Source organism: Salvelinus fontinalis, chromosome 27 (genome assembly GCF_029448725.1).
Source record: "Salvelinus fontinalis isolate EN_2023a chromosome 27, ASM2944872v1, whole genome shotgun sequence".
In the NCBI taxonomy this organism is placed as follows: Eukaryota; Metazoa; Chordata; class Actinopteri; order Salmoniformes; family Salmonidae; genus Salvelinus; species Salvelinus fontinalis.
Genome location: NC_074691.1, coordinates 26,633,184 through 26,777,362, shown reverse-complemented (window position 1 = coordinate 26,777,362; position 144,179 = coordinate 26,633,184). Strand labels below are relative to the sequence as shown.

At 42.8% G+C, this 144,179-nt stretch overlaps 6 protein-coding genes across 8 annotated transcripts in view; 4 read left to right on the top strand and 2 right to left on the bottom strand.

Moving 5' to 3' along the window:
* Positions 1-10,824, top strand: part of LOC129825375 (heme-binding protein 1-like) — an 11,498-nt gene extending 674 nt beyond the window's left edge. Inside the window, exons 2-5 of the mRNA XM_055885435.1 lie at positions 2,053-2,147; positions 6,353-6,479; positions 7,211-7,394; positions 9,001-10,824. Coding sequence (XP_055741410.1) covers positions 2,053-2,147; positions 6,353-6,479; positions 7,211-7,394; positions 9,001-9,172 — 578 coding nt within the window. The 3' untranslated portion in view covers positions 9,173-10,824. The remainder of the gene's footprint in view (positions 1-2,052; positions 2,148-6,352; positions 6,480-7,210; positions 7,395-9,000) is intronic.
* Positions 10,825-48,371: 37,547 nt separating this feature from the next.
* On the top strand, positions 48,372-51,534 carry LOC129825373 (peptidyl-prolyl cis-trans isomerase FKBP3-like). The gene is made up of 7 exons (XM_055885433.1): positions 48,372-48,538; positions 48,997-49,098; positions 49,219-49,317; positions 49,494-49,629; positions 49,809-49,876; positions 50,047-50,144; positions 50,448-51,534. Exons 1-7 carry the CDS (start codon positions 48,434-48,436, stop codon positions 50,500-50,502), a joined length of 663 nt encoding a protein of 220 aa, XP_055741408.1. The 5' UTR covers positions 48,372-48,433; the 3' UTR covers positions 50,503-51,534.
* Positions 51,535-53,502: 1,968 nt separating this feature from the next.
* LOC129825374 (FAU ubiquitin-like and ribosomal protein S30) lies at positions 53,503-57,488 on the bottom strand. The gene is made up of 5 exons (XM_055885434.1): positions 57,380-57,488; positions 56,724-56,805; positions 56,420-56,564; positions 53,876-53,931; positions 53,503-53,708 (listed from the first exon to the last, which is right to left on the bottom strand). The coding sequence occupies exons 2-5, from the start codon at positions 56,796-56,798 to the stop codon at positions 53,583-53,585; spliced, it is 402 nt and encodes a 133-aa protein (XP_055741409.1). The 5' UTR covers positions 56,799-56,805; positions 57,380-57,488; the 3' UTR covers positions 53,503-53,582.
* A 321-nt stretch (positions 57,489-57,809) lies between these two features.
* On the bottom strand, positions 57,810-67,512 carry LOC129825372 (pre-mRNA-processing factor 39-like). 2 transcript variants are annotated; one of them, XM_055885432.1, is made up of 16 exons: positions 67,360-67,512; positions 66,331-66,464; positions 66,050-66,118; positions 65,552-65,920; positions 64,975-65,100; positions 64,638-64,756; positions 64,290-64,457; positions 63,006-63,186; positions 62,367-62,474; positions 61,898-62,062; positions 61,311-61,437; positions 60,819-61,087; positions 60,479-60,663; positions 59,751-59,825; positions 59,471-59,585; positions 57,810-58,389 (listed from the first exon to the last, which is right to left on the bottom strand). In XM_055885432.1, the coding sequence occupies exons 1-16, from the start codon at positions 67,370-67,372 to the stop codon at positions 58,297-58,299; spliced, it is 2,316 nt and encodes a 771-aa protein (XP_055741407.1). In that variant the 5' UTR covers positions 67,373-67,512; the 3' UTR covers positions 57,810-58,296. The 2 variants fall into 2 exon arrangements, with proteins under 2 accessions (XP_055741407.1, XP_055741406.1); XM_055885431.1 differs by having other exon boundaries at positions 65,552-66,118.
* A 2,289-nt stretch (positions 67,513-69,801) lies between these two features.
* On the top strand, positions 69,802-73,154 carry LOC129825371 (ADP-ribosylation factor 6-like). Of its 2 annotated transcripts, XM_055885430.1 has the most exons (3): positions 69,802-70,194; positions 70,367-70,661; positions 71,144-73,154. In XM_055885430.1, exon 3 carries the CDS (start codon positions 71,172-71,174, stop codon positions 71,697-71,699), a length of 528 nt encoding a protein of 175 aa, XP_055741405.1. In that variant the 5' UTR covers positions 69,802-70,194; positions 70,367-70,661; positions 71,144-71,171; the 3' UTR covers positions 71,700-73,154. The 2 variants fall into 2 exon arrangements, with proteins under 2 accessions (XP_055741405.1, XP_055741404.1); XM_055885429.1 differs by having other exon boundaries at positions 69,803-70,194; positions 70,367-73,154.
* A 20,870-nt stretch (positions 73,155-94,024) lies between these two features.
* On the top strand, positions 94,025-121,847 carry LOC129825370 (E3 ubiquitin-protein ligase pellino homolog 2-like). Its single transcript, XM_055885427.1, has 7 exons — positions 94,025-94,347; positions 110,246-110,375; positions 110,513-110,614; positions 111,403-111,600; positions 111,915-112,100; positions 114,814-115,019; positions 117,843-121,847. Exons 1-7 carry the CDS (start codon positions 94,271-94,273, stop codon positions 118,240-118,242), a joined length of 1,299 nt encoding a protein of 432 aa, XP_055741402.1. The 5' UTR covers positions 94,025-94,270; the 3' UTR covers positions 118,243-121,847.
* Positions 121,848-144,179: the final 22,332 nt, after the last annotated feature.

Genomic DNA, 144,179 nt, shown 5'->3' with positions numbered 1-144,179 from the left:
CATGTTTTATTCGAACCACTATCATTTACAGCGTGGTGTGTAGGTGGGGATAACGCCGTAAGTGAGGTCTGTTTTTACATGTAAACCATTTTGATTTTAAATCATTTCTGGCCCATTATGGCAGAAGATGACTTGGACCAGCAACACAAGAAACACAATTTCTCATCAAGCATACTAAATGCACATTTCTACTGGCACATGTTATTATGTAATATAATGGACTGTGAACTCGCAATGTCGTTATAGAAAATGTAGGTTCATTGTACAGATTTGAACTTTGTTCACAACACTAGGGAAAGGGGACAACTCACCCTTTCAGAATCAGCTTTTGAAGGAAAAAAATAGACCATCAAAGTAAATGGTTAGCTGTGAGAGAAACCGTGACTGAAACTGGACTGAAACTGGCCTGCACTATTCAACTGGTTGTAAAATGGAGAACAACACGTACACCTTTAGATGTTATCTTGTGGAATAGACCTAGGCCTACAGGCTAGGTAGTTTAGATAAACATTTTAGATATGCAAGTTTGTTTGCCCTTTTATAGTCACAAAATGGTGGGTTATAATCAGATTAGAGTGAGTTTGTTTTGTAGCCACAGCTCAGAGCTAAACAGCTGAATGGGCCTAGATTATTTTGGTTCTAGTGCAGATGGGTACAGCATGAGTATTTTACATACTGACCAGACCACACGTGCGCATGTTGATTTTGTCCACCCACACCAGGCGTGATCAGGACACGAAAGTTTAACTATCAAAATTAACTCTGAACCAACTATATTAATTTGGACAGGTCGAAAAGCATTAAACATTTATGGCAATTTAGCTAGTTAGCTTGCTGTTGCTAGCTTATTTGTCCTGGGATATAAACATTGTGTTGTTATTTTACCTGAAATGCACAAGGTCCTCTACTCCTACAATGAATCCACAGATGAAAGGGTAAACTGAGTTAATTTCTAGTAATCTCTCCTCCTTCAGGTTTCTTCTTCTTTGGACTTTATATGGTGGTTAGCAACCAACTTTAAGGTGCATCTTTCAATGAGCTCTTAAAAACCAATGAGGAGATGGGAGAGGTGGGACTTGCTGCGCATCAAGCGTCACAAATGGAACAAAGTTCTATTTTAGCGCCTGGCTACGTGAAATGATTGAATAACATGTATATGTACATTAATTTGGCAATGCTCGTGCACGTTGTGGTCAAGATGTTAGCGTAGCTGTTTTCCTCCCATACAGAAAGTAGGTCATAGGCCACATAAGGAAAACAAACAAAAGCTTTAATATTTTAGGCTAGTTGATCAGGGAGAGAATGGTGCTTGATTAAAGACGGCCTCAAAGTTAATTTGTGTCATTCGGACAGGTTCTACAGGTTCTACAGTGTACGATGAGCCCAAAATGGTGGCAAACCTGTCCATCTGCAACATCCCCACATTACCTAAATGTTCCTATGATGTGCTTCCTTAGGGCTCTCATTGCTTCCTAAACTTCAGTCACTTGTCTAAGGTCACTCAGTGAGAAATACTTTGTCAGAAATGTAACATTCAGGCCTCCCGAGTGGCGCAGTGGTCTAAGGCACTGCATTGCAGTGCTAGCTGTGCCATTAGAGATTCTGTGTTCGAGTCCAAGCTCTGTCGCAGCTGGCCGAAGGCCCATGGGGCGGCGCAAAATTGGCCCAGCGTCGTCCGGGTTAGGGAAGGTTTGGCCGGCAGGGATATCCTTGTCTCATCACGCACTAGCAACTCCTGTAATAAAATATATTTAAAAAACTTTTTTTTTTAAAGAAATGTAACATTCAATACACTTCTATTAGCCTAGTCCAAATTTGTTTTGAGATTGTCTACTTGTTTTCAAACTGATTTTTCAATTATGTTATAAGATTATTCCCATAAACTGTTTCCTTTACACAGAAGCCCAGTGTACTACAGCACAGCAGTATAATTATTATTGTGCTGTATGCCGTCTGAGGAAGAGAAACCGATCACTATCTTGTGTGGTCGTTTATCTTGTAGGTGGCATTGTGTGACGTCAGGCTCTAACCCCTCTCTCCCTTTCCTTCCAGACATGGCCCAGCCCATCCAACAGCTCACCTCAGACACAGAGAGCACGATGGACAGGGAGAAAGTCCCCTTCACACTGATCACATGCAAAGAGAATGTAAGCTAGTCTAGCCCCCTTTGTACTCATTCATTGCTCCCTCTGTCCCCATCACCCAGTAGGGAAAGATGGACTGGTGGACAGGCAGTTGCTTTATCTAGCCTATATTCTTATATTCTTCTTATATTCAGCTTGATTTCATTGAGTTTGAGTAAACAGGGAGCATTGTAATTAACAGTATTGATGCAAGCCTTTGAGCATTTTCTTTAATTTGAGTTAAAGAAGATGGATATGAATAAATGAATATCTATCACTCTTTTATATAGCTCTATTGCTTTCTTTATCAATCAATTCCAGAGATTGACATTAGGTGTGAAAGGTAATTGCCCGTCAGGCAAGTCAGAAGTATTTTTGGGGGGGGGGGGGGGGGGTTTGCCCGAAATTACTTACAGTGCATTCGGAAATGATTCAGACCCCTTGACTTTTTCCAAATTTTGTTACATTACAGCCTTATTCTAAAATTGATTTAAATTGTTTTTTTCCCCTCATCAATCTACATATAATACCCCATAATGACAAAACAAAACGTTTTTTTTTATGTTTGCAAATGTACTTAAATTATTATATATATTTTTTATACACTGCTCAAAAAAATAAAGGGAACAATTTAAACAACGTAATGTAACTCCAAGTCAATCACACTTCTGTGAAATCAAACTGTCCACTTAGGAAGCAACACTGATTGACAATACATTTCACATGCTGTTGTGCAAATGGAATAGACAACAGGTGGAAATTATAGGCAATTAGCAAGACACCCCCAATAAAGGAGTGGTTCTGCAGGTGGTGAGGTTCCTATGCTTCCTGGCTGATGTTTTGGTCACTTTTGAATGCTAGCGGTGCTTTCACTCTAGTGGTAGCATGAGACGGAGTCTACAACCCACACAAGTGGCTCAGGTAGTGCAGCTCATCCAGGATGGGACATCAATGCGAGCTGTGGCAAGAAGGTTTGCTGTGTCTGTCAGCGTAGTGTCCAGAGCATGGAGGCGCTACCAGGAGACAGGCCAGTACATCAGGAGACGTGGAGGAGGCCGTAGGAGGGCAACTACCCAGCAGCAGGACCGCTACCTCCGCCTTTGTGCAAGGAGGAGCAGGAGGAGCACTGCCAGAGCCCTGCAAAATGACCTCCAGCAGGCCACAAATGTGCATGTGTCTGCTCAAACGGTCAGAAACAGACTCCATGAGGGTGGTATGAGGGCCCGACGTCCAAAGGTGGGGTTTGTGCTTACAGCCCAACACCGTGCAGGACGTTTGGCATTTGCCAGAGAACACCAAGATTGGCAAATTCGCCACTGGCGCCCTGTGCTCTTCACAGATGAAAGCAGGTTCACACTGAGCACATGAGCACATGTGACAGAGTCTGGAGACGCCGTGGAGAACGTTCTGCTGCCTGCAACATCCTCCAGCATGACCGGTTTGGCGGTGGGTCAGTCATGGTATGGGGTGGCATTTCTTCGGGGGGCCGCACAGCCCTCCATGTGCTCGCCAGAGGTAGCCTGACTGCCATTAGGTACCGAGATGAGATCCTCAGACCCCTTGTGAGACCATATGCTGGTGCGGTTGGCCCTGGGTTCCTCCTAATGCAAGACAATGCTAGATCTCATGTGGCTGGAGTGTGTCAGCAGTTCCTGCAAGAGGAAGGCATTGATGCTATGGACTGGCCCGCCCGTTCCCCAGACCTAAATCCAATTGAGCACATCTGGGACATCATGTCTCGCTCCATCCACCAACGCCACGTTGCACCACAGACTGTCCAGGAGTTGGCGGATGCTTTAGTCCAGGTCTGGGAGGAGATCCCTCAGGAGACCATCCGCCACCTCATCAGGAGCATGCCCAGGCGTTGTAGGGAGGTCATACAGGCACGTGGCCACACACACTACTGAGCCTCATTTTGACTTGTTTTAAGGACATTACATCAAAGTTGGATCAGCCTGTAGTGTGGTTTTCCACTTTAATTTTGAGTGTGTCTCCAAATCCAGACCTCCATGGGTTGATAAATTTTATTTCCATTAATAATTTTTGTGTGATTTTGTTGTCAGCACATTCAACTATGTAAAGAAAAAAGTATTTAATAAGAATATTTCATTCATTCAGATCTAGGATGTGTTATTTTAGTGTTCCCTTAATTTTTTTGAGCAGTGTATATCACATTGTCACACCTGTATTTGGGGAGTTTCTCCCATTCTTCTCTGCAGATCCTCTCAAGCTCTGTCAGGTTGGATGGGGAGCGTCGCTGCGCAGCTATTTTCAGGTCTCTCCAGAGATGTTCGATCGGGTTCAAGTCCGGGCTCTGGCTGGGTCACTCAAGGACATTCAGAGACTTCTCCCCAAGCCACTCCTGTGTTGGCTTGGCTGTGTGCTTAGTGTTATTGTCCTGTTGGAAGGTGAACCTTCGCCCCAGTCTGAGGTTCTGAGTGCTCTGGAGCAGGTTTTCATCAAGGATCTCTCTGTACTTTGCTCCGTTCATCTTTTCCTCGATCCTGACTGGTCTCCCAGTCCCTGCCGCTGAAAAGCATCCCCACAGCATGACGCTGGCACCACCATGCCTAACTGTAGGGATGGTGCCAGAGAGTCTCTTGTTTCTCATGGTCTTAGAATCCTTTAGGTGCACATTTGGCAATCTCCAAGCGGGCTGTCATGTGACTTTTACTGAGAAGTGGCTTCCGTCTGACCACTCTACCATAAAGGCTTGATTGGTGGAGTGCTGCCGAGATGTTTGTCTTTCCGGTAAGGTTCCTCCAGAGGAAATCTGGAGCTCTGTCAGAGTGACCATCGGGTTCTTGGTCACCTCCCCTGAAAGGTCAGTTTGGAACGGGCGGCCAGCTCTAGGAAGAGTCTTGGTGGTTCCAAACTTCTTCCATTCCACTTCCTCAATCATTAAGAATGATTGAGGCCACTGTGTGCTTGCGGACCTTCAATGCTGCAGAAATGTTTTGGTACCCTTCCCCAGATCTGTACCTCGACACAATCCCGTCTCGGAGCTCTACGCATAATTCCTTCGACCTCATGGCTTGGTTTTTGCTCTGTCATGCACTGTCAACTGTGGGACCTTTTTATATAGACAGGTGTGTGCCTTTCAAAATCATATCCAATCAATTGAATTTACCACAGGTGGACTCCAAGTTGTTGAAACATCTCAAGGATGATCAATGGAAACAGGATGCACCTGAGCTTAATTTTGAGTCTCATAGCAAAGGGTCTGAATACTTAGTAAATAAGGTAGTTCTGTTTTATTTTTAATACATTTGCAAAAAATCATTCATTATGGTGTTTTGTGTGTAGATTGAGGAAAAACATTTATTTACTCCATTTTAGAATAAGGCTGTAATGTAAGAAAATGTGGAAAAAGGGAAGGGGTCTGAATACTTTCCGAAAATACTGTATTTACATGCAGAAATGTCATAAAGTATTGCCTGCCTTTCATCTACACATAGGGGGCTCAACTTGCCTGACTGGCATAAATACCAAACATTTGCTGTCTTTCATTTTAAAAATGGGGAGGAACCAGAATGATCAGTTTTGGGCTATTGGAATTCTTTGCAGTTTGGTTGTTTATAAACAAAAAAATATTAAAGCCTCAGTGCAGTCAAATGTGCTTTTTCTGTGTTTTATATATATTTCCACACTACGGTTGGAATAATACTGTAAAAATGATGCCCAAGCCCTTTTTGTAAGAGCTGTTTGAGAAGACCACCTGACATTTCAGCCTGTTTTGGTGGGATGGAGTTTCGGCCTACCTGGTGACATCAACAGGCGTTAAATTTGTTAAACCAATAAGAGAGTTCCAAACCTCTCTGCCAACAACAGCTGTTTTCAGTTTTCCCCTCCCCACTAAGACAACTCCCAGACAGTACTAGTAAAATTGTTGATTGAGAAATTGCTATTTTCTAAGAAGTTGTTTTTGTTTCTTTTTGACCGTTTTAATTAAATGCAATCACAGTAAGGTACTTAATTATTACCCAGAAATGATTTGATATATAGGTAAAACTGCTGCATTGGACCTTTAAATCATCTGCCCAATGGGGCAACTTCGGGAAAAGGCTCAACTAGCACGACTGCTCAGTTCACTTGAGCCAGGCAATAGGGCAACCCTTAATCTATCCCTGCACTTCTAGCCCTGTCTGTCATTTCTCTCTCTCATTCTTTCCCTCTCTGCCCCTCATACCATTTGTCCATTGTTCTGCCCTATGCATTGTCCTGTGAAGTATGAGAAGAGAGTCTACAACCAGGCCAGCTGGGCGTGTATCACTGTGCGAGAGGACACGTACGAGCAGAGCATCTGTGCCGGCTTCATGAAGCTCATGAGATATATCTGCCAGCAGAATACCTCAGGTGAGTGAGCGTAGCAGAGAAGAATCCATGTACAGTTGAAGTAGAACGTTTACATACACTTATGTTGGAGTCATTAAAACTCATTTTTTTTCAACCGCTCCACAAATTTCTTGTTAACAAACTATCGTTTTGGCAAGTCGGTTAGGACATCTACTTTGTGCATTACACAAGAAATTTTTCCGACAATTGTTAACAGATCATTTCACTTAATCACAATTCCAGTGGGTCAGAAGTGAAAATACACTAAGTTGACTGTGCCTTTTTAAACAAACAGCTTGGACAAATCCAGAAAAGGATGTCATGGCTTTAGAAGCTTCTGATAGGCTTGGAGTTTTAATGACTCCAACCTAAGTGTATGTAAACTTTCAACTTCAACTGTATGTATGTTCAAAAATACACGTTTTAATATTTTGACCAATCAATTGGTCAAAAGAAATGACTACTCTTGGTCAACCAATATTTATTTTTGTCGGGACAGCCCAATTTGTATGTCTTTGTGTTCAGTAAGAAGGAAGTTGGAAGTAGTTTTGCAAGCCAACTTGCGTTAGCACAATGACTGGAAGTCTATGGGTAACGCTAGTTAGTAACTTCCTTCAAACTGCATGCAAAGACAAATGGTATCCACAAGTTTCTTGGACTCTGGAGAAGTAGATAAAGGGCCTTATTGCCAAAATCACAAAGTATCCCTTTAACTTCTGTTTGGGTCCTCCTCATCCCTCTGTGTGTGCCAGGTAACTACCTGGGTATGACCCTTCCCATTGTGACGGTGGTGAGGACTGATGACTCCCGCACCAGCCTGTCCAGAGATGTGACGGTGGCCTACTACTTACCATCCCAACACCAGGACCAACCCCCCACGCCCTTTGACCCTGACATCACCATGGAGACATGGCCTGCCACCGTGGTCTACAGCAGGTGAGGGGCTTGCTGACTGGTATATCCATAGACAAACATTGGCAGTAGAATGGCCTTACTGAAGAGCTCAGTGACTTTCAATGTGCCACTGTCATAGGATGGCACCTTTCCAACAAGTCAGTTCATAAAATTTCTGCCCTGCTAGAGCTGCCCCGATCAACTGTAAATACAGTTATTGTGAAGTTGAAACTTCTAGGAGCAACAACGGCTCAGCTGCGAAGCGGAAGGCCACACAAGCTCACAGAACAGAAGTGCGTAGTTCGTAAAAATCGTCTGTCCTCGTTTGCAACACTCACTACCAAGTTCCAAACTGCCTCTGGAAGCAACTTCAGCACAAGAACTGTTCATCAGGAGCTTCATGAAATGGGTTTCCATGGCTGAGCATTCTGGTTTTGGTGGCTGCCAGGAGAACACTACCTGCCCGAATGCATAGTGCCAACTGTAAAGTTTGGAGGAGCAATAATGGTCTGTGGCTGTTTTTCTTGGTTCGGGCTAGGCCCCTTAGTTCCAGTGAAGGGAAATCTTAATGCTACAGCATACAATGGCATTCTAAACAATTCTGTGCTTCCAACTTTGTGGCAACAGTTTGGGGAAGGCACTTTCCTGTTTCAGCATGACAGTGCACAAAGCGAGGTCCATACAGAAACGGATTGTCGAGATCGATGTGGAAGAATTTGGCTGGCCTGCACAGAGCCCTGACCTCAACTCCATCAAACCCATTGGGATGAATTGGAACGCCGACTGCAAGCCAGGCCTAATCGGCCAACATCAGTTCTGACCTCACTAATGCTGTTGTCGCTGAATGGAAGCAAGTCCCCGCAGCAATGTTCCAACATCTAGTGGAAAGTCTTCCCAGATGAGTGGAGGCTGTTATAGCAGCAAAAGGGGGGGACCAACTCCATATTAATATTTGTGATTTTGGAATGAGATGTTTGACTAGCACATGTCCATATACATTTGATCATGTAGTGTACACTTAATGTACAACACATTAAGAACACCTTCCTAATATTGAGTTGAATCCCCTTTTGCCCTCAGAACAGCCTCAATTTGTCGAGGCATGGACTCTACAAGGTGTCAAGTGTTCCACAGGGATGTTGGCCCATGTTGACTCCCATACTTCCCACAGTTGGCTGGATATCCTTTGGGTGGTGGACCATTCTTGATACACACGGGAAACTGTTGAGCATGAAAAACCCAGCAGCGTTGCAGTTCTTGACACAAACCGGTGCGCCTGGCACCTACTACCATACCTCATTCAAAGGCACTTATATATTTTGTCTTGCCTATTCACCCTCTGAATGGCACACATACACAATCCATGTTTCAAGGTTTAAAAATCCTTCCTTAGCCTGTCCCCTCCCCTTTAATCTACACAGATTTTTGAAGTGGATTTAACAAGTGACATCAATAAGGGATCATAGTTTTCACCCGGTCAGTTTGTCATGGAAAGAGCAGGTGTCCTTAATGTTTTGTGTATATTTACAAAAGTTATGTTTCTATTATAATACATGGATACACATTATTATTATTGCAACATGATGATGTAATGATTTAAAGTAACTGTGTAACCTTTCATCCATCTCTTTCTCTCTCCCCCTGTCAGGTCATTCAGCGGACCCACTACTGAGACCTCTATCCTAGGGGAGATCCATGATCTGGGTGAGGTGCTGGACTCTCCACAGCTGTGTGTGAGCGAGTCCTTCATCGTGGCCGGCTATACCAGCCCTGCAGCCGCACACCGACACAACGAAGTCTGGTTCCTGGAGCGCTGCTGAAGTGGCTATGTAGCACTACATTATTAACACAAAGTAAACAAATGGTTAACACTCATTACAGCGAACCAAATCGAAAGCCTCACACAAACCAAAAATAGCAGAATTTCATACAGTTTACGTCAAGGAAACAAGTACACAAGTATGCTTCATTTTGCATATACAGTGGGGAGAACAAGTATTTGATACACTGCCGATTTTGCAGGTTTTCCTACTTACAAAGCATGTAGAGGTCTGTAATTTTGATCATAGGTACACTTCAACTGTGAGAGACGGAATCTAAAACAAAATCCAGAAAATCACATTATATGATTTTTTAGTAATTAATTAGCATTTTATTGCATGACATAAGTATTTGATACATCAGAAAAGCAGACCTTAATATTTGGTACAGAAACCTTTGTTTGCAATTACAGAGATCATACGTTACCTGTAGTTCTTGACCAGGTTTGCACACACTGCAGCAGGGATTTTGGCCCACTCCTCCATACAGACCTTCTCCAGATCCTTCAGGTTTCGGGGCTATCGCTGGGCAATACGGACTTTCAGCTCCCTCCAAAGATTTTCTATTGGGTTCAGGTCTGGAGACTGGCTAGGCCACTCCAGGACCTTGAGATGCTTCTTACGGAGCCACTCCTTAGTTGCCCTGGCTGTGTGTTTTGGGTCGTTGTCATGCTGGAAGACCCAGCCACGACCCATCTTCAATGCTCTTACTGAGGGAAGGAGGTTGTTGGCCAAGATCTCGCGATACATGGCCCCATCCATCCTCCCCTCAATACGGTGCAGTCGTCCTGTCCCCTTTGCAGAAAAGCATCCCCAAAGAATGATGTTTCCACCTCCATGCTTCACAGTTGGGATGGTGTTCTTGGTGTTGTACTCATCCTTCTTCTTCCTCCAAACACGGCGAGTGGACTTTAGACCAAAAAGCTCTATTTTTGTCTCATCAGACCACATGACCTTCTCCCATTCCTCCTCTGGATCATCCAGATGGTCATTGGCAAACTTCAGATGGGCCTGGACATGCGCTGGCTTGAGCAGGGGGACCTTGCGTGCGCTGCAGGATTTTAATCCATGACGGCGTAGTGTATTACTAATGGTTTTCTTTGAGACTGTGATCCCAGCTCTCTTCAGGTCATTGACCAGGTCCTGCCGTGTAGTTCTGGGCTGATCCCTCACCTTCCTCATGATCATTGATGCCCCACGAGTTGAGATCTTGCATGGAGCCCCAGACCGAGGGTGATTGACCCTCATCTTGAACTTCTTCCATTTTCTAATAATTGCGCCAACAGTTGTTGCCTTCTCACCATGCTGCTTGCCTATTGTCCTGTAGCCCATCCCAGCCTTGTGCAGGTCTACAATTTTATCCCTGATGTCCTTACACAGCTCTCTGGTCTTGGCCATTGTGGAGAGGTTGGAGTCTGTTTGATTGAGTGTGTGGACAGGTGCAATTAATACAGGTAATGAGTGGAGAACAGGAGGGCTTCTTAAAGAAAAACTAACAGGTCTGTGAGAGCCGGAATTCTTACTGGTTGGTAGGTGATCAAATACTTATGTCATGCAATAAAATCCAAATTAATGACTTAAAATCATACAGAGTGATTTTCTGGATTTTTGTTTTAGATTCCGTCTCTCACAGTTGAAGTGTACCTATGATAAAAACAATTACAGACCTCTACATGCTTTGTAAGTAGGAAAACCTGCAAAATCGGCAGTGTATCAAATACTTGTTCTCCCCACTGTATATGTTAATTGGGCTGTGGTCTCAGGCAGATAATATATAATACAGTTTTTTACGATCACTTTGGCACACTTTCAGAACCAAAACCCAAAACGGTCATCACTTGTAACACAGGCTGTCCCATGTTCAAAACATTGCATTGTGCATTCATATATTTAATGAAACCTTGCACTTGCAAAATCATTATTTAAAATAACAAATTTATCATGAAATACCATAGGAACATTCATTTAGATCACCCACACACAAGATACAGATAGTTTCACTATGTAGTTGTTCGTACAAACATATATTGTAGTACAAAATATGTGATACATGTTTCATTATGGTACTACATGTAAGTACATCACTAAAATAACTAGTAGAGCGAATACTACAGACACAGTGGAATCATTGAACAAAATCTGAAATTTAATGATGAAATACAATAAAGTCACAACAGGTTTCTTTGAATCAAAGCAAAAATAATTAGCTACAAAAAATGTAAGAAACTACAGTAAAAGGTCAACTGCAGTGTTCCTCACCTGGCTTACTGTAAAAAGCAAAACAAAAGATTGATTACTGTACTTCTATATTTACATCAACCCTGTCTTGTGGGTTTGGCCACAGGTTCTCATCCACATCACAATGGATGTTTTCATTAGCCAAACATCTTGGGAAGAATCTTCGGGCGAATCCAGGCCTGACACTGGTTAGCCGTGATGTCATTGTATGCGTCATCCATGGCCTGGAGAAGGGTGGCTTGTTCGTGAGGGCACCTATTGTATACCTTCCACCACCATGTGGAGAACAAAATCCTCAATCGGGTTCAGGAGAGTATGGGGGTAAGTACAGGTTGGTAAATTGTGGAGGGGCCTGAAACCATGCTGAACCTGACATTATCCCACACAATGACATAGGTCACGCCATCAGCTCTACAGACCTGATTGAGCTCATCAAGGAAGGTTACAAGGAGAGCTGCATTATTTGATCCAATACGAGGTCTGCGTCCCACCACACCATCTTCTGATATAGCTGCACACATGGTGATGTTGGCCCCACGTTGCCCAGGTACTTGGACGGTTGCCCGCTGCCAATTAAATTCCGACCTCTCCTTGTCTTGGCCAGGTTGAAGCCTGCCTCATCCAAAAAGAGGAATTTGTGATGTTTTTTGTTAGCATCCAGCTCCATCACCCTCTAAAAAGACATTTTAAAAAGAGAATTACTGATTACAATGATGTATAATTTTGGGGGGATTTTTCACAACAGGCATCTTGAAACTGAACATACTCAGTCCTCAGTTGCTTCACTGTCTGTATTTCTTTCAAAAGGCACACGGTATAGCTGTTTTAGAGACACCTGGTGCCTTTTCAGCATGCGGCTTCCAAACTTCAACTTATGGCTTCCACATTGTTGAACATTGTCCATGATGTGCTGCTAATTTCTGTAAGGCGAATATCATTTCTGGCTAGAACCAAATTGACCACAGCCCGCTCTTATTGGTCAGTCAGACTTTTGCTTCTGCCTCCCCTATTTGGCCTAGTCTCAATTCTGCAGGGAAAATTACAGTAAGAACGCTTTTTTTTCCCTTTTTTCACTTTTATTTAACCAGGTAGGCCAGTTGAGAACAAGTTCTCATTTACAACTGCGACCTGGCCAAGATAAAGCAAAGCAGTGCGACAAACAACAACAGTTACACATAAACAAACGTACAGTCAATAACACAATAGAAAAATCTATGTACAGTGTGTGCAAATGTAGGGAGGTAGGCAACAAATAGGCCATAGAGACGAAATAATTACAATTTAGCATGTGCAAGTAGAGAAGGTCACATCACCTACTCTGCGGTACACATTGGCATGCAGTATAGTCATTTGACAATTGAGAGTAACCTAATGTTTAGTGCATGCTGAAGACTTACTGGTTCTAATTGCAGAAAGTTCTGATGATTTGAGGCCATGGTTGATCTTCTGAGGTTTGGTTGAATCATTGTAGCTGCCTCAGTTATTGTCATGCCATGATTTACGACATGGTCTGCAACTATTGCTCGGATTTCATTGGACACTTTGCTGCCGCTGTTTTGGTCCGTGGCCTTGTCCTCTACCACGTTCCCCCACACCTCCTCAAACGAGGCCCACGACAAGCACCCCTTCTGAGTAGTGGTCCCCTGCCATTCCTTTGACCACCACGTCTTCCTCGTCTTCCTCCTCCCACTGCTTGATCTCTATTGTGACATGGATCACCTGCCAGCTCCATGGTATCGCTATGTTGTTGTTGGTGGATACCACTCATTTCACTATATACTCATACCACAATGTGAAATTAATCATCAGTAACAAGTTGGCAGTATTGGAAAAGCAATTACAAGGGCCTGCATACATACTCACCGGACACTTTATTAGGTATACCTGCGTGTTAACCCAAATCGCCTGCTCCCCCGAACAGTGAATCATGTGGCAGCCTGCAACTCAGTATATAGAATGTATAGAGTAGACAGCTTTAGTTGTTGTTCGACCAAACATTAGAACGGGCAAGATGCGTAATTTAAGCAACTTTGACAGTGGTATGATTGTTGGTGCCACATGGTGGTTCCAGCATCTCAGAAACAGCTGCCCTCCTGGGATTTCTACGCACTACAGTCTCTGGAGTTTACAGAGAATGGTGCGATTAAACAAAAGGCATTCAGTGAGCGGCAGTTCTGTGGGCAAAAACACCTTGTTAATGAGAGGTCAGAGGAGAATGTCCAGACTCATTCAAGCTAACAGCAAGGCCACAAATAGTGTGCAGAAGTGCATCTCTTAACGTACAACACCGTGAATAATTCAGGCTGTTGAGGCAAAAGGGGGTCCTACCCAGTACTAGATAGGTGTACCTATTAAAGTGGCCGGTGAGTGTACAGTAATGTCAAATCTAAAAACATGGTCTGGAAAAGTGGTACATGGGACCATAGAAACAGTGTCTGATAAAGAATGATGATTAAATATTACATCCATAGATAATGTAGTCCAACTGGTTCATGTTCCACGGTAATTGGTGTCAATGGATCTCGTTATCCTGAAACTTTAATGGTCAAAACATGGAATATTGTTTGTCAGTTTCCATAAAACTATGCATTAAGAGTAATGCAACAGTTACTTATCATTTTGAGCAGTTGTATCAATTAATAGTTAGATCATTGTAATGAAATGAATAGACAGTCATCTCAGATGTAATGTGTGAATTGCATTTTGAAATGGTAATACTTTAAGTTGTCATTTTGAACAGGTGATTATAGGTCAATGAACAAATGATCTTAGCTTTATGTCTATTGTATCCAAGCAATTGGGGAAAAGTGTTAGATTTAAAATGTGCATTTTGATCATCGGTTGTGAGTTTTGTGTCTAGAGTTTCGAAAAATGACATCAAGGTTCTGAAATTAGTGCCAAAGGGATTGTAACAAACTAATATATAATATTATATGCCATTTAGCAGATGCTTTTATCCATGACCCTTGGTGTTGTCAGCACAGTGCTCTACTGACTGAGCTACACAGGACCGCAATATGTGTCCCTCCAAATATCTACAGCTTTCTCATCACATCAGTATGTCAATTTACTTTACTGTATTAAATGTAGTTTTACAGGGACAGTTCACATTAAGTGCCTGTTTTTAGCCGGCCGGCTAATTTAACTGCAGTCCCTGGGAAGGATATTAAGCACAATTTAAGATGACAAGCACACAATGAGCACATGCAGCGCAGCACAGAGTACAACAGGACAAGGAGACGTATGACAAGCAGACAGACAGAGCTTGTAGTATTGTTAAGACAAGACCTGCCTCCAAGGTATTTCACAAGAGTTCAGCTCAGGAGCTCATGGTTTCTAAGGATGTTGCATTTCAAGCTCTATTATCAGTGGGTGTTCATGAGCTTGGTGTCAGTCTGTTACTGTGTGTCGGCCATGTTGTTGGGCAAGGCAACAGTTTTCAGTTGTTAGATACAGGAGTGGTTGTACATAGCGTACCTACTACGCTGTGTGGATGGAATATGGTGCTTTCATCATTGTTAATGACTAAATGAAGGCAAATTCACATGGAAATCAGAGTGGCTGTGTTCTAGACAGTTCAGTGTGTGACGTAGAAGATATTCCCATGAGATACAGGGTTTTGCATGTGGAGGAGAGCACAGTAAATACTTTGGAAAGATGTCATTTCAGCACGTCATATTCACTTTGCCATTTTTATCCATCTATATATGATGAAATCATAGGAGAGATATATATATATATATATATATATATATATATATACCGTTCAAAGTTTGGGGTCACTTAGAAATGTCAATTTAAAATAACATCAAATTGATCAGAAATACAGTATAGACATTGTTAATGTTGTAAATGACTATTGTAGCTGGAAATGGCTAATTTTTGAATGTAATATCTACATAGGCGTACAGAGGCCCATTATCAGCAACCATCACTCCTGTGTTCCAATGGCACGTTGTGTTAGCTAATCCAAGTTTATCATTTTAAAAGGCTAACTGATCATTAGAAAACCCTTTTGCAATTATTTTAGCACAGCTGAAAAATGTTGTGCTGATTAAAGAAGCAATAAAACTGTCCTTCTTTAGACTAGTTGAGTATCTGGAGCATCAGCATTTGTGGGTTCAATTACAGGCTCAAAATGTCGAGAAACGAAGGCCTTTCTTCTGAAACTCGTCAGTATATTCTTGTTCTGAGAAATGAAGGCTATAGCCATGCGAGAAATTGCCAAGAAAATTAAGATCTCGTACAACGCTGTGTACTACTCCCTTCACAGAACAGCGCAAACAGGCTCTAACCAGAATAGAAAGAGGAGTGGGAGGCCTCGGTGCACAACAGGGCAAGAGGACAAGTACATTAGTGACTAGTTTGAGAAACCGATGCCTCACAAGTCCTCAACTGGCAGCTTCATTAAAGAGTACCCGCAAAACACCAGTCTCAATGTCAACAGTGAAGAGAAGACTCTAGGATGCTGGCCTTCTAGGCAGTGTTGCAAAGAAAAAGCCATATCTCAGACAGGCCAATAAAAAGAAAATTTTAAGATGGGCAAAAGAACACAGACACTGGACAGATGAACTCTGCCTAGAAGGCCAGCATCCCGGAGTTGCTCTTCACTGTTGGTTAGAGCCAGTTTGCGCTATTCTGTGAAGGGAATAGTACACAGCGTTGTACGAGATCTTCCGTTTCTTGGCAATTTCTCGCATGGAACAGCCTTCATTTCTCAGAACAAGAATAGACTGACGAGTTTCAGGAGAAAGTTATTTGTTTCTGGACATTTTGAGCCTGTAATTGAACCCACAAATGTTGATGCTCCAGATACTCAACTAGTCTAAAGAAAGCCAGTTTTATTGCTTCTTAAATCAGAACAACAGTTTTCAGCTGTGCTAACATAATTGCAAAATGATTTTCTATTTATCATTTAGCCTTTTAAAATGATAAACTTGGATTAGCTAACACAACGTGCCATTGGAACACAGGGGTGATGGTTGCTGATAATGGGCCTCTGTACACCTATGTAGATGTTCTATACAAAAATCAGCCATTTCCAGCTACAATAGCCATTTACAACATTAACAATGTCTATACTGTATTTCTGATCAATTTGATGTTATTTTAAAGGACCAAAAAATGTGCTTTTCTTAAACCAAGGACATTTCTTAGTGACCCCAAACTTTTGAACAGTAGTGTATATATAGAGCGAGAGACACACATACACAGTACCAGTCAAAAGTTTGGACACCTACTCATTCAAGGTTTTTTCTTTATTTTTACTATTTTATACATTGTAGAATAATAGTGAATGTCAAAACTATAAAATAACACATTTGAAATCATGTAGTAACCAAGTGTTAAACAAAACAAAATATATTTTAGATTCTTCAAATTAGCCACCCTTTGCGTTGATGACAGCTTTGCACACTCTTGGCATTCCCTCAACTAGCTTCATGAAGAATGCTTTTCCAACAGTCTTGGAGTTCCCACATATGCTGAGCACTTGTTGGCTGCTTTTCCTTCACTCTGCAGTCCCACTCATGCCAAACCATCTCAATTGGGTAGAGGTCGGGTGATTGTGGAAGCCAGGTCATCTGATGCAAAACTCCATCACTCTCCTCTTTGGTCAAATAGCCCTTACACAACCTGGATGTGTGTTGGGTCATTGTCCTGTTGGAAAAACAAATGATAGCCCCACTAAGCGCAAACCAGATGGGATGGCGTATCGCTGCCGACTGCTGTGGTAGCCATGCTGGTTAAGTGTGCCTTGAATTCTAAATAAATCACAGACAGCGTCACCAGCAAAGCACCATCACACCTCCTCCTCCATGCTTCATGGTGGAAACCACACATGCAGAGATCATCCGTTCACCTACTCTGCATCTCACCAAGACACGGCGGTTGGAACCAAAAATCTCAAATTTGGACCAAATGACAGATTTCCACTGGTCTAATGTCTATTGCTCGTGTTTCTTGGCCCAGGCAAGTCTCTACTTATTTTTGGTGTTCTTTAGTAGTGGTTTCTTTGCAGCAATTTGACTATGAAGGCCTGATTTCACGCAGTCTCCTCTGAACAGTTGATGTTGATGTGTCTGTTACTTGAACCTTGAAGCTTTTATTTGACTGACCTTCATGTTTTTAAGTAACTATTGTTTCTCTTTGCTTGTTTCAGCTTTTCTTGCCATAATATGGACTTGGTATTTTACCAAATAGGGCTATCTTCTGTATACCAACCCTACCTTGTCACAACACAACTGATTGGCTCAAACGCATTAATGGAAGAAATTCCACATTCACTTTTAACAAGGCACACTTGTTAATTGAAATGCATTCCAGGTGACTACCTCATGAAGCTGGTTGATAGAATGGCAAGCGTGTGCAAAGCTGTCAAGGCAAAGGGTGGCTACTTAGAATAATCTCATATGAAATGTATTTTGATTTGTTTAACACTTTTTTGGTTACTACATGACTCCATATGTGTTATTTTTATAGTTTTGATGTCGTAAATATTATTATATTATAGAAAATAGTAATTATAAAGAACCCTGGAATGAGTAGGTATTCCACACTTTTGTGTGTGTGTATGTACATATATATATGACAGACAGACGTGCTCAAATTTGTTGGTACCCTTTCAGCTCATTGAAATAATGCTTAATTCCTCCTGAAAAGTGATGACATTAAAAGCTATTTTATCATGTATACTTGCATGCCTTTGGTATGTCATAGAATAAAGCAAAGAAGCTTTGAAAAGAGATGAATTATTGCTTATTCTACAAAGATATTCTAAAATGACCTGGACACATTTTTTGGTACCCCTTAGAAAAGATAATTGGATTATATTGATATGTCAAACTAATTTGTTTAATTAGTATCACACGTCTCCTATCTTGTAATCAGTCATTCAGCCTATTTAAATGGAGAAAAGTAGTCACTGTGCTGTTTGGTATCATTGTGTGCACCACACTGAACATGGACCAGAGAAAGCAAAGTAGAGATTTGTCTGAGAAGATCAGAAAGAATATAATATACAAGCATGGTAATGGTAAAGGCTACAAGACCATATCCAAGCAGCTTGGTGTTCCTGTGACAACAGTTGCAAATATTATTAAGTTTAAGGCCCATGGAACTGTAGCCAACCTCCCTGAGCATAGCCGCAAGGGGAAAATCAACCCCAGATTGAACAGAAGAATAGTGCAAAAAGAACCAAGGATAACTGCCAAAAAGATGCAAGCTGAACTCCAAGGTGAAGGTATGTCAGTTTCTGATCGCACCATCTGTCACTTTTTGAACGAAAGTGGGCTCCACTTTTGAAAGAAACATAAAGCCAGACTAGAATTTGCTAAAATGCATATTGACAAGCCACAATCCTTCTGGGAGAATGTCCTTTGGACAGATTAGTCAAAACAAGAGTTCTGGCAAGTCACAGCAATCAGCTCTATGTTCACAGATGAAAAAATTCAGCTTTCAAAGAAAAGAACACCATACCTACAGTGAAACGTGGAGGAGGTTTGGTTATGTTTTGGGGTTGCTTTGCTGCGCCTGGCACAGGGTGCCTTGAATCTGTGCAGGGCACAATGAAATCTGGAGGTATTCTGGAGCAAAATGTGCCCAGTGTCAGAAAGCTCTGTCTCAGTTGCAGGTCATGGATCCCCCAACAGGACAATGACCCAAAACACACAGCTCAACGCAGCCAAGAATGAATAAGAACAAAACATTGGACTATTCTGAAGTGGCCTTCTATGAGTCCTGATCTGAATCCTATCGAACATCTATGGAAAGAGCTGAAACTTGCAGTCTGGAGAAGGCACCCATCAAACCTGAGACAGCTGGAGCAGTTTGCTCAGGAAGATTGGGACAAAGTACCTGTTAACAGGTGCAGAAGTCTCACTGAGAGCTACAGAAAACGTTTGATTGCAGTGATTGCCTCTAAAGGTTGTGCAACAAAATATTAGGTTAAGGGTCCCATCATTTTTGTCCATGCCATTTTCATTTGTGTTATTACTTACAATATTATGTTGAATAAAAAATTTAAAGCAAAGTCTGATTTCTATTAAATATGGAATAAACAATGGTGGATGCCAATTACTTTTGTCAGTTTAAAGTTATTACAGAGGAAATTGTGCATTCGTTGTTTTTTGTGGAAGTGTACCATCAGATTTGTGTGTGTGTATACATATCTGGTTTATTATTCAACAATTATTTTCACTCTACCATACGAACTGACAGTGAAGTGACGCGTAAAGACTGATTCATCTGATTTGATTCATTTTAAATATGTATGTTTTATGGATTTGAGATTAAATGTTTACTCCGGTTTAATGGGCAGGATTTTAGAACCTCATCAGGTTCTATGTAATGGTTTCATCTGATAGAAAAATAACCCTCGGTGGTTTGGGGTGTGGTTCTCAATGCAGTTGTGATGTGGATGTTGGTGAAAGATACATCTATAATAAATGGAATAACTGGGTAGCCATACGAAGACTAACAGAATTATGTCACTTGGTTGTTGGCTGTAGATTTGATTGATCTCCGTTTTAAAGAAGTCTTCACATTTTATTCATTATGTCCCTGGTTGTCATTATTATAGTTTTCTTGCCTTAAACCAGTGGTTGACATGGGCAGGAGCTCACCGGAGCTGGGTACCGGCACCTCAAATGTTCTACTTCTTGAGCTCCTGATCCTTATACAATATTAGCTCAAAAGTATTGTGGAGCTCCTGCACCTACATTTAAACAGTACAGGCACCCAAAATGAGTACCGGCACCTATTTCAGTTCAAGTCAAGCGTTTTAAACAGTCTGTAGTTCTCAACCTACTGGAAGTGTTCATTTGGCCAAGTCTTGTTCATTTTAATATGTGAGTCTTCTGACAGGAGGAACATGAGGTTTCCTGAGTGTCCTGTCAAAACGTCACAATGTGTACCTGTAATACTTTCCTCATTACATTGTGTTCCAATGTGTGTTTAAATGCAATCATTATATGATCTGACAATATGATTTGTCATTCCCCCCAGACAGACACACAGCTAGTAGTCAGTTGAGTTATGGTTTTACTCTGATGCTCAAAGTTTAGTTCTCATTCCTGTTTTCATAGTGTTTTATCATTTCATCAGTAGAGACACGCTATATCATTTGGGCCTAAACCAGGTGTTTATAACCTCAAGTAATGTGTTCTGTTATATGTATTTCTTGACTATTTCAGCTACAAGCTGTATAGATTTCAGCTAGAAGGAACCAATGCAACAGTGGACACTGTGACATGTCTATTTTAATTATTGCAAAAGATAGACAACTTTTTATTTATCGGCCTCTTTTTCACTGAATACAATGATTTATGCACTGCAGTACAGAGGATCAGCACCCAAATGTTGCAAATATTTTTGAAAGGGATTTACTGATTATACAAACTAAAATGTGCTTCCATCAAATACACAATGGGGCTGAGAAAAACAGGGATGTCTAAGAGAGGATCTGGTGAGAAGAGGGGGATAGGCTCTGCTGCATAAGTCTCTATCCTGCCTTTGTTTTTGGTGCCAAAAGTCATCTAGCGGACCAGTGGTCTTGCTTGACAGATTTCCCATCAATCAGTTTAGTAGCTACTTGAGACAGACTTAGCAGAGAATGTAAGTTATGTACATAATTATGGATCTATGAAACCGAAGGATGACCGTGACAAGTAAGTGTTAGTCCTCACAGTAAATGATGCCTTCCATCAGCCAATCATCAAGACCATATCAAAATATCAAAAAAGTAATGCCCTATAACCTAGAGGCGGGATTTACCTCATCCTCTTTGCCTGGAATGCTGGAAACAGGTTCCCGAGCGGGAAAAAATTACAGTCACAGTCATCCTCCGGTCTCATAGATCCATAGGTATGTACATAAATCTATTTCGACCTCACTCAGACTGTCACTGATAAGTGTTATAGTCCTTACCTTGGATGATTGTGTCAACAAGGTCGCGAGGAACAGAGGATTCCCCATCTCCAACACAAGATGGCTGAGCTCAGAAGAGCGAGGGTAATACATAGTAAATGTGCATGGCGAGGACCGTTTGGCAGATAAAGTAGCACCTTTCGGGGCCGCCCAAGATGTGGCCACACCTCCTGGGGCTAGTTGACCCTGACCCATGTAGGCCTGGGAGATGGTATCCAACATCCAATGGGAGAGACGCTTTTTAGAGACCGGCAGGCCAAGCTTGCCATCGTAAAACACAACCAGTTGTTGGGTGCGTTTCAGAGATTGCATCTTGGACATGTATGCCCGTAGCACTCTGACCAGGCACAGGGAAAGCAAGTTTTTGTCCTCGCCAGATTGGGGCATTCTGTCCTCTGCTTGCACTATCTCCACCAACTGGTTAATGTGCTGAGAGGAAAGCACTTTAGGTAGAAAGGACAGGCTCCGCAGCATGGACACGCCCATGTCCTCAGCCTTCCATCTCAAACAGTCCACACTTACAGAGAGGGCATGTAGCTTGCTTACACACAAAGAGAGCCAGGAGAAAAGCAGTTTTTAGGGAGAGAGATTTCAAGTCAGACTGAGCTATTGACTCATATGGAGGCCAAGCCAGGGCCCTTGGGACCAGGGGCATCTCCTAAGCAGGGGCATGCAGAACGCGGCCCGGATGTAGCCGCCGGACACCCTTCAGAAACTGCGACACAAGAGGACGACTGCCCAGCTTGTGGCCATCCACCATGTCATGAGAAGTTGAAATGGAGGCCTGTCTTACTAATGTCCAGATGGGACTGGAGAAAACAAAGGACAAGAGGGACAGGACAGGTAACTGGGTCTAGTTGTCTAGCGTTACACCAAGAGGAGAATAGTCTCCATCTGAGAGCATAAAGCGACTGAGTGGATGGGGCTTTCGCTTTTCTAAGAGTCTCATGAACAGCCACAACTAGCTCCTGAGATAGACTCGTCATTGGCCATACCCACAGCTGAAGGGAAGCGGGTTGGGGTGCCAAATCAGGCTGTCCACCAGGGACAGGAGGTATGGCCTGGTTGGAAGAGGCCAGAGTGACCACCACACCAAGGGTGTGCCTGGCCATCTCAGCGCTACTGGTAGGACCCTGTGGTGCCGATCCTACCAGCGCTACTGGTAGGACCCTGTGGTGCCGATGCTTTCTCCGATGAAGAACCTGAAACCAGAGGCAACGGGGGAAAAGCGTACAACAACACTTTAGGCCACTCTTGAGACCGAGCATCCAGGCCAAGAGTAGCCCTTAGACCCCTCAGAGAGCATGGAGTCACACGGTACATATAGAACCAAGGAGGTACTGAATGGAAAAATAGACCAACCGACTATGAATAGTGCGGTTATGCTCGTGAGGGAGCTAACTAAATTAGCTTACTAACAGGAAAGTTAGGGAGTGAACATTATTTATAATAAGGGTTACATGGAGAAAATCAGACCTCTTAAATTAAAATGTCCCTCCCTTCAGCAAAATATATTTTACCTAAACCCTCCAGAACGCTTGAAAAAAAACAAGTGACCCTCCTGCCTTTATACCCCAAATAATAATTAAAACATAAAGTGGGTAGCAGTGAACATGTCTAACGTTTACCCTTACTTCTTGGTCAGACCAGAGCCTTAGATGTGCAGTTTTAGAAACTGCTCTTTGATCTGTAAGTATTATATGGCAATGCAGGAATTTTGATAGCACACAGGGCTGAGGGCAAGAAGGTTGTGGGTTCGCAGACCACCGTAGACAAGAGTTGCGGTGGAGAGATCCCTTTTATAATAAAACATTGCATGAATCTATCATTGTATTTGCAGGTCCGAGAAAAAAATGCCTTTTATAAACATTTCATGCAATTCTACGTCATTTTACATATTAGCAGAATATTTTATTAATACCACACAAATTACCAAATTACAGACTCAGAATGGACAAGGAGATTGGCCTATGGGTTCATCTTATCATATTTCTCCAATGCCAAAACAGTGTGTCTTGTTTGCAACGAAAATGTCGATGTTTGCTAATAATTAAATCTGAGATGTCATTAGGAATCTGGTACTTTCAAAAGTTGAACCTACCTACTCAGAGAAATGTAAGCTTTAAAGCTACAATATGTAACTTTTTGGGTGACCCGACCAAATTCACATAGAAATGTGTGTTATAGATATGTCCTTCTCATTGAAAGCAAGTCTAAGAAGCGGTAGATCTGTTATATGTGCGCTATTTCTATGCTTCCTGTGTTACGTTTCATTTTTGCGTCTTTTACTTTAGGTTTTGCACACCAGCTTCAAACAGCTGAAAATACAATATTTCTGGTTATGGAAAATATATTTCACAGGGATTCTCTCCACAATGACTGCTTGTTATGTCACATAAACTGAAATTAGGAAAACTATTAGAATTTTTGCAACCAGGAAATGGCATAGCGATTTCTGCATAGTGCACCTTTAACTGCTGGGTACTCTTCTTCCATGGCTTAACCTAACGAGAGAATGTCCAGTGGTGACCCGTCATTCAGGGCAGGTGGGGCAGAGCCCCAGCTGTTTAGCAAATAATAATAATTTCCTGTTTTGCATGTTATTTTGGCATTAATACGTGTCACATATCAGTTTGCAAACAATGTAAAAAAATATCAGTTTGCTTTCTTGAGTAAGGCATCTCCAAAATGCAGGTGTTTCCGCCTAGCTCGGTGCATTCTGTGGTGGTGGGGCAGTTAGCGGAAAATACAGAGTGTAGGGGTTGGTAATGTTCTCTAGTTACCCCATGATTGGCTCAGTGTTCTGTCACTCATGGGGACACTAACTCGGAATTCCATGTTAGGAACTCTGGCCTCTTTCTATAGCTATGGCCTAAAGATAACTGACGTCATGATTTGACCTTGTTTTTTTCAGAGTTCCCAGTTGTCTTGAAAGCACCATAAATCCAGAGAATGCCAGATTTTGATGACAAAGTTTGATGAATAAATTTGCCGACAAGGACCGCCGTGCCACCTTCCTGTTCAAGAAATACGGCACAAGGTACTGCATAAATTATTTTATATGCCAGGGAGATATGTATACTGTAGAATGTAATAGAATAGAATGTAATACTAAGTGTATGTTGTGTAGTAAGCTGTTAGTAGCCCATGTGCCTCACCCTAATAATTAGGCCACTTTCCCCCTCATAACTTAGCCTACTGTTCTGACTTGGTGGTGCACATGTAGCCTATGGCCTGTTTTAGATCAAATGTAGTGATCGAATATTGAACGATCTTTTATTGTCTGCTCATATGCCCTTTATTTATCCTACGGTTCTGACTTGGTGTACAGGGAGAATACTGTAAGAACGCCCATGTTCTGAATTGTAGCTGTACATTTCAAAAGTGCTGAACAAATAGTTATATTGACTACTTCCATCCTAGCTCGCTCATTAATGTCTTAATAAAAATTACGGATTGCCCCTTATCCGCTCGTTGTCCCTTTATGCCATAGTTTGTACATCGCAATTGTCAGTAAAATTCACATTTGTTTAATTAAGCAAGTCAGACATATCAGCTATGTTTTTTTCAAATGCAGTAAATGAGGCTGAATGGACTGTTTCGCTGCCAGTCAAGGCTCCTCTGATTTCCAGGTGTAACAGTGGTAAAGATTCATTCCATGTTGCTGAAAAGAAAGCTGTTATTGGGACAGCTTTAAGTAGGCCCTAACAGTTTGTGGTCACCGTTTGTCACGTTATAGTGCAATTAATGTTTTATTTTGTGTTGTGTAGTGAGTTTGCTCCGCAAAGATTTACATTCTCAAATTGCCACTGAGAAGATTACAAGAGTTTTCCTGAAAGCTGCCTGGGTTTAAACATATTCTATTGTACAGAAAGTGAATAGCTCAATCAATTGATAGTGACAGAATTAGATTACTTACTTCCCAAGCAAAGTAAATGTTGTGTCTGCTCGGCTATAGAAGGCTGTAGCTCAGCCTCTGAATGTCAAAGAAACCAAACAATGAAAGCCCCATATGCATCGGAGTCTCTTCTTTCCCGGGTATTTTACAACTTGTTTCTAGCATAAAGCATCGCGGACCAAAGCGCTGTTATTGGTCGATCTCCACGTCATTCCTAGCCGATCACCAATCTTGTATGTAAAAAATAAATAAAACAAGGTTAAAACCTGTTAGGCGGGCTCTCCCGACGTCGGTACAAATATGACAACATCCAGCTCATGTGCAGGGCGCGAAATTCAAAAGCTATTTTTTTTAAATATTTAACTTTCACACATTAACAAGTCCAATACAGCATTTGAAAGATAAACATCTTGTCAATCCAGCCAACATGTCCGATTTTTTTAAATGTTTTACAGAGAAAACACCACATATATTTATGTTAGCTCACCACCAAATACAAAAGTGGACAGACACGTATGATTATGATTATGATGTATGAATTATGATTCAAGTAGCATGCACAAGCCAACCTAAATAACCTAAAACCAACCTAAAGAACCTAGAAAAAACTACCTCAGATGACAGTCCTATAACATGTTACACAATAAATCTATGTTTTGTTCATTAAATGTGCATATTTTAGCTATAAATCAGTTTTACATTACTGCTCCCATCATTGCTACAGCATAGCTACAGTCTGAAATCAGACGGGAGTAGCCAGAGAAAATACAGACACCAACGTCAACTACTAATTACACCTCATAAAACATTTCAGAAAAACATATGGTGGATAGCTAATGAAAGACAAATATCGTGTGAATAGAGCCAATATTTCCGATTCTTTAAGTGTTTTACAGCGAAAACACAGTATATCGTTATATTAGCTTACAACATTAGCTAGCATACGGCAGCATTGATTCTAGTCAAGCGCTAGCATAGCACAGTTCGACAGATATATGAAAAAGCATCCCAAATTGGGTCCTTATCTTTGTTGATCTTCCATCAGAATGTTGTAACGGGGTCCATTGTCCAGTAAAGTCTTTAGTTGGGTTCCAGAACAAAATATTTCCCTCTTTGGTTAGCAAGCACAACGGCCGTGCGGCGCTAATCTGTCTTTCTTCAAAAAATTCTTCCGTCGCATGACATCTAAAGTCCAGAATAAATTGCAATAATATAATTAAAGTATATTGAAAAAACATACTTTAGGATGATTTTGTGACATGTATCAAATAATATCGTAGGCAGAGGTCATATTCACCTTTAACGAGCGGATTCCAGGAGCCGAGTCCAGATTCTGCCTCGCGCCCGGAAAAAAAATTAAACTGCGCAGGTCTCACAAGAAGATGTGGTATTCAGTCCATGGAAGAGATATTCGACGCCTTTCAACTCTCACTTCCGCATTACACCCAGATGAAGGCGTATGACGTGTTTCTACGGTCCTAAGTGTCATGACCTTGTATAGACAAGGTCTTAAAGAGACACATCGCATTTTGGAAATCTCAATTCGGCTGGGAAAATGGCTGTAAAAATAGTTCTGTTCCACTTAGAGAAATAATTCAAACGTTTTTAGAAACTATAGACTGTTATCTATCCAATAGTAGTAAATATATGCATATTGTAAAATAAAAAAATTCTTAAGAGGCCGTTTGAAAATGTGCACATATTTTCCAGTTTTTTCAATATTCACCCTGCAGCCTGAAGAAGTTAAAGCCTTGCGTTCTTAATGTTGAATTCCTTTCGCGAAGTTGATTGTAGGTGCACTTGATTCATCAGCGCTGGCAAAGTGTTCCCATTTTGAGCAATTTCATGTGTCTGAAGTTAGAACTCCTAACTGCCTACCCGGCAGGCCCAGAGTGCAAATCAAATGCATCTTAAGCTCTACCGCTGGCCAATCAGATAGCTCAGATCACAGTGTCTGGAGTTTCCTCGAGCCAAGGACAGTAAAAATTAAGCCTCGGACGCACAGCAAAGTTGATACTGTGAGAATTCAAAACTTTAAAAACTATGACTATAGAGAGACTCAACGAATACAGCAAAGAGCGTCTGTTTTTATGAGTAAGTTCATGTTTAAGTTGTTATTCAGCGCTGTCAACACTTTTATAAGCCATAAAATGCGCGTATTCCAGGACTGCAGATGCAATGAATGAGTATAGCATGAGTATTTTTTTTAATATTGAGGAATATTTCACTTTCTCTGGTCATAGGAGTAAGAACATGAATTGGTGGTGCATGAGGCAGAAATAATGCAGTGCGACTTTCGCCATCAGTTGTGTTTTCTTTTCTCAGCGGAAGGAGTGAGAGAGGAGGGGAGGTGAGTTGAGAGGCAGTCTCATCTCTGCCCCCTCCCTCCCTCAGACTGACCATCACATGCAGGCCATCAGTCCAGTAAAAAAAATGTATTATGTTCACTCAGCTGGGCCTCACAAGTAATACAACAAATTATCTATTACCATTGTGATCATATACCATTTTTTTTTTAAATATAATTTCAAAATGGTCGAGAAGAACAACATCTTCAGGGTAATTCAAGCAAAGCCAATATGCAGTGATAATGTATTGGGCCATTAGCTTACTGCACAAACCTCATTGCTACAGAACTGTTTTTTAATTGGTTAATGTTGCAAAGGCTTACGTTTTTAAGTCATGTTTTTTTTTATATGAATGGTAGATCTAGACTGGCTTTTTGACAATGAAAGTGATCTTGACTCAGAAATGGTTGGTGACCACTGCTTTATATAATCGGATCCGTTTTATTTTCTTCAAAATCTTAAACTAACAAGGGGTAGGCCTGTGATTTTAGCCAATTTCTTTATATATAAAAAAAAAAAGAACTAGGCCTATGGCATACCATCTCATACCCGCTTAATGCCAGTCTTGGTTTTAACTTAACACCTTCACTGACACGGAGGTAGGCTATTTAAAGAGTGGTGTAAAGTACTTAAGTAAAAATACTTTTAAGTACTACTTAAGTCGTTTTTTGGGGTATCTGTACTTTACTATTTATATTTGTGACTACTTTTAATTCACTACATTCTACAGAAAATTATGTACTTTTACTCCATACATTTTCCCTGACACCCACAAGTACACAAGTTACAATTTGAATGCTTAGCAGTACAGGAAAAATGTCAAATTCACACACTTATCAAGAGAACGACCCTGGTCATCCCTACTGCCTCTGATCTGGTGGACTCACTAAACAAAAATGCTTCCTTTGTAAATTATATCTGAGTGTTAGAGTGTGCCCCTGAATGTAAAAAAAAGTTATAAAAAGGAAATTGTGCCGTCTGGTTTACTAAATATAAGGAATTTGATGTATAGCATTTACTTTTACTTTGTACTTTTACTCAAGTATGATATTTGAATACTTTTTCCACCACTGTACTTAAGTACTTTTAAAATATGATACGTTTAGACTTTTACTCAAGTAGTATTTTACTGGTTTACTTTTACTTTAGTTATTTTATATTAAGGTATCTTTACTTTTACTCATGTATGACAATTTAGTACTTTTTCCACCTCTGAGAGTGCATGGTGGTTGAGGGAAATGGCCGACAAATCTATGGATATAGGATCCTATAGCCTAATTTTGTCTGTCAAACAGGTAGCACCATGAGCTGTCCATTTCCGATTGATTGTGCCGTGGCTGCTGCTTCAAGTGTCAGCACCACAATGTAAGTTACTTGAATCTGGCTTATTTTGAAGTCAATAACTCTGATAAATAGGCCCTCCATCATGGGCAAGAAACATATTGTTTTTAATCAAATCTATTATAGTAGTAGCAAGCTTTCAAAGTTGACCTCTGGTCCTCCTCATCTTTGCGCTCTCCTCAAACTGAACAAACATAGGTTAGGCTAGTCCGCACGCAAGACTAGGCCTAATCAACAAAGAAATTCAGGATGAAGCCTTTGACTCTCCTCCTGAACTGCCACTGTAGGCCTACACAGCACAGCCATTGGTTAGGCAGCACACAAAAACGTTTTTGATCAGCAAGAGCAGAGCTAGCCGGGGCTCAGGGTTGGAATATCCATTGCAGTGTGTAATTCAGCCTAGTTTTATTTACACCATCCCAGCAGATACACTACATGACCAAAAGTATGTGGACACCTGCTAGTCGAACATCTCATTTCAAAATCATAGGCATTAATATGGATTTGATCCCCCCTTTGCTGCTATAACAGCCTCCACTCTTCTGTGAAGGCTTTCCACTAGATGCGGGGACTTGGTTCCTTTTCAGCCACAAGAGCATTAGTGAGGGAGGGCCCTGAGGATGCGCGATTAGGCCTGGCTCACAGTCGGCATTGCAATTCATCCCAAAGGTGTTCGATGGGGTTGAGGTCAGGGCTCTGTGCAGGCCAGTTAAGTTCTTCCACACCGATCTTGCTTTGTGCACGGGGGCATTGTCATGCTGAAACAGGAAAGGGCCTGCCCCAAACTGTTTCTACAAAGTTGGACCCACAGAATCGTCTCGAATGTTTTTGTATGCAGTAGCGTTAAGATTTCCCTTCACTGGAAATAAGGGGCCTAGCCCCAACCATGAAAAACAGCCCCAGACTATTATTCCTCCTCCACCAAATTTTACAGTTGGCACTATGCATTTGGGCAGGTAGTGTAATCCTGGCATCCGCCAAATCCAGATTCGTCATTCGGACTGCCATAGTGAAGTGTGATTCATCACTCCAGAGAACGCATTTCCACTGCTCCAGAGTCCAATGTCGGTGAGCTTTACACCACTCCAGCCGACGCTTGGCATTGCTCATGGTGATCTTAGACTTGTGTGCAGCTGCTCGGCCATGGAAACCCATTTCATGAAGCTCCCAACAAACAGTTCTTGTGCTGACGTTGCTTCCAGAGTCAGTTTGGAACTCGGTAGTGAGTGTTGCAACCGAGGACAGGCAGTTTTTACACACTTCAGCACTCGGCTGTCCCGTTCTGTGAGCTTGTGTGGCCTACCACTTCACAGCTGAGCTGTTGTTGCTCCTGGACTTTTCCAGTTCACAATAAGACCACTTACAGTTGACCGGGCAGCTCTAGCAAAGTATGGCTGAAATAGCCAAATCTACTAATTTGAAGGGGTGTCCACATAATCAAGGCAACATTGACATTATCCCACCCCTGGTTAGCCACTATTGGCTTAAATAGCCAAACCTAACTCAATGTTTTCTAATTAATTTCCTATAATATTGCACCTGTTGTCACGCCCTGGCCTTAGTATTCTTTGTTTTCTTTATTATTTTAGTTAGGTCAGGGTGTGACATGGGGAATGTTTGTGTTTTGTCGGTTTTGGGTGGTTATATGGTAAAGGGGGTGTTGGGTGTAGTGTATGGGTTTGTGTTGAGTGAATGTGTCTAGCTGTGTCTATGTTGTGTTTAGTTGTCTAGGAAAGTCTATGGTTGCCTGAATGGGTTCCCAATTAGAGACAGCTGGTTTCTGTTGTCTCTGATTGGGAGCCATATTTAAGGTAGCCATAGGCTTTAGTTTGTTGTGGGTAATTGTCTATGTTATACGTTTGTAGCATGTGTGTGCACTACGTTCATAGCTTCACGGTCATTTGTTTGTTTTGTTAGTTTTTTGTAAGAGTGTTTCTTTTCGTGTTACGTCTTCATCTATATTAAAAGGAAGATGTATTTCTCACACGCTGCGCCTTGGTCATCTCTCTCTCCTATTGACGATCGTGACACCTGTCTATGTGGTGCGCACATTTGTCTATGACTCCGTGTATAGCCAGTTGATGTGATAAACGTTTGCCATGAAATGAGCAGCAGCAGTACAGAACCAGCGTGGCGAGATAACTCGATCTGTTGGAATACGGCGATATTAGCGCTTATTTCAGAGAGCGCTCCGTAAACCACATCCCAGTGGGCAGAGCTAGGCATGTTGCACTGGGACGTGTTTTAATATGAGGAAAAGCATATCATTTTAGTATAGGTCCGCCATGGTTCTGTGTAGCCCAGTTATGCTAATATTTTTGAGAAAATTTCGTCTTTGACTTAATCAGTAAATTATCTTTGAGTCGTAAACAAGGAAAGAATAACGTTGCATACCAGAGAGGGGCATACCAGAGGTGGGTATCATTTACTACCGACATTATTGGGATTATCTGGTTACCACCAGCAGCTAGGTTTCCATCCAATTTGTGACAGATTTTCATGCAAATATTCTAAAATCTTGTTGCGGATAAAAATCAGTGCACGATGACATATTGCACACAAAATGTCATGTTTCGCTTAAGTTTTCATGTACAAAATAAATATCTAAAGTTCATTGTGTTTCCATCGCATTTTCAACTCTACTGAAAGTTTTGTCACAAAAACTGTTGCATTAAATAGCAAATCAGTAGTGGTACGTGGGTAAAATCACTGGGGAAGCCAAGCCAGGAAAATAGCTATATTACAACCTACTGTCTGTGTTGTGATAATTGTGTTGTTTGCTCTATAGCCTGTTAGTTCATATCCCTTGCCACCGTGATATATAGGTCTAAGGCCGATACAATAAGAAGACACAGTTGCAGTATAAAACAAGAGAGTAACCTCTGTCCGGTGAAGTCCACAAAGAATATTGCATGTAACAAACAGTTACTGTACATGACATGTCAAGCAAAGTTATTGTTTTGTACATTTCAGACCACTAAACAACTATTGATTTAGAACCATAGAGAGTTACCGCAAGTCGCAAAGAAAACAGGAGCTGCCTCCACTATTTCGGCACCATTTCAACTTAAACATTTCAACATCTATCACGTTCCTGACCTATTTCTGTTAGTTTGTTGTATGTGTTAGTTGGTCAGGACGTGAGTTTGGGTGGGCATTCTATGTTGTCTGTTTCTATGTTGGTTTAAGGGTTGCCTGGTATGGCTCTCGATTAGAGGCGGGTGTTTGGCGTTCCTCTAATTGAGAGTCATATTTAGGTAAGTTGTTTCACAGTGTTCGTTGTGGGTGGTTGTATCCTGTGTCAGTGTTTGTCGCACCATACGGGACTGTTCGGTTTGTTTGTACATCGTTCTTTTTGTGTAGTCTATTTTCCCTGTTCGTGCGTTCTTCGTGTTTTATGTAAGTCCGTATAGTTCAGGTCTGTCTACACATTCGTTTTGTTATTTTGTTAGTTAATTCAAGTATAGTTCGTTTTCTGTCTTCGTTGTTTTGACGTGTATAAATATATCATGTCATTTCACAACGCTGCGCCTTGGTTCAATCACTACTCCTCCTCTTCGGGTGTAGAGGAGGAGGAACACCGTAACAACATCCTCAAATCACCTATGCTTAGTCTTATACAGTGACAACTAAAATATACCAACAACTATTTAGAACAATCAACATAAGCTAAATATGATGTGGCTGTCCATGGTTCTGATTTCTGTGTGTATGCGTGTGGCTACATATTGAACTTCTATCCTCTCAGGCCAGGGGCACAATATATGAATTTATGGTTGGATCAGAATAGCCATTATAATCATTGGCCAGTACGGATAATTAAGTAAAACCACAAGTCCAAATCCCTATCTCCATCCATGGCTAATTTAGGAAAGGGACAATTTTAGCTAGCTTGCCACCGGAGGACAACAACACAATGAGTTTCTGCCAATAACGTATGCTCTTGATGTGATGTGATTAGAGTGATGCCAAATCTAAACTGCTTTACCGTGACACTTTTTTTTGGTGCGCCAGGTCCATTCACAGTTGAGCTCACTCAGTTTAGCTCAACGCTGATTGGCTATTATTTTTATTATCAAGGGAGGCCAAATGCTGCTGGCTTCGCTTGCAGTCAATGCTATGGGCAGCAACAATGTCATACTCTTTTGGACCAGGAAGCATCAGATAAATGGCCTACACATAAACAGAGAGAGGGGCGCTGTTTTGCTTGCTCGGATGCTTTCTCCGGTGAGATACATTCAGCCTCTTGCAAATTGAAGGAAAATGATGAAACACTGAGAGATGAAAGATACATTATAATTGACACAAGTTGTTGCAGTAGTAGGTAAGATAATGGATCCAGAGCTGTACAGGTTCATTATGGACTTTCAAGTAACAGGCAGGTAGTAGGTAGAGGGGAGCCAGGTAAGATTGGGCCAGGCACTTCCAGGTGTCAGGCCAGGGTGTCCTCAGTCCCTCCGGAAAGGGAGACAGAGAAAGAGAAAAGATGAGGAGGGTTAGTGAGAGCATAGCTAAGACCATAGTACACCACATGCACTGGGGGTAGAGAATAAGCAATAGTGTTGCTGTGGGCACTGGATAATCTGACTAACACACACACCTCATTGTGATACTGTAAGCCTACTTATGTTACTTTTCTGAGTCAATTCAGGTTGCATTCAATGTCCTGCGTTTGTGTAAACCATGGCAGCCAGCATTGTAAATAGAAAGATGTGCAGAAAGATGATCAGCCTCTGTGTCTGTAGATCCTTTCCTCTTAATGTATTTTTCATGCCAGCCAGGTCCAAGTTTTCAAAGAAACACCATTTATTTAAATCTACAGTTGAGTAAAATAAGGTGATTATTGCTTCAAACCTTGTTTCGTTTTCACATCTTGTTACCTCGTAAATAACTATCAACCATGGATAGCCACAAGGAGAATACGGTGAGGAAACTGTCCATGTCAGCCAGGCCCATATTTTTAAAGAAACACAATTTATTTAAATCTAGTTGAGTAAAATAAATTGTTTTGTTCTGGTCACAAAATAATCCCGAAGGTTATGGTAAACACTCAGGCAGAAAACGGAATGTTCTATTCTCAGACAGGCCCATCTTTTCAAAGAAAACACAATTTAATTATATCACTATTTGAGCAAAATAATTAGTTTTGTTGTGATCACAAGAAATCCTAACATTTCAAGTAAAGAGCAGAAAAATCTGAACGTTCAACAAGATTTCACACTCAATTCCTGCAAAAATGTACAAAAAGTATTTCGCCAGATTTTGTGCGTTTCTGTACATTGTTGTGCGACTTCGTTCGTAGGAAAATACATTTTTGGTGGGCAAACTTCTGAACAATATTTTTAAAGTTATTTGTTTATTCAACGTTGCCTTTTGTGTCTCCCACGTGTTTTATTTTATTTAACTAGTTGTAACAGTTTATTTAACTAGGTGTAACAGTTTAACTTTACGTCGTCCCCTCGCCCCGACACGGGCGCGAACCAGGGACCCTCTGCACACATCGACAACAGTCACCCACGAAGCGTCGTTACCCATCGCTCCACAAAAGCCGCGGCCCTTGCAGAGCAAGGGGCAACCCTACTTAAAGTCTCAGAGCAAGTGACGTAACTGATTGAAATGCTACTAGCGCGTACCCGCTAACTAGCTAGCCATTTCACATCCGTTACACTCACCCCCCTTTCAACCTCCTCCTTTTCCGCAGCAACAGCATCAATGTAACAGTTTAAACTTTACGTCGTCCCCTCGCCCCGAAAAGGGCGCGAACCAGGGAACCTCTGCACACATCAACAACGGTTGCCCACGAAGCATCGTTACCCATCGCTCCACAAAGGCCGCGGCCCTTGCAGAGCAAGGGGCAACCCTACTTAAAGTCTCAAAGCAAGTGACGTAACTGATTGAAATGCTACTAGCGCGTACCCGCTAACTAGCTAGCCATTTCACATCCGTTACATAGGCAAGTCAGTTAAGAACAAATTCTTATTTACAACGACAACCTACCGGGGAACAGTGGGTTAACTGCCTTGGTCAGGGGCAGAACAACAGATTTTTTACCTTGTCAACTCGGGGAGTTGATATAGCAACCTTTCGGTTACTGGCCCAACGCTCTAACCTCTAGGCTACTTGCCGCCCCATTTATTTATGTATAATTTTTTTTAAACAAGTTAACAACCCAATATTGTTAATCAACCAAGTTCTCACCAAAATAATTATAATATAATAGTAGCTTTACCTAGTTTTTTATTTTATTAATGCAAATACTGTTTTCTATGCTTGTTTTTGCTTGATACTGGTGCACTTGTTGTCAGAAAGGCCCTTTTTTCCTGCAAGTAACAATAGGCCTATAGGCCTACACGATTTTCTTCATAACATATTCCTCGTGAGCCCACATTACACAATTTTCGTCAAAAATAATTTTATACAAGGCTATTTCGAATTTTACCGGGGTTGCCAGATTGGAGAAAAATGCAGGTTTTTGTTGTTGTATGTTTTGGTATCGAGGAAGGTATTTGATTGGGTAATGGGGATACATTTTTTTGATGGGAAATTTTAATACACACGCACACAAACACACACGTATACACACACTGACTTTGTTTGTACTCATGTTATAGCCAAATCTTGACTTTTGTATGAATTATTTGTATCTAGGTGTCATGTATTCATTATCTTTAACTGGTTAAATGTTTGTAGTTTGCATGTTTCAGTAATGATTAACTTGATTAAAAAGTCGTAAATCTCTGCTTGATTTAGCTTTTGACATATTTGTCATTTTTATACATATTCTGTATCTCCACTGAAGAAAGCAATAATTAATCAACACACTACTGTAAATAAATGGGCACTACCTGTTATAAAATGGTGAGAAATAAGTTTGTTTTGTGTCCACACTGGTAAGTAAACTTATGTAAATTGGACAGTCACAGAGGATTTTCCTCTGAATAACTGGTCAGGGAATAGCACTTTCCATTCAGCGTCAGACAACTTTGATGTAAGGCTTTATAACACCTGTAGTGATCACTTCTATCCGCCACGCCCGTCGTTGCTTATCCATTGTCCACTAGATATATCAATGTAGTTACACCCAACACAATGTTGAGAAACAGAATGCTTCCTACCACTAGATCACATAACTAGACGTGAGCTGGACGTGATCCCAACGCTGCCACCAATGTAGCGGAAGAAAGTGAAAGCTGCAACAGGGACTCTCAACTAGGGCTCATACGTTGAAAAGTGAACTCTAACGCGACATGAAAGCCTAGTAGGCCTCTGGGCAGAGGCAGTAGGCCTACAATGCTGGCATATGCTTTGTTACAATGGCCTAAGTAAATAAGTGTCAGACAACCCAATTCATTATTTTACATGAACCTGTTTAACTGCATTGATATGGTTTAATTGATCATAGTCCAGACTCGTTATAGTTGCAAGTTCCATGCAGTTGCACCAGGGGCATTTAAACCAAACAGATTTTTTTGCAGGTCTTCTGTTTCCCCACATTTATTGATTAATTAATTTCCCATCATGAAAATGTATCCCCATTCCCAAATCAAATACCTTCATCGATACCACACAAAACAAACAGAAGAATATAGGTGTTTTACTACAATCTGGCAACCCTCAAAAAATATGAGATAGCCCAAGTATGCCAAAGTATTAAACGAAAAACAACCATAGAAAACACCATTGTCATTAATAGAAATAAAAATAAAAACGTGAGGCTACTATTATATTACAAGTCTTTCGGTGACAACCTGGTTGATTAATATTGTTTTTTATAATTAAATGTGGGACAAAAGGCAGTGTAGAACACCATTGCCTAAAATGCATTGCTCCAATAACTTTCAAAAGATTGTTCCGAAGTTTTTCCCCAAAACGTGTATTTTTCTTTGAATTAAGTCGCACAAAAACGCACAAAATCTGATTAAATACTTATTATAAATGCATATTGTAACATAACATGACGCTGGAGAAACGAAGCAGGTACGGGGAGTAAAACATTTAATATAGAACGAACATGGAACGAGACAGTAACGGCGTCAGCACACGGGTAATACAGACAAAAACAAGTAATGCAGCAACAGGGAACAGAGCAAGGGAACTGACAAATATAGGGGAGGAAATAAACAGGTGATGAATGAGTCCAGGTGAGTCCAATATCGCTGATGCGCGTGACGAGGGAAGGCAAGTGTGCGTAATAGATGGAAGGAGTGCGTGATGCAGGGCAGCGCCGGGGGGGGGTGGGGGGGGGGGCAGACGTGACACATATTTGCACGAATTGAGTGTGATATTGTGTAGCCTATAGATAGCGCACATAAAAATTACTTTTGCTGAACAAATAAAAAATACTCGTTAAATAGGTTTCCATCCCATTTTTAACTCTAGGCCTACTGATGGTTTGGTGACAAGTGACAATGCTCACTCTGGTATTGTCACTTGCGTTTTAGTCAACAGCTCGCTGATATAGTGCTGGTAAAGCCTACAATATGAGATTATTATGGACAAAAGTGCGAGATTATTTTCATTTGTCAAATGGCCGCTAAGCATCTATCATAATGTCACCAGAGAAAGACCCTAGATATTTACTGAAAGGACCATCAAGCTCATTACCGTGCACTTTCACCACCTTGTGAAGTTCATCATCATTTATTTCATCTGTAGCCTAATAAACTGCATGCATTCCCATGATGTGACATTTTTTATCCAACATGTACTTTACTCACATAATAAGGTTGGATGGAAAACTGGTTAAAGGAAAACTCCACCCAAAAACTATCTTTCGGCATTTATTTCATTTCAATTGTTGATATAGTCCCAACATGTTTTTCATGTTAGCAATCAAGTTTTCAAGATATATAACTTTCAAAATACAGAAATACAGCAAGTAAACTGCTGGAATTATATTTTGGACAAATGTGTGCAAGCCTACAGAAGACTTTTAACCTAAGTAACCTTATAAGACTAAAACATTGTGACTGGTTGTGTTTAAAGGCTATTGAAGCGTTAGGTTCAAGGTGCACAAGGAATAGCTACGGTCTGGAGAGGTGGCAGAACATGTGGCCACATTATTATAGGAGGACTTGGGAGAATGATGATTTGTAACAGACAGTGCATCTCAGGATGAGAAGTAAAAATACAGCCAGACCGGGCTGCTACTGTACCTTTGTAGAATTTATAAACTGCAGAGTAGACTCACAACTGATCCAAATGGAATTAAACATTCAAATCACAAGGCTTTAGCATTGTTATTCAAATAAAATTTTCACTGCAGCCTAGAGTAGACTGTTGTACTCACTTGTAAACAATAATGTAATTATTAATTGCATTCTGGTGTTGTAGGCTGGATAATTGTATTGTCCCTAAACAAGATCAATAGGGGAGCTTTTTGAGCTGCATGTTTCATGTCTTCACTTTTCTTTCATCCGCTGTTCTGGACCTGTTAGTTGTTTAGCACCCCCTAGTGGCAGTTGAATTTAAGCAGCCTATGATTTACCTGCTTGTGTCATGTGACAGGAAGCAGTTTCAGAAGTGAAGCAATGTGTAAGATGTGCAAGTGTGACAGAGTAGTTACAATCCTTCAACATCCTTCTTTATAAGCTTTGTATGACGCAGTGTCTGAATCACCCCTCATCCCCACTCCAGCTATGCTCTTGACCCAGAAGACTGGCGTCCCCCCTCCTCTACCAGGCAAGTTCGGGGAAGTAGAACTCTACAAGCAAGAGTGGAAGCAGGTACAAAGTCTAGTGGACACCTTTTGGAACAGGTGGTGGAAGGAGTATCTCTGCACGCTGCAGAGCCGACGCAAGTGTCAGGACAAGAGCCCAGATCTTAAAGAAGGGGATGGTGTCTTAATGAAGGACAGTCAGGCTAAAATAAATGAATGGCCTATGGCCATCGTTGTAAAGACCCTTCCCAGCCGGGATGGGATGGTGAGGAAAGTCAACGTGAGGAATGGCAGGGAGGCAACTATGAAGGTCTTCTCTCTGCTTATTTCCGAAGTGGTTCTCCTTCTTTCTCAGGAAGACCACAGTGGTCAGAGTTAGGTTTATGTGGGATCATTAAAGAACCTAGGCGGGGAGTGTTATGGACCTGTTAGTAGTGGAAGTGGAAGTTTAAGTTCAGCAGTCTAGAATTGACCTGTTTGTGTCATGTGACAGGAAGCAGTTTCAGAAGTGAAGCAATGTGTAAGATGTGCAAGTGTGACAGAGTAGTTACAATCCTTCAACATCCTTCTTTATAAGCTTTGTATAATGCAATGTCTGAAAGTACATTTGTTTATTAACACAAGATAAATGTTTACCACATATAATGTTCATGTTTCTGTAAAATATGAATAATTGAGTTAGCTGTTAGCTATTTTGCATTAGCTTCAATACTATTTCTCCCTGGGGATACCTAGCTGAGTAAAATCAAGCATACAGTTGTGCTCTAGTAACTTTATTTTATATTTGGCTCTAGATTGTGTACTCTTATTCCTTATTTCATACATTTAGTGCAGTTATTGTGGAAGACATTCTGTGCTCTATACCACTGTAACTGAAAACATGTACTTTTGTGTTTGTTGCAGTTTCACACTGTGATTCAAGTAAACTTCCAAAACGGCACCCTGCTTCCCACGAAGTTATTTGAATGAGTGTTTAGCTAACTGGATAGCTGGATAAGGGCTACTGTACATTTAGCGAGTCCAGTATAGTGAAAAGACGGGCACAGCTACCCATAAGAGATGAACCTCAACGTGGAGCAACAAGGATTAAAGAGTTAACGGGCTGTCATCTCGGCGCAGAGCAAGCCATCACGACATCGCCAGCTTAAGTCTTCACCCTACGTGCCACACTTACCTCCCATCATCATGGCAGAAAGTAGAAAGGAAAATGCTACTTGAAAACATTAAAGAGAAACATGGAGCATTTGATGCACAGTCTATAAATTCTCGCTTTTACAAATCATCAGTCAGTTCGAGGTCATCAGCCAGTTCAAGGGCTAGTATAGTCATCGCCAAAGCAGAAGCAGCCCAAGCCAGAGCAGCTTATGCGAAGAGCGAGAGAGACATTAAGGTTGAGAAGGCCCGCCTCGAAGCTACCTTGGATGCCCTGCAGGAAGAGAAAGAGAAAGATGCTGCTCTAGCTGAGGCAGAAATACTGGAGGCAGCTCTACGCAAAGTAGATCTTGGTTTGGCCGGCAGGTTCTCACCCCCAGTACCAGGTCAGAAACGCCTTCAGCACACCTTGGACAATGTGATAGACCACGCTAGCCTTAGTTCAAGTCAGCAGTTCAACAGAAAGAGGGGCGAAGAACCACGTGACTCTGCCGACACAGTTACATTAGGTAACCTGCACTGTGCCACCAACCAAACACACATATACGAACAACCTACGCCAGGTCATACGACCCTCGCCAGCCCGAGTAAGGCCAACAACCAGAGGAATGGAGGGATAAAAGAAAAAAGTCACCAGCAGTTTCCTACTTGTTCCCATGGGAACCCCTGCAGAGCCTCTACTCAAGGTGACCATGGCGTATCCCCCACCACCTACGACCTGGCCAAGTACCTTGCCCGCAGCCAGTTGGTCACTACAGGGTTAACCACATTCGATGATAAACCTGAGAACTATTGGGCTTGGAAAGCCTCCTTCTGTAATACCACATCAGAGCTAGGCCTTTCATCGGGAGAAGAGCTTGACCTGCTCATCAAATGGCTTGGTGCAGAGTCTTCCGAGCAGGCACGCAGGATAAAGGCAGTCCATGTCAGACATCCGCCAGCTGCACTGATGATGTTCTGGGAGAGACTTGAGGAAAGCTACCGCTCACCCGAAGCCATTGAAAGGGCTCTCTTCGCAAAGTTGGAGAACTTCCCCAAGGTGACAAATAAAGAACCCCAGAGACTCCGTGACCTTGGAGATCTACTATTGGAGCTTGAAGCTGCAAAGCAAGATGACTACCTACCTGGTCTATCGTACTTGGACACATCCAGAGGGGTGAGCCCTATCGTAGAGAAGCTCCCATATGGACTGCAGGAAAAGTGGACATCATACGGGTCAAAATTCAAGCTAGAAAACAACATCACCTTCCTTCCATTCTGGGTGTTCGCCAACTTCATCCGTAGAGAAGCCAAAGTCAGTACAGACCCCAGCTTCAACCTCTTCTCCTCCCATGCGGCACCCGTCAGAAGAGACAAGCAAGACAGACATGGGAAGACAATATCTGTCCACAAGACACAAGTGTCTTCAACTGAGAACACAGGGGATCAGAAGAAATCAGTGGATTTGAATAAGCACTGCCCCATCCACAACAAGCCTCATCCGTTAAAGAAGTGTAGAGTTTTCAGAGAGAAGTCCCTGGAAGACCGCAAACAGTTCCTGAAAGAGAACTCTGTGTGTTTTCAGTGCTGCTCTTCCACAAACCATCTTGTAAGGTAACAGTGAAATGCAATGAATGCAAAATCGTCCGGGCACCTCTCAGCACTCCATCCCGGCCCAGCTCCATGGAAGTTAAGCTCATCCCCTTCCTCTTCAGAGCATGGCAGGGAGTAAGAGAAACCGGCCAATCGGGAAGTAACATCTAAGTACACTGAGGTATGTGGAGAAGGAATGAGCACGAGAGCATGCTCCAAGCATGCCTTGTTAATGTGTTCCCTGAAGGACGTTGTGAAGAATCCAAAAGGATGTACGCTATACTGGATGAACAGAGCAATCAGTCTCTAGCAAGATCAGAGTTCTTCTACATCTTCGAGGTCAAAGGTAGTTCATCACCATACACACTCAAGACGTGTGCAGGACTCACAGAGACAGCCAGCAGGAGGGCCCGTGGTTATGTTGTGGAGTCAGTCGATGAGAAGATGAGTCTCTGCCTTCCCACACTCATCAAATGTAACCAAGTCCCTAACAACCACTCAAATATTCCCACTCCAAACTCAGCTCACCACCACAGTCACCTGAGACGCATCGCAGACGAGATCCCAGTCCTCTGGATCCTGACGCAGACATACTTCTCCTCTTAGGCAGAGATGTCTTGAGAGTACATAAAATCAGGAACCAAATAAACGGTCCAGACGACGCTCCATTCGCCCAGAAGCTAGACCTATTTTGGGTTGTCGTCAGGGACTTGTGTCTCAGAGGTGCCCACAAACCATCTCAGGTGAGCTCGCTCAAGACATCCATCTTGGAAAATGGTCGTCTAACCTACCTCAGCCCATGCAATAGTCAGGTTAGGGTGAAAGAGAAGCTCAGTTACGGAGCACAGTAGCAGATCCTCGACGAGCCAAACCTGCAAGACAACTCACTGACACTAACCGGAGAAAACCTGGGTCAGTCAATCTTCTGTCGCACCACTAGTGATCACAAACTTGCACCTTACGTTTGACAACACGATATTCTTTCAGATCATGGACAACGAGATCTGCCAAGACAGCTCCAACAGCTGGGTGCGCCCTTGCTCTTCAAAACACCCAAATGACGGCTGCCTAACAATAGGGAGTATGCTTACAGTCGTCTCACCTCACTCCATTGTCCTCTAGCAAAGCGGCCTCAGATGAAGGAGCACTTCCTAGAGTTCATGCAGAAAATGCTCATCAACGACCATGCAGAGGTAGCGCCACCACTTCAGGAAGAACAAGAATGCTGGTACCTCTCTTCGTTTGGAGTCCATCACCTTAAAAAGCCAGACCAGATCCGTGTGGTGTTCGACTCAAGAGCACCATTCGAAGGAGTCTCCCTCAATGATGTACTCCTCACAGGCCCTGATCTCAACAACAGACTGCTGGGGGGTACTCATGAGGTTCAGGAAAGAACCCGTGGTCATCACTGCTGATATCCAGCATATGTTCTACTGCTTCATGGTGAGAGAGGATCACAGAGACTTACTCTGCTTCCTGTGGTATCGCAACAATGACCCCAGCAGTGACATTGCGGACTACAGAGTGCGTCTCGACCATAGCCCGTCCCCTGCTGTCGCCATATACGGCCTAAGGAGGGCTGCCAAGTAAGAAGAGGATGACTTTGGCCTCGATGTGAAAAAGGTTTGTCGAACGTGAGTTCTATGTCGATGACGCACTGAAGTCATTCGCTACCGAAACAGAGGCCATCAGCGTCCTCAGTCGAGCACAGGAAATGCTTGTGCTATCTAACCCCAGGCTACACAAAATTGCCTCTAACAGTCCTGTGGTAATGGATGTGTTTCCCCCTGACGACCGGGCTAAGGACATTAAGGATCTAAACCTCTTCACTAATTATCTCACCCTACAGCGCAGTCTAGGAGTGTCTTGGAACATTACGGCAGACACATTCCAAGCCGTAGACGACAATAAGCCATTCACACGCAGGGGAGTGCTCTCTACAGTCAATAGCCTATATGATCCACTTGGCTTCCTAGCCCCTGTCACCATACAAGGCAGGCTACTCCTCAGAGAGCTCTCCACGCGAGCAAAAGATTGCGATTCACCCCTTCCCGCAGACATGGAAGAGAAGTGGAACAAATGTAGAGATTCACTTCAAAACATACAGGAGCTCGAAATAACTCGCACCAACACGTTTTGCTCTACCTCTAGTGCTCAGCTCAAGGAACTTTGTGTCTTCGCAGATGCATCGGTGAAAGCTATCGCAGCTGTAGCTTACCTGAAGGTCACCACTCAAAATGTAGAAAGTGAAGTCGGCTTTGTCTTTGGAAAGGCCAAGCTGGCTCCCCAGCCAGAACTCACTATCCCCAGACTGGAACTATGCACAGCCATGCTGGTAGTCGAGATCGCATAGTTGATAGTTGAGATGGATCTGAAGTTTGACAGCGTCACATACTATTCGGACAGCAAAGTGGTGCTTGGGTACATCCACAACCAAACAAGGAGGTTCTACGTCTACGTGAGCAACAGAGTTCAGCGTATCCGGCAATCCACGTCCCCAGACCAATGAAGGTACATGTATGTGCCCACAGATCTCAACCCAGCTGACCATGGGTCTAGATTCGTAACAGTAGCCCTCTTCAGCAACACGACATGGCTGTCTGGATCAGCCTTTCTTCAGAATCCAGCCCTGCACTCCTCCAAATCTCTAGGGTTGTTTGACCTTATCAACTCTGCTTCCGACCCTGAGATACGGCTACAATTGACTACTAATGTCACTCAAGTCTCCAAGAACCTGCTGAGCTCCAAACGCTTTGAGCGTTTCTCCAAGTGGAACAGTCTCATAAGGACAGTAGCACGCTTAATCCACATAGCTAGGATCTTCTCTCAGCCTGCACAAAAGAGCAGCTGCCATGGATGGCACATCTGTCTGAAGAACCCCACTGAAGAAGAGCTGGAAAGAGCCAAAGTCCTTGTGATAAAGAGTGTCCAAGATGAGTGTTATGCAGAGGAATTTAGGTGCATAGCAGCAGAACGCAGTTTTTCTACCGACAGCAGTCTACGAAGTCTGCATCCTATCGTTGACAGTGACGGACTGCTCAGAGTTGGAGGCCGAATTGAACAAACAAAACAATCTAATTTAGGAAAAAATAATGTCAACCCCATCATCATTCCAGGTCGTCACCACCTGCTAACCTTGCTTGTGCGTCATCACCATGAGGTCGTGAAGCATCAAGGGAGACATTTCACAGAGGGTGTCATCCGAGCAGATGGACTCTGGTTGGTTGGAGCTAAGAGATGTATCAGAGGTGCACTCTTCAAGTGTGTCACGTGCAGGAAGCTCTGCGGGAAGACAGAAAACCAGCAGATGGCAGAACTGCCAGCTGAGCGGCTACAGGTAGCACCACCTTTCACCTACGTAGGCGCGGAGGTTTTCGGCCCATGGGAGGTGGTCTCACGCTGCACCTGAAGAGGACACGCCAATAGCAAAATGTGGGCAGTGATGTTCTCGTGCATGTGCACAAGACCTGTACACATAGAAGTAATTGAATCACTAAGTGATTCTAGCTTCATAAACGCATAGCAAAGCACAAAGCTTGCCGAGACCTGAGGATGGATGGATCAAGCTCCAGTTCAGAGAGTGTGGAGAAGTATCTCCAAGAACAGAAATGTACCTGGGCGTTCAACCCACCTCACTCATCCCATATGGGTGGTGCATGGGAGCGGATGATTGGCATTGCACGTCGTATCCTCGACTGCATGCTCCTCCAAGGTAGATCTTCACGCCTTACACATGAAGTCCTGACAACACTGATGGCCTAGGTCACTGCTGTGATGAATGCCAGGCCTCTCATCCAAGTATCTTCAGACGCGGAATCACCCCTTATCCTCACTCCAGCTATGCTCTTGACCCAGAAGAATGGCGTCCCCCCTCCTCTACCATGCAAGTTTGGGGAAGTAGAACTCTACAAGCAAGAGTGGAAGCAGGTACAAAGTCTAGTGGACACCTTTTGGAACAGGTGGTGGAAGGAGTATCTCTGCACGCTGCAGAGCCGACGCAAGTGTCAGGACAAGAGGCCAGATCTTAAAGAAGGGGATGGTTGTGTTAATGAAGGACAGTCAGGCTAAAATAAATGAATGGCCTATGGCCATCGTTGTAAAGACCCTTCCCAGCCGTGATGGGATGGTGAGGAAAGTCAACGTGAGAATTGTCAAGGAGGCAACTATGAAGGTCTTCTCTCTGCCTATTTCCGAAGTGGTTCTCCTTCTTTCTTCGGAAGACCACAGTGGTCAGAGTTAGGTTTATGTGGGATCATTAAAGATCCCAGGCGGGGAGTGTTATGGACCTGTTAGTAGTTTAGCACCCCCTAGTGGAAGTTTAAGTTCGGCAGTCTAGAATTTACATGTTTGTGTCATGTGACAGGAAGCAGTTTCAGAAGTGAAGCAATGTGTAAGATGTGCAAGTGTGACAGAGTAGTTACAATCCTTCAACATCCTTCTTTATTAGCTTTGTATGATGCAATGTCTGTAAGTACATTTGTTTATGAACACAAGATAAATGTAAAATATGAATAATTGAGTTAGCTACTTTGCATTAGCTTCAATACTATTTCTCCCTAGGGATACCTATCTGAGTAATATCAAGCATACAGTTGTGTTCTAGTAACTTTATTTTATATTTGACTCTGCAGTTATTGTGGAAGACATTCTGTGCTCTACGCTACTGTAACTGAAAACATGTACTTTTGTGTTTGTTGCAGTTTCACACTGTGATTCAAGTAAACTTCCAAAAGGGCGCCCTGCTTCCCACGGAGTTATTTGAATGAGTGTTTAGCTAACTGGATAGCTGGATAAGGGCTACTGTACATTTAGCGAGTCCAATATATGCGCAATGATGTACCTGGCCTCTCCGCTGCCTATCAGCTATTCCAATTTGTTTTTTGGATTCCTATTAAAAACTGATGCAGCTTTGAAAGATTGTATGTGTGGTATGATTGCTAGCCTATTGCAGATCTAGACAAACGATTCACCTACCAATTTTGTTGTCACTAAGAATGGTGGATAGAGGGCAGGATACAAGCTGTGTTCAAATACCCATACTAACATACTACATAATATTAGTTAATTTTAGTATACTGTAAACGAACAGTATGCTTTCGCGATGACCGTCTACCGTAAATTGATGCTGTTGCTATGCAACCTCTTGTTAGCTTGTTAGCATAACAAATTAATAGCTAGACATTTTACGATTTCGGATGTGTTGTAAATTCCATCTGGAGTGGCAGAGCACGCAACAGTATGCTCTGGGTGTTCGTAAATCCAGAGTTTTGTCAGATTGGCCATTCCTACATGCAAAGCGTTTCGCTCTCTGAGTGTAACAGTCTAGCTTCCATCCCTCTCCTCGCCCCAGGGACCCTCTGCACACATCGACCTCTGCACACATCGACAACAGCCACCCTCGAAGGATTAGGATTGATCCTCTTCTGGCCTCACAACGGTGGTCAAGCATCCAAGCCAACTGTTGGCTAGCTATTTCAAGACATAAATGAGAGAACACCTCACTCTGACCATTTTCCTCACCCTATTTATATATATATTTTTTACCTTTATTTAACTATGCAAGCTTTCGGTTACTAGCCCAACGCTCGAACCACTAGGCTACCCTGCCTAGCAGAGCTGGTTATGCTGTTTTTTATTTATTTTTATTAACAACAAATCAATACAGAAAGTACAGAAGGGAACACAAGTATATATAGATGATATATAATGGACAATCGAGCTAGGGGGTACAATATCACATTACAATTACACAAGGACCTTAAGGGACATACATACACTTACAATTCTAACAGCTTTTTTGTTAGTAGATTTAATAGTCTTAAAATACAGTTCAATTTCTTTTTGTAGGGTAAGAAAATTTGTTTTTTTGTTAGTAAATTTACATTTGTGTATATGAAATTATGGTTATGCTGTTTTCATGTTATCCAGAGCGTTAGTGACTGTAACCGTGTTGCTGGCAACAGTTTAATTACTCTCTTTTTTCCCCGACGTTCACATATTCAATGGGTGTTGAGCGTTCGTAAATTCATCAGTTATTCTGCGCTCTGGCAAATAGACGAGAGTGCTCTGAAATCGGAGTCCATTGAGAACGCACAACGACATATGCGTGACGTGAATAATCAAGAAAATAAATGTTGGGTAATTAGTTAGATTATAGTTAATATACGTTACTGCCTGGCAAGTTCGATGTATTAGTAGCCAGCTAACATACTACTGTAATTCTATGCAGTTCGTAAGGATAGTGTAGCTAACAAATTGGCAGCCAACATAACGTAAATTGTTTAAAATGTCATAACTTTATTACATTGCTCAACATTTTCTTAACATTTGTCATAATTAGTTGAAGCAATATTTTCCGCCATTTTCTTCAAATCCGAAAACGTTGTGAAGCCACGCCCATTTTCTGCAGAATTTAATTTATCGTTCCTAAAAGCACAGAAATCGTGTCCACTGCTTTTATACTTCGGATTTTGGCGAATTTAGTACGACATTCGTGAACTTTTGGCATACTAACTCTATCCATACTATGGCAAATAAGTATACTACAAACTCAATTTACGTCGAGTGGAAAAGCATAGTAAGAGAAGTACCAAAACACTGATATCAGGGAGGCGCATGCAAGCAGATGAGGAAATGTGGCTAGGATGGAAGAAATTAGAAGAAATGTCTTAAAAAATGGAAGGTAAGTTAGGAGGAGGTAAGACCTGGTGGGACCATTCTAGCAAATGAGGGTAGATAGACATGTGAACGACAGGCACAACTCCGATATAAAGTGTATATTTCTATAAAGTGTATATTTCTCAAAGTTACCGGGATGTCACGTGTCCTACTTATACCAGTACACTCGTAACAACCTAAGCATTATGAAACTTATATTCGATCAAATAAACCACACCTAGCAAATAAGTCATTACATTTTTTGTTAACCAAATTCGACACTCATTGATTTCCATACTAAAACTTCTCACTTGATGAGAGAAAAAACGCCACCTGTTGGAGAAGATTGATTTTGGGCCCAGTTATCACTCGCTCTCCCCTTCCTCTGACCAAGGCAAGGAAAAACTGTAAAGGCGTCGCGCCTCCCCAATCCTACATAGCGGAGGTGAAAGTTCAGCAGTGCGCCTTGTAAAATGGCGGCTGAATTGACCAGAGAGTGGAGCGATGAACAGCTAAAAAGTGATGATCTACCCAAAAAAGACATTATTAAGTTCATTCAGGACAATGCTGCCCATTCGGTATGTTTTATGTTTGATCCGTCCATCCATTGGTGTGACAGCGCTCACTGAAATGCCATTGCTTACTTTTAGAGCGCACGCATGGTGATATCAGTTTACCTCCGCATTGGCGAACCGCTGCAGATTTAGCTTGACGCTAGCTTGTTAGCCTAGCATGTAGTAGTTAAGCATTGTATGCAGGTCTTTACTAGCTAGTATCATTCATTGCGCTTATCATCATGCCGTGTCAAGTTCACGTGGATAAGGCTAAATATTTTAAGTAAAACATTTTCCAGCCTTTGGGCCTATGTGAAGTATATATTTTTGTGGCACGGGGGGGGGGGGGGCAGCTACGCATGAAAGTGTTTGTTGCCAGATTTTGGAAATAATGCAGGTGCACAAAATGACTTAAGTTGTCATTCATTCCGTTCATGGTAAAACTACTACTCTCTTCTGACGTAGTGACTTCTCTCTTCCAGTTTCTTGCAGAACACAAGCTGATGGGAAATATTAAGAATGTTGCAAAAACGGCAAAGAAGGAGCAACTGATTATTGCATACAACGATTTGTTTGAGAGCAAGGTAGGGTGGACCAAATGAATGGATTGAATGTGAAACCTATTTTCAAAAGCAAATGACACATGAGGTTTCAAATTTTAAATAATGAATACCTGTAATGTATTTTGTTTGTGCAACCAACAGAGATTTTTAGGTTCAGAACCCATTGAAGATGTGACGGAGCATGTGAAAAATGTGAAGATCGATGACAAGCCCAAAGAAGTTGTGGAAGTCGTTGATGAGGTATGTACACAACCCATGTTTGAAAAACGTTTGAGCACTTTCCACTGAAATAAGCATCAGGATAAAAGTCCTGTATTTTGCATTTAAGTTTAACAAGTCTATAATTTACTGCTCCACTATATTCATTTTGTCAGAATTGTACTGTTAAATGGTCACTTATGTATTGCAATTCCCAGGGTCCTCCTAAGTTCTTCAAGTCTGTGCTGAAGAAAGGTGACAAGACTAACTTCCCTAAGAAGGGAGACAATGTGAGCTGTTGGTACACTGGCTCCCTGGAGGATGGCACAGTGTTCGACACCAACATCCCTGCAAGTATGTTTTCTTCTCATACTTCTGTCACACTTACTCAGACGCATGCATGCATTCTCTTACTATCTCTGACACACAATTTCATCCTCTTGGTCTCTCACACACACGTGTATTGTCACATCATCTCAATTACCTTTCTCTCAGTAATACCAATAGGGATTCTACTGTCCTCCCCTCTGCAGCTGCCAGAAAGAAGAAACAGAGCAAGCCACTGAGCTTCAAAGTTGGCCTGGGCCGGGTCATCAAAGGGGTAAGACAGAGATACTGTATTATATTCGTAACATATTGATTTATATGGCTAAAGGTGCTCTATTTCATCAATTTAGCAATAATTCAGATTTCCTTGTGGGTTTTGATGAATCCAAGTTAAATGGAAAGCAATCGTTTTCACTGTCTTATGAGAAATGGTTGTTTCCACAGTGGGATGAAGGTATCTTAACGATGAGCAAAGGCGAGACAGCCAAACTGGAGATTGAACCAGAATGGGCCTATGGGAAGAAGGGACTTCCTGATTCAAAGTATCCTTTATATTGGAACAACATGGGAACCGTGGGCTAATTTTTAATTAGGAGATGGCAGAAAGTTACCCCTCTTGGCTTTAATGGTATGTTTTACACCACCAGTGGTGGTCAGGAAGATTGCCAAGCCTCAGCATAGTCGTCTCCTGTACAATGGCTCTAGCATAGCCTAGTTGGTACTCATTGAATTTGAGCCAGATTTATAACTACTTACTCTTAGTTGTAACACTTAGATGAATGTCTCTCATTAAATCGATATGCAAATGTTTCCTGTGTGCTTCCCTTTAACTCTCCCACCACCAGAATCCCACCAAACGCAAAGCTGATCTTCGAGGTCGAGCTGGTGGCCGTCGATTAATGGCAGAAACCTACCCAACATGCCCTTCTCTCCGTGGACGGGGAAAACACGGTAGTCACTAGATGGCTATGCTCGAAAGGACAGAAGTGGTTGTAACATTGTCAGAACATTGAAGGAGTCTGTGATATATTGTCTTAATTTACATTTAATGGGATGCTTTGTGATTTTGGCAATAAGGCTCTTTATCTACTTCCCCAGAGTCAGATTAACTTTTGGATTCCATTATTTGTTTTTGTCTGTGTCCAGTATGACGGAAGTTAAAGATAGTTTCTCGAGCCACTGCTAACTAGTGTTGGCACAATGACTGGAATTCTATGGGCATCTACTAGAATGCGTTTAACACTAGTTAGCATTGGCTCGTGAAACGACATAACTTCTTTCATTTATTTTATTTATTTTTATTTCACCTTTATTTAACCAGGTAGGCTAGTTGAGAACAAGTTCTCATTTGCAACTGCGACCTGGCCAAGATAAAGCAAAGCAGTTCGACACACAAAACAACAGAGTTACACATGGAATAAACAAACATTCAATCAATAATACAGTAGAAAAATCTATATACAGCATGTGCAAATGAGGTAAGTTAAGAGAGGTAAGGCAATAAATAGGCCATGGTGGCAAAGTAATTACAATATAGCAATTAAACACTGGAGTGGTTGGATGACTGACACGGAGACATAAAAATGCTATCCACCAGTTCATCTGACTCATTGCCAGAATCCCGAAGTAACCCTTTTTTAAGGTTAGTCTGGTTGTTTGTCTTTTTCTGCTTAAGTCAAGTCCTTTTTATCATTGTTTTGGCATATTGTCTGAAGCAGGAACTGACCAGGGTTATTTGTGATGAGTTGAGAAGGTGCCATGCTTCTGTTCTTTCCAACATGGCTAGATAGTGATGACCGGACAACACTGTACAGATGGGGCATCCTGCCTGGCAGTTACACACCGCAGAGGAAAGCCTTCCTGTTTATTCTTGTTCTTTTGCATGCATGTCCTTTTTAAAGATTAATAAACCAATTTTGGAGACTAAATTGACACGTACATCAGGTCTTGTTTATTGGGTGTGTTTGGTCCAGAAAACTGCGCAGTAGTGAATGGTTTGGAAGGAAGGTCCTGCTCTTGAAATCAGACATGCATGTCTGTTCTAATCAGAACCAGTCCTCCCAGCCATCTAAAAGGGGTTCTAAACACCCACCTGAAGGTGTGTAGTACAACACAAACGGTCTGTCAGAACCGCACGAACTGCACCGGTTCTGTTGAACCAGCCCAGTTCATGTATACTTAAACTTTAGACAGCTGTCAGAACTCTTAACATATGGTGTTGGTATTACCAGTTTTGACCACAACCCTTATTAATTTCCAAATGCCATTAGACAACCTTTAAATCAGTTCCACTTACATTTTTTCCCCTCAAATCAAGGACCAATTTAGGACACAATGGCTGCGTTTAGACAGGCAGACCAATTCTGATATTTTGTTCCACCAATTGGTCTTTACCAATCACAGATCTTTTTCAGAGCTGATCTACATTGGTCAAAATAGCAATTAGTGAAAACGTATATGAATTGGGCTGCCTGTCAACGCAGCCGAGGTGGGTGCCATTATCGGGTAGTTTAATAAAAAAACATGAGCTGGCACACACCCAGAGAATTATTTTATGTAGAGGTGCTGACTAATGGCGAATACGCTATAAAAATAGTCGCGCACTCCATAAACTCCCACTGATTTATTGGGTAAATCACCAATGTTTCGGCATCACTGCCTTCTTCAGGGTAATGTCATGAATGCTTGAACCAGGTTATGTAGACAAACAGTGCAACCAATGACAATAGTGAGGGGTGCGTCATAAAGTTAATTAGAATGAATTGAGTGAAACTTCTCTGAACACAGAGAAAATGAAAGCGATCCTGAAAAATCACTGGCATATTCTGCAATCAGACAAAAAAAATCGCACACCTCTTCAAGGAACCCCCACTGCTGGTCTATAAGTGTGGTTGCAATATTGGAGATAGCTTGGTGAGATCTGACATGCCCCCTGAGCCCACTCAGACACTCTTGACACCCTGAGCCCACTCAGACACTTGACACCCATTCCAAACGGGAACTACAAATGTGGCTCATGCGCAGTGCAATAGCACTATAAAAACATCCTTCAGACACCCACATACAGGTAGAAAATCCCTGTTAGGGCTATCATCTCATGTAAGACCAAGGGAGAAATCTATCTCATCACCTGTTCATGTGGGAAAGCCTATGTAGGACAAACAAAAAGACAATTAAAACAACGCATAGCTGAACACCGCAGCTCAATCAGGTGTAAGTACATTGACTATCCAGTAGCAGATCACTTTGTTAAAACTAACCATCCAATCTCCTCCCTCAAATACACAGGCATTGAGCATGTGTCTGAATATTGACTTTGATCCCAGGCCCTTATGAACAATTCTCTCTTTTATGAACAAGTATTATAAATTATATTATTTCTACAGCTTATCAGTGTACACCCAATATGTTAACATTACACATTATAGTTGAACCTGAGAAATAGTTAACAAATATGTGAAATTGAATTAAACAATGTTGACCCTAATAGTATGTACAATATTCAATGTTTCCATATAACCTAATATATTCAATATGCCATAAACTATTGTTTAACAGCTTCACTCAATTCTAATTAACTTAATGACTATTGTCATTGGTTGCACTAATTGTCTACATAACCTGGGTCAAGTATTCATGACATTACCCTGAAGGCAGTGATGCTGAAACGTTGGTGATTTACCCAATAAATCACTGGGAGTTTATATATGGAGTGTGCGACTATTTATAGGCATTATCAGGTAGAACACAAAACCAGCAGAACTACAGGCTCAGATTCAAAAGCCCCTGAACAAGAAAGTATCAAATAATTTGTCATTGTGTTGTCCAAACAATAGTTTCTAATAAGTAAATTATGAAAAAATTCTACCTCAAATTCATAAACACCCAAGACATGAGATCTTTATTTAGTCCAAGGCAAATCTTTATTCTGTACAGGAGGAAAACCTTACAGCGTTCTCTTGAGGGGGGGGACAGGGTTCTTAGGAGTTGGCATTGGGGCCCTTCTTCTTGCCGAAGGTGGGCACAACATTGACGAAGCGCCTGTTGTACTGGATGCGACGCTTGGCACGACCAGTCTTCTTCTTCTTCTTCTCCTGCTTGTCAACCTGGAGTGATAGAGGGACAGTGCTATGGTCCTTACTATGCATAAATACATTATTTAGCAGACACTAATCAAGGAACTTTAACGAGTTTGAAACAACTGCCACAAAACCAACTACCATAATGTCATAAAGAGTATATGTTTAAAAAATATCAGAAAGTATCTGCTGACCTTGGGTGTCTGTCCCCGCACTTTACCGGCACGGGCCAGGGAGCCGTGGACCTTTCCTGGTGGGGAGAGAAAGCAAAGAGATTATCCCAAGTGAACATACAGCAATGGAAATGACAATAGAAGACCTTCACAGAGCATTCATTAGTTAACTGCTGATCTTGAATGGAGTTGTACAGTGCATTCAAATGATTTAGAACTTAACTTTTCCACATTTTGTTACATTACAGCCTTATTCTAAAATGTATTAATTGTTTCCCCCCCCTCATCAAATCATCTATACACAATACCCCATAATAACAAAGCAACAACAGGTTTTCAGAAATGTATTCAAAATAAAACCAATTTAATATCACATTTACTTAAGTATTCAGACCCTTTACTCAGTACTTTGTTGAAGCACCTTTGGCAGCGATTACAGCCTTGATTCTTCTTGGGTATGACGATACAAGCTTGGCACACCTGTATTTCGGGAGTTTCTCCCATTCTTCTCTACAGATCCTCTCAAGAACTGTCAGGTTGGATGGGGAGTGTCGCTGCACAGCTATTTTCAGGTCTCTCCAGAGATGTTCAATTGGGTTCAAGAGCGGGCTCTGGCTAGGCCACTCAAGGACATTCAGAGACTTGTCCTGAAGCCACTCCTGCATTGTCTTGGCTGTGTGCTTAGGGTCATTGTCCTGTTGGAAGGTGAACCTTTGTCCCAGTCTGAGGTCCTGAGCGCTCTGGAGCAGGTTTTCACCAAGGATCTCTTTGCACTTTACTCTGTCCATCTTTCCCTCAATCCTGACTAGTCTTCCAGTCCCTGCCGCTGAAAAACATCCCCTCAGCATGATGCTGCTAGTGTAACCGATGTGAAATGGCTAGTTAGTTAGCGGTGGCGCGCGCTAATAGCATTTCAATCGGTGACGTCACTCGCTTTGAGACCTTGAAGTAGTGGTTCGGGCCGCGGCTTTTGTGGAGCGATTGGTAACGATGCTTCGTGGGTGACTGTTGTTGATGTGTGCAGAGGGTCCCTGGTTCGCGCCCGGGTATGGGCGAGGGACGGACGTAAAGTTAAACTGTTACATTGATACTGCTGATCCGGATCACTGGTTGCTGTGGAAAAGGAGGTCGGAAAGGGGGGTGAGTGTAACTGATGTGAAATGGCTAGCTAGTTAGCGGTGGTGCGCGCTAATAGCGTTTCAATTGGTGACATCACTCGCTTTGAGACCTTGAAGTAGTGGTTCCCCTTGCTCTGCAAGGGCGGCGGCTTTGTGGAGCAATGGGTAACGATGCTTTGTGGGTGACTGTTGTTGATGCGTGCGCCCGGGTCGGGGCGACAGACTAAAGTAATACTGTTACACTACCACCATGTTTCACCGTAGGTATGGTGCCAGGTTTCCTCCAGACGTGACGCTTGGCATTCAGACCAAAGAGTTCAATCTTGGTTTCATCAGACCAGCGAATATTGTTTCTCATGGTGAGTCCTTAGGTGCCTTTTGGCAAACTCCAAGCAGGCTGTCCTTTTGCTAAGGAGTGGCTTCCGTGTGGCCACTCTACCATAAAGGCCTGATTGGTGGAGTGCTGCAGAGATGGTTGTCCTTCTGGAAGATTCTCCTACCTCCACAGAGGAACTCTGGAGCTTTGTCAGTGTGACCATCAGGTTCTTGGTCACCTCCCTGACCAACATCCTTCTCCCCTGATTGCTCAGTTTGGCCAGGCGGCCAACTCTAGGAAGAGTATTGATGGTTCCAAACTTCTTCCATTTAAGAATGATGGAGGTCACTGTGTTTTGTTGGGGACCTTCAATGCTGCAGAAATGTTTTAGTACCCTCCAGTAACCCGACCTGGGTCTTGACACAATCCTGCCTCAGAGCTCTATGGACAATTCCTTTGACCTCGTGGCTTGGTTTTTGCTCTGACATGCACTGTGGGACTTTATATAGACAGGGGTGTGCCTTTCCAAATCAATTGAATTTACCACATGTGCACTCCAATCAAGTTGTAGAAACATCTCAAGGATGATCAATGGAAACAGGATGCACATGTGCTCAATTTCGAGTCTCATAGCAAAGGGTCTGTATACTTATGTAAATAAGGCATGTTTTTATTATTTAAAAATGCCAAAAAACTTGTTTTTGCTCTGTCATTATAGGGTATTGTGTGTAGAAAAAGATGGAAAATGTATTTAATCAATTTTAGAATAAGGCTGTGACATAACAAAATGTGAAAAAGGTCAAGGATTCCAACCATATTTCTTTCAAAAATCCAATCCTCTCATAGCTGTGATTTCATTCAATGGAGGAAGGTTACATTTTGAAAGAATTCAAATCAGGACACATATTGAGATCATGTACAGGACTTCATTAACCATTGTAGCAAGCTGTATTTGGTTCTCCATCATTTGTCTTATCCAAAGCCACTTACAAGAGCAATTAGGGCTATGTGCCTTGCTCAAGGGCACGTTGGCAGATTTCGCCCAGGCAGCTTACGGATTCGAACCAGCAACCTTTTGGTTACTGGCCCAGTGCTCTTAACCGCTAGGATACCTGCTGCCCGAGTACTGACCTCCCAGAAGTCGGCCAGCCACTTCCAAGGTGCAGTACTCAGAGATGCCACAGTCCACCAGAGAGGAAGCATCCTCCAAGGGGGAACTGTCCAGCAATAGCACCTGGTCCTCCACTAGGAGACCCTCCAGAGTCTGGACATGGAGCTAAAACAACCCAACAGACACACTTACTGGTTTGCTCCAGACATGGATACATCCAAACAATTTACATTCAAGTAACAAGACGAGGTGGAACTGTAGACTCAAGACAGTACACCAATTACACCACAATGATCATTGATTTATCCAAGCGTGGCCTCTCACCTTTATTTCTCTAACGGTCTCCTGTCCGGTCACCTCAAGGGTGTGAGTGTTCTGGGCACGCAAGAAGAGCTGCATCTTGATGCTGTGGATAGGAAGAGATGGTTCGTTAGCTTTTAGTATGAGAACAGTTGGCAGCAAACTGGGTGTCATTGGTCCAAATGTGACTTGAATCCGCTCTAAAAAGCAACAACGACTGAGCTAGTGATGACGACGCATTGACATTTTTCCTGCCTAGGTGGCACATCTGTTAGATACCAATAGAAATAAGCAATTTAGGAACCAATAACTACCACTTCGCAGCAAAGACAAAGCATAGCTGTCAGGTTTGGAAGTTGACTGGCTAGCTAAAGTTGCATTTAGACATACCTAGGCAGGCAATATGTTTGCAAATCAGCAACACGAGGATGTATTACAGTTACGACCTTAACGAATAGCTACGCATCCATGGTCGTTTGATTAGCTAGTCAGCCACATAACTAAACTTGCTAGCCACATGGTGCACGCGGTTCCAGAAAAACGATATAAAAATTGCTCAATATAAGGCAATATAATAAATCATTATTTGTCGTGGATGGTGAAGTACTTATTCTGAGCTTATATATAGTCTCTAATGGGTATAATATGCAATATTTAAAAAACATTTGTACAGGCCTTACCTCGGTTGATGCTAGTCGTTCAACACTATGCAAAAAAAGGACTTTTGGAGCGTAGGCGGTGCGCATGTGTCAACGTGTGACGTAGATAAGGCTAAGGGCACTACCATAAAAAGCCCATGGAATTGTATTCATGAATAAAATAGATTTTTTTCTATGATTTTGTATACAAATATCATTGTAAATGTTTGCCTGTCATACAGAAACATGTAATGATATGATACATCATGCTGTTTCAACAGCTGGATCTAGACAGTAAACAGAACCAGCTTTTTAGCTCTGGGCCACACTATACTGCTCCATGAGTATCTACATAATTGGTTACATATGAATACTCTTCAATATGTTCCCGTTTGGTTTAATTTCGCCGCAATGGCGGTGACGTTAATATCGTACAAATACGGATTAATTCAGGGAATAACAAAACACGAAGTAGGATATTAATCTCTTTATTATGAAATAAACAAACATTTTCATTCATTTCTGTTTTTGTCCCAGGAAACAAAAACCTTCATCTTAAAAAGCTCACAGTTTAGGAAAGCAGAGAAGAGGCTCAGGAAGGAGCATAGCTGGTACCACTACCTCCATACAAATATATAATCTGTATCAAACATAACTAGATTCCCCCCACTGAGATATCGAAGAGGAACCAAATTATGCAGTCAATCAAAAAATTGAAAACATCATTGCTTCTTTTCAACCGAGAAAATAAAATTAATATGAAGTCCGCATCAACACATGCGCAAGCAACACAAAAAGCAGCCGGCCAATGAATGAATGACAATGGTGATGACAGTAAATGTGCCAATCTAATGGCCAATGGTAACAAATGACATCACACAGGAGGCGGGGCTAGCTGAAATGAGCAATTGGGCTGGGTAGAAAGATGCTTCCTCATCTCTCTTTCTATCTGCAAGACCTTATGTAGGTGGAGGGGGATAGTACTGGTTATACTGCTGGGAATACTGGTTGTACTGTCCCCAGGAGTTCTGTCCCCAGTTGTTGTACTGTTGCTGTAGAAGGAAAGCAAAGAAAGACAGGGTTAGTTGGCATTCCTTCAAATACTTAGAAACATTTCATTCCAGCGTTAGGGTCAATAGATGAAGAGAATAGAGTGCAACACTATCATATTCCCATTTTTTACTCATCGAGAAGCAATTTTGCCTCGATTCTTGTGTCAGAGACAGTATGACATTTGTCACCTAGGCATAGTATGGTGAAAATACTCAGAGGCCCGTTAATTAGATACACCCATCTAGTACCAGGTCAGCCCCCCCCCCCCCTCCAGAACAGCCTGAATTCTACAAGGTGTGGCGTTCAAACGTTGCTCAATTGGTATCAAGGGACCAAACATGTGCCAGGAAAACATTCACCACACTTTTACACCAACAGCCTATACTGTTGACACCAGGCAGGATGGGGCCATGGACTCCTTCTGCTTAAGCCAAATCCTGACTGCCATTAAACTGACGCAACAGGAACCGGGATTCATCGGACGAGGCAACGTTTTTCCATTTCTCAAATGTCCTTGTTTTTAGCTGATAGGAGTGGAACCCGGTGTGGACGTCTGCTTGCTGCAATAGCCCATCCATGACGAGGATCGATGAGTTGTGCGTTTCCCGAGATGCCGTTCTGCACACCACTGTTGTACTGCACTGTTATTTGCCTGTTTGTGGCCTGCCTGCTAGCCTGCACGAGTCGTGCCATTCTCCTTCGACCTCGCTCATCAACAAGCTGTTTTCTCCCACAGGACTGCTGCTGACTGGAAGGTTTTCACAGGAAACCCTAGACACGCGCGTGTGAAAAGCCCAGCCATTTTCAGATTTACTGGAACAGGTGTGCTTGGCACTGACAATCATACCATGCTCAGTCGCGTAGGTCACTCATTTGCCCATTTAAATCGAACAGTAACTGAATGCCTTGATGCCTGTCTACCTGCTTTATATAGCAAGCCACGGCCACGAGACTGTCTGCCGGAACGAACCATTTTCATGAACGGGGTGGTGTACCTAATAAACTGGGTAGATCGCTCACTGCAACATAAATTGGGTGTAAAACAGTAGGTTTGACTCTGCTCTTTATCATAGGACTCACCTGGTACCAGTTGTAGTTGTAGGCAGAGTTGTTACCCTGCACATCTCCCTGCATCATGTGCCCTGAGCCTGAGTGCTCGTCTGTACGCTGTCTCTTCGACTCGGTTTCCTGTGAGCTGCAGGGACACAAAGGAACAGGTTCAGGTCAATCAAGAGCACCCAAATAACCAATTCAAGCATGGTGATTCACAACCTCCTATGAAGTATCTTACCAATCAGATTATTTTGTACTCAATGACGCCAATGTTAAGCTGAGGGAAGTAAACAAACTGAAATCTTACCCATTCTCTGCTTTCCTCTTTGCCGACTCATTTTCTTTCAGAAGCTTCTGGTGTTCATCGTACGCAGTCACTAACCTGTGAGGGTTAAAAAATAATACATGGTTGAGATTTTAAAAAACTCCCTATGCAGAAATTGCTCCGCCATTTCCTGGTGGCAAAAACTCTAGTTCGCCCAATTTCAGTTTGTGACAAAACAAGTATAGTGTAGACTAGGGGTGTCAAACTCATTCCATGGAGGGTCTAGTGTCTGCTGGTTTTTGTTTTTTCTCTTTCAATTAAGACCCAGACAACCAGGTGAAGGGAGTTCCTTACTAATTAGTGACCTTAATTAATCAATTAAGTAAGTACAAGGGAGGAGCGAAAACCCGCATGCCATCCGTGGAATGAGTTTGACGCGTGGTGTAAAGAATCATTGCACTATCCAAAACCGCTGTGAAATATCTTTTCCATAACCAAAAATAAAGTTTTCAGCTGGTGTACTATACCGAAAGTAACACAACACAAAAACTAAACTTAACGGGAAGCATAGCAAGTGCAACAGATCTACCGCTTCTTAGACTTGCTTTCAATGAGAATGACAGATCAATGTGAATTTGGTCGGGTCGCCCAGAAAAGTACATATTGTAGCTCCAAGTGGAAAGGGCACAGTCATTCACAGACGAATTTGAACACTGGTCATGAAACATTCATTCATTGTATTTGTAAGTAGGTACTGCATGTGAACTGACTTGTTGATGTCGCTGCCAAAGTCCTGGAGGAACTCGACCTTGCGCTGAGAGAAGGTGAGACGGGAGTCAAGAGGCAGCGGGCTGCTCAGGGCACGGTCGAAGCAGGCCAAGATGTCCACTTCGTTCTGCTGCACGTCCCCACTGTACTCCAGTTCCAGCAGGTTCAGATACAGTTTAGCACTCGCCTTGGGAGAGGCGCAAACACAAAGCAGATTAACGATGAACTCAAATGGTTTCTCCAAATCAAACTCCCTTCGGCACCATGCGTATCAATAACACATCTCAAAATCAAGATCCTGTACCAAGTGACTCCATTCCTCATCTAGTTTTGTGCTCTTACCTGGTCCTTGTCTATGGCGTCCAGCAGCACCTTGCGGGCCTTGGCGAGGCTTCTCTGCACCTTCAGCAGCTGCCGGGCCAGCTTCACGGCGTAGAACGACGTCTCGCTGGTGTTCTTCCCCGCCGCAATCGCCTCCCTCAGCAGGGCCTCCGCCTCCTCCAGGTTGCCGTGGCGCCGCTCCAGGCTGACCCGCCGCAGACGCACCATAGCTAGGGCTGGTACCGCAGCCTCCAGAGCCTTCAGGATGCGGCGCGCCTCCGCTATGTTCCCTGCAAGGAAACAAATGACAGAAACTCAGTTCCACTTCTGGGTTGAATGTTTCTAACTAGTTTTTGTAGACAGAGTCTAACAGTCCTTTTGAACATGTATTACGTGATTGGCTCAGCCTCATTTGAATGTACCTGTTTGAGAATCACTTCGGACAAGAGCATCTGCTTAAGTTCTATTGACATGTGAATGTGATGTCAAGAGGGATCTAGAAACACCACTCACCCTGTTGCTCCTCGAACGCAGCCCACAGCAGGTGAATGTTGGGCTTCTTGGTCAGGTGGATGGTACACGCCTTCTTGTACACATGTCTCACTCCATCAATGCTGTAGCCTTCTATATATTTTGCATACTTCAGAGACGCAAGAGAGGAGGGTTGGAGGAATAGGGGGACGGGGTGGATGGAAAGAAGGTGGAGAGAGAAGACGAGGAGGGGATGGGGACGACAACATTTTAAACATCCATTTCCAGTTTACTCAACCAGTGAATTTCTTCATTGACAAGATCGTGTTTTTAGAAATGTTCTTTGTAAACCCATCAGCACCTTCATGGAACCAATAAGATAAGTTTCTGTAAGGTAGTGGGAGACGGAGAAGATGCAACGTAGTAGTTGGCAAATGCTGGAGTCAAATCTTGTATGGCAAAGCTGGCCATCCCCTAATACAACAGATACAGTGAGTCACAGATCAACGATACACGCAAAGAAGAGATGTGCAGGACGATTTACTGTTGTCAGGAAGTGAAATCGTTGATAGGGGAAGTGCGGGGGGGTTCATTATTTTTGAGGTGACAAAGGTTAAGGGTTGGGTTACCTTTGTCCAGAAGTCCTCGTAAAGAGCACAGGCGATGAGGCAGCGTTCGAACAGAACGACCACACGTTCGGGAGTGCCGTTTTCGATCTCATAGTCCAGGTACTCCATCCAATTGCTGAGCTGGGTTTTCTCCAGGGCTTTGACATGGAAGTAGGGGCGTTTTATCTACAGGGGGATAGGAGAAACAGAGCATTCAAAATGGTGCAAGGACAAAAATAACCACTTCGGAGAATTAGGGATAGTTAACCTAATAAAACCAACAGTTGTCCGATATTTTTATTCATCCTATTCCGTCTATTTTGTAGACATCTGCAGGCCTCAATCACAAATGAATGGGAAAGAGTGGCACCATCCCATTCAATCTCAACCCAGCTTGACAAAGACCACTTTAGAGGTATGTGAACTATTCCTTTTAGCAGTATAATTGGATGAAATTCTGATCATTAAAAAGATAGGTGTCAGTACTCACCCCTTCCTCGAAGGCCCAGCGTTTGCTGACCTCCTGCTCGTTTTGGTTGAACACCTCCTGGCGCGACTCGATCACCTTGTGTCGCATGTTCTCAATCTCCGTCACCCTCTACACAGAACACAAGACACTCAATGTTAACCTCCTCACTTCACTTTAAAACAATCTCGTAACAATCTCATTCTCCACTGATGTGCAAACTGCATGTCCAGCTGCCAAGATTATTTACATCACCATGAGGCTGAGAGAGCCAGAGACTAGCAGGGGCCCTGCCTGTCGAAGGCGAGGGGGCCGACCCAGGGACCGAGGCCCGACCCGGGGCAGGGTATGTACCGTATGCACCCTGCCTGTAGGCCAGCCCTGGTGCTGGGGACTGGAAAGGACGAGGGGTCACTCGACTTGGCCAGCCGGCCCACGATCCATCCATTCCTGACCCACTTTAAGTCGAGTCCCTGACTGGATGATGCCAACTTGAATCCCCCACGTACTCATTGGCTTGGCTGCTGACGGAAAGACACCTCTTCAAACCTGCACAGATTTGTGTTTCTCTCCAAGGATGATGAGGCAAGGGCCTCTTTCCTAACTCTCTGGCATGTTGTGGCAAATCAACCCTTCCTCGAGGGTGAGGAGGTGGAGTCGTACCTTTGCAGGATCTGGGAGATCTTCGGTGCCTGGCGGGAGCTCCTCGGCAGGTGTTGCTTCCTCTCCTTCCCCATTGGTTGCAGCTGCTACGTTGGCTTTGGCTAGCTCCACCCTCAGTTGGACAAACTCCTCCTCTGACAGGAAGTGTTTGGGGTTGTTGTTCTGCACATGCTCTTTGAACCTGCAAAGAGACATTCAATTCATCACTTGGACAACCAAAACTACTACCAGAAGTCAAAATCAAATCGTATTTGTCACATGCTTCGTAAACAGGAGTAGACTGACAGTGAAAGGTTTACTTATGGGCTCTTACCAACAATGTAGATAGAAAAATATTTAAAATAACAAGGAATACATACACAATGAGTAATGATAACTTGGTTATATACACACAGGGTACCAGTAGAGTCAATGTGCAGGGGTAGGAGGTAATTGAAGTAGATATATACATATAGGTAGAGGTAAAGTGACTAGGCAACAGGATACATAATAAACAGTAAAAGCAGCGTATGTGATGAGTCGAAAGAGTTAGTGCATAAAGGGTCAATGCCGATAGTCCGGGTAGGTATTTGGATAACTATTTGGCATTCTTATGGCTTGGGGGTAGAAGCGGTTCAGAATTCTGCCATGCGGTAACGGAGAGAACAGTCTATGACCTGGGTTGCTGGGGGCAGAATTTTTTTACGGCCTTCCTCTGACACCGCCTGGTATAGAGGTCCTGGATGGCAGGGAACTTGATTTATCTTAGCTACCCACTACCCGAAATGTTGACCATAACAGAAATAGAATGAACAGAACGGACGTCCCCATTCAAGTCAATGATGGCATAATGGGTGGACTGGCAGCCATTTTGAGTGCACCCATGCCAGAAAGTAAAAGCAGGTATACCCTTCAATCTAAGTCAGTACTTTATGGGATCCTTGGGACCTCCCTAATCATAACATTTTAAAAATGTCAACTTCAATGGGGGTCCCAAGGATGCAGAGTTTGCATAGACCCTTCAATCTGTGCTGTGCCTGGTTGAGTCAACTCAACTGACGTTAAAACAAATACATTCCATGAGCCAGATCAGTTAACATCATTATACATTTCCATGACAATCCAGCATCAGTAGAGAGCATCCCAAATGACCATGGAAATTATTGCATCATAATATCAGGCAGCCATGAGTTTACAAATTGATTGCCAGGGTTAGTGTCTCCAAGCACCTTGTATTAATTCTATAACCATAACCCTCATGGATGATTTATCAAAACTCATTGTGAATGAGCTGACCCCTCGTACCTCTGGAGGTGCTGTGAGTAGAGCTGGGTGGGGATACCCAGGATTCGGTCGTAGATGGCCGTGACGTTAGCCAGTTTCTCCTGCTCCGTCTCCCAGTTAATGTAGGCCTCCCACAGACGGTCAGAGCGGAAGTCTGTCCCTGCTGCCAACACAGCATGCTCATACGCACTGTGGGAAAGAACATAGGGCATTGTTAATCATGTAGTCTATGACCTGAAAAGATCAGTAAGACATGTCGTTTTGATTGTTGAAGTGTCACCATGTACAAAGCTTTTACAGAAGTGTGTGTGTGTTGAGGTGAGAGATTTGGTCTTTCACTTTTCAGTGACGACAAGGATCTTTACTCACGCTCTAATGCGTCCTGGTGTCTCTGGGTCTTCATGGTCAGCATTGTCCTTGATGAAAGACATGTAGTGAAGCCACAGATCCACACTGAGGGGGATGGCCTGCACACCTCGCCGGTACACCTGGGGACAGGAGACAAAAGGCCATTGGTGAATGAGAGACTGAAAAGCCAATAACTGCCACAGCAAGGACCCAAAAAGTAGAGAGAACAAAGCAGACAGAACAAACTAAGCCTGGCAAGTCCTTTCAGATCAACACAAAGGATAGGTGGAGATGTCCATTTACACCATTGACTACATCAGCCCATCTGCAGCGAAAGACAAGCTCATTTCACACTTACCTCCTCTGCCACCTGCACATTGCCATGCTTCTTCTCAGTGTCAGCAAACTTCTTCCAGTAGCCGTAGCAGTAGGGGTAGTGCAGGAAAAATGTATCAAACGCCTTCCTCACAACACCGAGATGATTCTGAAGAAAAAATATAAATTTTCATCAATGTGACTTTAACCAAATCAAGCCACATATTCATCTAACCACAAGCTCTCCAATGCTGTTCCGGGAGAGTTACTCTCCTGTTGCATCCGCGCTATCTGCGATCCGTAGGACGTCCCTACCACATTGAAGTTGAAAGGTGAAAGGGTTAGGGTTTAGGGTAGGAACATCCCAAGGAGTCCTTGATAGCAATGACTACACCAGCTGATTTTTAGAATCGGGTGTGATGGATTAGGGTTGGAGAGAGAAAAAAAAAGTATCTCTCCAGGAACAGGGTCGGAGCCCTGATCTAACCCTATAATCAATCAGGTTTAGTCGCACTGAGATTTTAAAACGTAGTTTTCAATACAGAAGACTATGAGACCAGATTACACCTATTCACAATACAAGGGTCCACATAAAAATTCCAGGACTTCTCCACGCTCACCTCTTGCTCCACATACTGCAGCAGGTAGACCCAACCATTGAAGTCTTCAGGGTTCTCCTCACACCCTTTAACCAGCTTCTCGTACTCAGCAGGGATGAGGGGCTCTGTGGGGACAGCTGGGTCCTCAGCTGGTACCTCAACAGGTTCCCCCTGCTCGGTCATTTCTTTGGATTCTTCCAGCTCCATGTTAGCTGGACTTCCATCTTCTGCAATCATTGGTGGCTGGGCTTGGGCTGGATCTTGTTGCTGTTCTACAGCCTCTGACATCTTCTCACCCTGCATCAGAGACTCTGTGGCATCCGCTTGGTTGTTCTGTCCATCCTTGCTTTCTTCTTCTGACGATGCTTCCATTGGGTTCTGTTGTTCTACCTGGGGAGAACAAAACTGATCATCTGAATCCTCCTCTTGGAAGAGCTTGGCACTCGCTAGCTGGAAGTGCTGCACTGCTTGTTCAACTGATCCCAGATCAGACTGCTGGTCCTGGTGCTGCTTGATTACCTCCGGTGATGACTGATCTGACTCTGAGTCAGTGTCGTGGATAACTGTGGTGAGGTTGTCAGGGGGAACCTGGTAGGAAGAAAAGTAGGCAAAGGGCACTGCTTGAAACGACAACATTATTTAAAGTTGAAAGCATTGTGGTTTACTCGGACTGCAAGCAAAAAAACATGACATTGGCTATGTGGTGTTTAGAGTAATGATGACAGGGCATTGTCTTTGTGATTTCGCTCAGAGGCATTTCTCGATTTCCCAGAGCAAACCTGTCTATTTTCACCACTGACCTGGTCCATGGTCCATTCAGCAGGGTGCATGAGGACAGGCAGGTATGGGAGGAAGCCATCTCCGTTGCCCTCCATGGCTGGGGAGTCCCCACTCTCAGAGCTGTCTGTGTCCAACATCCCCATCATGGGCTCGTCTGAGAGATGCAGGTTTGTAAAGGGACACAGGTTGCACATCAATCAACAACACAACATCAAAAGGGGTTGAGGGTAATTATTAGCTTTGGCTTACAGTAAAGTGTTTTAGAATCAGGAGGGCATCTAGACAATATTGACATAACTGAGTTATTGTGGGTTCTTTGGGCATATCTACTAGTGCACGAAAAAAATCCGTATCAACCTAGGTTTGACATTCAATAAAATCTGTATGGCTCATCCAAATGTGCCCACATATCCAGATATGGCTAGATAGGTAACGTTAAGCTAAATGTATTTATCATACGTACTTCAGATATTAACCTAAACCATCCAAGTCAAACTCAACAGGGATTATTAAAATAACTGTGAGCCAAATAATCCTTACTCTGACCGCATCTGTTGACTTGTTAAGAGACGCACTGAGCAGTGAGTTGTTAGACAATTTTTTTGATAGTTAGCTAGAGCTTTTGGTCATCATTCAATAACGGCACACAATTGTAAAATTGGTTTAGCAACCTACTGCAGTCAGTATTAAACTAGCTAGCTAAATCATTGGTCAGTACACTCAATGACGTTAGCTAGCTAGCGTAGTTAGATGTTTGAATTACCAAACTAGCTACCCACTCTGTGGGTATCCTCTAAAATAAAACGTTAGTAACGTTACTGCGTGTTGTGATAAAGATTGTAACTAGGAAAAGCCGACCCGTTCCATTCTAATGCCAAATAACGTTAATTGTCTTAAAGTTAGGGCTTCAACCTTGCGTCGGTTTGGGCCTAGTTAGCTAGCTAGACAGACCGCACACGTCCACCATCTTTACGTCGTTACAGCAACCGAACTGGTAAATTCACGAAATGAAATACAACATTTGCTCAAAGAGGTTTGCGACAACTTACCAGTATCTTCCATGGAAATTAGATGAGACAAATGTGTATTTCAGATACTTCAAACTATTCTAACCAACAACATGTAGCCGCGTTTCTACTCTCATTCTCCAGCGACAACTTCGAAGAAGGGCACAGAACACGCACATGCGTACTGTAGTGTCATGGGGGCGGTTCCACTACAACTTAACCAAGAATGGTATAAACTGGGTTCGAGCCCTGAATGCCGATTGGCTGAAAGCTGTTGTATATTTAAGCAAGGCCCGAGGAAGTGTGGTATATGGACAATATACCACTTCTAAGGGCTGTTCTTCAGCACAACGCAACACGGAGTGCCTGGACACAGCCCTTAGCCTTGGTATATTGGCCACATACCACAACCCCAAGGTGCCTTATTGCTTAAATATACCATGGCTTACCAATGTAATATATTGGTTACCGACATAATTCGACCAGTAAAAATACATGTTTTATTATACCCATGGTATACAGTCTGATATATCACAGCTGTCAGCCAATCAGCATTCAGGGCTCGAACCACCAGTTTATAACAGACTGTAAACCATAGGTATGACAAAACATGTATTTTTACTGCTCTATTTATGTTGGTAACCAGTTTATAATAGCAATAAGGCACCTCGGGGGTTTGTGGTATATGGCCAATATACCTTTGCTAAAGGCTGTGTCCAGGCACTCCGCATTGCATGGTGTCGTGCATAAGAACAGCCCTTAGCCGTGGTATATTGGCCATATACCACACCCCCTCTGGCATTATTTCTTAAATATATCCAGCTACTTGTGCCTGTCTGTAATGAATCCAACAACTGTAGCCAGTAGAGGCTGCAGTCACTAATTTATGCAAAAGGTAAGTTACCATTGCCATTCAGAATAAGAGGATAGGAGAATAACATTCCTTTAAATAGTTGACACTATTTTACATCATCATTTAACATTGAATTTAACATTGAAGTGTAGCATAATGTAAACGTGGGCAACATATAAATCCATCAATAGCCTATGTATGATTGAAAGCATTCTGTCTGGCTGCATCACCACCTGGTATGGCAGCTGCACCGCCCTCATTAGAGTGATGCTGTAATATGTTTTTACAGTAAGAAAAATAGTTCTAAAGAAAAATGACAGCATTAAGCTGGCAACTCTGGTGCCACTATAATGTTGTACATTTAGAGTGAAAAGTTTTACTGTGTATACTGTATTTTTCACATAGCTCATTCCAATATATTGCATTTTTGTTACACTGTTTATACACACTGCATATTTAAATACTGGATTCTTGACAAAGCTCACTGTAATATATCTGCTGCTGTACATAGCATTCTTAGTATATATTTTTGGTGTATGTATGCAAGGATATTGTTTGTGGACTTTAGCTGTAGAGAGGGTCATCGGCTGCCATCTTCTCTCCATCGAGGTCCTGCACGACTCCAGGACAAGGAAGCAAGCAGGAAAGATCACTGCCGGCCCATCCCACACCAGTCACCCCCTCCTCCAAAAATTCCCCTCTGGCCACTCATGACCAAAACCTCCCGCCACCTGAAAAGTTTCTTCCCCCGGGCTATACTGCAATTGCACTCTGTTAATCTCTCTGCATTTAGATATATTCATACCACAGGAGGTTGGTGGCACTTTAATTGGGGAGGATGGGCTCATGGTAATGGACATCCTCCTCTCAGCAGCCTCCACTGATTCATACTGATACTGTAAATTTGTACATCCACTGTATATCAACTGTATACCCACTGTGTATTTGTATATCTGCTAATTCTTATAGCTCTATGCTCACTCTAGCTAGTTGTTTATAATGTATGTAAACTTTGTTTAAACTCCGCTGTCTGTATTCTGTCTCTTAGTCTATCACTAGCAGCACCATATCACTAAGTACAATTCTGAGTATGTGTGTGTAAATGTACTTGGTGAATAAAATGGATTCTGATCATGATTTCAAAAAAATTCTAAAGGCTTTATGAACCAAATACTAAATGTATCTCATATCCACAAGTTGTCTGTTTGTACTGTAATGTTAAGAAAATTCTAATTCACATGAGGTTGGTGAGGGGAGGATGGCTAATAATGGCTGGAATGGAGTGAACGGAATGGTTTTAAATACATTGAACCATGCGTTTAATGTGCTTGATACCATTCCATTTATTCCATTCCTGCCATTACTAGGAGCCCGTCCTCCCCAATTAAGGTGCCACCAGCCGCCCGTGATATATGGCATACTATTGTGTTTATTGTTGCCTTATTATTGATGCCGTTGCTGTTGCAAAAGGAAGGGCTCAAATACAGCATTTAAAAACAAGTTTACTGATGGAAAAATTACCTGCATTCTTTCAATTTGGGCATTGCAAATTCTCACGTTACATCCAATGAACAATCACGACGTCATATAATGAGCAGACGATGAAAATGACGTTAGCAATAGGGAGATCCGTTTCTCGATGTGTAAAACAGAGAATCACAAGAAAAATGTAAAACGTGTTGTTTTCTATCATTACACACGAGATATTCCTAAATAATACCAAAGAAACTACAGCATTTTTTTATTTAGTTTCGAGACAGACAAAACGCGGAGCGACACAGAGCTCAAATGGCGTCCATTTCAACTATCATATGATCGGTTTGCTGCTGAGTCTCCGTGTGCGCATGCCAAATGGCGTAGTGCATCTGTGCATGAGCAATCGAGAGGAAGTGGCGGGTGATCTGGGTCCGCACCTTTTCCGGTAACACAGCACTGCCAACGCTGTGACTGAACGACTGTAGAGAGGTAGAGAGGCAAGAGCGGGGATAACCAACCTGGGGACCGGGGGGTTGCCGCAGTTGCAGGTACCTATCACATTTTCCAACTTGGCTCTTTTTGTGTAAACTGTTGATTTATATTACGCGCTATTTTCAGCCTAGAATAATGCGCTTTAGACAGAACGGTAGCCGATTAAAGTTGTGCTCTGTCTGTCTGACACCCCTCCCTTTTCTGAAGCGCTCCGCTCTTGTGTTACAGGGAGAGAGGAAGAGCTGAAAGTCAGAGGAATCAATGACCTTTTTGAGCATTCTAGACCTGGATGTCCCGGCGAAGATACGACCGGGGGTGATCTTATCTGTCGCTGTTACTATGAACTACTGAATAGAATCGTTCTTTTGATTCCGCTGATTGGAATAAGGGCAAGTGGACAGCCGGCAGACAAGGAGGAAGTCGGATTTACCACGGGCTTTTGAGAGGGCCTAATTTCATAAACGCAACTATTAGGCTATATATTTTTTTGTATTTCTCTCTCTACATTATTAAAAACACAAAGGTAGGCCTACGCACCGGGAACTGAAATTGGGATTTAAAGATGACGGTGCACTAATCGTTATAATCAAAGAGACAGTGTTTGAATCGGAGTGTTGTGGATTATGAAAATATTTCCCCACCCTCTCCCGTGCACTGAGACGCCCAATTTTCGAGTACTTCAATTTCCCTTTGAATCCTCTCGAATAGGCTAGCACCCAGCTATTTTTGACAGCTGTTAGTGTAACGGGATATTTGTATCTTTCAGTGGATAATTTTCCATTGATTGACCGTCGTTCTAGACACAAGTGAAACGTTATCTGGAACTAACTTTTGTAACTACTACCTTAATTTGTATTTGTCAATCCACCACTGATAGACTGTCACTTGGATTTATGCTGTCAGGCAACCTACTACAGCATTAGAAACAAAAATCTGTTTTATTTTTAAGAACCATTTCTGCTCTCTTGAAATCATAGGGAAGTAATTTACTTTTTCCCCCCAAAGGAAGTAATATTTATGCACAGCCTACAAGATGGGGAAAATGCTCTCAAAGATCTTTGGCAACAAGGAGATGAGGATATTGATGCTTGGACTTGATGCTGCTGGCAAGACCACCATCCTCTACAAACTGAAGCTGGGCCAGTCTGTCACCACCATCCCAACAGTCGGCTTCAACGTCGAGACAGTCACCTACAAGAACGTGAAGTTCAACGTGTGGGACGTGGGGGGCCAGGACAAGATCCGGCCGCTGTGGAGGCACTACTACACTGGCACCCAGGGCCTCATCTTTGTGGTGGACTGCGCCGACAGGGACCGGATAGACGAGGCCCGCCAGGAGCTCCACCGGATCATCAACGACCGGGAGATGCGGGATGCCATCATCCTGATCTTTGCCAATAAGCAGGACCTGCCCGACGCCATGAAGCCCCACGAGATCCAGGAGAAGCTGGGCCTGACCCGGATCAGAGATAGGAATTGGTACGTTCAGCCCTCATGTGCTTCCACCGGTGATGGACTATACGAGGGTCTCACCTGGCTCACCTCAAATTACAAATCTTAATGTTCATCACTTCTATGCTCAGCCTGGACTGTTTAGTTGCAATAACAAGCAAAAAAGCAAAAGAGAAGAAGTGAAATGAACAACAGATGGAAAAAAATGACAACCTGAGGCAATGAATGAATAACATGACTTCTCAGATGAGTAGGCCTCTATAAAAGAGAAGTTTGATTATAATCCTCCATTTTTTTTCTTTTGATAATGGTGAATGATGCCCCTATAACCCATGTTTTTATAAACAAAATACATTTATTTTTGGCTGGCTTTTCTTTCATTTTTTCTGTTCACTTTGACTCTGTAGTATACTTCACTCAGTCTAATCACTCAATAATTCACAAAATATTATTTTCAGAAGCTCTGAAAGATGCAGATTACATTTTTTTTCTCTTGTATGATTTATTTCTGCGGTGGCAGGGTTCAGGGTTAGGGTGTGCTATTTTTTTGTCCCTCAGTTATAGATACATTACAGACAGCCTTCTATTCAGTTTTCATACAGTATTCTCATGACCCAATTTCCACCCAAAGGATGGGAAAGGCCAATGCCCCTGTGTGGACGTTACCCGCTCATATCTGCGCCGGAAACCAAGGGGCAGATTCAGCATATCAGTTCTCATGGTTCCAAACTGCCACCATGGTTTTTAAAGAGTTAAGAATATGTATTACGGACATGTAAGGACCTCATGAAGAAGTACTGTTTTCACTTTTGATTGATTGTACAAAATGGTTGAGATGATTGAGGAAAATGTGTTAGTACTTAATTCCTTAAACAGTGATTCCATCCCATGTCTGCTAGGGGGGTTTTCTGAGAAGACACTATGGACACTGCGACATGGATGGATATCATTGTTTTTTTGTTTTGGGTCAGAATCTGTTACCACTGATCTCTTTTTGCCTCTAATCTTCCAAAAGCTTCCATTTCCAGTTGAGTATTTGTAGTTCCGGCTGCCTTTTGGGAAGCGCTGAGTTACAGGTGCACCAACAGAAAGACAGACAGCGTGGTGGAAAGCACCCTGATAGCTAAGTCTTCACTAGGTGGGGGAATGACGACCTTATCCACAAGGGGGTGGGGGGACTACCCTATCCACAAGGGGGTGGGGGGACTACCCTATCCACAAGGGGGTGGGGGGACTACCCTATCCACAAGGGGGTGGGGGGAAACAATACTATAGGGCCCCTTGACTAAAAGTGCACACCGACTCTTTCTGACTGACTCTTGGGCCCAAGTAAGCAAGTGTTTACTTTTCAACCTAACACCACTTCCATGGTGCTCTGCTCTCCAGTAAATGGGGCCTCCTGCTCAGTTCGTTTAATCCATTCACATCAGTTGTACAGCTCTTCATGCAGTCAGACAAGACAACATGTTCTGTTCATAAGTTATAGATATGAAAATGCTTTGTTTTATTATTTTTGTTCCATTTGCTATGCTGATGAAATAATAAAAATATGTATCCAGATCAACATGGAAGTGGAGCTTTTTCAATATGGACCCTGCAACATTTCACATTATCAATGAGCATGTACTTGCCTAAAGGTTTTGAAATTTCACGAAAGAGGAAGTGAAATTTGACCGTTTTATAAGAGTTAGAAGGGGGAAAAAGTTGATGTGTGAAGTCAGTTTGGTGTGTTTCCGTTGTGCTCGTGAGTCACCGGCTGTGAATAAGTGATGATAAGATCTCTGGTTTCGGGGTAGTGATTGGCAGGTAGCTTAAGTCCAACTTTCCAGGCCTACCTCAAGACCTCTCTCTGTGTATTTCTTAGTCCATCATTAGAATACTGTAGAAGGAGTCTCTGGTGTATTCAACCCAAAGTGCTTTTTGGACAGTTAGGGACGTGTAAGCAAATCATGCCCAAGCCGTAGTTCTCTTGTGAATTTGTAAGGGGGTCTGTTTTGGAACTCCGTTTCTTCATCCTTTGTCAAACTTGAAGTTTTAAGCAAAGTGAGTCCTAAAGTTGGTGTTGGTTTGAGAACATAGGAGACTGCTGGCAGATTGATATATTGAACCCCACCACTTAGGCGATTACCCTCAAATGGCCACAGTTGAAAGACATCGACTATGAAACTGACTGACACTTATGTACATAGCGAATAGATAATCTGATTGATGTGGGTCATTCAAACAAGGCTTTGTCCTCAAGAACAAACAACTCCGTGTGTTTGAGTATGTACGTTGACCTGTATAACTACGTATATAGATCCACAGAATTAAAAAATACATAAGGCAAGGGGGGGAAAAGTCTGATCAAATGTGACTTTCTCATAGTTGCTCAAAGTAAGTTACTGTATTTGTAAATCTGTTGGCAAGTGTACTGTAATGCATTTCAGTTCACACCAATGAGAACTTGCTTGGCGACTGGGCTGGAGAGTGATGTCATCCTTCATGCTTGTGTGACCTGTATAGGGAATAGGGTGTCAGCCACACAAAAGGCCCCAACCAGCCTGGCTGGCAGCTCGCCCTGATCTAGTATCAGTTATTCTCATTCTTATTGTGTTGCTTTTTATTATTACTTTTTATTTTAGCCTACTTGGTAAATATTTTCTTCTTCTTGAACTGCACAGTTCGTTAAGGGCTTGTATGCATTACATGGTAAAGTCTACACTTTTATTTGGCTCATGTGGAAAATAAAGTTTGATTTGATATGAGTTTACCTGCTCCTTAACCATTAGAGTGGGGGACTGCAAAACAGATCTTAGATCAGTGTCTATGGGCAAGTTAATCTTCTGACAGATGGAGAGGCAGGGTGAATTATTGGTGTGACATCAGCGACTGAAATCAGAAAATGCTAGAAGAAGACAGGGAAGTTCTCAATTGCATATTCCTCATGTCGGCTCTCCTCGTCTCCATCTTAAAACCCATTGGACGAAAAAGCCAGAGGTCCCCCCTCTGACGACCTCCTCCAATGGGTTTTGAGAAGGAGGTGAGGAGTATGAAATTGCGATTCTCCCATGCACATCAGTTTGATTGTTGTTTGGGGTGTGGCCCGGCCGTCCCCGAGTGCTAAGACAGCCAGCCAAGTGTGACGCTTCACTTTTGCTTTTAGATGAGGTTCAGTGTGACCTTTCTGATAAAGAAAAAAACAAGGAGCGGTTTAGGGTATTAGATATATATGTAGTATTCTCCTCTACAGTTTGTGGCAGTTTGTATTAACCACTCAAATTAATCAGGCAGCAAGTGCCCACCCCTGAGTCTGAAGGAATGTCAGTCCTTCTCTTGTCTCTCACTCCCTTCCCTGATTAAATGGAGGCATGGCTGCAGTGTTTGCTGTGTTGTTTGTTCTGTGTCTGTTGGTTTGGAGTTTGACCTGGGTGTCGCTGTGTTGAAAGGATTGAGTGACTCAGGCTGTCTGGACCAAGGACGTGTAGTTCAAGTCCACACCAGGGAGATCAATTGCAGCTGCCTGCTGTCTCATCCAAATCAACCTGCTTTCACCGCTGATGCCTTTGCAACTGTCTGTAAGCTTAACTACATTGTAGAAAGACAAAAGTAAAACTTCCCCCTGCTGTCCCTCTCTCGCTAGCTGTATGGCAAATGTTTGCATAAGCAGCGTCTCCATTTGCCTGGTATGCACACTAGAGATCCCAGCATACGCGATGAAGGGAGTTGAACTCTGGCTGCGTCACAGTCGACTGTTGTGGCTTACTCTCCTTGTATCCTCTCCTTCTCTACCATCTTTCATCTTCAATTATCTGACAAAATATGAGATGTGAAGCACCGTGTTGGTATTTGCTTTTACCAGTCCACTTCTCTCCAAATCAGCTCAGATGAAATAGAGGACCCAAGGACAGGAAGCCACTTTAGACTGTTGAGGCTCAGCCCTATAGTGTTTGATTAGAGTGGCTCAGAAGCACACGTGTCAGAGGCTTTTCTACAGCTGTCACTGCACTCTGTGCCGGATGTACAATAGACAATAGCTAACATCCTCTGCTGTCTGTCTCACCTGTGGCTACATGTTAAAGAGTTTGTGTTCTGCAGTGTTCAGTAAGGCTTCTGAACTTTATCATGAAGGTCTGTCTGAAAGACCTCTTTTTAAAGTTAGTAGACACATGTAAGTCTGCGAAACACACACATTGAAGTTGTATTCCCTGCTTTTCTGGTTATAACATTTTAAATTAAGATTAGGGGAACTACTATTGAATTCCTCACTTTCCTCTCATTTCTTAAAGAAGGGTTTAGAATTGAAAGTTATTAGAGGCACATATAGTTAGTATGATTGAATGAAAGGCAAAGAGAACCTGCTTGGGTTTTGCTGGGTGGATTTAGCCCTCAGCCGGACCATTGTCTGCTGCAGGGTGGGGGTGGACCGATCTATTGTGTTCGTTTTGGAGGCGTGAACTAAAACAAAAATGTTTAATGGACCTTGTTGCCAGTTCCCTGTAATGTAGTTTACTCAGGCGTCCCTCCCTGCTTTTAATCTTATTACTGCTGTGTTGAACCACACACACAAACAACAATTCTTTCTTGAACGAAACATAACTATTTATAGACACCACAACCAAATGCAATGCTACTTTGGTTATTTATGGACTGTACATTTACAATCACACAATATTGGTAAAGGGGATGTTTGTTGTGTTCACTGGGGTGACTAATAAAAGTGTTAATGATGTTCATCACATGACAGCTTCATTCAAGCCTACCTATGAAACAGCTATACACACACACACACACACACACACACACACACACACACACACACACACACACACACACACACACACACACACACACACACACACACACACACATTAACCCAACTCCAACACTACCATTAACATAGCAGCAGTTGTTACAAAACACACCTTATTTTTATTTGTGTATTTATATATTTATTTTTTACCCCTTTTTCTCCCCAATTTCATGGTATCCAACTGGAGTTGGTCTTGTCTCATCGCTGCAACTCCCGTACGGACTCGGGAGAGGCAAAGGTCGAGAGCCGTGCGTCCCCTGAAACACAACCCAACCAAGCCGCACTGCCACTTAACCTGGAAGCCAGCCTCACCAATGTGTCGGAGGAAACACAGTCCACCTGGCAACCGTGTCAGTGTGCACTGCGCCCGGCCCACCACAGGAGTCACTAGTGCGCGATGGGACAAGGACATCCCTGCCGGCCAAACCCTCCCCTAACCCGGACGACACTGGGCCAATTGTGCGCCGCAACATGAGTCTCCCGGTCGCAGCCAGCTGCAACAGAGCCTGGACTCGAACCCAGAATCTCTAGTGGCACAGCTAGCACTGAAATGCAATGCCTTAGACCACTGCGCCTCTCGGGAGGCCACAAGACACACCGCTACGGAATTCTGGTTAATACAAAATATTTTATTTTCTGAATCTCTAACCCCCCTTCAAGGTTGTATTTGTATACCTCTAGTTTGTGTCTTTGTATAGAATAAGGAACTGGCATGCTGAACTCAGTGAAAGGATAACTGTTTTCAGTGTTGGGTCCTTCAATCTGGTCTTTTATTAGATCCCCATTAGCTGTTCCAAAAGCAGCAGCTACTCTTCCTGGGGTCTAGACAACATGACATAATACAGAACATTAATAGACCAGAACAGCTCAAGGACCGAACTACATAAAGTTAAACGTCACACATAGCTTACATATCAGTACATACACTCACACTATCTAGGTCAAATAGGGGAGAGGTGTTGTGCTATGAGGTGTTGCTTTATCAGTTGTTTTAAACAAGGTATTCTGTTCACAAGCAATCTGAGATAGAAGGGAGTTCTATGCAATCATAGCTCTATAATACTGTATGTTTTCTAGATTTTTTTCTGGATTTGGGGACTGAAATGACCCCTGGTGGTGTGTGTGTGTGTGTGTGTGTGTGTGTGTGTGTGTGTGTGTGTGTGTGTGTGTGTGTGTGTGTGTGTGTGTGTGTGTGTGTGTGTGTGTGTGTGTGTGTGTGTGTGTGTGTGTGTGTGTGTGTGTGTGAGCTGTGTGTGTGAGCTGTGTGTGTGAGCTGTGTGTGTGAGCTGTATTTAAGATGACTATGCAAACAATTTTGAATTTTCAACACGTTTCTTATAACAAGAAGCGAAGGAGTCAGTCTCTGCTCTACTTTTAGTCAAAAGAGACGGGCATGCATAGTATTGATATTTGCACTCTGATTACAGTGAAGAGCAAGACATGTCGTTCTGTTCTGGGCCAGCTGCAGTTTTTCTAGGTCCTTCTTTGCAGCACCTAACCATATGACTGGGCAATAATCAAGATCATAAACTAAAACTATAGCCTGCGGGACTTGCTTTGTCTTTACAACCATTGAATCAATATGGTTTTGACCATGACAGTTTACAATCCAAGGTAACACCAAGTAATGTAGTCTCATTAACTTGCTTAATAGGGACATTATTCATTATCAGATTCAGCTGAGGTCTAGAATTTAGAGGAGGATTTGTACGGTACCAAATAAAATGCTCTTAGTTTTAGAGGTTCAGGCCTGGTTTATTACTGGCAACTCTTTGTTTAGGGTGGCAGTGATTTTAATAGCTGTAGTTGCTGACGCGTATAGGGTTGAATACTCAGCATACAGACACACAGGCTTTGTTTTAATGCCAGTGGCAGGTCATTAGTAAAAATAGAAAAGAGTAGATGGTCACGAGAGCTGCTCTGCGGTATACCACAATTTACATGTTTAGCATTAGAGAAGCTCCCATTATTAAAGAAAACCCTCTGTGTTCTATTATACTGAACAAAAATATAAATGCAACATGTACAGTGTTAGTCCCATGTTTCATGAGCTGAAATAAAAGATTCCAAAAATGTTTCATATGCAAAAAAAGCTTATTTCTCTCAAATGTTGTGCAGAAATGTGTTTATTTGTTAGTGAGCATTTCTCATTTGCCAAAATAATCCATCCACCTGACAGGTGTGGCATATCAAGAATCTGATTAAACAGCATGATCATTACACAGGTGCACCTTGTACTGGGGACAATAAAAGGCCACTAAAATGTAGTTGTCACACAACACAATGCCACAGATGTCTCAAGTTGAGGGAGCGTGCAGTTGACTTGCTGACTGCAGGAATGTCTCCAGAACTGTTGCTAGAGAATTGAATGTTATTGTCTCTATCATAAGCCACATCCAATGTTGTTTTAGAGACCACGCCAGCTCAGGACCTCCACATCCGGCTTCTTCACCTGCTGGATTGTCTGAGACCAGCCATGAAAATGGACAGCTGGACAGCTGATGAAATTGTGGATTTGCACAACCAAAGAATTTCTGCACAAACTGTCAAAAACCGTCTCAGGGAAGCTCATCAGCGTGCGCGTCATCCTCACCATGGTCTTGACCTGACTGCAGTTCGGCATCGTAACCGACTTCAGTGGGCAAATGCTCACCTTCGATGGCCACTGGCACGTTGGAGATCCCGGCCCCATGTCTCAAGGATCTGTACACAATTCCTGGAAGCTGAAAATGTCCCAGTTCTTCCATGGCCTGCATACTCACCAGACATGTCACCCATTGGGCATGTTTGATTGCTCTGGATTGACATGGACATCAGCGTGTTCCAGTTTCCGCCAATATCCAGCAACTTCGCACAGCCATTGATAAGGAGTGGGACAACATTCCACGGGCCTCAATCAACAGAATGATCAACTCTCTGCGAAGGAGATGTGTCACACTGCATGGTGCAAATGGTGGTCACACCAGATTCTGACTGGTTTTCTGATCCACGGCCCTACCTTATTTTTCAAGGTATCTGTGACCAACAGATGCATATCTGTATTCCCATTCATGTGAAATCCATAGATTAGGGCCTGATGAATTTAATTCAATTGACTGATTTCCTTAGATGAACTGTAACTCAGTAAAACCTTTGAAATTGTTGCATGTTGCGATTATATTTTTGTTCAGTGTAGATGGCGCTAAATCCACGATATGGAAAAGGCTGAAAAGCCATTTTCAACAATCGGTTTTGCAAAATAATATCAAAGGCTGCACTGAAATCTAACAGTATAGCTTCCACAATCTTCTTATTATAAATGTATTTAGACCAATCATCAATCATTTGTGACAGTGCAGTACATGCTGAGTGCCCTTCCATATAAGCATGCTGAAAGTCTTTTATTAATTTGTTTACAGAGAAATAGCATTGTACTGTATCTGGTCAAACACCGTTTTTTCCCAAAACTGTGCTAAGAGTCGGCAGCAAGCTGATTGGTTGGCTGTTAGAACCATTAAAGGGTGCTTTACCATTCTTGGGTAGCGGAATGACTTTGGCTTCCCTCCAGGTCTGAGGACAAAATGTTTTCTCCAGACTCAGATAAAATATGACAAATAGGAGTGACAATTTAGTCTGCTACCATCCTCAGTAGCGTTCCATCTAAGTTTGTCAAAACCAATACCAGTTGGTTTCTGATTATTGATGGACAACAATAATTATTCCACCTCGCCCACACTAACTTTACAGAATTCCAAATGACAATGCATTGCTTTAATTGTTAGGTATTTTATGCATGAAAATGATGGCTCACAGTTTGTTGTTGGCATTTCATGCCTAAGTTTGCCTACTTTGCTAATGAAATAGTCATTAAATAATTGGCAACATCAAAAGACTTTGTGATAAATGAGCCATCTGATTCAATGAAAGATGGAGATGAACCTTTCTGGCCATCATTTTATTTAAAGTATACTTTGTCATTTATCTTGGTTTCATAACACAATTTATTTTGTTCAGTTTAGTCACATAATGTCTCAATTTACAGTAAGTTTGCCAATCAGATGTGCAGCCAGACTTATTCACCACTCTGTTTGCCTTGTCCCACCATACAGCTTTTCAATTCCACATCAATACACAGGTCCTTAACAGTTAGTTTCTTAATAGGTTCATGCTTATTAATAACTGTAAGAAACAATTTAATAAACACATCAAGTGCAGCGTCTAGATGCTCCTCATTACACACATCAGACCAACACATATTTTTTGCATCTTCAACATAGGAATCAGTACAAAACGTATGTATGATCTCTTGTACACTATTTTAGGCCCAGCCTTTGGAACTAAGCCCTCTCACTCCTCCCAGTCATAGCGGAAGTAACTGGAAGCAATGTCCTCATGCTTTCTGGCAGCTTTCATTGCTAGGATAATAAGCTTCCAGTTACTGGATAATAAGTAGTCCTCGTTAAGGAAGATGTTGGTTCCTCTACAAGTTATTGGCGCTTTCCATAACAGCCATATTTTCCTTTACCCTTAAATCTGAGGAACTTGGTCACTATCGGCCTGGGTCTGTCACCTGGGCTGGTTACAGGTTTTCCAGACCTGTGGGCGTGGCTCCACCTCAATCTTCCTATGATCCATCTGCAGCTTTTCAGTGATCCTTTATTTTACATTCTCTTTAGACTTGGCTCAGTTCTCGAAGACTGGTATGCCATCCACAACGATGTTATTCCTAATGGATTGTCCCTTCTGATCAGGGGTATTCAACTCTTACCCTACAAGTTCCGGAGCCTGCTGGTTTTCTGTTCTACCTGATCATTAATCAGAGCCAGGTCTAAATCAGTCCCTGATTAGAGGGAGGGGAACAATGAAATAACACAGTGGAACTGGCTTTGAGGTCCAGAGTTGAGTTTGAGGGCTCTAGATAGTCTGTTTTCCCAGTCTTTGTTAATAATGATTCACAGACAGTGCTTATGTCAGCTCCCGTGGACTTAGTTTGTTGTCATCTTGCTGCAAGTCTCTTTCAGGACATCCACCTCTCTTTGGGAGAACTGCAAACTGTTCTTAAAAGGTCCTGGACATCTCGACTCAGATTGTCCATTCTTTTGCTAGTTGAGTCCATCATCCATCTGATCCCTGGACAGATATTAGTGGTCCCAGCAACTGATGGTAACCGCGTCACGGGATCAAAATTCTAAAGGTAGCTAGTAACCAAACTTTTTAAATAGAACACTTGTTCAGAGATGTTGAAAACTTTCAAAACAACAAACCGTGCATTGAGAGGATAGTTAAGGATCATACCACCCCCACCTTACCTGACACCCTAGACCCTCTTCAACTTGCATACCGCCCCAATAGATCCACAGACGATGCAATATCCATCGCACTCCACACTGCCCTATCCCATCTGGTCAAGGGGAATACCTATGTCAGAATGCTGTTCATTGACTACAGCTCAGCCTTCAACACACTAGTACCCTCCAAGCTTATCATTAAGCTCGGGGGCTGGGGTCTGAACTCAGTCCTGAGAAACTGGGTCCTGGACTTCCTGACAGGCCGCCCCCAGATGGTGAAGGTAGGAAACAACACCTCCACAAAGCTGATCCTCAACACAGGTGCCCCACAAGGGTGCGTGCTCAGCCCCCTCCTGTACTCCCTGTTCACCGATGGCTGCATGACCACGCACACCTCCAACTCAATCATCAAGTTTGCAGAAGACACCACAGTAGTAGGCCTGATTTACCAGTCGTGTAAAGTACTTAAGTAAAAATACTTTAGAGTACTACTTAAGTCTTTTTTGGGGGTATCTGTATTTTACTATTTATATTTTTGACAACTTTTGCTTTTACGTCACTACATTCCTAATGAAAATAATGTACTTTTACTCTATACATTTTCCCTGACACCCAAAAGTACTCATTATATTTCGAATGCTTAGCAGGACAGGAAAATGGTCTAATTCACGAAAATCTCTGGTCATCCCTACTGCATCTGATCTGGCGGACTCATTAAACAAAAATGCTTTGTTTGTAAATTATGTCTGAGTGTTGGAGTGTGCCACTGGCTATCCATAAATTTAAAAAACAAGAAAAGCGTGCTGTCTGGTTTGCTAATAAAAGGAATATATAAATAAATAATTTTGGACTTTTACTCAAGTAGGATTTTCACTTTTACTTGAGTCATTTTCTATTTAGGTATCTTTACTTTTACTCAAGTATGACAATTGGATACTTTTTCCACCATTGCTGATTACCAACAATGACGAGACAGAATACAGGGAGGAGGTAATGGCCCCGGCAGAGTGGTGCCGGGAAAATAACCTCTCTCTCAACGTCAACAAAATGAAGGAGCTGATTGTGGACTTCATGAGATAGCAGAGGGAGCACGCCCCCATCCACATCGACAGGACCACAGTGGAGAAGGTGAAAAGCTTCACAATTTTCGGTGTACATATCACTGACAGTCTGAAATGGTCCACCCACACAGACAATGTGGTGTAAAAGGCCCAAAAGCGCCTTCTCAACCTCAGGAGGCTGAATAAATTTGGCTTGGCCCCTAAGACCCTCACAAACTTTTATATGCACCATTGAGAGCATCCTTGTCGGACTGTATCACCGCCTGGTGCGGCAACCCCACCACCCGCAACCACAGGGCTCTCCAGAGGATGGTATGGTCTTCCCATCGCATCGCCAGGGGCACACCGCCTGCCCTCCAGGACACCGACAGCACCCAATGCCACAGGAAGGCAAAAAATATCATCAAGGACATCAACCACCCGAGTCGCGGGCTGTTTACCCCGTTATCATCCAAAAGGCAAGGTCAGTACAGGTGCATCAAAGCTGGGACCGAAAGACTGAAAAACAGCTTCAATCTCAAGGCCATCAGACTGAAATAGCCATCCCAGTACCCTGCCCTGAACATAGTCACTGTCACTAGCTGGCTACCACCCGGTTACTCAATCCTGCACATTAGAGGCTGTTGCCCTATGTGCATAGACATGGAAACACTGGTCACTTTAATAATGTTTACATACTGTTTTACTCATTTCATATGTGTATATACCTTATTGTACTGTATACTAGTCAATGCCACTCTGACATTGCTTGTCCTAATATTTATATATTTCTTAATGCCATTCTTTTACTTTGAGATGTGTGTATTGTTGTGAATTGTTAAATACGACTGCATTGTTGGAACTAGGAACACAAGCATCTCGCTACACCCACAATAACATCTGCTAAATATGTGAGTGGGACCAATAAAATTGTATTTTATTTTAGTAATATGTCCCAAACTTCAATCTCAGACACAAGCAGCAATCTGATGTGTAAAACATCAAACTGAAAGTCCTTAGCATCAGTAGGAAGGAAGGCCTATTGTATGGTGACAAGCACATAAACCGACACACTGGGAGATTCTACCTTCAAATTGTATTTATTTGTCACATGCGGCGAATAGAACAGGTGTAGACTTTACCATGAAATGCTCACTTACAAGCACTTAACTCTATTTTCTTAAACCTGCATTGTTGGTTATAAAAATATTTACTAAATGAACTAAAGTAAAAAATAAATAAAAAGTAACACAATAAAATTTAAATAACGAGGCTATATACAGGGGGTACCGGTACCGAGCCAATGTGCGGGGGTACACGTTATTCTAAGTAACTTGTACATGTAGGTAGGAGTAAAGTGACTATGCATTGATAATAAACAGCGAGTAGCAGCAGTGTGAAAACAAGGGAGGGGGGGCAATGCAAATAGTCCAGGTGGCCATTTGATTAGTTGTTCAGCGGGGTTATGGCTTGGGAGTAGAAGCTGTTAAGGAGTGTTTTGGACCCTAGACTTGGCGCTCCGGTACCACTTGCCGTGAGGCAGCAGAGAAAACAGTTTGTGAATTGAGTGACTGGAGTCTTTGACAAGTTTTTGGGCCTTCCTCTGACACCTCCTAGTGTATAGGTCCTAGATGGCAGGAAGCTTGGCCCCAGTGATGTACTGGGCTGTACACACTACCCTCTGTAGCGCCTTACGGTCGGATGCGGAGCAGTTGCCATACCAGGCGGTGATGCAACTAGTCAGGATGCTCTCGATTTTTTATTTTTTTATTTTATTTTTTATTTCACCTTTATTTAACCAGGTAGGCTAGTTGAGAACAAGTTCTCATTTACAACTGCGACCTGGCCAAGATAAAGCAAAGCAGTGCAACACAAACAACAACACAGAGTTACACATGGAATAAACAAATATACAGTCAATAATACAATAGAAAAGTATATATACAGTGTGCGCAAATGAGGTAGGATAAGGGAGGTAAGGCAATAAACAGGCCATAGTGGTGAAATAATTACAATATAGCAATTAAACACTGGAGTGATAGATGTGCAGAAGATGAGTGTGCAAGTAGAGATACTTGGGTGCAAAGGAGCAAAATAAATAAAATAAATAACAGCATGGGGATGCGGTAGTTGGATGGGCTATTTACAGATGGGCTATGTACAGGTGCAGTGATCTGTGAGCTGCTGCTTAAAGTTAGTGAGGGAGATATGAGTCTCCAGATTCAGTGATTTTTGCAGTTCGTTCCAGTCATTGGTGTCAGAGAACTGTAAGGAAAGGCAGAGGAATTGGCTTTGGGGGTGACCAGTGAAATATACCTGCTGGAGTGCATGCTACAGGTGGGTGCTGCTATGGTGACCATTGAGCTGAGATAAGGCGGGGCTTTACCTAGCAAAGACTTATAGATGACCTGGAGCCAGTGGGTTTGGCGACAAATATGAAGCGAGGGCCAGCCAACGAGAGCATACAGGTCGCAGTAGTGGATAGTATATGGGGCTTTGGTGACCAAAACGGATGGCACTGTGATAGACTGCATCCAATTTGTTGAGTAGAGTGTTGGAGGCTATTTTGTAAATGACATCAGTCAAGGATCGGTAGGATAGTCAGTTTTACGAGAGTATGTTTGGAGCATGAGTGAAGGATGCTTTGTTGCGAAATAGGAAGCTGATTCTAGATTTAATTTTGGATTGGAGATGCTTAATGTGAGTCTGGAAGGAGAGTTTACAGTCTAACCAGACACCTAGGTATTTACAGAGTAGTGATGCTGGATGGCCGGGCAGGTGTGGGCAGCAATCGGTTGAAGAGCATGCATTTAGTTTTACTTGCATTTAAGAGCAGTTGGAGGCCACGGAAGGAGAGTTGTATGGCATTGAAGCTCGTCTGGAGGGTTGTTAACACAGTGTCCAAAGAAGGGCCAGAGGTATACAGAATGGTGTCGTCTGCGTAGAGGTGGATCAGAAAATCACCAGCAACAAGAGTGACATCATTGATGTATACAGAGAAGAGAGTCGGCCTGGGAATTGAACCCTGTGGCACCCCCATGGAGACTGCCAGAGGTCCGGACAACAGGCCCTCCGATTTGACACACTGAACTCTGTCTGAGAAGTAGTTGGTGAACCAGGCGAGGCAGTCATTTGGGAAACCAAGGCTGTTGAGTCTGCCGATGAGAATGTGGTGATTGACAGAGTCTAAAGCCTTGGCCAGGTCGATGAAAACGGCTGCACAGTATTGTCTCTTATTGATGGCGGTTATGATATCGTTTAGGACCTTTAGGGTGGCTGAGGTGCACCCATGACCAGCTCGGAAACCAGATTGCATAGCGGAGAAGGTACGGTGGGATTCGAAATGGTCGGTGATCTGTTTGTTAACTTGGCTTTCGAAGACCTTAGGAAGGCAAGGTAGGATAGATATAGGTCTGTAGCAGTTTGGGTCTAGAATGTCTTCCCCTTTGAAGAGGGGGATGACCGCGGCAGCTTTCCAATTGATGGCACAGCTGTAGAACTTTCAGGTATTCTGATCAATGAGTAGTAATTATCTGCCCCTTCTACTCACCTGCCATCCTGTTCAGGTCTGACATCACCCAGGATGCAGCTCAATACTCAAAATAGCTCCCTATCTCCTTTCATTTATCCTTACACTTGAGCATGGAATCTTATAATATAGTCAAGAGGGAGATGAAAGATTTCACATATACCCAGTGTGCCTTCATATGAATGCTGATGGGAGAGGAAACCACTTTAGTCTAATGAGACACACACACACACACACACACTGTCTGGTCAGCTGTGGATGCTTTACACTGCTCTATTAAACAGCCATGCGGTGCTTCAACAGTGTCACTCAGCCTTGAGGCTGCAACCAGCCTCTTTAGAAAATGTCACAGAGAGCTTTTCCCTCTGCTTTTTTCTACATGCTAACACTTCTATAGGGCCTTGAGGGCATTGTGCATCTGGTGGCAGTGTTTTGTGGGAGGGATGCGTTTTGATACCATCTTAAACAGGATGTGATGCGAGCTGCTAGAGTGGAATCGAGCCCTGTTCATTTTTTTATGCATCCTTCCTTTCTAAATTACTTGGAGTCACTGATCACGATTGGTTTGGTGAAAGCAAGGCTTATCCAATCATGCTGATTGCTTAGTGATTACTTCCAGGGAAGGGAGGAAGAATGGATGTGTTTTTGAAAAGTGCTGTAACAGGTCCCAAATATAAAAGGAATTATGTGTTTTAAATTCCTCTATGCAGATTCCAATCTTGAGTCTCCTCCTTCCTGATGTCTGCAGTTGTTCCCTCCACCTATTGGATACAGTTTAAAGCATTGGCCCAATCCAATGCTAACGAGAGAATGAGTGAAAAAGGCTGCTGTGAGGTCCAGAAACAGATGGTTATACTCAGGCAGAGGAGGCTGGTGGGGGGAGCTATTGGAGGACGGACTCATTGTAATGGCTGGAATGGAATAAATGGAACAGTATCAAACATAGAAACCACACGTTTGACTCCATTCTATTCCAGCCAGTCCTCCTATAACTCCTCCCACCGGCCTAGTGGGATAATAACCCTTCTACTACAGCACACAGACATTCTCTAATCCACTTGAGTACATCCGAAAATAAAACAATCAAAGACACATTACTTGATTCTGATCCAAGATATCAATCCTGTTGTTTGTTTGTTAATTGGCAAAGCGACTGCAATTATCTGGATTGAGTTTAAGAGGAATTCTGCAAGGTCAGCAAGACCATGTGGAACGGCGTAATCAGCTGACTCATATCCTCCACACACACACCTGCCACAGACAGACCCTCACATTAACACTGCATCCTTAAATAGCCTGCCACTTCACTCTCTCTCAACAAGACACGTTATCCTTAAATAACCTGCCTCCCAAGAGCTCAAACACCTGCTATGTACACCTGCTGGACACCCCCCCCCCCCCCCCCCCCCCCCCTACCTACCTTCCAAGGACTCCAAGAGTGTTAAAAGCTGTCATCAAGGCAAAGTGTGGCTACTTTGAAGAATCTCAAATATTAAATATATTTTGGTTTGTTTAACACTTTTTGGTTACTACATGATTCCAAATGTGTTATTTCATAGTGTTGATGTCTTCACTATTATTCTACAATTTAGAAAATAGTAAAAATAAAGAAAAACCTTGGAATGAGTAGGTGTGTCCAAACTGTTGACTGGTACTGTAAGTATAACCCTTCATATAACATCAACTGAACTACTAACATAAATGTGGGGTGGCAGGTAGCCTAGTGGTTAGAGCATTGGACTACTAACCGAAAGGTTGCTAGATCGAATCCCTGAGCTGACAAGGTAAAAATCTGTTGTTCTGCCTCTGAACAAGACAGTTAACCCACTGTTCCTAGGCTGTCATTGAAAGTAATAATTTGTTCTTAACTGACTTGCCTAGTTAAATAAATAAATAAAATGTAAATAAATATAATCCTCTATATCATATCAACAGAACTACTGACACATATAACCCTCTATATCATATCAACTGAACTACTGACACATATAACCCTCTATATCATATCTACTGACACATATAATCCTCTATATCATATCTACTGACACATATAACTCTCTATATCATATCAACAGAACTACTGACACACATATAATCCTCTATATCATATCTACTGACAAATATAACCCTCTATATCATATCAACTGAACTACTGACAAATATAACCCTCTATCATATCAACAGAACTACTGACACATATAACCCTCTATATCATATCAACTGAACTACTGACACATATAACCCTCTATATCATATCTACTGACACATATAATCCTCTATATCATATCTACTGACACATATAACTCTCTATATCATATCAACAGAACTACTGACACACATATAATCCTCTATATCATATCTACTGACAAATATAACCCTCTATATCACATCAACTGAACTACTGACAAATATAACCCTCTATCATATCAACAGAACTACTGACACATATAACCCTCTATATCATATCAACTGAACTACTGACACATATAACCCTCTATATCATATCTACTGACACATATAATCCTCTATATCATATCTACTGACAAATATAACCCTCTATATCATATCAACTGAACTACTGACAAATATAACCCTCTATCATATCAACAGAACTACTGACACATATAACCCTCTATATCATATCTACTGACACATATAATCCTCTATATCATATCTACTGACAAATATAATCCTCTATATCATATCAACAGAACTACTGACAAATATAACCCTCTATATCATATCAACTGAACTACTGACAAATATAACCCTCTATCATATCAACAGAACTACTGACACATATAACCCTCTATATCATATCAACTGAACTACTGACACATATAACCCTCTATATCATATCAACTGAACTACTGACACACATATAACCAGTGCTTGACCCAGGCAGGAACTCACCAGAACTAAGTACCAGCACCTCAAATGGTTCTACTGCTTAAGTGTCTGCACCTCTTACAGAATATTAGCTCAAAAGTGTTGTGGAGTTCCTGCACCTAAATATAGAGAGTACCGGCACTCAAAATGATTATCCCCACCTATTTCAGTCAGTTAAGCACTGCCTAGCATATAACCCGCATATCATGTAAAGTGTGAAGGAACACACACCTTCACCTTTTTTTACCTTAGACAATGCCGAAAGCATCCAAAGCTTTACTAGACTAGTGAGCCCTCAGAAACAGGAGGTTAGATCACTGCACTGTTAAATATCTTTGCTTTGTTGGCACTTGTGTCAGTGGTGACCACCTGACACCATCTATATGGCAGGAGAGAGGGAGGGGGTGTTGAGCATTAGACACTATAAATTGAGAGTGTTCTCCCATAGTCTGCCAAATTAAGTCCCATTCATCATTGAGCTCAGACTTAGCAGCCGATAACTTAACCACAACCAGGAAATGTCTTGATGCTGCATGTGGAGCATGATCCACAGCCAAAATACTTCACCTCTCTCTCCAGAGCCATTACATAATTACTGTGTGTGTGTGCGGGCCTGCGTGTGTGCGGAGAGGGAGAGAGAGTATGAAAGAAAGAATGTTTCAGTGAGAGTGGGAATGAGGGGAACGTGTGCTTATGGAATGTCTGACTGGTAGTTCAAACATTTAGTAGTAGTGAGTGTATGCTTTGTGTATGTGCATGTATGTGTCTGTATATCTATGTATATAAATGTGTGTGTTTCCAAAAACAAACTCTGTACTGGCTGTTCTATGCTCTTGTTCTAGCACTGAAATAAATCTGCATCAATGGCTGGCTGCATAGTGATAGCAGAGAGTAATGCATTCCGCACTATCACGATAATTAGGCACCCAGTCAGATCTCAAATCAGCACACCAAATATGGTTCCTAGACAGTCTCTCTCTGTGACAGCGACTTGTAGATAAATAAAGTGAACTGGTTGTTTTTGCTTTATATAAACTATCCAGCCACAAAGTGAAACCACAAGAACCTTTTCAGTGACTCCAGACTTTTATTCGGCTTACTATAGACATGGTGTACTACTACTTCACTAAATGAGGATGTGGTTAGGGTTACATAGAGTCAAGTTCATTCATAAGTCATTCTGCTTGTTCTCTAAGGAATGCTAGAGGTAAGCGTTGTTGAGATTAGCTAATCTTTCCATAATAACGACCAGTCAACCCCCAGTTGTTTAGAAGTTTAAGTGATTTGTAGATCAGATCATCTGACCAGCACCTTGACTCAGGCTGGCCCTTGTAAACCAGCAGATTTAGACGTTTCACTCTGAATAGGGTTTCCAAGTCTCCTGGAAATGACCTTTACCCCTTTACCTCCCAGGGAGCAGTGGAGCTATTCTGGGAGATTTTTTCTAACGCCAGACTGAAATGAATACTGTCAAATGTACACAGTGTTAAAGCCTGAAGGACTTTGATGACATACCAGAAGGAGTTTGATGACATACCAGAAGGAGTTTGATCCCAGTTGGCAACCCAACCTAACCCTAGCATAGCCACAGGTGATGCCTCAGCTTTAGAGCCAGTCTCTGACCTTGTGGAGGCCAAACATATACCCTTACAGACATAGTGGCACACCATGGCCTGGTTGGCTGGGTCTCATCCAAAACCTGCAGCACACGGCTCACTTTCTGCCTGTTCATAGAGCGAAAAACAACACACAAGGAGAGATGAAGGACAGCATGGCTCATTGCAGTGATTAGACCCTACTGGACCTGTGACTGAATGGGTATCGAAACCAGGTAGTCAATTTTTATTTGACCTTTATTTAACTAGGCAAGTCAGTTAAGAACAAATTCTTATTTTCAATGACGGCCTAGGAACAGTGGGTTAAATGCCTTGTTCAGGGGCAGAACGACAGATTATTACCTTGCCAGCTCGGGGATTCAATCTTGCAACCTTTCGGGTTACAAGTCCAACGCTCTAACCACAGTGAGGTGTATAGTGATTGTCAACACAGTCATTTATGGTGATAAATAGATACCATTTTAATTTCCTCACTTGTATTTGAAAACTTTAGGAACTTTGTGAAAAGCACTGCCCTCCTGTGGCAGGAAGCAGACATTGCTCTACCGAAGGGGAACAGTCCCTGAGTTGAAGCTGTCAGTGAATTTCAATGTCTCTCTCTCCCTCTCTGTCTTTCTGTCTTTCTGTCTCTCTCTCACGCAAGCACCTGCGCGCACGTGTGCACACACACACACCACACACACACACACACACACACACACACACACACACACACACACACACACACACACACACACACACACACACACACAGCGAGGGCAAGAGGGAGGAAGTGTGTCTAAAGTGTAGTAGTTAGCAGTAGTCATCTAAAGTAAACACAATTGTATTGACCCAATGTGACTAAGATTCAGACATTACAGAAATGAGTGAGCACTTACAAATATTTCACAAAAAGTAAAAGGTAGGCCTTAATTTTTTTGTAAAATGTAGATGGAACTGACCAACAAAATGTATTACTTCATTGATTACTTGAATTTTAAATCAGAAATCTATTTCATGTCCAATGCATGCTGCCTCCCATTCTGAGTGAATTGGACCAATATGCTGGAAATGGCTTTAGGTTACCTGTAATTAAAGAATGGCTGACTGGCCCGCATCCAAGATGACATCCTGCAACTAGTGAGGTCTGGCTGCCTGACAAGCTACCTGCTCAACCCCATTCCCTCCTCTCTTCTCCAGACCTGGAGACCTTTTCCCACTCCGCACTTTCCTAATCAACTCATCCCTGACCACTGGCTGGGTCGCCTCCGACTTCAAATGGCCCGAGTTGCTCCCCTCCTCAAGAAACCAACACTCGACTTATCTGACGTCAAAAACTATAGACCTGTATCCCTTCTTTCTTTTCTTTCCAAAACACTTGAGTGTACTGTCTCTGATCAACTTTCCCGTTATGTCTCTCAGAACGATCTTCTTGACCCTAACTAGTCAGGCTTCAAGATGGGTCACTCAACCGAGACTGCTCGTCTGTGTCGCAGAGGCTCTCCACACTGCCAAAGCTGACTCTCTCTCCTTTGTTCTCCTCTTCTTTAATCTATCCACTGCTTTTGACACTTATCAAAGGCACTTATCAAAGCCTTTGACAATTATCAGATCCTCCTTTCCACCCTCTCAGGGCTGGACATCTCAGGCTCTGCACACTCTTGGTTGCATCCTACCTGGCAGGCCACTCCTACCAGGGGATGTGGAGATGATCAGACTCTGCACCACGTACTCTCAGTACTGGTGTCCGTCAGGACTCAGTTCTAGGCTCTCTCCTCTTCTCTCTACACACCAAGTCACTCGGCTCTACATGGTCTCTCCTATCATTGCTATGCGGATGATACTACTTTTCTCCTTCCCCCCCTTCTGACACCCAGGTGGCGACACGTATCTCTGCGTGCCTGACAGATATATCAACTTGGATGTCGGCCAACCACCTCAAGCTCAACCTCAACAAGACGGAGCTGCTCTTTCCCCTGGGGAGTGCCTGCCCATTCAAAGACCTCTCCATCACGGTTGACACCTCCACAGTGTCGCCCTCCCTGAGTGCAAAGAACCTTGGCGTAACCCTGGACTACACCCTGTCATTCTCTGCAAACATCAAAGCAGTGACTCGCTCCTGCAGGTTCATGCTGTACAACATCCATAGAGTACGACCCTACATTACACAGTAAGCGGTGCAGGTCCTAATCCAGGCACTTGTCCTCTCCTGTCTGGACTACTGCAACTCGCTGTTGGCTGGGTTCCCCGCCTGTGTCATCAAACCCCTGCAACTTATCTAGAATGATGCAGCCCGCCTGGTTTTCAACCTTCCCAAGTTCTCTCATGTCACCCCGCTCCTCTGCACACTCCACTGGCTTCCAGTCGAAGTTCGCATCCACTACAAAACCATGGTGCTTATTACCTACAGAGCAGCAAGAGGAACTGCCCCTCCCTACCTTCCGGCTATGCTCAAACCCTACATCCCAACCAGAGCACTCCATTCTGCCACATCAGGTCTCATGGCCCTCCCGTTTAGCCCAGTCCAAGCAATTCCTTGTCCTGGCACCCCAATGGTGGAATCAGCTTCCCCCTGAAGCTAGGACAGCAGTCCCTGCCAATTTTGTGAAAACATCTGAAACCATACCTCTTCAAACAGTATCTTAAATAATCCATCCTCCTCCTCGCCTCGACCCCCCCCCCCCCCCCCCCCCCCCCAGCTACTTTATTGAGGCAAAATGTACTTTCTATGCCTGTGATATGTTGTTGTCCCACCTAGCTATTTTAAGATGAATACACTAACTCTAAGTCGCTCTGGATAAGAGCATCCGCTAAATGACTAAAATGTCAATGTAATCCCAACGATATCGAAATAGTATGCTAGAGAAGCAGGCAAACTGTTTCATTACGTCGTACTTTATAATGACTGGCACCAGAGACGTTGAACAGTTCTTCACGCTTTTCTGTAAATTTAGAAAAATTTGAAAGCAAGAATGTCCCATAGTGTAAATTGGCTTGGGCTACAGCGAGTGTTTTTCCTCCAGAATTTGAAACCGCCTTTTTATTTTACATAACATTCAGTAGCAAGCCTCTCATCAAGACCTCATCACTCTGAATGGTTTCAAAGGGAGATTGTGGTCACTGAATAATGTTCATAAAACACAAAATTGTATTTCAGTATTATTCCCACACAGTATTTCTTATTTATAATAATACATATGAAAAATAAAAAATAGTGTGGTCGTATAGGGACTGTATTATATATATATTTTAATATAGAGATGTTTATTGTCCTTCCCTGTAAAAAAATGGGTCAGTCGACTCCCTGCCGCGAGATGTTTTTGTACTCTCTGCTACAGAACAGATTCGTGTCGCGCGGGCCTTTAACCGATAGCTTTGCAACAATCTTTCCAAAAGATGGTAGCTCACGGAATTAAAACAATTAAACGAAGAACAAGAACAATTGCCTCTATTCAAACTCGGATATACTAACATTCAAGTAACTTCCTCATAGTTTGAAAGGTGTAGCCTATTTATTTTTTTCACTATTGCTCTCGAAGGTTTACAAGAGCAAGCTCGCGCCAGTCTGATGAATTCGCCAAACCAGGACGAAGATGATGTGCCCGTTAAAGACCCGGTAAAATACGGAGAGTTGGTCATATTGGGGTGAGTAACGGTAGGCTATACGGATAAATTGTAGTTCATATCACTGGATCGAAACTGAGCTAATAGTCGTAGTAGGGCACTTAGGCTACCAGTCTACTATGTTAGCCTACTACGAAAGGATGACGTGTGAGGCAGTTGAGTTCGGTTGGTTTTGTTCTACACAGAAAAACGTTATCATTTACTTGTGCTGTACAGAAAATGTTAACTTATTGTTATTTTGTAACATATTTACCCCACACATTGTGGGAGAATTATTGTGAAGTTTCAGGAGAACGAGCGCTAAGGACACGTTACAGTAACTTTGTAACACTTTAGGACATATTTGATACACTGGTGGGTACATCAACAACATATTGTTACTTTGTAACTAATAGACACTTTCGCCCAAAGGCGCTGAGCACAATAGCCTGGGGACGAGGTTACTTTGTAACAGCGCCTGAAGATAATTGTTATAATAAGTTATAATAAGTAGCCTACTAACGTTACATTGTATCATCATAAGCCCATACTGAAATGAGTAAGGAGGATGTAGCCTTTTTTCTTCAATAGACGTCTGAGTGGGTGTAAAATCAGTACTCGATTGCTTAGGCTGAAAATCTCTGATGTCATACTATTCTGGATCTGTGAAGATCGCAGAATGTGGGACACTGGATGAAACCAAACCAACCGATAAAACTCAGCCTAACATATGCCACCACCATTGATGTGTGTGTATATATATAGCTCACTTTCGTGCTTCACATAGGGGAATTCAATCAACAGACACACATTGGCCTATTGGAACATTCACAAATGGCTCATGCGTGTAGGCTGAAAACATATTATCCCAACACATACCAGACAGGATGTGCATAAGAGAGAGACAGACATTCAGCGTTTCCACCTCTGCCCAGTCTATAGTCCAGAGGATCAGTGGGTTAACTACTCTCTCATGCGCTCTCTTATACCCACACTTCCGTCCTGCTTCCTGTATACACGCCTGTGATGTGGTGACCCCATATGCCCCTCTCTTCCCCTCTGCAGCCCTCCTGGACTAGACCATTGCCCAATCCAAAATCAACCCCTAGCCCTGACCCTGGCACAGATCTGAAAGGATTGGATAGGTATGAACAGTATGGTTAATACAGCTCACTCTCTGTGGGGTGGCAGAAAGCGGATGTTTCCGTTTCTCAGGGATACATTATTTTCAACCTAACTTCTGTTTCCCTTGAAAAATGAGTGTGGGGACTCCGTTCAGGCGTCTTTTTACACCTGCTACATTAGATGAATATATCTAGCCTACCACTTGTCTTCTGATAGGCCAGGGTGGAACTTCTGGCATATTGCATGTACCTCTCCAATGCTCTCAGACCTACACAGATATCACAACATAAGGGTAGGGGCTAGGGGTTGATACAGTCTTGTGTTAACTAACGCTCCCGGCTGTAACCACATTATGCTTTCCCCCTCCAGAGACCGGGGTTCAATCCTTGTATCCTCCCTTCTCACACTGGACTCTCTTTCCCTCTCGTTTCAGTACTGTCTCAAAAAAAGTGCAAAAAATATGTAAGGAGATGGCAGTTCCACTCATTTGAAAATAAAATAAACTGACTGACTACTAGCTCTAGTAATTGTAGATTGTCTAGTAATTGTAGATAGGTGTTAGTGTTATGGTCAAATCTCCACCTAGCTCCTGTGACAATGCTATACATACATATGCTGCTGACCATCATGGGCACTTGAATGATGATTAACTGGATGTAACTAAAGGACAGACAGTGACAGAGAGAAAACAGCCATGGCTGACACAATGTACTCAGTCTTCTGCAGAAATGCTATCGGAATACTCCTCTCTTTTGTAGTGAGAATTGGCCTGTAATTACTCTGTAATGATTTAGGGAGAAGAAAGGGGATACCTAGTCAGTTGCAAAACTGAATGCATTTAACCCAACCCCTCTGAATCAGAGAGGTGTGAGGGGTTATTTTAATCGACATCCACGTCATCGCCGTCCAGGGAGCAGTTGTTGGGCTTTAACTACCTTGTTCAATGGCAGAACGGCAGATTTTGCCACCTTGCTTGCTCGGGGATTTGATCCAGCGACTGTTTGGTTACTGACCCAACACTCTTACAATATTCATCACACACCCCAGACCCAATGATGTTCTATGAAATGCTGATTGTTCTTCTCTGTTTTCTATATTGGATAACTAGCTACAGTATAATCTTGAGAGAACCCTCTCCTCGTCGCTATCAGACATCATGTGTACATTTTCACTAGCCTAGGTGCGTCCGTTTCTCTCTCAAGCTGATAACAGAGAGACATCCATGCTTTTATTACAACCAAGCTTGACTACTGTAATGCTCTACTGTCTGGTCTACCCAAGAAAGCCATTGGTAAACTGCAAAACATACAGAATGCAACAGCACGGGTACTGACCAAAACCAGATGGAGATCACACATTACACTGGTTTTAAGATGTTAAGTAGTATCGTCTCGAGTCCGGTCTCAAGACCACATATTGAGTGTCTCGGTCTTGTCTCAGTGTCGACAAGATGGCTCCGGAGAACAAGGCTGGCGTTTTACGTATTCCTAACCAATTGTGTTTTTTGTTCGTTTCTTTGCGTTGTTTGTAACGTATTTTTTAAACTTATTTTGTACATAATGTAGCTGCTACCGTCTCTTATGACCGAAAATAACTTCTGGACATAAGAACTGCGATTATTCACCACGGACTGTCAGAATCCTCTTTCGCTCCTAGTAGCCGGGGACTTTAACGCAGGGAAACTTAAATCTGTCTTACCAAATTTCTATCAGCATGTTAAATGTGCAACCAGAGGGGAAAAAAACTCTGAACCACCTTTACTTCACACACTGAGATGCATACAAAGCTCTCCCTCGCCCTCCATTTGGCAAATCTGACCATAATTCTATCCTCCTGATTCCTGCTTACAAGCAAAAATTAAAGCAGGAAGCACCAGTGACTCGATCAATGGAAAAAAGTGGTCAGATGAAGCAGATGCTAAGCTACAGGACTGTTTTGCTAGCACAGACTGGAATATGTTCCGGGATTCCTTCGATGGCATGGAGGAGTACACCACATCAGTCATTGGCTTCATCAATAAGTGTATCGACGACGTCGTCCCCACTTACGGTACGTACATACCCCAACCAGAAGCCATGGATTACAGGCAACATCCGCACTGAGCTAAAGGCTAGAGCTGCCACTTTTAAGGAGCGGGGCTCTATCCCGGAAGCTTATAAGAAATTCCGCTATGCCCTCCGACGAACCATCAAACAGGCAAAGCGTCAATACAGGGCTAAGATCGAATCGTACTACACCGGCTCCGACGCTCGTTGGATGTGGCAGGGCTTGCAAACCATTACAGACTACAAAGGGAAGCACAGCCGAGAGCTGCCCAGTGACACGAGCCTACCAGACGAGCTAAAGTACTCCTATGCTCGCTTCGAGGCAAATAACACTGAAACAAGCATGAGAGCACCAGTTGTTCCGTACGACTGTGTGATCACGCTCTCCGCAGCCGATGTGAGTTAGACCTTTAACATTTTAGGGATAGGGGGCAGCATTTTCACTTTGGATGAATAGCGTGCCCAAATTGAACTGCCTCCTACTCTGTCCCAGATGCTAATATATGCATATTATTATTACTATTGGATAGAAAACACTCTGAAGTTTCTAAAACTGTTTGAATTATGTCTGTGAGTAGTAACAGAACAGAACAGGCAGGCAAACTTCCAAACAGGAAGTGGAAATTCTGAGGCTGGTCGATATTCAACTCATCGCCTGTTCAAATCCCAGTAAGATATGGATCTGTTTGCACTTCCTACGCCTTCCACTAGATGTCAACAGTCTGTAGAACGTTGAATGAAGCTTATACTGTGATGTGGGGCCGGATGAGAGGGGAATGAGTCAGTGGTCTGGCAGATTGCCAGCCTTGCGTTCCATTACTTCTACAGACACGAAGGAATTCTCCGGTTGGAACGTTATTGGATATATATGATAACAACATCCTGAAGATTGATTCTCTACTTAGTTTGACCAGTTTATTCGACCTGTAATATAACTTTTTTAAGTTTTCGTCCGAGTTCGGCTGGACCTGCGCAAGCGTTTGGATATGTTTACTAAAAGTAGCTACTTGGACATAAATACCGGACATTATCGAACAAAACAACAATTTATTGTGGAACTAGGATTCCTGAGAGTGCATTCTGATGAAGATCAAAGGTAAGGGAATATTTATGATGTAATTTCGTATTTCTGTTGACTCCAACAACATGGCGGAGAAATGTTGTTATATCTGAGCGCCGTCTCAGATTATTGCATGGTGTGCTTTTTCTGTAAAGTTTTTTTGAAACATTAAATCACAGAAATACTCATAATAAACATTGATAAAAGATACAAGTGTTATTCACAGATTTAAAGATATACTTCTCCTTAATGGAACCACTGTGTCAGATTTTTAAAAAAAAATACGGAAAAAGCAAACCATGCAATAATCTGAGTACGGCGCTCAGAGACCAACACAATCCAAGAAGATATCCGCCGTGTTGGAGTCAACATAAGTCAGAAATAGCATTATAAATATTCACTTACTTTTGATGATCTTCATCAGAATGCACTCCCAGGAATCCCAGTTCCACAAAACTGTTTGATTTGTTCCATAAAGTCCATAATTTATGTCCAAATTACTCCTTTTTGGTTCGCGCGTTCAGTACACAATCTGAACTCACGACGCGCGGGCAGGTCCAAGCAAAAGTTCAGACGAAAAGTCATATTACAGTCCGTAGAAACATGTCAAACGAAGTATAGAATCAATCTTTAGGATATTTTTAATATAAATCTTCCATAATGTTCCAACCGGAGAATTCCTTTGTTTTCAGAAAAGCAATGGAACAGAGCTCGCTCTCACGTGAATGAGCGTCACGAGCTCAAAGCATTCTGCCAGACCTCTGACTCATTCCCATCTCATTCGGCCCCACTTCACAGTAGAAGCATCAAACAAGGTTCTATAGACTGTTGACATCTAGTGGAAGCCTTAGGAAGTACAACATGACCCATATCCCACTGTATCTTCAATATGGAATGAGTTGAAAAATGACCAACCTCAGATTTCCCACTTCCTGGTTGGATTTTTTCTCAGTTTTTCCCAGTTTACTCTGGGTACGCCTTTCATCCAAACGTGAAAATGCTGCCCCCTATCCATAACAAGTTAAACAGGTCAACATTCACACGGCCGCAGGGCCAGACGGATTACCAAGACGTGTACTGCGAGCATGCGCTGACCAACTGGCAAGTGTCTTCACTGACATTTTCAACCTCTCCCTGTCTAAGTCTGTAATACCAACATGTTTTAAGCAGACCACCATAGTCCCTTTGTCCAAGAACACTAATCAAATCAAATTTATTTATATAGCCCTTCTTACATCAGCTGATATATCAAAGTGGTGTACAGAAACCCAGCCTACAACACCAAACAGCAAGCAATGCAGGTATAGAAGCACGGTGGCTAGGAAAAACTCCATAGAAAGGCCAAAACCTAGGAAGAAACCAAGAGAGGAACCAGGCTATGAGGGGTGGCCAGTCCTCTTCTGGCTGTGCCGGGTGGAGATTATAACAGAACATGGCCAAGATGTTCAAATGTTCATAAATGACCAGCATGGTCAAATAATAATAATCACAGTAGTTGTCGAGGGTGCAACAAGTCAGCACCTCAGGAGTAAATGTCAGTTGGCTTTTCATAGCCGATCATTGAGAGCATCTCTACCGCTCCTGCTGTCTCTAGAGAATTGAAAACAGCAGGTCTTGGACAGGTAGCACGTCCGGTGAACAGGTCAGGGTTCCATAGCCGCAGGCAGAACAGTTGAAACTGGAGCAGCAGCATGGCTAGGTGGACTGGGGACAGCAAGGAGTCATCATGCCAGGTAGTCCTGAGGCATGGTCCTAGGGCTCAGGTCCTCCGGGAAAGAGAAAGAAAGAATTAGAGAGAGCATACTTAAATTCACACAGGACACCGGATAAGACAGAATAAATACTCCAGATATAACAGACTGACCCTAGCCCCCCGACACACAAACTACTGCAGCATAAATACTGGAGTCTGAGACAGAAGGGGTCAGGAGACACTGTGGCCCCATCCGATGATACCCCCGGACAGGGCCAAACAGGCAGAATATAACCACACCCACTTTGCCAAAGCACAGCCCCCACACCACTAGAGGGCTATTTTCAACCACCAACTTACCATCCTGAGACAAGGCCGAGTATAGCCCATAAAGATCTCTGCCACGGCACAACCCAAGGGGGGGCGCCAACCCAGACAGGAAGGCCACATCAGTGACTCAACCCACTCAAGTGACGCACCCCTCCCAGGGACGGCATGGAAGAGAACCAGTAAGCCAGTGACTCAGCCCCTGTAATAGGGTTAGGTAACCTGTCTAAATGACGACCGACCCGTAGCACTCATGTCAGTAGCCATGACGTGCTTTGAAACACTGGTCATAGCTCATATCAACACCATTATCCCAGAAACCCTAGACCCACTCCAATTTGCATACCGCCCCAACAGATCCACAGATGATGCAATCTCTATTGCACTCCACACTGCCCTTTCCCACCTGGACAAAAGGAACATCTATGTGACAATGCTGTTCATTGACTACAACTCAGCGTTCAACACTTTAGTGCCCTCAAAGCTCATCAATAAGCTAAGGACCCTGGGACTAAACATCTCCCTCTGCAACTGGATCCTAAACTTCCTGACAGGCCGCCCCCAGGTGGTAAGGGTAGGTAACAACACATCCGCCACGCTGATCCTCAACACAGGGGCCCCTTAGGGGTGCGTGCTCAGTCCCTCCTGTACTCCCTGTTCACTCATGACTGCACGGGCAGGCACGACTCCAACAGCATCATTAAGTTTGCCGATGACACAACAGTGGTAGGCCTGATCACCGACAACGACGAGACAGCCTATCGGGAGGAGGTCAAAGACCTGGCCGTGTGGCGCCAGGACAACAATCTCACCCTCAATGTGATCAAGACAAAGGAGATGATTGTGAAATACAGGAAAAAGAGGACAGAGCACGCCTCCATTTTCATCGACGGGGCTGTAGTGGAGCAGGTTCAAGTTCCTTGGTGTCATCACCAACAAACTAACATGGTCCAAGCACACCAAGACAGTCGTGAAGATGGCATGACAAAACCTATTCCCCCTCAGGAGACTGAAAAGATTTGGCATGTGTCCTCAGATCCTCAAAAGGTTCTACAGCTGCACCGTTGAAAGCATCCTGACTGGTTGCATCAATGCCTGGTATGGCAACTGCTCGGCCTCCGACCACGAGGCACTACAGAGGGTAGTGCGTACGGGCCAGAGCATCACTGGGGCCAAGCTTCCTGCCATCCAGGACCTCTATACCAGGGGGTGTCAGAGGAAGGCCCTAAAAATTATCAAGGACTCAAGCCACCCTAGTCATAGACTGTTCTCTCTGCTACCACGGCAAGCGGTACCGGAGTGCCAAGTCTAGGTCCAAAAGGCTTCTAAACAGCTTCTACCCCCAAGCCATAATACTCCTGAACATACTCAAATGGCCACCCAGACTATTTGCATTGCCCCCTCCCCCCTCTTTTACACCGCTGCTACTCTGTTGTTATCATCTATGCATAGTCACTTTAATAACTCTACCTACATGTACATATTACCTCAACTAACTGGTGCCCCCGCACATTGGCTCTGTTCCGGTACCCCCCTGTATATAGTCTCGCTATTGTTTTACTGCTGCTCTTTAATTACTTGTTGCTTTTATTTCTTATTCATATATTTTTTAACTGCATTATTGGTTAGGGACTCGTAAGTAATCATTTCACTGTATGGTCTACACCTCGGCGCATGTGACTAATAAAATTAGATATGATTTGAATTAGAGGTCGACCGATTATGATTTTTCAATACCGATACCAATTATTGGAGGACCCAAAAAAGTCGATACCGATTAATCAGCCGATTTAAAAAAAAAAAAAAAGGTATTTGTAATAATGACAATTACAACAATACTGAATGAACACTTATTTTAACTTAATATAATACATCAATAAAAACAACTTAGCCTCAAATAAATAATGAAACATGTTCAATTTGGTTTAAATAATGCAAAAACAAAGTGTTGGAGAAGAAAGTAAAAGTGCAATATGTGCCATGTAAAAAAGCTAACGTTTAAGTTCCTTGCTCAGAACATGAGAACATATGAAAGCTTGTGGTTCCTTTTAACATGAGTCTTCAATATTCCCAGGTAAGAAGTTTTAGGTTGTAGTTCTTATAGAAATTATAGGACTATTTCTCTCTATACCATTTGTATTTCATATACAGTATATCACAAAAGTGAGTACACCCCTCACATTTTTGTAAATATTTGAGTATATCTTTTCATGTGACAACACTGAAGAAATGATACTTTGCTACAATGTAAAGTAGTGAGTGTACAGCTTGTATAACAGTGTAAATTGCTGTCCCCTCAAAATAACTCAACACACAGCCACTAATGTCTAAACTGCTGGCAACAAAAGTGAGTACACCCCTAAGTGAAAATGTCCAAATTGGGCCCAAAGTGTCAATATTTTGTGTGGCCACCATCATTTCCCAGCACTGCCTTAACCCTTTTGGGCATGGAGTTCACCAGAGCTTCACAGGTTGCCACTGGAGTCCTCTTCCACTCCTCCATGACGACATCACAGAGCTGGTGGATGTTAGAGACCTTGCACTCCTCCACCTTCCGTTTGAGGATGCCCCACAGATGCTCAATAGGGTTTAGGTCTGGAGACATGCTTGGCCAGTCCATCACCTTTACCCTCAGCTTCTTTAGCAAACGAGCCTGCTGCTGCCTACCATCGCTCAGTCAGACTGCTCTATCAAATATCAAATCATAGACTTAATTATAACACAATAACACACAGAAATACGAGCCTTTGGTCATTAATATGGTCGAATCCGGAAACTATCATTTCGAAAACAAAACGTTTATTCTTTCAGTGAAATACGGAACCGTTCCGTATTTTATCTAACGGGTGCCATCCATAAGTCTAAATATTCCTGTTACTTTGCACAACCTTCAATGTTATGTCATAATTACGTAAAATTCTGGCAAATTAGTTCGCAACGAGCCAGGCGGCCCAAACTGTTGCATATACACTGACTCTGCGTGCAATGATCGCAAAAGAAGTGACACAATTTCACCTGGTTAATATTGCCTGCTAACCTGGATTTCTTTTAGCTAAATATGCAGGTTTAAAAATATATACTTCTGTGTATTGATTTTAAGAAAGGCATTGATGTTTATGGTTAGGTACAGTCGTGCAACGATTGTGCTTTTTTCTCAAATGCGCTTTTGTTAAATCATCCCCCGTTTGGCGAAGTTGGCTGTCTTTGTTAGGAAAAAATAGTCCACACACAGTTCGCAACGAGCCAGGCATCCCAAACTGCGGCATATAGCCTGACTCTGTTGCAAGAGAAGTGACACAATTACCCTAGTTAAAAGAAATTCATGTTAGCAGGCAATATTAACTAAATATGCAGGTTTAAAAATATATACTTGTGTATTGATTTTAAGAAAGGCATTGGTGTTTATGGTTAGGTACACGTTGGAGCAACGACAGTCCTTTTTCGCGAATGCGCACCGCATCGATTATATGCAACGCAGGACACGCTAGATAAACAAGTAATATCGTCAACCATGTGTAGTCAACTAGTGATTATGATTGATTGATTTGTTTTTTATAAGATAAGTTTAATGCTAGCTAGCAACTTACCTTGGCTTCTTACTGCATTCGCGTAACAGGCAGGCTCCTTGTGGAGTGCAATGTAAGGCAAGGGGTTAGAGCGTTGGACTAGTTAACCGTAAGGTTGCAAGATTGAATCCCCGAGCTGACACGGTAAAAATCTGTCATTCTGCCCCTGAACAAGGCAGTTAACCCACCGTTCCTAGGCCATCATTGAAAATAAGAATGTGTTCTTAGTTAAATAAAGGTGTAAAAAATGGTATAATAAAATGAAAACTTGAAATCGGCCATTCCGATTAATCGGTCAACCTCATTTGAATACATTTGTACTAATTTCTTCCCGAGACCAGCAGACTAAAAATACTATCAGCTTCCGTTCTGTTAGCGCATAAAACCGTGTCGCCAGGCCAAATATATACACTCCTTTCTTGAAACATTAATACAGTCTCTTAACAGCCTTAATATCTATTATAGACATGTTTGCTCAGTGGCAAACCTAATAGGCCTTCAGTGTGTGACAGGTTGGTGATTCTGAAAGGACAGCAACCATAATACCAGCGCACTCATGTAGGAGAGTGCACTTTTTGTAAAACACAAAGGGCCTGTGGTGTAGTGGAGCCTTATACCCACTTTTGTTTTCAATGGACATTGTGTATACTCACTTCTTAATCCCTACTGATGCGTAACAAAGTAGTGTAGTGGAGGTATACGACTTATCAAGTATGTAGTACAGTAGAGAAGTCATGCCCAACGTAGTTGTCACGATCGTTAGTATAGACGGACGAAGGCGCAGCGAATGTAGAGTTCCACATGCTTTATTAACAGTGAAACTTAACAATAAACGAACAAACCATGACTACAGAGTTGCAAAGTGCACTAACTCCAAACAATATCCCATAACACACAGGTGGAAAAAATGCGACTTAAGTATGATCCCCAATCATAGACAATGATAGCCAGCTGCCTCTAATTGGGAATCATACTAAAACACCAACAAAGAAAAACAAACAAGAACCCCACATAGAAAACATAAACTAGACTAAATCCCTAGTCACGCCCTGACCTACTCTACCATAGGAAAAAAGGCTTTCTATGGTCAGGACGTGACAGTAGTCTACACAATCGCAAAGCATGTGAAATATATTCACATGCACGCCGCACACAGCCTAGTTTCAGCAGAATATCATCTGCAGGCAGCAAGAAAGTGCAGCGCTCAGCTGGTTTTGACATGGAGCAACTCACAGAAGAATGACATCGGTAGCAGGTGGGGTCGGAAAGACGTTTAAAATGTAAGATATCTAACGGTAAATGTTAACTAAGGCAACAATGGGTATGTAAACCAGGTATTTAAGAAGTTTAGTCCAAAGTGTTGGTTAGTAGGCTATTTGTGATGTGCAATTGTCTTTATGCACTGTTTGCATCAGGGGCGTAGACATGGATGGGCCTGGGTGGACAGAGGCCCATCCACTGGGGAGCCAGGCCCTAACAGGCCCACCAAATCAGATCAAATCACTTAGACCAAATCAAATCACTTAGACCATCGAATCTTTGCGTAAAAAAAAAAATGTCTGGAAAAACTCATATTAAAACATAAGAAAATATAGGATTTTCACACAGGGTGCCTTTCCTTCGCTGGGCGGGCCATTTGGGAACTTTTTGGCAAAATCTGAGTATACCCACTTCTCCAGCCTGGCAGGTAGGAGCGTTGGGAATGACAAGGTAAAAAATCTGTCATTCTGCCCCTGAGCAAGGCAAAGGCAGCCCCCCGCGCCTCTGATTCAGAGGGGTTGGGTTAAATGCGGACGACACATTGCAGTTGAATGCATTCAGTTGTACAACTGACTAGGTATCCCCCTTTCCCTACACCACTGCATAGGTCCAATGGAAATACAGCAGTAACATACAGCATGATGTTAAAGGATAAGCTGTCCATAAGCTCGGACATAATTAGCCACTAGGTGCCAATCATAAGAATACAAAAACACAACCATTGAGCATTTCCCAAGCGAAATGTACAACTATTACTTCCCATTACAAAAAAAGTAACCGGTGACCTAAAGTTTAAAGTGGAAGTGACAGCGTTTTAACTACTTTGCAGATATGAAACAAACAGACAATCATAGTAAAAAACATACAATTCCCAGTTTATGCTACAAAACCAACTTTATAAGAGGTTTTAAATAGATGGATGCAGAATAGATGGATGCAGTTCAATGCATGATTAATATAATTCACCAATACATTTCTTGGTAGTCCCAAAAATATTGCTATGAGGTTGTAAATCACAGCTGGGCTGGTACATTGTTTGCTGCCTCCATTCAGGTTGCACTTACTCAAAATTCTGGACAAAAACGGATGAATGTAACTAAGGCTGGGAATGTCAATATAATCAAACTAGCAAGGGCAATGATCATAAGTCAGTCATAACGTGGCTAATAGGCTAGGGTATCTATTTATGTACCAACATAAAAACACAGAGCATAGCGTTAGCTAGCTAGCTGCTAGGAGGATGTCATGCCATTGGAGGAGTGGGTTAGTGACTGACTTTTTCCCCTCATATCGTTTTTCGGTAGCTATACACAGCTCGAGATGCAGGTGTCATTTGGTTAGCTAGCAGGAACTTAAATGATTGTTATCCAGTTAGCCAGAGTGAATTTGCAAATGCAAAAGATATGATATCTACTCTGATTCAGAGCACTCTCATCTGAGTGTGCCAGTGATGCCAACTGGCACACTGGCACACAACTGATGAATTTACGAATGTGCAACACCCGCTGAATGTGACCGGTGTAAACGTAGACAAAAAAAAAGTAATAGTGAGTCAGGAATGCTCTAGAAAACATGTTAACAGGCTAACCAGCTCTGCTACGGCGAGTAAAGTAAGGTGTTCTCTCATTTGTGTCTGGGAGTAGCTAGCAAGCTAGCCAACTTTAGCCAGTTGGCATGCATTGGCAGGCAAGTTGCAGAAGAAGTTTCAAAATGTAAGAGGACTCCCGTGGTGTTTACATATTTGCAGAAATTCATTCAGGTGGCTTTTGGTGAATACGTTCTAATGATCTAAAGTTGCGCTGTTGCAACTTCCTGTAAAGACCAGTTCAAAGTGAATGATGGCAGACCCATGTGGCAAATGGCTTGTTTGTATAAAGGCCTACTGTTGCTCTGATTGGCAATAGCGCACCAGTCTGTGTAGACTCCGGTCCTGGACAAGACAGATGTTTTTATTCTGATTTATTTACTGCAGTGTCTATTAATTGTCCAAACGCACGGACGCTTTCCCACTATATATTGTTAAAGAATTCTAACAAACATTCTAAGAATTTATGAATTCGTGAAAATGACCATATCTAAGTGGTTTTAAATCAATCCATGAATGTGCACCCCAATAAATGTCAGACATGCTATTAGGTTATGTAGCCAATAGGTCCCTCCAGGTCCTCTGGCACTGGCCTTTTAACTATCCCATAGCCTAGGACCAAGAGGCATGGAGAGGCAGCCTTTAGTTATTATGCCCCCAGCCTCTGGAATTGCCTGCCCGAGAAGAGGAGGGGGGCTGAATCTGTGGACACATTTTCTTAGCTATGCTTTTCCTTAGTGTGCTTTTTAGTTGTTCAGTTTGTCATAGTTTATTTTTTTAAAATTATATTATATTATGTTTGCTCTGTAGTAAATATTTAAGCTTTTCTTTTCATAGTTTTTTCGTTTTTTTCCTGTAAAGCACATTGCGTTGCATTCCATGTTTGAAATGTGCTGTATAAATAAAGATTGATTTGATTATATTCTGCTGCGATGGCATGATTTGCCAGGTCCACCTTAAGGATCACATGCTCTGCAGTCTCTGCCTGTCTATCTCAGTTCAGGGCATGTGAGGTGATGTGATGTCTGTTCTGCAGTGAGTCCCTGTCTGTCTGCTATCTCTCCTTCATTACCTTAGTTACACTGGGCTGAGTGGGCTCTGTGTGCTAGCCTGTGTTTTCTCTTTCTCTCTCACACTTAACGGTTAGGGTCTCACTGGCGTCCCTTCTGGATGGTTAAGCATTGCACCTGTACTACCATTACTGTACCTCAATCTCATTTCATAAAGTTAGCATTTTCTTCTCATTTAACTTCTCAAAGTATTACCATACAATACTTTGCTGCTGTCGCTTGCCTTTCTCTCAGCAGAGGGAGTGAATATTTCACATTGCGTACAATGTGCTGCCGAGGTGCATATGCGCGAAGCTGTCGGACCAGAACTGGCCAGGTCAAATGTATCACATCGCATCTCGACCCTCTCATCTTTTTGGCTGCGGTCCAAACACTTAAAAGACACCCTATCCCTTCAGCCCTCAAATTAAGTGGACACTTCTGATGACGTATCATTACATTTGTCGAGTTTACACTTGCAGGGCAAGGGGCGAGGGAGGAAGGAATGATTTTTAAATTGACCACCCTTAGCCGGAAATTCGTCACTGGTTCATCCCGTGATGATTGTGTTTTCAGCCACCAGTAGCTTGTGGGTGCTTTATATGCACAACAGTCAATTATGAGTGCATGTCTACTTATATTAAATATGTAATTATTAATATACGCCAACTGAATGATAGCTAGCAAATTAATTAGCTAACTGACGTTAGCCTGCCTAGCTGGAACATCTGAAGAAGGAAAATGTTTTATTTCCACATTTTCCAAACAATAACCTAACAAAAACATATTTACTTTTCCCAAGACGTGTTTGTGCATTTAGTAGCACCATTTCTAACTTATTTACATTCGTTTTTACTTACACTCGTATGTTGACTTCTCCATTCATGTTGTTTTTAAGTTTTCACTGACTTAGCGGATGTACAATTGTCGCAAATTGAATTATGGGGAGTTTCAGGCCCCGGAGTGAACATAATTGTACACTCGCAAAGCCGACTAAAAACGAGGACTGAGGAGCTTACGTTCAAAACTTCCCTTGCTTGGCTAGTCATTTGGACCGCCTTCCAAGATGGCGACGGGGATTCCCCCAAGGGCATAAGGCGAAAGTAAGTGGACAAGGGTGTGTCTTTTTAAGTGTTTGGACCGCAGTCTTTCTGTATCCCTCTTCATGACCTTTGCCTTTCTCTCTGCCCTTTGTCCCTGTATTTCTCTGCCCTCTCTTCCCGCTCTGTCTCTTTCTGTTCTATTTCTCCTCTTTCTGCCCTCTCCCTGCCCTCTTCCTCCTCTCCCTTCTCCCTCAGCTCTGTCCTAATGTGACACAGGGTAATTGTACAGGTAGCAGTGTGTTCCCTTCAGCTTTCCTCTCCTCAGATCTCATGACAGGGCCTGTGTCTATTCCATGACAGGGCCTGTGTCTATAACACTGGGAAATGGAAAGATATTGGTTTGTCTGGTCTGGGCTAACACTGTTGAAGGGAAAGATCTTGGCTTGTCTGGTCTAACACTGGGAAAGGGAACGATCTTGGCTTTTCTAGTCAGGTCTGGTTTAGAACTTAAATTATTCTAATCGTCCAGGAAGAGCAGCTACAGCTTAGGGATGGAGGGAGAGAGAGCGGTAGAGTTGATTTGGAAGCAGAGTTGATGTCCCCCCACAAAGGGCTTTGTGCCCACTGGGCATTATCCGAATAGTCTTTAATAGGTACAATACCACTGATTAGCTGAAAGCTAAAACCAGCATGCGGCCCTGTCTGTGAACTCCTAGCATGACAGCGCAGCTCCACTCTGTTGCCCAGGAAGCTAGAGACGAGACACAAAAGAGTTTAGGTTTGAACAATCAGCAGAGATGACAGCACTGTTCCACTTAGGCTAACGCTTACTCATCCGCTCTTTCTCGTTCCATCTCTTGCTTGCTCACACACACACACACACACACACACACACACACACACACACACACACACACACACACACACACACACACACACACACACTCTCTGAATACAGTTTAATTGGTATTTCAGTGTAAAGAGGGTTCACACAGTAAGCACACTATTCTAAGCGGCCTGTCAGTGAATTGGGCTCATGTGGTACTTACCAATGGATGAGCAGGGCCAAATGATCAGTATTGATTTGCGATATCAACTGTCTTCAATTATCACATGAGATGAATGGGATGCATGGGGTATTCCCTTTCGCTAATAATGTAGTGTGTTTGTTTTTGTGTTCTCTGTAGGTACAATGGTTCTCTGCCCAGTGGAGACCGGGGGAGGAGGAAGAGCCGCTTCGCTCTGTACCGGAGGACCAAGGCCAACGGAGTCAAACCCAGCACTGTTCACATCCTCAACACAGCACACGACAGCAAGGTGTGTGTGTGATAGTCCATAGTGATAGTACCACAGTCTTCCTATGGTGGGAAATTCTGTCCTCATGGTAACCTACAGTAAGAGTGGACAGGGTAAAAGGATTATTGCTGTGTGTCTGTGTCCGTGTGTGATTGCAGGCAGTCCACAGCAGAGGGCAGCACAGCATCTCCTTCACTCTGTCCCGCAACCAGACAGTGGTGGTGGAGTACTGCCATGACAACGACACTGACATGTTCCAGGTAAACACCACAACAAGGGTTTTATTTAGGCTAAATACCAGAATGATGCCAGCTTATCAAGAGAACACTGAGTTATTTGTCTTCCATACACAGGAAGAACAGAAAGAGGTGTTGCTACCACTTTCCCTTTTTGAATAGACCAAGGACTTGGTTATTATTTATTGCTTCTGCTATGTGTATACCACGTCCTCCAGAATTTGTGTATTGGATGCTTAATTGACTCGGATGCTGGGTATACTCTGAACCATCAATGGGCTTGGCACGGGTGCTTGAGACACTCAAATACAGAAATAATTAATCAGCCAATCCCACACCAAACCCCTTACTGTACTGAAAGAACCACATTACAAGATTCAGTTCTGAAAAGATGTCTGTTGGTGGCCAGATGAGAACAGGGACCCAGATACATTCAAAACATGGAGAGGGGTGTAGAACTATAAATACATGTACTTGTATCTTAAGTGTTTTAACACAGGTGGTTTATTTAATATGAGTAACTACACACAGCTTGAAAATAAATGGTGCTGGATGTTATTGCTATTTTTGTGTGAAAGATAAAGTATTGGTAAGTCATAAGCACAACAGGATCCTTCAAGTCCTGGCCTAATTAACAAGCTAAAGAAAAGCTCAAATCATCAATAAAACCAAAATCATGACTTGACATAAAATATTACTTTTAGCTACTAGTAGAGCATAGGGCCTTAAAATTGCTTTCCAATCAAACCCTGTTCTGAACACAATAAAGATCCCATGTAATGTTTCTCTCCGTCTCACTCGTTTCCCTGCAGATTGGACGCTCCACAGAAAGTCCAATAGACTTTGTTGTGACGGATACTTCAGGAGAGGGGAAGGAGGGCGAGGACCCCTTGGTGGCCCCCAGCACCATCTCCCGCTTCGCCTGCAGGGTGGTGTGTGAACGCAACCCCCCCTACACTGCACGCATCTACGCCGCTGGCTTCGACTCCTCCAAAAACATCTTCCTAGGGGTTAGTGTGTAGCACAGGCTCGGTAGAGAGACCAAATGGAGAGATGTATGGGTACAAACCCACCATTGCTGGACCAGACAGTTGAATGTCAGTTGGATGTCAATTGAAAATGAGTTGGAGAAGAATCACACTACGTTATGGCCACATTCAATAGGCACAAACGAGTGTGTTCCTATTGGACAGGTGCCGACAGTACCTACCTACGTTTTCTCCCTCTGGGTGCCTACTGAATGCAATAGATACAAATAACCAAGCTTCTATTCTCTCTCGGTTTTCTTCCTTTCCTTCTTCTTCATCATCTCCTCCTCCTTCAGGAGAAAGCCACTAAGTGGAAGAACCCGGACGGCCACATGGATGGTTTGACCACCAACGGGGTGCTGGTGATGCACCCTGAGGGCTTCCCTGAGGACAGCAGACAGGGTCTATGGAGGGAGATCTCTGTATGTGGGGACGTCTATGCCCTCCGAGAGACACGCTCCGGACCCAGCCGAGGAAAACTGGTCAGTACTTAAGCTACAAGAGGCACAACCAGAACTCTGCCCCAAATGGCACCCTATTCCATATATGTGACCCACCGGCTCGATTCGGTCTCATGTAGCAACATTTGAAATTGTGTTTTTTACATTGGATAAAAGTTTAGAGCTACAAAATGGTATATCATACACTACAGTTGAGAAACAATGGGAAAGTAATTCTGCTTTGAAAGTTGATAAACTTGTAACCTCACTTTTGAGAAAATGGCCCTTGAGTATTTTGGTACCTACTGGCGAGCTCTTCTTTGTCTACACCCATTTAGCATCGTTAACACACTCTTAAGCTTTAGTCCCACCCATCTCTGACCATTTTACTCGCCCTAGCAGAGCTGGTTAGGCTGTTTTTATGTTATCCAGAGTGTTGGTGACTGCAACTGTGCTGCTGGCAACAATTTACTTACGCTTTTTTTGCCACCGTTTACTGACACCGGCCATATTCAATGGGTGTTGAGCGTTCGTAAATTCATCAATTATTCTGCACTCTGGCACACTCAGACGAGAATGCTCTGAAATCGGAGTAGATGACCAGAACGAGTTTACCAGCTACGTCGTTTGACAATTGTCGCAGTGACATCATAAACATTCTATTGAAATAGTTCTTTGCATAGTGGAGTCTTTAGACATGTAGCTAGATAGCTAAACAATGGACCATAATACCAACTCGTGACGTCACTACCCGACATGAATCTGCAGGTAGCTAACCAACCAGGTTCGACTTTCTGACTAAATTTGAAAGTTGTAATATCTGAAAAGGTAGCTAGCTAGACTCTTTAAAAAAATTTAACCTTTAATTAACTAGGCAAGTCAGTTAAGAACAAATTCATATTTACAATGATGGCCTGGCAAAAGGCAAAAGGCCTCCTGTGTGGACGTGGGCCTGGGATAAAAAAATAAAAAATACAATATAAATGTAGGACAAAACACACATCACGACAAGAGAGACAACACTACATAAAGAGAGACCTAAGATGACAACATAGCAAGGCAGCAACACATGGCAACACAGCATGGTAGCCACACAACATAACAACAACATGGTAGCAACACAACATGGTAGCAGCATAAAACATGGTACAAACATTATTGGGCACAGACAATAGCACAAAGGGCAGGAAGGTAGAGACAACAATAGAACTGTCAGTAAGAGTGTCCATGATTGAGTCTTTGAATGAAGAGATTGAGACAATACTGTCCAGTTTGAGTGTTTGTTGCAGCTCGTTCCAGTTGCTAGCAGCAGCGAACTGAAAAGAGGAGCGACCCAGGGATGTGTGTGCTTTGGGGACCTTTAACAGAATGTGACTGGCAGAACGGGTGTTGTATGTGGAGGATGAGGGCTGCAGTAGATATTTCAGATGGGGGGAGTGAGGCCTAAGAGGGTTTTATAAATAAGCATCAACCAGTAGGTCTTGCGACGGGTATACAGAGATGACCAGTTTACAGAGAAGTATAGAGTGCAGTGATGTGTTCTATAAGGAGCATTGGTGGCAAGTCTGATGGCCGAATGGTTTAGAACATGTAGCCACTCGAGAGCACCCTTACCTGCCGATCTATAAATTATGTATCCGTAATCTAGCATAGGTAGAATGGCCATCTGAATCAGAGTTAGTTTGGCAGCTGGGGTGAAAGAGAAGCGATTACGATAGAGGAAACCAAGTCTCGATTTAACTTAATCCTGCAGCTTTGATATGTGCTGAGAGAAGGACAGTGTACTGTCTAGCCATACTCCCAGGTACTTGTATGAGGTGACTACCGCAAGCTCTAAACCCTCAGAGGTAGTAATAACACCTCTGGGAAGAGGGGCATTCTTCTTTACCAAACCACATGTCCTTTGTTTTGGATGTGTTCAGAACAAGGTTAAGGATAGAGAAAGCTTGTTGGATGCTAAGAAAGCTTTGTTGTAGAGCATTTAACACAAAATATCTTACCCTTATACATGGATGGACACTTCTCTCTCTGTCACAGATGCCATGGTTGCCCTTAGTTTGAAGATGTAATCCAGAGACAGGTGTTCTCTTTTCAAATGGCAGAATTTTCTCCATCTCCTTAGCTAACATACTCTAATTTCACTGATTTCATAACTCGGTCCTCCAGAAAGTGTAGAGCAACACTTATGCAGTTCTACTACATGATAGCTGTCCAAAAAGCCGTGTTAGAAAGGATTACCTACACATACTGACAAGCTCATGTTATAGACAGAAGGGTGCTACATGGCAGACCAATCCGAACTCATCTCTTAGCATGTCCAGCCCACTCATTATCTCAGCCAATCATGTCTAGCGGGAAGGTTGCTGTCTTTTTCTGTGGCTAAACCAACTAGGCTCATAATTTAACAATTTTATTAGTCTTTACAGATGGCATCCAAGTTTGTTATTAAAGCACATGAAAGTTCACATGTTCCAGAAGGCATTTCTGCCCCAAAAAACGCATTTTGATAAAATAAAAAAAGTTTATGTTCAAATGGTGCTCCTGTGAACTAGTAAAGCGTGACATACACCCAGTTTCCTGAAACAAGACACATATAGTGGTCTACTAGCCCTATAGGCCCTTGTCAAAAGTAGTGCACTATGTAGGGAATAGACGCCTGTATCTGTGAACGTGTCAATTTCTATGATTCTTATATGTTCTAGTGTGTATTAGTAGTAATCATATGTTCTCCCTGTGTGTGTCTGCTGGCACTCAGGCGGAGGGAGAAAGCAGTGCCCTTCGTGATGGTTCTCTGGTGGACCTGTGTGGAGCCACTCTGCTGTGGCGTACTGGAGAGGGCCTGCTCCGCGCTCCCACCCTCCGCCACCTGGAGGCACTGCGACAGGAGCTCAACGCTGCCCGGCCACAGTGTCCTGTAGGCCTCAGTACCCTGGCCTTCCCCAGCTTGCCACGCAGCCATAGGTTAGTACAGTGATGTAGTGGAGGTTAAATGGAGTTTAAACACCTTTTTTTGTCGCGGTGGTTTACCCACCATTTGTGGGAAAATACATTGAAAGTATAGGGAGTGTTTATTTATTTCAATTTAGGGGGTAGATTCCCCCATATATTTTCTTTTGTATATAGAGTACCAGTAAAAAGTTTGGACACACCTACTCGTTCAAGGGTTTTTCTTTCTTTTTACTATTTTCTACATTGTAGAATAATAGTGAAGACATCAAAACTTTGAAATAACACATATGGAATCATGTAGTAACCAAGAAAGTTTTAAACAAATCAAAATATATTTTAGGTTACTCAAAGTAGCCACCCTTTGCCTAGATGACAGCTTTGCACACTCTTGGCATTCTCTCAGCCAGCTTCATGAGGTGGAATCACCTGGAATCCATTTAAATTAATACGTGTGCCTAGTTAAAAGTTAATTTGTGGAATTTCTTTCCTTAATGTGTTTGAGCCAATCAGTTATGTTGTGACAAGATGGTATAGAGAAGATAGCCCTATTTGGTTAAATACCAAGTCCATACCATCATTACTTTAAAACATGAAGGTCAGTCAAATAAAAGCTTCACAGAGTTCAAGTAACAGACACATCAACATCAACTGTTCAGAGGAGACTGTGTGAATCAGGCCTTCAGTCCATCATTTCTTTAAGACACGAAGGTCAGTCAATCTGGAAAATTTCAAGAACTTTGAAAGTTTCTTCGAGTGCAGTCGCAAAAACCATCAAGTGCTATGAGGAAACTGGCTCTCATGAGGACCGCCACAGGAAAGCAAGACCCAGGGCTATCTCTGCTGCAGAGGATAAGTTTATTGGAGTTAACTGCACCTCAGATTTCAGCCCAAATAAATGCTTCACAGAGTTCAAGTAACAGACACATCTCAACATCAACTGTTCAGAGGAGACTGTGTGAATCAGGCCTTCATGGTCCAATTTGCTTCAAAGAAACCACTACTAATAAGAAGAAGAGACTTGCTTGGGCCAAGAAACACGAGCAATGGACATTAGACCGGTGGAAATCTGTCCTTTGGTCTGATGAGTCCAAATGTGAGATTTTTGGTTCCAACCACCGTGTCTTTGTGAGACGCAGAGTAGGTGAACGGATGATCTCTGCATGTGTGGTTCCCACCGTGAAGCATGGAGGAGGAGATGTGGGGGTGCTTTGCTGGTGACGCTGTCAGTGATATATTTAGAATTCACTTAACCAGCATGGCTACCGCAGCATTCTGCAGCGATACGCCATCCCATCTTAGTGGGACTGTAATTTGTTTTTCAACAGGACAATGACCCAAAACACACCTCCAGGCTGTGTAAGGCCTATTTGACCAAGAAGGAGAGTAATTGAGTGGTGCATCAGATGATCTGGCCTCCACAATCACCTGACCTCAACCTAATTGAGATGGTCTGCGATGAGTTGGATTGCAGAATGAAGGAAAAGCAGCCAACAAGTGCTCAGCATATATGGGAACTCCTTCAAGACAGTTGGAAAAGCATTCCTCGTGAAGCTGGTTGAGAGAATGCCAAGAGTGTGCAAAGCTGTCATCAAGGCAAAGGGTGACTACTTTGAAGAATCTCAAATGTAAAATATATTTTGATTTGTTTAACACTTTTGGTTACCACATGATTCCATATGTTATTTCATAGTTTTGATGTCTTCACTATTATTCTACAATGTAGAAAATAGTAAAAATAAAGAAAAACCCTTGAATGAGTAAGTGTGTCAACTTTTGACTGGTACTGTAGGTCAGGATATTTAAGCCTCCATATATCCACTAGTTCCAACATATCCATGGTATTTTGTGATTTCCTTAAGTACATGAGGGTAATCATTTGTAGTGTGATTTCCTTTACAGCCCATTAAAGTATTTAAAACCGTATTATAGTCTCCCACCATAATAACAGACGCTTGTATTGCATGTAGGCTTGATAAATACATTTTTAAGAAGCTTCGATCATCATTATTTGGACTGTATGGATTAATGAGCCAAATCTGTTTATGGTCCAATAACATATTTAAAAGAATCCTTCTACCTTTTGGATCTGTTTTGTACAGTTTGCTCAATCAGATCAAAATGATTGTTAATTAATATCATCACCAAGTATAGGGAGTGTTAGTTGATTCACCCTGTACGGTGATCAGAGTTAACCCACCTACTTTTTTTTACCACTACATTACAACACCAACACACACACACACAGTGGTTATAGCCTAGCGGTCAAAGTGTTTGGTCTGTAACCGAAAGGTTTGAATCCCTGAGCCGACAAGGTGAAAAATCTGTGTATGTGCCCTTGAGCAAGGCACTTAACCCTATTTGCGCCATGGTGTCCGTTGATAATGGCAGATACCCCACTCCAAGGGGATATGCAAAAATAATAATTAAAAATATATATATCTAAGTCACACATGCGTATTAATAAACACTTGTACTTGTGTGAAATAGGACAAATATAAGCACCCACCATTCTTATTATTATTACTACACACTGCTACACTAGGAGCTCAACACTTCCTGGCCAGTAGGCCTCAGTAAGCAGACACAGATGGGTAGCTACTAAACAGTGATACACTAGGAGCAAAACCTATTCATAAGTTGCCCTATCTACTGTTACAGTGATATGGGGCAAATTCAACCTTGAGCACGACACAACCCGATTCCAAATCTGTTTTTATCCCATGTAATCTATTTATAGCTATTTTACAATATAATATAACTACTACCAAAAACGACTAAAAATGATGCTTTGAGTTTGATGAAAGCTAAAACCAAGTCGTTTTCATTTCCCCCCAGTCTGGAGGAGCGCCAGCCCTGGGTCTACCTCACCTGTGGACATGTGCATGGCCACCATGACTGGGGCCAGCGTCCGGAGCGCCGGGAGGAGGGAGGAGGAGAGGGGGAGGAAGGGATCACAATGGTCCGCCGGGAGTGCCCTCTATGCAGGAGCGTAGGGCCCTACGTGCCCCTGTGGCTGGGGTGTGAGCCCGCCGTGTACGTGGATGCTGGAGCTCCCACATATGCATTTGTACCCTGCGGCCACGTGTGTTCGGAGAGGACAGCCAAGTACTGGGCGGATACCCCACTGCCTCATGGGACACACGCCTTCCGGCCCACCTGTCCCTTCTGCTCTGCTCCTCTCAGCAGCACCCCACAGGGCTGGACACGCCTCATCTTCCAGGGCCCTATCGACTAGCTCGGGCCCCCAGGAATCGAGACCACAACTACTACGCAAACGTGGAACCAACCACGTCACTAAGCCAAGGGCCCAATCCTAACTTGAGATAATAGTGCGGAACTAATATTTCTTCCATTTACACTGCATCCTTGATGTATGATTTTAGACAAATGTGTGTAACTCAAACATCTTTGTAAATCATGCGTTGATGTCAGTTTAGGATCTGTGTGGAAGTTTAAATTAGACGCATGTTTCTCTCAAGGTAAGATTTTGTCCATAACAGAACCTCACTTCAAAAGCAATAAGAACTCCACTATAGCAAAGCATTACATTCATAGATAAGCTAGTTGTTCCGTTAGTCATCCATGTTTCCAGTTGTCTCTTCAGACATGGCTGAATGTTATCTACAGCTCAAGGGCTTAACCTGGGGTATGTTGAAGTCACTGGATGTTCATATTTAATGGTTTCCTGAAAATAATGGTTAATGGTTTCCCTCTCAGCCTAATTTTGAACCAATAATGTAATGATGCTTCCAAAGTTCTTGATTGAATATTCCATTTGACAAAATATGAATTTTTCAGAAGAAAAAAACTTTGTAATATTGCGAAGCGGTTCACCTCGAAATTACCAATAACTTACTCTATAGTGGCAAAGATAAGTGATGTTTGTGAACATTCTGCAGTTTGACCACACCTCAGGTTGGGAACCAATCAGACAGACAAGGTCTTTGTCATGTGACAATATAGCAGAAAGGTCAAAGGGCGTGACCTAAGGTAACCTCATAAGACAACAGATTTTCAATTAAAATGTACCTATTTTATTAAAAATGGGGATGTTTGGGGTAGGATGGGTTAGGATTTTATTTAGATGTTAAGATACAACTATTTTTTTATCTTGAGTATTGTTTTTAGTTAAATGTGATTTGTCAATGTAAGCGTTTTGTGTATGAATATTATTATTATTATGTGTGTTCGATGAAACTGGGAGAGCTTGTGAGTGTGAGAAAATTGCCAACACTGTGTCACACAACCATAAAAAATTGCCCAGACAATGAATGTAGCCAAATACTCAGGCTATACTAGCTTAGCCTTCCAATGTGCTCGTATTGAATTGTTCTATATTATGCTACTATTTTTTTATCTAAACGTTGTGATATAGCTGGAACATTTCAAATTGCTTCAAGAAGATGAACCCGTTAAATAACATACCTACACTACTTCTCGTTTATCTTGCATGAACACACACACACACACATCTTGCACTGTGGATTGCCAAATCTTGCATTTATGCTAAATTGTACACCGTGTTACATGTTAATTATACACAGTACTAAATGCCTCAAGTGAAAAGAAATGCTGGTGAAGTGAGCAGTCCAACAGAAATCTATAATTTAAACATGTTCTTTCCCATATAAGAAATGTACACGCCTACTCAGCTGCTATTCAGGGACAGAGAACATGCAGCAGAACCGACATGATGCTGTTATGTAGAATAGAGATAATCGTGTCAGCTCTATATTACCTTTCTATGATGTATTAACTGTTTCAGGTTTACAGCCGTCAGTCCTCCGCACACTACCATGCTGTATTTGACATACACTATATATACAAAAGTATGTGGACACACCTTGAAATTAGTGGATTTGGGGGCCGCTGAGTGCTGAAGCGCGTAAAAATCGCCTGTTCTCGGTTGGAACACTCAATACCGATTGCCAAACTGCCTCTGGAAGCAATGTCAGCACAAGAACTGTCTTCGTCTGGAGCTTCATGAAATGGGTTTCCATGGCCAAGCAGCCGCACACAAGCCTAAGATCACCATGAGCAATGCCAAGCGTTGGCTGGAGTGGTGTAAAGCTTGCCACCATTGGACTCTGGAGCAGTGGAAACGCGTTCTCTGGAGCATCTGGCAGTCTGATGGACGAATCTGCGTTTGGTGGATGCCAGGAAAATGCTACCTGCCCGAATGCATCGTGCCAACTGTAAAGTTTGGTGGAGGAGGAATAATAGTCTGGGGCTGTTTTTCATGCTTTGGGCTAGGCCCCTTAGTTCCAGTGAAGGGGAATTTGAACGCTACCGCATACAATGACATTCTAGATGAATATGTGCTTCCAACCTTGTTGCAATAGTTTGGGAAGGCCCTTTCCTGTTTCAGCATGAAAAAGAGAAGTCCATACAGAAATGGTTTGTTGAGATAGGTGTGGAAGAACTTGACTGGCCTGCACAGAGCCATGACCTCAACTCCATCGAACACCTCTGTGATGAATTGGAACACACACTGCGAGCCTGACCACCGACTGCGAGCCTGATCAGTGCCTGACCTCACTAATGCTCTTGTGGCTGAATGGAATTCCCTGCAGCAATGTTCCAACATCTTGTGGAAATCCTTCCCAGAAGAGTGGAGGCTGTTATAGCCGCAAAGGAGGGACCAACTCCATATTAATGCCCATGTTTGTTTTTTAAAGATGAGTTGTTCGATGAGCAGTTGTCCACATACTTTTGGTAGTGTAGTGTGTAATGGGTAATATTACCAATGGGTAAAGAAGCACTTCAGGATGTTACAACCAATCAGGACGTCTTCCGAGTTCAGTTGTTAAAAGAACAATCTTCTCTTCCTCAGTGCCAGTGTTTTCACCAAACCGATTGTCTATTAACTCAGGTTTAGAATACCCAGAGTTTGCCCCCGGGGCAGCACAGGACACTCGGCTACAGTAGGCTAGTAGTAGACAAGATTTTGGATGGTCATTTATTTTATGGCCACATTGAAAGAGTTGCAACGTTAGAGAACATTCCGATAAGAATACATTGTTTAGAAATACATGAATAGTGAGTCATGCCAGTCGGTAAAGTCCATTTCTGTTTGCAACATTCGGTAAAACATTATTACCTTTTTTAATAGGCCCCGGTTACTACACCTTTCAATATTTCTCAAGTCCTCAGTGGTCTGATGACTTCCATATCCGGGTCATAATACAGTTACCCAGTCCCTCAGGGGTTGTGGTGGAACTAGTCAGGTTGAAACACAGTACAGGTTGTTTAAAAAAAAAAAAAAAATGTCAGTTACATTTCTGTTACCTACCCCATTAAAATATCCTAAATATCCATTTGCCCCAGTCCACGGGATATTCTGCTATTGAACGTGCCAATTCTTAAATGTAGGCCTATTATAATGATATAGCAGGTGAATGAAATAATGTTTGCCCAGCCTTTTGTCTTATTTTATTGTTTTATATCCTTTTTGTTCTGGGTTATTTTATCCATTTGTTTTTTCTCCTCTGATTTATTCTCCCATTGCGCCCCAGAGTCTGTATAAGTCACTCCTAACGACGGGTCCATGGTCAGATATTGTTTCAGTCCCTCTAATGCTTCATTCTGGAATTGGGGTGAGCATAATCTGATCCTAGATCTGTTAAGAGGAACTTCTACTACATTAAACCATTTTTCTTTCCGTTTATCCCCACCTCGCAGATGACCTTTGACTTGTAAGGTCCTGATAACCTCACAACTATTACTCTGGAGCGACCAAAACTCGAAATGCTTATGAAGTGCTTTGCCTCTTACTTTACTGTAATCCTGGGGTGCACAGACAATCACTGTACACACGTCAATAAACCTGTTTTAAAACTAGACTGTCTGTTTACTGGCTGGAAGAGGATGATTTGTTTTACTCATTGTTTTAGCACACTCCGCCAACCCTGATGTCCTTTCTGTGTCTGAATCCTGGCTTAGGAAAGCCACCAAAAATTCTGAGATTTCCATACCCAACTACAACATTTCCCATCAAGATAGAACTGCCAAAGGGGGAGGAGTTGCAATCTACTGCAGAGATAGCCTGCAAAGTTCTGTCATACTTTCAAGGTCTATGCCCAAACATTTAAAACTTCTAATTTTAAAAATTAATCTCTCCAGAAATAAGTCGCTCACTGTTGCCGCCTGTTATCGACCACCCCCCCCCCCTCCGCCGCTCCCAGCTGTGCCCTGGACACCATATGTGAATTGATCGCCCCCATCTAGCTTCAGAGTTTATTCTGTTAGGTGACCTAAACTGGAATATGCTTAACACCCCGGCAGTTCTACAATCTAAGCTAGATGCCCTCAATCTCACACAAGTCATCAAGGAACCCACCAGGTACAAACCTAAATCTGTAAACATGGGCACCCTCATAGACATTATCCTGACCAACTTGCCCTCCATATACACCTCTGCTGTTTTCAATCAGGATCTCAGCGATCACTGCCTCATTGCCTGTATCCGCTATGGGTCCGCGGTCAAACAACCACCCCTCATCACTGTCAAACGCTCCCTAGAACACTTCTGCGAGCAGGCCTTTCTAATCGACCTGGCCTGAGTATCCTGGACGGATATTGACCTCATCCCGTCAGTCGAGGATGCCTGGTCGTTCTTTAAAAGGAATTTCCTCACCATCTTAGATAAGCATGCCCCTTTCAAAAAATGCAGAACTAAGAACAGATATAGCCCTTGGTTCACTCCAGACTTGACTGCCCTTGACCAGCACAAAAACATCCTGTGGCGGACTGCAATAGCATTGAATAGTCCCCGCGATATGCAACTGTTCAGGGAAGTCAGGAACCAATAAACGCAGTTAGACAGGAAAGCAAAGGATAGCTTTTTCAAGCAGAAATTTGCATCCTGTAGCTCTAACTCCAAAAACGTTTGGGACACTGTAAAGTCCATGGAGAACAAGAGCACCTCCTCCCAGCTGCCCACTGCACTGAGGCTAGGTAACACGGTCACCACCGATAAATCCATGATAATCGAAAATTTCAATAAGCATTTCTCTACGGCTGGCCATGCCTTCCTACTGGCTACTCCAACCCCGGGTAACAGCTCCGCCCCCCCTCCCGCAGCTACTCGCCCGAGCCTCCCCAGCTTCTCCTTCACCCAAATCCAGATAGCAGATGTTCTGAAAGAGCTGCAAAACCTGGACCCGTACAAATCAGCTGGGCTAGACAATCTGGACCCTCTCTTTCTAAAACTATCCGCCGCCATTGTTGCAACTCCTATTACCAGCCTGTTCAACCTCTCTTTCGTATCGTCCGAGATCCCTAAAGATTGGAAAGCTGCCGCGGTTATCCCCCTCTTCAAAGAGGGTGACACTGTAGACCCAAACTGCTATAGACCTATATCTATCCTACCCTGCCTCTCTAAAGTATTCGAAAGGCAAGTTAATAAACAGATCACTGACCATTTCAAATCCCACCGTACGTTCTCCGCTGTGCAATCCGGTTTCCGAGCCGGTCACGGGTGCATCTCAGCCACGCTCAAGGTCCTAAACGATATCATAACCGCCATCGATAAAAGACAGTACTGTGCAGCCGTCTTCATCGACCTGGCCAAGGCTTTTGACTCTGTCAATCACCGTATTCTTATCGGCAGACTCAATAGCCTTGGTTTCTCTAATGACGGCCTCGCCTGGTTCACCAACTACTTTGCAGACAGAGTTCAGTGTGTCAAATCGGAGGGCAGTTGTCCGGACCTCTGGCAGTCTCTATGAGGGTACCACAGGGTTCAATTATCGGGCGACTCTTTTCTCTGTATATATCAATGATGTTGCTCTTGCTGCGGGTGATTCCCTGATCCACCTCTATGCAGACGACACCATTCTGTATACTTCTGGCCCTTCCTTGGACACTGTGCTAACTAACCTCCAAACGAGGCTTAATGCCATACAACACTCCTTCCGTGGCCTCCAACTGCTCTTAAACGCTAGTAAATCCAAATGCATGCTTTTCAACCGTTTGCTGCCCGCACCCGCTCGCCCGACTAGCATCACCACCCTGGACGGTTCTGACCTAGAATATGTGGACACCTTTAAATACCTAGGTGTCTGGCTAGACTGTAAACTCTCCTTCCAGACTCATATTAAACATCTCCAATCCAAAATCAAATCTAGAATCTGCTTTCTATTTCGCAACAAAGCCTCCTTCACTCACGCCCGCCAAACTTACCCTAGTAAAACTGACTATCCTACCGATCCTCGACTTCGGCGATGTCATCTTCAAAATAGCTTCCAATACTCTACTCACTGCAGTCTATCGCAGTGCCATCCGTTTTGTTACCAAATCACCTTATACCAACCACCACTGCGACCTGTATGCTCTAGTCAGCTGGCCCTATCTACATATTCGTCGCCAGACCCACTGGCTCCAGGTCATCTATAAGTCTATGCTAGGTAAAGCTCCGCCTTATCTCAGCTCACTGGTCATGATAACAACACCCACCCGTAGCACATGTTCCAGCAGGTATATCTCACTGATCATCCCCAAAGCCAACACCTCATTTGGCTGCCTTTCCTTCCAGTTCTCTGCTGCCAGTGACTGGAACGAATTGCAAGAATCGCTGAAGCTGGAGACTTATATTTCCCTCACCAACTTTAAATATCAGCTGTCTAACCGATCGCTGCAGCTGTACACAGTCCATCTGTAAATAGCCCAGCCAATCTATCTACCTCATCCCCATACTGTTTTTATTGACGTTTCTGCTCTTTTGCACACCAGTATCTCTACTTGCACATCATCATCTGCTCATTTATCACTTCAGTGTTAATCTGCTAAATTGTAATTCTTCACTAGTATGGCCTATTTATTGGCTACCTCCTCATGCCTTTTGCACACACTGTATATACACTTTCTTTTTTTCTACTGTGTCATTGACTTGTTTATTGTATTATTGGCTTGTTTATTGTTTATTCCATGTTATTCCATGTGTAACTCTCTGTTGTTGTCTGTGTCACACTGCTTTGCTTTATCTTGGCCAGGTCGCAGTTGTAAATGAGAACTTGTTCTCAACTAGCCTACCTGGTTAAATAAAGGTGAAATAAAAAAAAATATTTGAATATTATTATTTTACTCTTCTATCACATGGGGTAGAGCTCCCAGATTCTGGTGAGCGAGACTGTCTTTGTCTGCACTAATTATATTGATAGTGGAAATGGGATGATATCTAGAGAATATTCCTATATGAGTTGACTATTAAGAAAATATTTGAGGATGACTTGACTGAAGTTTGTGCCTGAGACATCAAATGGTGACCCTAGATGTGTTTTCCACCCAGACCACCAGGGGGCAGCCTCTGCTAACTCCGACTGAGGCCATCAGCTCATCGGTTGGGTTCATCTGCTTAGCGGTTGTATGCATCAACCAATGGCTGCATGCGTGTCATCGACTGACAAATTGCCATAACATATGATGTGGTTAGCTGATATGTAAAATACATATCCAGGCGTTGTAAGATCTGACAGGCGTCAGCAACGCTTGGGTAGAGGAATGCATCCACAATCTCCATCATATAAGGGTTGCTCTTGCGTTGCATCACCTCTTCAACTCATCTCACTGATTAGAATGAGTCATTCTGACTGCCTTTAGTATACAACCCTAACCCAGATAAGACACTATGCTACTTTACTCGTAATAATAGAACTACCTCGATATGAAGATAAAGGTTTAGGAAGAGTTGAAACAGTTTGTTCTCTGGATGTCTGTAAACTCAGAAAGAAAAGCTGCTGACTGTTACGTAAAACTTTGTTCAGAAATTATTTCACTCTTCAACTGAAGAGGAGAGACAGTTTTTTTCCCCTTAAAAAAAGATTATGTAGCCTATTTAATGGGTATCTTAGTGACTCAGAGTATTTCACCTCATCCGCCATAGAGAGAGGAGAGAGAGAAAGAGAGAGGAGGGAGATAAGAGGAGAGTGATGAGAGGAGGGAGAGGAGATGAGGAGAGAGGGGGGAGAGGAGATGGAGAGAGGGAGAGGAGATGGAGAGAGGGAGAGGAGATTGAGAGAGGGAGAGGAGAGAGAGAAAGAGAGAGGAGGGAGAGGGGAGAGAAAGAGAGTTTCTGTGAGAACCAAAGAGCTAGCTGTTCAGAGTTTGTTGGTGGGTCATTTCCTGGGAAGCAGCTTGAGTACACATTCATATTGACTAACACTCAGTATATAGTACAAATATGAACTGGTTTGCCAAAATTCTCCAGGAGAGGGCCCTCTTCTCTTGTCACTGTGTCAGCAAACTTTTTTCATTAGAACTGATCTGAGAGAGCACAAACCTTAATACTGTTCTATAATGCAGTGCAGATACAAGCTGAACTCAATTATTTTATTGTATAACAGTAACATATATAACTGCACAGTAATTACCTTTATTTTCATGTACAATACTGATGGCCAGACTGTGTGTGTGTGTGTGACTGGGTATGTGTGTGTGTGTGTGTGTGTGTGTGTGTGTGTGTGTGTGTGTGTGTGTGTGTGTGTGTGTGTGTGTGTGTGTGTGTGTGTGTGTGTGTGTGTGTGTGTGTGTGTGTGTGTGTTCATGTCAGTGACTCTGTACGTGTGTGTGTGTGTGTGTGTGTGTGTGTGTGTGTGTGTGTGTGTGTGTGTGTGTGTGTGTGTGTGTGTGTGTGTGTGTGTGTGTGTGTGTGTGTGTGTGTGTGTCTCATCCACCACAATTTAGGCTACTTTACTTGCCCACGGGCCAAGATTTTCTCCACTTGTGTTGAATATTTAAACTCTTCTCTTTAACTCTCCTTGTGTGTGTCAGAAAATCAGGGGTGATGGAGATGATGGAGGCAGGGTTTAGTGACAGTTTCAACTCTATGAGGAGGGATTTACAGGTTTTGATCCTGGCTAATTAACTTGGAGCCCTCGATGGCACAACTGGGTATTTGTGACAGGGAAGTTTGAAGGGGACTTGTGTGTGTGCATGTGTGTGTGTGTTCGTTCGTTCATCTTGTGTGCGTCTCAGTGGTAATCACTGGGTTCTATAATCATCTCTTCCTCTCTGTGTGCCCCTATGGAGCGATGATCAGAGCAGCAGAGGCCATCTTCTCTATTGTTCAATCAATTCACTCATTAACGCACTACAACTTTAATTAAGCATGGGGCCTGACGCAATTAATTCACTTTAAGACTTGACTTCTTCTTTTCTTTCCTTTACACTTCGTTTGCTAAGTCAGGGATGCTACAGAATGCACTAATTTAGCCACACAATTTACAAATCCAATTAAAGTCAATAGTAAGGCTTCACAAGCTGTCCCGAGCATAGTCTTAGCTATAATAATATCCTATTATGTGGGTAGAACAACCAGTGTGTGTATGTGTAAGCCGGAGAATAATGTATTAAATAGGGTTAGCAGTTATAACAAGTTTGGTTATTGAAAGGAGTTTATTATGCTGTGTTATCCTATTAGGGAGGTGGTGTTGTGGTAATCCTGAGTGTCTCCCATCGCTCTGAGTGGTCTCTTTAAAAACCCAGCCTGTTGCCGGTGTCTGTCTGCTTTTCCTTTTACAGGTCCATTGAAGCCTGTCAAATACCTTATTGTGATATTTTTCCATTAAAATGGTCAAAAAGAAACACAAATACCTTCTTAGCAAAGAGCAATTTCCCATGCAAGAATTTTGCCAGGACGGTATGGGAGTGGTCTAAGTGGGGAAGGAAAAACTGAAAACTAGCAGCTATTGTCAGAGAGGTTTGGAACTCTCTTTCTTATTGGCCCGTTAACTAATTTGCCACCTGGTGATGTCACTCCATCCCACCTAAACAGGCTGAAATTTCAGGTGGTCTTTTCAAACAGCTCTTACACTAAAAGGACATTACCATAATTTTCACAATTTCAAAGTATTATTCCAACCTTAGAGTGTGGAAATATATGTATAAAACATAGGGAAATCACAATTTTGACTGCACTTGGTGTCACGATCGTCTTTCGGTGAGAGAGTGGACCAAGGCGCAGCGTGAAATGAATACATCTTCTTCTATTTTAACGAAGACGAAACGAAGAACACTGACAAACTATACAAAACAACAAACGTGAAGCTACAAAACGAAAGTGCAGACACAAGCTACTAACGTTTAGACATAGACAATTACCCACAATAGCCTAATGCCTATGGCTGCCTTAAATATGGCTCCCAATCAGAGACAACAATAAACAGCTGTCTCTGATTGAGAACCAAACCAGACAACCATAGACTTTCCTAAACATCTATACTGAACACAACCCCATACACTCTACAAAACCCCCTATACAATACAACCACCCAAGACGAGACAAATACACACAAACATCCCCCATGTCACACCCTGACCTAACTAAAATAATACAGAAAACAAAGATAACTAAGGCCAGGGCTTGACACTTGGCCTTTAAGAAAATATCTGTGTCCTGTCCTCTGTAGACCTAACTGACTCTAGGCATATGTGACTGTTCAGACCAGACTGTTTATGTCTAACTGTTTTTGTTGATTTTCATACCATGACGACAGTAGGACTAAACAGTTGTCCACATATTACTTTCAATAATACAGAATTGAGTATCAACATAACCACTTGAACACCGCTCTCTCAAGCTTGGTAACAATTATAAGACTATGTGAGATTATACTCCAAATAGAGGACAAATGAAGATGGCGGATACAAGCATAAGAACAGCCATCTTTTCTTCCCCAACGTCTCCACTGTCAGCGTGGTACAGTGTGAACGATACAGCCCTCAGGGACCACACCATAATACACTGTAAATGATGCCTAATGAACATGTTTTATTTCCTCATTACAGTGTGTGTGTGTGTGTGTGTGTGTGTGTGTGTGTGTGTGTGTGTGTGTGTGTGTGTGTGTGTGTGTGTGTGTGTGTGTGTGTGTGTGTGTGTGTGTGTGTGTGTGTGTGTGTGTGTGTGCCTCATCCACCACAATTTAGGCTACTTTACTTGCCCACGGGCCAAGATTTTCTCCACTTGTGTTGAATATTTAAACTCTTCTCTTTGACTCTCCTTCCTTGTTGATCCTGGCTCCAGAACAGTGTGTAATATAGTGGAGTCCCCAGAGTAGACATTGGCACTCTTGATATGAAGTAGCCAGCAGTGAGGTTGGGCATCAGTTACAGGCTCAATTAGCCTATTAGACAGGTTGGCGTCCTATGCCTATGAGTCATTTGAAAACATTTCTCATTACTCCTTATCGTAGCAGCACTGGAGGGCTACAAGATGGAAATGAGGGTGTGTTCAAGAGACAGAAGGGAGGAGAGACATCAAAGTGGTGGTCTATTTAAATTGAGTGATCTTGTGTGAAAGAGCTACCTACATAAAAGATGACCCCCCCCCCCCCACCCCCCACCCCCATACCTAATATCGCATACCGCATACCCTGGGATTACGTGTCAAGGGTTAATAACTATAAGGATGAGTATATTGGGGAGGAGGGGGGGTTCAAGTGGTGTGTGTGAGAGAGAGAGTGAGAGGGAGAGAGAGAGAGAGATAGAGAGGAGAGACTCCCAACCTCTTGACTAACACATTACAAGTCCCCTGACAAGAGGATTGAAAGAAATAAGAGACAAATGGAGTGTGTGTGTGAGAGAGAAAGAGTTGATCTCTTCACTCTTTTCCTCAGTTTCATCACTATTTCCTTCATATGGCATTTGTTCTCAACATTTTCTCTCCATTAATGTCTCAGTCTCAACATGGCTCCTTTTGTCTCAACAAGAGCGGGAAACGCGAGGTTGTTCGATTTCGTTGTGTGCGTTCTTCCATCCCACCCGCCAGATTAATGAGGTCGTCGGTTACAACTCGAGCGCTCTCTTTCCTTCTCTGATAACCGGCCTCTTGCGCTGCCGCCTGCCTGCTCCTCACACTCAATTTCAGATAGCGCTAATGGAATCTGTCCCGCGCGATTGTAATACGAGCGAGACTCATTTGCCACGGAGCTTGGAGCTGTCAGCTTGGTGGGCTGTGGGGGGCGAGGAGAGGAAAGGGAGAAGGAAAGAAAGCGAGGAGATGGGGGGAGGAGATGAGGACTGAGGAAGAGAGGGAGAGGGGTTGAAGTAAGAAGAAGATGACAGGGGGGAGAGGAAGAAGAGGAGAAGGAAAGAAAGGGAAGGTGAAGAGCAGGAGTGAAATTCAGGAGATGGGGGAGGAGATGGTGGCTGAGGAGGAGATGGAGAGGGGTTGAAGAGAGGAGTGTATTGTGGGGTCATGAGGGAGCTGGCACAAGTGTTGTTTTGGCCCATAGTGTGTATCAGTAGTGTGTGAATAGAGCAGGCCTTTTCTCCTCCCTGTCTGTGAACTGATAGTCTGCAGAGAGCTCTCTAAGCTGCATCACACAATAGAGAAAGAGAGTTCTCTGCCTTGGCACACACAGCATAGACAGTTACAATGTTCAAACACACACTCACACACACTGCACGCAGCCACGCAAAACAAAAAACAAAGGCTTTGGGAAACTCACCCTGTGTGTGACATGAAAAGACTAAATAAGGGAACAGGATCATATTTTAGTGTTGTTAAGATGATATACCCTTGAGGTCAATTTGGACCAACCCTGTAGGCCATATACCAGTGTCCTGCAGAGGGCAGTATCTGCTTGGAGAACTCTCCACTGCACCCAGAGGACCCCAGAGGACCCCCTGAACCAAGACAACCACACTACCTACCACACAGGGATTACAGTTTGGGGTGCATGCATGTGGGGGTGAATATGTCCTGGGGGGGTTGAGGGGTTAGTTGAGAATGAACATGGGAATTAAATGGAAAGTAACAGAGTAACCCAAGGCATTTGAGCTGAGTTGAGAACACATCTCGTCGCTCTCTTTCTGACTAATCCCCCTCTACCCCTCTTTATTTTTGTCTATATATCTGCATGTCTGTTTCTTTGATTTTCCTCTCTCTCTTTCTTTCTTTCTTTCTTTCTGTCTCTCTCTGTCTCTGTCTCTCTCTCTCTCTCCCTCCTCTCTCTCTTTCTCTCCGAGGGTAAAGGAAAGCTTATATTTTGGCTGAGGGACAGGCCAGGGATTACAGTGGTGCTAGTATTTAATCTGGCACAGACGTCCCGGTCTGTGTGTATCTGCACTTAAAAACAGCCCCACTGACTACCCCCTGTGTGTGTGGTGTGTGTGTCTGTTGGGTGTGTGTCTGTTGGGTGTGTGTGCCTTGCCCCAGCCTAGTCCTGTTAGTGCACTAAACACTGCTAGGGCTGATCAGGCTTTTTTAAACTGGGGGCTTTATGGTCAGCCAGACATCCCATTAACACCACTCTACCCCCTGGTGAGTGTTCGGCCTGCACACTGTACCCTCTTAGGGTATAGCCAAAACCCTAGGCCAACCACGTGATGTGGCACACTGCATCATATCTAGCTATCTGTTTCTGGATGGTGATAGCCAAATACAGTTGGCCACATTGGGATGCTTGGACAGGTAATCATGCATACAGACAGTTGAACAAACACTGGCCTGGCAGAGCAGCTTGACTTCACTGTCACATACACAGCAGTAAAAGTACAGTCGAAACAAATGGCTCATATTTACACACTTACAAGCACACACGCACACACAAAAAAAGAGAGAGAGAGAGAGAGAGAGAGAGAGAGAAAGAGAGGGAGAGAGAGAGAGAGAGAGAGAGAGAGAGAGAGAGAGAGAGAGAGAGAGAGAGAGAGAGAGAGAGAGAGAGAGAGAGAGAGAGAGAGAGAGAGAGAGAGAGAGAAATCTAGTGCATGTGCTTAATCACCACTGGAGTCTCCCAGGAACTCAAAAAGCCTCTGTGGATTAAAACCCTCAGAGCAGAACATTAGAGAAGTGCACAGTTCAGCTCCCACTGAAAAGGCAAATGATTATATTTCCTCAGAGAGAGAGAGAGAAAGAGCTAGAGAGAGCGAGAGATAGCGTTAGAGAGCAAGTAAAGGAGGGAGAGAGCGACAGATGTTGAGGGAGACATAGAAGGATACGGAGGGGGAGAAGAACCACAAATAGAACAGCAGAGGGGGAGACAGATAGAGAGAGAAACAGAGAGAAAGAGAGTGATACACAGAAATGGAGAGAAAGAGAGTGATACACATATTCAAACTCTCCCCCTTTCTCTTTAAGAGAGAAAGAAGAAGGGGGCCACAAATTGGCGAAGGAAAAGTCAGCCTCACTCTGCTTTGCATTTAATTTACATGCCTGGCTGTATCGACCAATCGGATTGCAGAGCAGAACCTGCGGCTTAGAACCGAGAATAAAGACTCCAAATGCCTTCACTGCTCTCATCCCTCTCTCTCATAATACCCTGTCTGCCTTTCTTTTCTCTTTCTCTCTCTCTCCCTCTCTTTCTCTCCCCACTGTCATAATACCCATTCTCTACCTATTCTCTGTGGTGGCGCACTGCTCTAAGTAGACCTTGGCCGATGTGATAGAGGCTGGAGTGGAGGGAGGGATGCAAGGAGGGAGCGGGGGAAGAAGGGAAAAGGGGAGAGGGGCAGTAAGAGAGGGAGCTGCAAATATGACTTTACTTGCCACCCGCCGAGTGTGAAAAGGAAGAGTGTGTGTGTGTGTGTGTGTGTGTGTGTGTGTGTGTGTGTGTGTGTGTGTGTGTGTGTGTGTGTGTGTGTGTGTGTGTGTGTGTGTGTGTGTGTGTGTGTGTGTGTGTGTGTGTGTGTGCGCGCGCGCGCTTCACTCTGTAAGTGTATGTGTGTGAATGAACAAGTGAATGAAATCCTCTAAAATCCTCTTACCTGTCTTGGGTCCCAGTGGTGTTCACCTTCAAGCATGGCGTATTTGTAACACCATAGGTCCATCTGTTAAGATGAGAAACCCCTCACATGTAGCAGGAAGACTGGTACCTATGCTAGTCTTTGGCCTACTGTGAGGCTGTGCCACAACTCAAGGGCAGGACTTTGAAACCTTCAAACGAAGATGAAGCTAAATTACCTTTTACCTCTCCTTCCATCTTTTTTCCCTGTTCCTCTCTTCCTCCCGCCTACTCATCCTTCTCCTCCTCCCTCTTCTCTCATCTTTATCCTCCTGCCTTACTTCAGTGTTCACCCGCCAACAACACTATAGACTCTGATGCACCCGAACATTCAACTAGCTCTCACAGTCTCACATCAGAATTAGATGTTTGTCCATGTTCATCCAATTTTGAAGTTGTTGCAAAACGACACATTTGTTTAAGGTTTTTATGGCTAAGTTTAGGCATTAACTTAGAAATCTTAAGGCTAGGCATTAACTCCAAATGGATAAGGTAAGGGTTAAGGTTTGTTATCTCCAAAAAACATTCTATCACTGGATTCTAACTAGCAACCTTTGGAATCAGAGGCAGATCCCATCTGCCGTTCCCATCCACAATGCCCTAGCAAAACAAAAACCTACTTGAAGGTAACAGCGCTCACTGTTGTGGCCGATTTCCATGTAATCTCCCTTCGTCCTCAGACAGTGATGGACGTCGAATACTGACTTGTATCAGGTGTGACCTGACTGGAACATTTGCAGTCTTGCATCACATGCATTATGATCATATCTGACATGTTATGTGGAGCACCTATATTGAATATGTGTGAAAAGGCTACTCAGTTAATGTGTGCACACGCACACATGCACACGCACAAACACAAACACAGACACACAATCTTTCTGATAGGCGATAACCACTGCGGGACTTTCTGAAGTCATGGGTGGCACATTTCCTTGCAGACACACAGACACACACACACACACACTATCTCTCCCTCTCTTTCTCTCCCCCGTGTCTTTCTCTCTCTCTCCCGTCTCTCGTACACACACACCCTAGACCCATTTGAGTAATGGAGTGTAAACAGACACATGCCCATGGACGGCCATGGGCGTTTCTAACAATAATATTTCTGCGTGCTTTCAGAGGAAGATGGGCTATAAGGGGAATGTTCCTGGTTGCCGGATTATAAAAATGATACGGGTTGGACATTTCTCCTGGTTAAGGTGGGGCTCCTCTCAACACTTCAGGAGGGTCATTTTGTGCCACATTAGATGACATATATATGCTGTGAAAAAGTACTTGCCTTTTTCAAACAGGGGCATAACTTTGTTGGGTGTTGCATAACTTTCTTTAGGAAATAAATGAAATAAGTATGTAATTGTTGTGTTATTTGTTTTCTCAGGTTCCCTTTATCTAATATTAGATTTTGGTTGAAGATCTGATAACATTCGCTATAAAAAAATATGCAAAAGCAGAGAAAATGAATTGCCCCCTTACACTGTAACTGGTTGTGCCACCTTTAGCTGCAATGGCTCCAACCAAATGCTTCCTTTGGTTGTTTATCAGTCTCTCACATCGCTGTGGGGAAATTTTAGAATTTCTTCCACAGCGACGTAAGAGACTGATAGAAGTAGGCCCTCCTGGAGGACAACATCGTGTCAGTGTGCCACCAATTAACAGAGGTAATGCCATGTCATTAACAAAATCAACCCTGGAGAAGGAGGTGGGTAGGGGTGACAGGGGACAGTAGAGTTACCTCCCCTCTCTCACACACAGGGGACAGTAGAGTTACCTCCCCTCTCTCACACACAGGGGACAGTAGAGTTACCTCCCCTCTCTCACACACAGGGGACAGTAGAGTTACCTCCCCTCTCTCACACACTCCCCCACATTTTGTTCTCGTCGACCCCAATACCACACAACAAGCCCCAAAAGGGGGGAGAAATAATCACTACTGAGTGAGATTCCCAATCTAATTAGTAGGATAGAAATGTGTGACATCACTATAAAGAATGCCCTCCTCCGATTTCTAAGAAAATCTCTAAACTAAACTAAGCTAATGTACTGTACTTGTCACCTTTTATGTCAATTCCTTTCTATGTACTACATCCTCAAACCTCTTGGTGGCACTGTGGTGGACCATAATGGTGGATTCAGTGTTCAGTATGAGGACAAAATATTGACTTCCATGTAATAAGTGCTGCTCTAGGATCAGTTTCTCTACCTTAAACGCAACATTATTTAACCATTAACTGACCCTGGACCAGAGTTAAAGGAATAGTTATCTTCCACTTCTACCACTAACATATTAACAGATGATGTCTGTCTACCAAGTGAAGAACCACCTGGTTCACTGCCTTCCTGTCATCTCTGGTCTCAAGACCTCTCATATCCACAAAGAGGCCCTTGGAGGAGACCCTGGATGGGCTTGGGGACTTGGGATGACCCTTGTCATTACATGGTAGTGGAGCATGAGGGACACTATGGGAGATGTACATTTGGGCAAAATACCGTCCTCTCCTCGACTTGTTCGTACTCCGTCATCTCTCCTCCGTGACCCGGAAACCGATAAGTGATCGAGTGGTCAAGGAGAGTGTCAATTAGTTAGTGGGAGGAGTGTCCTCGCCTCCTCAATAGCCTCTCCCCGCCAAATAGTTTTGATATCTACCACACCTCCTTTGAAGCAGCTGTTGTTTACTCGGAGGAGAAAAGCATGCATAAAACAATATGCTACTTAACCTTTTATCTATAAAATGTCTAGCACAACTATCGAAATGTAATTTTACTAATTTGGGATTGCAACCCTGTAAACATAATTTGCTTGATGACACGTGAGTGGAGAGTCTCATTTCATACAAGCAAATTTGTTTCCACATTTCCTCTCCTCCCTCCTCCCCGTATGAAAAAAGACTATAGGATACTATAAGGGCACAAGACGAGACCCATATGCAGACACAAGAGGCAGATGGTTGAGCTCCGTTATTTATTAGAACACAAAGGGTTGGCAAAAAGCAGGTCGGGTACAGGCGAGAGTTCATGAACCAGGTCAGAGTCCAAACAGTACAGGGCATTAGACAGTCTCGAGGTCAGGGCAGGGGGAATGTTCAGGCAAGCGGGTTCGGTGTCAGGAAAGGCAAGGGTCAAAACAAGGAGGACCAGGAAAAATAGAGACTGGGAAAAATATGAGCTAGGAGATAAATGCTAGTTGGCAAACAAGACGAACTGGCACAGAGAGACAGAAAACACAGGTATAAATACACCGGGGATGATGAGCAACACCTGGAGGGGGTGGAGACAAGCACAAGGACAGATGAAACCGATCAGGGCGTGACATACCATGGTTAAATACTATTGCAGACTTTACTGTAGTATTCACTGTAGTGCTTTTGAGAGACTAAAGTTCACCAAAACACTACAGTGAATACTGTAGTATTTATTATAGTTTTGCAGACATGACTGTAGTATACTCTAGTATTTACAGTTTACTATAGTATATAAAAAACAGTAGTATATACTATAGAAATTACTGTAGTGTTTTTGCAGATGTAGTATACTGTAGTATTTACTGGTGTTTTTGAGTACATTACTGTAGTTTTCAAATAGGCACAAAAAATGATCCCTAATCGATTTTGTGCTATTATCTACTCCTTTATTTTCTTTAATAATCAAGAAGATATACATTTGACATATGAGCATATCTGATCATCATGCTTATTATTGCCAGATGCAACTTTAAGAATATTCTAAAAGAACCTCAAGGTGGCGCTTTAATCTTTCCTTGCTACAAAATCCTACTTTCTGTGAACAATTTGAAACTGAATTGAATGAATCCATATTGACTAACAAAAATGTATTTGATGATCATCAGATTTGATGGGGGCCATTAAAGGTTTTATTGTTTTAAAAACAATGCACCTGCATTTGCATCTGGCCTAAATAAATAACAATTAAAGAAGATATCAGAATTGGAAAAGTTGTTAATGACGTTAGAGCGTTCTGAACTAACACTTTTTTCAGACCAGGTAGCGACTACTCTTTTCAAAGTCAAGATAGAACTACATCTATTGATAAGACAAAGACCAGAATTTGCCATCCATCGACTTAGACTCGGCTATTCATGGCAATCGACCCAGTCGTCGACTGGCTATCAAGCTTCGCAGTAATTATCAATTAGCGGATGTTGCGACTATTGAATCTGAATCAGGTCAATTGATATCAGAGCCAAAATTAATCAACCAAAGATTCTCCCGTTTCTATAAAGAATTGTACACCACTGATCGTAAATCCACACCAAGTCAGATTAAGTCATTTTTTAAAGATATAAGATCTCTTCTCTCAACTTAAGAAACCGGCTTGCTGGAACCCAACATCTCTCTCCATGAATACAAAAGGGCATTGAATCACCTAGTTGTGACAGTATTTCTCCTGAGGTCTATTTAAATATTGTAACCAATTAGATCCACTGTTAATTGAAATGAATAACACCGAGATTCACAAAGGATGTAAATACAGCACTAATTTCACTTTGGTAAAAAAAAAAAAGGTAAGGACGCCACCCAGTGCTCTCGCTATCGCACTCTATCGTTGATAAACACAGATAATAAACTATTTTCTAAAATTCTGACATCCAGTCTCGAAATGTACCCAAATTGGTACATCTGGACCAAAGCAGGTTCTTATGGCTGCAGGGGCAGTATTGAGTAGCTTGGATGAAAAGGTGCCCAGAGTAAACTGCCTGCTCCTCAGTTCCAATTGCTAATATATGCATATTATTATTATTATTGGATAGAAAACACTCTGAAGTTTCTAAAACTGTTTGAATGATGTCTGTGAGTATAACAGAACTCATATGGCAGGCAAAAACCTGAGAAAAAATCCAACCAGGAAGTGGGAAATCTGAGGTTTGTAGGTTTTCAACTCATCGCCTATCGAATACACAGTGGGATATGGGTCAGTTTGCACTTCCTACGGCTTCCACTAGATGTCAACAGTCTGTAGAACATTGTCTGATGCTTCTACTGTGAAGTGGGGCCGAAGGAGACGGGAATGAGTAAGGTCTACCATGAGCTGACCATGCTCTGAACATGCGCGTTCACATGAGAGGGAGCTCTGTTCCATCGCACTTCTAAAGACAATGGAATTCTCCGGTTGGAACATTATTGAAGATGTATGTTAAAAACATCCTAAAGATTGATTCAATACATCGTCTGACATGTTTCTACTGACTGTTACGGAACTTTTTGACATTTCGTCTGCTTTTAGTGAACGCGCTTCCTGACTTTGGATTTGTTTACCAAACACGCTAACAAAAATAGCTATTTGGACATAAATGATGGACATTACCGAACAAAACAAACATTTCTTGTGGAAGTGGGAGTCCTGGGAGTGCATTCCGACGAAGATCAGCAAAGGTAAGTGAAGATTTATAATGCTATTTATGACTTTTGTTGATTTCACAATTTGGCGGGTAACTGTATGGCTTTGTTTTGTGGCTGAACGCTGTTCTCAGATTATTGAATATTGTGCTTTTGCCGTAAAGTTTTTTTGAAATCTGACACAGTGGTTGCATTAACTTCTCTGCGCTACGGATCCCTTTAGCGGGATCATTTTCCTAAACAACCGCTGAATTGCAGGGCGCAAAATATTACTAAAAATATTTATAATCATGCAATCACAAGTGAAATATACCAAAACACAGCTTAGCTTGTTGTTAATCCACCTATCGTGTCAGATTTTGAAAATATGCTTTGCAGTGAAAGCAATCCAAGCTTTTGTGAGTGTATCAATCAATGCTACAACAGCTAGCCCCAAATTAGCATGGTCACGAAAGTCAGAAAAGCAATAAAATTAATCACTTACCTTTGATAATCTTCGGATGTTTGCACTCACGAGACTCCCAGTTACACAATAAATGTTCTTTTTGTTCGATAAATATTACTTTTATAACAAAAAAACGCCATTTGGGTTGCGTGTTATGTTCAGAAAACTACCGCCTCGTTCCGGTCCTGAAAGGCAGAAGAAAATTCCCAAACGTATCAGATTCAAAAATATTACTAAAAATATTTATAATCATGCAATCACAAGTGAAATATACCAAAACACAGTTTAGCTTGTTGTTAATCAACCTATCATGTCAGATTTTGAAAATATGCTTTGCAGTGAAAGCAATCCAAGCTTTTGTGAGTGTATCAATCAATGCTACAACAGCTAGCCCCAAATTAGCATGGTCACGAAAGTCAGAAAAGCAATACAATTAATCACTTACCTTTGATAATCTTCGGATGTTTGCACTCACGAGACTCCCAGTTACACAACAAATGTTCTTTTTGTTCGATAAATATTACTTTTATTTAAAAAAAACGCCATTTGGGTTGCGCATTATGTTGAGAAAACCAAAGCCTCGTTCCGTTCGACGAAAATTCCAAAAAGTATCCGTAATGTTCGTAGAAACATGTCAAATGTTTTTATAATCAATCCTCAGGTTGTTTTTAACAAACATAATCAATAATATTTCAACCGGACCGTAACCTATTCAATAAGAGAGAAAAAGAAAATGGAGAGCTACCCCTCTCGCGCGCAGGAACTAATCAGAGGACACCTGACTAGTTTTGAAATATCTCGCTCATTTTTCAAAATAAAAGCCTGAAACTATGTCTAAAGTCTGGTCACAGCCTGAGGAAGCCATTGGAAAAGGAATCTGGTTGATACCCCTTTAAATGGAAGAAAGACGGGACAGGAAACACAGATAGAAAATAAAAATAATAACTTCCGGGTTATATTTTTTCAGGTTTTCGCCTGAAGAATCAGTTTTGTTATACTCACAGACAAAATTTTGACAGTTTTGGAAACTTTGGAGTGTTTTCTATCTTAATCTGTAAATTATATGCATATTCTACGATCTGGACCTGAGAAATAGTCAGTTTACCTTGGGAACGTTATTTTTAAAAAATTTAAAAAATCTGACCCATAGTGTCAATTAAGAACAAGTGTATCTTTAATTCTATGTAAAACATGTATCTTTCATCAAAGTTTATGATGAGTATTTCTGTTATTTGATGTGGCTCTGCAATTTCTACGGATATTTTGGAGGCATTTCTGAACATGGCGCCAATGTAAACTGAGGTTTTTGGATATAAATATGAACTTTATCGAACAAAACATATATGTATTGTGTAACATGAAGTCCTATGAAGATCATCAAAGGTTAGTGATTCATTTTATCTCTATTTCTACTTTTTGTGACTCCTGTCTTTGGCTGGAAAAATGGCTGTGTTTTTCTGTGATTTTGCGGTGACCTAACATAATCGTTTGTGGTGCTTTCGCTGTAAAGCCTTTTTGAAATCGAACACTGTGGTGGGATTAACAAGAAGTGTATCTTTAAAATGGTGTGAAATACTTGTATGCTTGAGGAATTTTAATTACGAGATTTCTGTTGTTTGAATTTGGCGCCCTGTACTTTCACTGGCTGTTGTCATATCGATCCCGTTAACGGGATTGCAGCCATAAGAAGTTGAAAGACGATTATCTTCAGATGATCTCCGTCCTCTGTTACATATCTTAGATGCTTCATCCAAAACTAAAGCTCCTTGGGCAGTTCTATATTTCGATGCAGATAAAGCTTTTGATACACTAAAATGTTCATATCTTTGGTCAGTTTTGGAACATATTGGACTTGGCTCCAATTTTATTAATATGATTAAAATACTATATACCAATACCTCAGCCATAGTAATACCAGAAAATACATGCTCTGTTCCGTACAGAATAACTAGAAGTAGCAGGCAAGGTGATTCCATCTCTCTTCTATTTTTATTGTCTATGAAGCCCCTGGCCCAGGCCCAATTACACCAATATCTCTCAATTCTACAGATCATGTCATCTCATTATAGGCCAACGGTATCATACTTTATCTAGACAATGTATCTCAATCCCTCCCAAAAGATTTGAAGATCATAGAAAAATTCAGCTCTATCTCAAGTTATAAAATAAATCTAACCAAATCTGCCCTACTGCATCTCAAGATCCCGATGGAGGACTCCGTCTTTACTTATGCAATCCCAATCATTTCCCATTTAAAATATTTGGAAATATATATATTTCCTTCCTTTGATAAAACCATTGTCAGAAGCTTTAACAGAACGCTCAAATCAATTCAATTTGACCTCAGTAGATGGGCAGAAATTTGCTTCCTGCAACACAAACTCAAAAAAGTTCTGGAACACTGCAAAGTTCATGGAGAATAAGAACACCTCCTCCCAGCTGCCCACTGCACTGAGGATAGGAAACTCTGTCACCACCGATAAATCCACTGTAATTGAGAATTTCAATAAGCATTTTTCTACGGCTGGCCATGCTTTCCACCTGGCTACCCCTACCCCGGTCAACAGCACTGCACCCCCCACAGCAACTCGCCCAAGCCTTCCCCATTTCTCCTTCTCCCAAATCCAGTAAGCTGGTGTTCTGAAAGAGCTGCAAAATCTGGACCCCTAGAAATCAGCCGGGCTAGATAATCTGGACCCTTTCTTTCTTAAACTATCTCCCGAAATTGTTGCAACCCCTATTACTAGCCTGTTCAACCTCTCTTTCGTGTCGTCTGAGATTCCCAAAGATTGGAAAGCAGCTGCGGTCATCCCCCTTTTCAAAAGGGGGGACACTCTTGACCCAAACTGCTACAGACCTATATCTATCCTACCCCGCCTTTCTAAGGTATTCGAAAGCCAAGTCAACAGACAGATCACCGACCGTTTAGAATCCAACCGCACCTTCTCCGTTATGCAATCTGGTTTCAGAGCTGGTCATGGGTGCACCTCAGCCACGCTCAAGGTCCTAAACGATATCTTAACCACCATCGATAAGAAACAATACTGTGCAGCCGTATTCATTGACCTGGCCAAGGCTTTCGACTCTGTCAATCACCGCATCCTATTCGGCAGACTCGATAGCCTTGGTTTCTCAAATGATTGCCTTGCCTGGTTCACCAACTACTTCTCTGATAGAGTTCAGTGTGTCAAATCGGAGGGCCTGTTGTCCGGGCCTCTGGCAGTCTCTATGGGGGTGCCACAGGGTTCAATTCTCAGGCCGACTCTCTTCTCTGTATACATCAATGATGTCGCTCTTGCTGCTGGTGATTCTCTGATCCACCTCTACGCAGACGACACCATTCTGTATACTTCTGGCCCTTCTTTGGACACTGTGGTAACTAACCTCCAGATGAGCTTCAATGCCATACAACTCTCCTTCCGTGGCCTCCAACTGCTCTTAAATACAAGTAAAACGAAATGCATACTCTTCAACCGATCGCTGCCTGCACCTGCCCGCCCGTCCAGCATCACTACTCTGGACAACTACAAATACCTAGGTGTCTGGTTAAACTGTAAACTCTCCTTCCAAACTCATATTAAACATCTCCAATCCAAAGTTAAATCTAGAATTGGCTTCCTATTTCGCAACAAAGCATCCTTCACTCATGCTGCCAAACATACCCCCATAAAACTGACCATCCTACCAATCCTCGACTTCGGCGATGTCATTTACAAAATAGCCTCCGATACCCTACTCAACAAATTGGATGCAGTCTATCACAGTGCCATCCGTTTTGTCACCAAAGCCCCATATACTACCCACCACTGTGACCTGTACGCTCTCGTTGGCTGGCCCTCACTTCATACTCGTCGCCAAACCCACTGGCTCCAGGTCATCTATAAGACCCTGATAGGTAAAGTCCCCCTTTATCTCAGCTCGCTGGTCACCATGGCAGCACCCACCTGTAGCACGTGCTCCCCAAAACCAATTCCTCCTTTGGCCGCCTCTCCTTCCAGTTCTTTGCTGCCAATGACTGGAACGAACTACAAAAATCTCTGAAACTGGAAACACCTATCTCCCTCACTAGCTTTAAGCACCAGCTGTCAGAGCAGCTCACAGATTACTGCACCTGTACATAGTCCATCTATAATTTAGCCGAAACAACTACCTCTTCCCCTACTGTATTTATTTATTTATTTATTTTGCTCCTTTGCACCACATTATTTCTATTTCTACTTTGCACATTCTTCCACTGCAAATCTACCATTCCAGTGTTTTACCTGCTTTTTTTGGATTTACTTCGCCACCATGGCCTTTTTTTGCCTTTACCTCCCTTATCTCACCTCATTTGCTCACATTGTATATAGACTTATTTTTCTACAGTATTATTGACTGTATGTTTGTTTTACTCAATGTGTAACTCTGTGTTGATGTATGTGTCGAACTGCTTTGCTTTATCTTGGCCAGGTCGCAATTGTAAATGAGAACTTGTTCTCAACTTGCCTACCTGGTTAAATAAAGGTGAAATAAAAATTAAATAAAGTCCCACTTGCTTTCGCCGGCCAAATATCTACTGTCAAAATGAATACATTGCCACGGCTGAATTTTGGTAGGTCAATGCTTCACTTGTAGCCCCCTTCTGGCTATTGGGATAAAATCCATAGTGCGGTTTCAAAATGGATATGGCAAGGTATGTACAGTGCATTCGGAAAGTATTCAGACCCCTTTGCTTTGTCCACATTTTGTTACGTTACAGCCTTATTCTAAAACTGATTTAATAATTGTTTCCCCTCATCAATCTTCACACAATACACCATAATGACAAAGCAAAACAGGTTTTTAGAATTTAAAAAAAATGTATAAACATTTTTAAATATCACATTTACATGAGTATTCAGACCGTTTACTCAGTACTTTGTTGAAGCACCTTTGGCAGCAATTGCAACCTCAAGTCTTCTTGGGTATGACGCTACAAGCTCGGCACACCTGTATTTGAGGAGTTTCTCCCATTCTTCTCTGCAGATCCTCTCAAGCTCTATCAGGTTGGATGGGGGGGCATTGCTGCACAGCTATTTTCAGGTCCCTCCAGAGATGTTCGATCGGGTTCAAGACCGGGCTCTGTCTGGGCCACTCAAAGACATTCCTAGACTTGTCCCGAAGCCTCTCCTGCATTGTCTTGACTGTGTGCTTAGGGTTGTTGTCCTGTTGGAAGGTGAACCTTCACCCCAGTCTGAGGTCCTCAGGGCTCTGGAGCAGGTTTTCACCAAGGATCTCTCTGTACTTTGGTCCGTTCATCTTTCCCCCGATCCTGACGGGTCTTCCATGCCACTGAAAAATATCCCCACAGCATGATGCTGCCGCTAACCATGCTTCACCGTGGGGATGGTGCCAGGTTTCCTCCAGATGTGACGCTTGGCATTCAGACCAAAGAGTTCAATCTTGGTTTCATCAGACCAGAGAATCTTGTTTCTCATTGTCTGAGACTCCTATAGGTGCCTTTCAGCAAACTCCAAACGGGCTGTCATGTGCCTTTTACTGACAAGTGCCTTCAGTCTGGCCACTCTACCATACAGTCCTGCAGAGATGGTTGTCCTTCTGGAAGGTTCTCCCATCTCCACAGAGGAACTCTGAAACTCTATCGGTGACCATCAGGTTCTTGGTCACCTCC

What these genes read in the sequence shown, in the direction of transcription:
- LOC129825370 (XM_055885427.1), top strand. Translation starts at nt 94,271, where the DNA reads ATGAATTCGCCAAACCAGGACGAAGATGATGTGCCCGTTAAAGACCCG. An exon ending in GGAGAGTTGGTCATATTGGG is followed by an intron (nt 94,348 to 110,245) that starts GTGAGTAACGGT and finishes TGTTCTCTGTAG; the next exon opens with GTACAATGGTTCTCTGCCCA. An exon ending in CCAAAAACATCTTCCTAGGG is followed by an intron (nt 111,601 to 111,914) that starts GTTAGTGTGTAG and finishes CTCCTCCTTCAG; the next exon opens with GAGAAAGCCACTAAGTGGAA.
- LOC129825374 (XM_055885434.1), bottom strand. Translation starts at nt 56,798, where the DNA reads ATGCAGCTCTTCTTGCGTGCCCAGAACACTCACACCCTTGAGGTGACC. An exon ending in AGACCGTTAGAGAAATAAAG is followed by an intron (nt 56,565 to 56,723) that starts GTGAGAGGCCAC and finishes GGGTTGTTTTAG; the next exon opens with CTCCATGTCCAGACTCTGGA. An exon ending in TGCGGGGACAGACACCCAAG is followed by an intron (nt 53,709 to 53,875) that starts GTCAGCAGATAC and finishes CTATCACTCCAG; the next exon opens with GTTGACAAGCAGGAGAAGAA.
- LOC129825372 (XM_055885431.1), bottom strand. An exon ending in ACGAGGACTTCTGGACAAAG is followed by an intron (nt 61,438 to 61,897) that starts GTAACCCAACCC and finishes GCGTCTCTGAAG; the next exon opens with TATGCAAAATATATAGAAGG. An exon ending in ACAACTACAACTGGTACCAG is followed by an intron (nt 58,390 to 59,470) that starts GTGAGTCCTATG and finishes TTCCTTCTACAG; the next exon opens with CAACAGTACAACAACTGGGG.
- LOC129825373 (XM_055885433.1), top strand. Translation starts at nt 48,434, where the DNA reads ATGGCGGCTGAATTGACCAGAGAGTGGAGCGATGAACAGCTAAAAAGT. An exon ending in CGACACCAACATCCCTGCAA is followed by an intron (nt 49,630 to 49,808) that starts GTATGTTTTCTT and finishes TCCCCTCTGCAG; the next exon opens with CTGCCAGAAAGAAGAAACAG. An exon ending in AAGGGACTTCCTGATTCAAA is followed by an intron (nt 50,145 to 50,447) that starts GTATCCTTTATA and finishes TCCCACCACCAG; the next exon opens with AATCCCACCAAACGCAAAGC.
- LOC129825371 (XM_055885430.1), top strand. Translation starts at nt 71,172, where the DNA reads ATGGGGAAAATGCTCTCAAAGATCTTTGGCAACAAGGAGATGAGGATA.